Genomic DNA, 113,228 nt, shown 5'->3' on the forward strand with positions numbered 1-113,228 from the left:
GCTTTTTGTATCTTCTCAAAATTGAACTTTTCCACAAAGCTTTTTCTTAAAGAAGCTTTTGCGACTGTTTAACTACAGTGATGTTCGTTAGATTTTGCTTATCCATAAAATTAGAGCTTTTTTAGGTTTAGGTTTAACGGATCTTAATTTAGCTCTGTTCAGGGTTATGATACATTTATTTGTTTGAAAAAGACGGATCATTTAGATGCGAAGCAATTTGAAAATACGACTGGAGAAACATGCTTGGAAAATTGTTTTGAAGATAAACAACACTAGCTTTTTGTGCGATAGTAAAAACCACACATAGTGTTTGAAAAGAGACAAAGCAAACTATATTCAAAACAGGTCGCGATTTTCATTTGATGTTGTTTTTTGTGTAAATAAAACATTAAACACTCACCAAAAGCAGCCAAATTGCAAAGATAAAAGTAAACGACTTTATTTGCACTAAGGTAAGATAAATTCCAGTTCGATTTAAAAATTATCTAAAGAGCTAACGAGAAACGTTTCACCTACAGGGACACGCGATAAACATGATCGACTTAACTCTAGTAAACAAGTGCACCGGCAGCTCACGACGCCATGTTTAGGTACTTTTCGCGCAGCAACCGACGCTGCTCGGCCCGGGCTTCCCGCTCGACCTGGCGCTTTTTCGAAAGCCGCTCGTGGACGCGCTTCATTTCCAGTATCTCCTTCATCTCCTCCTTGTCTTCGTCCTGTGGGAAGAAGGTATGTTTTTAAACAGAAACCAAAGTTCCCTGGTGAAGTAGACCGTAAGCAGCACGTTACCGTCATGTTCAACCGCAGAACCAGCGCCCGTCGACCGTCCGACATTGGCTGGCTGTAGGACATCAGGTTCTTGAGCCGCTCCTTTGGCGGAACGCCTCGCTCCACGACCAGTACGATGCGGGCCCACTGCCGTTGCCATTCGTTTTTCGTCTCCGCAATCTTCTGGTAGGTGTTACCCATCATGGCAATCAACATGTTCACCAGCAGCACTGCGACGATCACCATGAACAGTACGAAAAGAATCTAGAAGTACGGAAGAAGATATATAAAAAGACCCTCAACCATTTTGAATATATTAAAGTACCAACCTTCGCACAGAACTCGTGATCAGTGTTCTCGAGGGCACCATAGTAGTCGCCAAAGTTGGTCAACGACATCAGAAACATAGCCACGATCGACTCAATCGGCGAGGGCATCGGGTTGGCGTCACCGTCCTCTTCCGGTTTGTAGGACAAAAATACAATGTAGTACGCCTGCGAGAAGCCCATCACGAACACCAGGTAAATCACGACAAATCGCAGCAAATCTCCCATCACCATGCGGTATATCATCACTACGAATGGTCCGACGGTTTTGAAGCCGCTAAAATAACCAGAGCAGAGTAAAACATTTCGCAAAAAATACTTATAAAAATATTAAAATACTCACCGGCAAAAGAACAGAAAATAGGGCGCGGTAGTGAGCATAATTGCAACCACCACGTGATCCTCCAGCTCGGTGAAGCAGAGCACCTTCAAGAAAGGGACAACCATCATGATACAACAAGAGAAGAGAAACATCACCCTCGATGGAGCCGTCATCTGAAAGGGCATCAATGAGGTTATTATCGAGATATAAACTAGAACCCTTCACAGATTGTTACCAAGTTCTCGAAGAACATCTTCCGACCCAGAAATTTCAACTCCCGAAGGGCCGCCAAGAGGTACAGGAATGCACCGACCAGTATGATCATCTCCGATATGAGTCGCACCTTTCCCTCGACTCCATCGTAATCCATCGTGTGGCAGTTGGCAGTGAAGAACAATCCCTCGTCCAGGGTGTCGCTCGTTTCGGGGTCGGTTCCACTGCTGTTGTGTAGCTGTTGTAGTTCCGTAAGTCTACCTCCGATAATAGCAACGAGTGTTTCTTCCATGTCGAGTCCAACGCTCATGCCAGAGCTGTTAAATCCGAGTGACTCTAAAATATCTTCCAACGACGTCCGGTTCCAGCTATCCGGCTGGCGAAGATCTTCCTTTGAGTTGGCCGTTTTGTTGCCTCCTTCCTCGCTGCCATCATCTGCCGGCGGAGGTCCGTTGCGGAGCGTGAAGCTGATCAGCGACACGCAGAAGTAGCAGAAGAACATGAAGAACTGCCGGTAAAACTTATCCTTCACGAACGTGTTCCATTTGGTCTTGAGTAGATCGATCAGCACGCCGTCGAGGAGGTCGAGATGTTCGTCCTTGTCACCGAACACGACCAGATTTAGCGCCGAGTCCTTGCTGATGTTGCCTGTCTCCACGTCGATCGTGTCGATCAGCACGAGTGGATAGGCGGCGCACGTGATGCTTCCCAGCTGCCAGTAGATCTCCCGCTCGATGTTCATGATGTGGAAGAACATCTCGACGCGCCCGAGCTTCGCTGCCAGCGTCAGCGGTGTAAGGTTCTGGTGGTTCCGGATGCTCAGCGACGACCCCACCTCGTAGCCCATGTCGAACGTCGTGATCTTCTCATAGATCACCAGCATGTGCAGCACGGTGTTGCCGTTGAAATCCTTGTTGTCCGGGTCGGCACCGCGAGCTAGCACCAACCGGTAGCACTCCTCCTGCCCGAGACAGGCCGCGAACGTCAGCGGATACTCGCCCCAGTACACGTACCCATCGTAGTTGGTGAGCTGTACCATCTGGACCACCTCCGTTTCCGGCGTATCGTACCGGGACGCCTTCTGATCCTCCGGGCACATGAACGTGCCACAGCAGCGCTCATTCACGTCCGCGTCGTGATCAAGCAGGTACTTCACCATTGCCGGATCTTCGTTTACGATCGCCAGGTGCAGCACACTCTCGCCGTAGTACTCGTCGCACATGTACACGTCGTTGATGAGCTTCGGATAAAAGCGCAACAATCGTTTGGCCAGATCTGCGTGAAGTGACGTTGCGTTCAGCAGGCATAGGTGTAGAATTGTTTCCCCCACGGCGCCACGTTCCTGTAGTACAGAGAGAGACATTTACAAAAATATATTATTACCAACAACTAAATCGAAAAGTTTGAAGTAGCTAAATCCAATTTGATCATAACTCTAAGTCTTAGCAAAAAATATTTACATGCAATTTAAAATAAAAAAATATTTATTTTATTTTATTTATTATTTTAACGTTTGATGAAATAAGATATTGTAATTAAGCAGGTATTAATCATGTACCCAAAATAATTTGAACTTTGCACCATGGTTATAAAGACAACTAAAATATCCTATGCTAGGATAAAATACGGCGATTTTATTTGGAACATAATGTACCAGTCTAAATGTGAAGTAAAGCGCTTAAGTTTATAAACAAAAAGCTAAGGTTAAAAATATTCCACACACGTCATTAACAAAATATTAATTTTTGTTATCACGTTAAAATATATGACATGGTGATAGTGAACGTAATATACGGAATTTCGTTCCTTAGTGCACCGAGTTTGAGGCTTCATAAATCCCCATCGCAATTAATCTAAAACTATTTGCTACCCAACCAAATGATTCATAAATTTGCTTCAATTCAAAAAAACCTTCTATCTATTATGTAAAAGGAACATCGTATTAACCAAAAGGTACATCGGCGTTGTTTTCACACCCTTCATAGGCGGTTTGTTTGCGCTGAGCAATACGGCAAACAGTTGGCGCAATAATGTTAATAACATATCAATCAATAGTGAATCGCCCCACACCACCAACGGCGTTCGAGGTCCTTGCCATTTGTTATTCATTCTTCGCAGCTGACATCTCGATTTGTTAGGTACTCGCTTGAGGAAGGCGCCCACCGGAACCTACACCTGTTTAGCCCACTTACACACCAACGCAAAACTGTGTTTACTGCCGAGCACGTGGTTCCCGTGCTACCAAATTCCGCAATGTAACATTCGTATCTAGTGGAATTTTCCCGAAGCGCACGGCACCCGTCTAGACGAACGACGGAACCGAGTCGTTGTAGTTCCTAACCTAACTGACACTAGAGATCCGTATTTTGGGGGACAATATTATGCAACCATACGGAAGGGTCCAACGATCCCTTACATTTACATTCCAGCACACTTCCCGGTAACCGGAAGGGTTGAGATAGTACTCGGCCTCGGTGACTTCCGGGCAGACGGCATCCATGTCGAAGTCCTCCTCCGGGTTCTCCATCGCACGTATCTCCGGCAGCTGCTTGTGGCGAGGACGTTCCCGGTTTCGTAACAGCACCAGCACCGACACCGGAACGTACTTTCCCTTGCCCTTGTTGTACAGAAACGGTTCGACCTTCGTCTTGATCGCGTGGTCAATTTCCGCGTACTGCTTGTTCTGGATGGCGCGCTTCATCATGTCCACCAGCAGCCCGCCACCCTTCAGGTTGACGAACTTGTACAGGGCCTGGGTGGACACTCCGGCCTGCTTTTTCACTCCACTAGTCACATTGCTCTCCGTATTTCCCATCCTGCCAGCAGCCTCAAACGCACCAGGCTATCGCGATTACTTATCTTTTCGGAAACTACTAACGTTTGTATCAAAGAATCAAAAATAATCACCACTTGGACAACCTAGGGGACTATGCTCCCCCAAGCAGTGGTCAGCGCTCTGACCGAGTTTTGTTACCGTGTCGCGCGAGTACCGTAGTTTGTGACTGTATTTTTGCGCCCCAGCAGGACATACCGCGAAATAGTTTATTGAACAAACAACCTCTACGAAGCATATTGACTGGTGTTGCGACGAACTCACCTCGCGACGGTATCGGAACTCCCCACGTTGCCAGGACAACCCTTTTCCGGGTGCTGCGATGTGCCTAGCAAGGCAAGCCCCCAATCGAATACAATCAACCCGCTCAGGGTACAAACGAACTTAGTGGGACGAACATTTAACCAGTTTAATGAACATATTTTTTACATCAAATAGTGCCCAATTAATAACACAAACTAAGGCGCGATATTTCATTAAACAGATTGGGTTTTTATTTGATCAAGTTAGCCTAAACCAACGAATGGACTTTTCTCGTACACATACAATCGAAAGGAAAAAGATTAACCCAGTTCATTCACTGGAGAGAGTGTGTTACATATTCGGTGTAATAGATTTATTTTTGCATTTTTTTGTTTATTGCGTTTCGAATATCCTACTTCGTTTCGATCATGGGCTGCTGTGTAGTGTTTACAACTAGTTTTGTTAAAACGACCCACTCCCCCCCATCGTGTCAGCTGAGTGGGCAGAACAGCGGAACGTGCACACTCCGCGCTCTCGATGTCTACTGTAATGTTACTACTATTATATTTGCACAACTATCACGGGGATAAAAACGGAGAAACATCGAGAGAAAACATTTAACTCACAGAAGTTAAACGATGTACTCGTTTTAACTAGACAACGTTCTGCCCCTTCCTCCCTTCCACTTTCTTTTTAAGTCGATTGTGTCCCACATGTTTGTCTTAGTTAGGCGATTTAGTGCTTTTGTGCCATATAGATCGAGCTTCCACTTACACGCGGAATCGATGCGTTTGGGTGTGCGTCTACTAATGGGATGATCTAGTTGCGTAATACGTGATGGATACAATCGTTAACAGTAATAATGTTATTATGTGATGCTTGTTGCACTTAAACGGATGATAACGATGAATAAATTCCTAAATGCCTCCCCGTTTGTCATTTCTCGCCTCTTTAGATGAGCTCCACGTAGTTCGCCGGGAAGAGACCGTACGTGCCGTCCGGTGCCAATCCTTGCCACCAGCCCTCATCGATCTGATCGATGTGCGTAATGATATCGTCCGGATCGAAGCTGATCTCCGAGTCGTCCGCCGCCTGATAATCGTACAGTGCCCGAGCGCGAATGATGTTATCCTCGTCCGACAGGTCGATGGTCGCGTTCGGATCAAAGTACTGTCCGGGTGCAACCGCCTGCGCATCGGCTGTCAGCACCGGCGAAACGGTTGAACCATTCGTTTCCTCGACCAGCGCCACGCCGGGAGGTGGAGTTTCCGTTCCGGCGCCATTCTGAAGTTCATTTTCCAGTTCCGCCTTCAGCTCGTTGATGATCGAGCGCTCCTCGAATGAGGCCGTCGGCGAGAAGGGTTGCCCGGTCAGCTCCTGGGCCACCTCGGCTTGTATGTGCGTCGGGCTGAGCTGGGCCGTGCTGTTCAGGAAGCGGGCCTTAGCGCTGCTCACCTTCGCACTCGCCTCGACCACCTGCTTGATTTCGCGATCTCGTTCTGTTTTGCTCTGGTCCGATGCCTGCCGGGCATAGCTGCGCTCCGGGGAAATGGGTGTCGTCGCTGCATGCACATTGCCAGCATCGGTGGCCGCTTCCCGTTTTTCAAACTCACGTTCCTCCCGTCGTCGTCGTTCCTATGAATAGAATTAAAAATACTTTTTAAGATTTTGCATAAAATGTGTTTCCGCTTATCGTGGAAGTATGATCACAATTATAGTTCCTTCCCTGTTACAAAAATACGGTTTTGTACACCAAGATTAATGTAGCCATTTTTAAGAAATGCTACTATAGTTACATATAAAAAAATTATGCAGTCTGGCAGGATTTAAAAAACTCCAGGCGACCATCAGAGAAGAATGGCGCAAGATACCCTTGGCCGGTATTGCTGGGTTTTTTTCTTTATCTAATTCTACTGGAAATTCCAAACTACGCACTCGTTGTAGATTTTTAGGATGTTTATCATGTGTAATTGAAAAATAATATAATGTTGCGTTTATAGAATTTTCCTTTTATGATAACAACCATTTTTCCATCAAAACATGGTCACCGTGCCAATACTTGCGAAAATCTCATATTAATGTGAAAAAGGGCAGTTTATGTGTAACCAATAATAGACAACTTCTTTCATTAAGTGTAAGTTTAGAACTTAAAAAAAAATATGATGAGTCAATAGAAATTTTGCACACTGAGTTAAAAGAATTTTGCTATTTTTGGCAAAGTGATTTACGGCAAATACAACTTTTTATTTATATTAGTAATTTTTTGAGTGTGATAGTAATTTTTTTTTTCAATCGTTTTTCCATCGCGTCTTTAGTTATCATCAGCAAAACAACTTATTTGGCATTGGAATTTTACTTGCAAAATAGTATATGAATTCCACTAACCACATAGAATTCCACTAACCCACCGACGGTGCGTGATAATTCCGTACGCACAACTTTTCTAGTAAACAGACGGAAGTGTTCGAGTGGCGCCGCCTTATCATCTTACCCGTGCTCTTGAACTTTAAAAACGAGCACGTACCGACGTACGGCGCAGCAAACGGCGAGTATCTGCGAATGTAATTAACTTGCTTACCTCTTCCAGCAATACTGTTTCGTTTAGCTTCCGCTCGTACTCCGCCTGCAAACGGTGCTTCTCCTCTTCCTCCTCCTTCCTCCAGAACTCATCCCGCTCGGCCGGATTGATCTCTTTCGTCGGATTCACCCGGCTGTAGTTTGTTCCAACAGGCTTGGTGACTTCTAAAAACAAACCGATTCGAAACGGTTGAGAAAATAACAGTTAGAAAAACTACCATTGGACCATGTTGTTTAGAGCATGGTGTCTTACCATTCGCTTGCGAGTAGTCCTTCACCTTAAAATCGTTTACCACTACCTTCTGCAGCTTCTCGAGAATGCGGGCCTCCTCGACGTCGTCCTCGTTGGTGGCGTGGACCGTGATGTGGGCACCGTGCAGCACCGCGGTCACGTCGCGCACATGTTTCGCACATGTTCCCTTACGAGCGATGGGGGCCCCTTCGCCCTAGTGGTGGTGGGGGGGATGAATAAAAGATAAATAAATCATACCCATGAGTCACTAGTGTTGGGCACATTTTGTTATCTCGTACTAGTTTTTTTCTCCTACGAGATAAGAAATGTGTGCTTGTGAAATAGGTTGACTGATAAAGTCAACATACTCCAGAGATAAGCGTGGTTCCATCGTAGTTTCGATATGAACGAAGCCATGATTTCAACGGGCATCTTTAGTTAAAATGTTGCATGAGGTTGGTATTGAGAAACAAACACTTTGCTCACCTGCCAGTTGATAAACACAAATTTTGCGATACCCGTCTCACTGTTGTCGACCCTTAGGAAGGCATACTGGATTTTACCCGAATTCAACTCCGCCGCCAGCTCCGAGATACCGTCCTCGCCCGTTTCCTGCAGCTTGAGCACGTTGCTCTGTCCCTCGTAGCCAAACAGAGCCCAGTTCGTGGCAGACTTCCGGTCAACCACCGACTTCCAGGCTCCGACAATGGCATCTCGATGTTTCTGCAAATCGATCGACATCCTGCTACGGCCGTACCCGGTCAACGACTGGCGCTACCGACCGTACCAAAATTGTCTGCTCCGTATCTTCTAGGCCTTTACACCGGACCTACCGGTTGACGATCCGTCTCGGAGGCACCGAGCACCGGGCAGAGCGTTGACCCACTTTCACGCACCAGTGAGTTTGTTTCGTCGTTCACACTCGAGAGACGAAATTCAAGCTGCCGGAATGCGAAGGCGTGGGAGAGGCAGAGGTCACGGGTGTCAGTCAGGTTACAGAACCAATGCAATTGCTCACTCGTTACACCAATTAAGACATGCTGCGGGGTTGAAACCCACCCTCGCCGGCCGGAAGTGCACAAGACAAGACAATGCAAATTGCACCACGCAGAAGGCTCTCCTGAGTATCGCTTTACACCTTCGACGACGGCTCAGCGAGACAAGATTTTGGGTTGTCCAGGCGTGAACGCGTGCAACTCAAAGGCCACTGGCACAGGTGGGCTGTTCTCGGCGGGGCCAAAACATTTGCGATGAAAATCCAAACACCGCACACGTAGGGGACACGCAGCACTACAGATCGTCGCGGAATTGCGGTACGCTTTTGATTTATCTTTCACCTGCCATTCCGTGCCACCGGGGAACGGTATTTCGGTGACTTCTTCTTGTGGACTGGTGTGTCTTGTTTAGGTGTCCACATGCCCGTAAACTTTGGCGAACATATTTTGGTCCCTGCATGTATAGCAGTGTTTCGCTCACACGCTCGACTGAGAGCGAAACAACGGTGTGTGAGTGAGAAAAGAACGATACAATTGTGAGAGAAAAAGAGATCGGTAAATAACGAGTGTTTAAGATGCTTGGCTTCAATTCTCGTAGTAAAAAAATTGAAACGAAAGAAAAAAAATCGGCAACGGTATCAAACTGAGATATGGTATCACTTACATTATTTTTAGTAAAATAATGGTCATGGAACAGTTAAACTACAATTATCTAGCAGAGCAATCAGCGTTTGAGGTGTTTTTATCATGATTTGGAAGAAAAAACGAACTTTCCGTACAATTTGCATCCAGCAGTTTCAACTCGGCGGTGTAACCGCAAACATTTGACAGCGCACCACTACCAGTAGTGGTGGGAAAACGAATCACTGCAGGGACTCCAATCTTTTGATTCACAGCAAGTCTGGGACTCGAGTCCCCAAGTCCATCAAATAATTCGCATGGTGCCTGAATCAAGTCACATTGAATACGAATATTTCGAAATTTGATTCTATTCAAGATTGAATCGAAACAAATTGCGTCCCAAATGAATCAAATCGAAACTGATACAAATCTGTGAAATGAGATCCACTCCTATAGAATCCTTGAAGAGATCGGTTCTTTGATTCTCCCGAATACAGATTCTGCCAACACTACTCTGCAACACCAGCAGTAGCAGTAACAACAACAACATCAGTAGTGTCCGTGCGTTTCTCCTGGTCGATCCTCCAGACATGAACAGTGCCAATAAACGAAACGAAAGTGCAAAAGAAAATCTATAGGAGAAACAAAATCTATCGAGATCACGCACTGCATGCTCTGTTGTGCAGCGCCCAGTGTGCAGTGGCAGTTACGTTGAGCCGTTTTAGCAACAAAGTAAGCGACTTTCAGCAGCGCGAGTGGTTGAGCAATTGATTCACTCGAGAACAACGATCGCTCGATTACGTGAGAAGAAAGAAAGTACTCCACGCCTGGTTGCGCGAAGGGGACGGGAGTGTGTAGTGTGCGGTGCTTACAGTGTCTAGCGCGCTGGACAGTTTGCGGTAATCGTTATTTTATGTCCTACGCAAACGATCTCCGTGTTGTGTAAATAGCGAAACACATGCGCTGATCGCAATAACCGAGTGTGTCAGCCGATCCGCAGTGTATGATTCGTCTAAAAAATCTGCATATATCCATCCTATTGCACCACGATCGTTTTTGCTTTCCGCAAAACAAAAAGAAAAGATCTCTTTTCAAAATAAATAAACTTAACCGCCTCCTCTCCATTAGATCCCAAAAAGGAATACGAGCTACCGTACCCGATGTCTCCCTCGCTCTAATCCACCACCACCGTCCGTCGTGCAGCCTCTTCCCTTTCTCCAACCGGGTCGGTGGGGGGATAATACGGTGAAAATCGTACATTTCCGCGGTTGGCACCAGCAAAGAAGGCTCCAAAAGGGGAGGAAAACAACACAAAAACGAAACAAGAACGAGAAGAAAGAAACAGAGACAAACCCCGCGCTCGCGCGTATCCTCCCGTCCCTTCTCGGTCGAAAAGGCACCATCTCGTCGTGAGCATCGTCATCTTCATCCTCTACGGCGCAGCTTTCTTCGTCTCCTGTGCAAAGTAACGGTGGGATCGTGCGAGAGGGGGTGGAGCGACGGGGAAAAGAAGTCGTAAGTAGTGGAAGGCGCGTGGCGTGTGTAGTGAAGCAAAGACGTCGAGTCCGCGGCGCACGGTTCGCCAGACGTTGGTGTAAGCGAGAAGGGGGGCGCAACTAAGCGCACTCGAGAGACAGAGACGGAGCAGGTAGCGACGGTGGATGAAAAAGAGGAGAACACAACACACGGAGAACGAGAGAGAAGCACACACACAACGCAAACAAGCACACCACAAACAGCATCAGACGGCGGTGAAAGAACATCGATCCACCTCACTCGCGGGGTCCCCAGAGTGTGTATACGATCGATCGATCGCGATCGTGTGGAGGAAGAAAGAAAAAAGGCCCGTTTCCTGGAGAAATTACGCTGCTCCGCGCAGGGACTCGTGTTCAGGTGGACGACAAGGGATTTGTAGTGATTCACCCGGCACAACAGTAGTCGGCGTTGTGGCTAAACCAAAAGTGCAGCAGACAAATTTGCATTGGAAAACCCGTACCCGGCGGCCGTGGAGTAAAAGGAACACTTGCAAGCTGTGGTGTGGTGCCTTGTACTGTGCATATTGCGTGAGTCAATCTCTGCGTTCGAAATGAGTGGGTGAGCAAAGTTGATGCTGCTCTCACCGTGTTGGGGACGACGCGAAGGAGGCAATAGGAAGAAAAGCTGCTTTTTTCCAACCACTTTAGGAGTTTTTATTACGAGTTTTAAAGAAATGATTTAATATTCAGCAGCGGAAAGGTGAACGTGAAACAAAGTGCCAAAATCGTCCGGGAAGTCGTCGCACGTACGCGCAGGATACACAAACACACTCGAACACATACACAGCCGTACGCCAATATTGGGGGATTAATCCGATCTCTCACCGGAGTGAGATGAACGCGACGATTGGAGTGAGAAAGTGAAAGGCTGCTGTGCGGTTTTGACAGTTCAAGCTCATCGTGCTCCATCTCACCCCAAAGCAAATACTCCTGGACCGAATGCGCAGTGAGGCTGTTGTTTTCTGTTGCTGATCTTTTTTACCATCGATTTTTCCTTACGATCATTCGATACGATCAGATTTTGTTACCTATGTGAGTCACTGTGTTGAACTAGTTCGAGTGTTTCGTGCTGTAAGGAAGATACGAATTAACTGTTATTTCGGTTGTTGCCCTTAGCAACTGACCGAGCAACCGTTGGCAAACCGTTGCCGTACGTCCTATTTCGTGGGCAGTCTATTCGGTGCCGATCCGTGCGCGGGGATCGGTGTTTTTTTACCCTTTTTTTGTGACAAACCGGTAAGGGATTACGATCCCGCAAACGCTACAACACTGAAAAAGTTAGTGCAAACCCGTCTCAAAATGATCCGCGACCCGGGTGGTTCCAGTCCCAACGAGAATCTAGGTACTGCGTCGCCCTTTGCCCGTTATTCTATTCGATGCCTACTGATTTATTCCTTTCATCACCTGACAATTTACCCCCACACACCGCCAGATTCGCCACCATCGCCAAAGTACGATCGAATAGCCGTGCTGGGGAGACCGCCGCCGCCATTGGACGACACGGAAATTCCGCTGGACATGACCGTCCGGCGGAAGGATTCATCCGATGGGCAGGGATCCCCACCGGGTGGCGATCAGTCGCGGGACGTGCCGATCAATTTGAATGTCCGGCCGAGTGTGATAACGAAAGCACCACCACCGCCTATCAAGAAGCGAATCAGCCATATGCACACCAACGGTAGTTTGAATGAAATATGTCGCTTAGAAATGGTAAAATGATAAATTTTTATTTATTTTTCACACTTCCTCCCAGGTGAAATTGTGCTTAAAAGTAGCGTTAGAACGAGCTCGTCCAGTGTCGTGGATTCAAAGCCGATCGTGCACGTTTCTTCCACGTACTGTGATGTTTCGATCGAGGAACACTTCCGGCGATCTCTCGGCCCGACCTACAGCTCGATCTACGGTGACAAACAGCAGCTACAGCAGCAACCGTCCGCCACTGCCCTAAACGTGCTGAACAACAACAGTAGCAGCAGCAGCAGCACGGTCGGGCTTGGTTCATTCGCAGGGCTCGATCCCCATCAGGCGCACCAAGTGAAACACCCACTTCCGGTGCCAATGTTGCTGCAAAAGCACCCAATGGAAACGTGCGAAACACCACCGATCGTAGCGATCAATAGTGTGCCAGCCAGGGCAACTGGTGCGGGCGGTATGAGAAATCACAGCAGCAGCAGTATTAGTTCCAGCTCTTCCGTTTGCTCCAACAGTAGCAGTTCCAGCAGTATCCTAAGCCACAGCAATAGCAACAGTAGCAACAACAGCAGCAGCTGCAACGCCGGCGGCGGTGGCGGCAGTATCCACAACAGCACCAGTAACAGTAAACCTAGCAACAACAGTATCAGCATCCGCTCCATACCGATCGCCAGCATGGGAGGAATACGCGTCGTCGCACCGGATACGATCAAGCTGAAGCTCTCGAGCGATCCGGCACCGCCGATTCCACTGATGCCCGCCACCGTCTTACCACCGTCACCCGGGGCACCCTCTCCGGCCGCTGGGTTGGTCGCGCTGCCGACCAACGTGGCCATATCCTTAACGTCGCCGAAGCACCAGACGGTGACAGCAGCAACGGCCCATCTGCTCCAGCATCCACCGCCACCCATTTCACCGGCATCGATGACCACCACCGGGTCGCTGTCATCCTCATCGCCGTCCTCGTCGTTGGCCTCCTCGCCGGCTCCGTTCCTTTCGCTGCACCCGCAGCACCCACACCAGCAGCAGTTGAAAAGCAACAGCATCGACTCGGGCGGTGAGGTCGACGATCATTTCGCCAAAGCGCTCGGTGATACTTGGAAGAAGATCCAGGAGAACAAGATGAATTTGTGAGTGCCTTATGCGAGCGGAACGAGGGGGGCATATATTTAAGGTGGCGGCGGTGGAAAGGTTTTCGATTGGTGGGCCCAACGGCCGCTTCTTTTTTATCACTGAGCTTGAAACTGCGGTAGAATGAATCTTTTTCTTTTATTATTTTTTAGGTGTTAAGGAGGTCTTATTTTAAACTTATTTTAAGATATTTTTTTACACCCCCGCCCATATTTTATAAACACCTGTTTTTTTGCTTTTAGAGTATGGATAACTTTTCAATCTGGTATTGATTTTACCCCAAAAACGAGGCGATTGTTGTTCGATCGACAAGAGAAACACGTACCCTTTGAACACGGTACACTTTTAATAGTGATGTACGATATTTTGTGATTGTAAACGTTTTTCAGGCTTAGCTGTGCTTAAATGTGGGTGCAAGTAAGCAGAACAAAATATTGTCTTTCGATGGGCAATCGGTGTGCTTCTTCTTTGGTTTGCCTGGTGGGAGTTGTTAGTTGAAGGCACAGTTTCAGTAGTGTAACTTCTATCAATTAGTACTTTTTTCAATACGAAAATCGGAGCAAATTTCATTTGACTTGTTCAGAACGAGTGCATTTACTAATTCCTTGTTGTTTTTGTTATAGACGTAATGTACAAGAATCGTAACCATTAGTGTGGCATACCCGATCGTGGATGATTGTAAAAGAAGTTTCTAAGCTTAAGATTGGCGATGAACAAAAACAAGATGAAATCAGGAAACACACAAACAGTGCGAAAGAGGATATTTCAAACGGAAAAGAGAACCTCCTGAAGCTAGAAGCTAGAAGATGGGAGGAAAACAATTGTGAATGAACCTTAGCCCGTACTTGATGGAATCGTACTGAAAGCGAACTGTAAGAATGATATTCGATACATTTAATGTAAGATACGGTGGCTTCCATCCTCCTACCCCCAAAACGGTAGTGTATGCATCCTTCGGGCGGACTGGAAGAACAAGCTTCAACCGGGTTAGCAATAAACTTTTTTTTAAAAATTACAATAACACTAACCGAAGAGTAGAACGACGTGGGAGCAAGCGGATCTCTCCCTACCTTAGTCTTCATCGGGTGCACTTACCGATGGTACCATCGTTGTCTCTTTTAAACCCGTTGTAAAACTCCACTGCTCGGAAATCTAAAAGTAGTTTACCTGATATTAGCTTCTATGTTAACAGCGGCGGTAGTTTAAATCGTTTGTTCGCTTCAATTTGCCACATACCTACAACATTGTTTTGCAAACAAATCATCGGCTTTAAACAAGCGGCAAGCTTTGAATGTTCTAGCAAAGATTTTTAACTTAAAGAACCACTACGGGTGCAATCAAACACCTGGGTACCTTGGCCGTTACAACGACGCCAAGGCAAAAGAAGATCACCCTCGAGTGAAAATCGAAATCAAAAGCAAACTGTTCCTCTCAAGTGTGTGAAACGTGAAACCGGCCAAGTAGTGGTAGGTTATTTTTCAAAGCATAGCGTAAACTTCCCAATAGTATCGTATCGTCCCTAGCTGCAGTCTCCATACGTTAAATGAAAGTTTTGTTTTTTCCCTTTTTTGTTTGTTTGTAAATCTTATATGCATAATGCTTACCGTTCCGGGTGATAAAAAAAGTTCTTTTTCGAGATTAAGCTACACAATTGCTTTTTTATAAAACAAAAATAAATGTCTCAACCAAAACTTGGTCCCGTACGCAAAGTGCGGGTGCCGCCATGGCGAGACGGATCGTCCTACCACGCGACGCGCTTAGGACGTGTAAGATATTATATCACGATACACGATCTCCAAAACTTCCCCCCACACCCGCCGCCCGTCCGCCCGATCGAGCGAGGAGTCGGCTTCGATAGCCCCAATCCGTGGTGACGTTGGCTCCCCTCGGCGTCGGTCACCTTCGGGTACTGATTTCGAATGGTGCTAGAAAAGATTTCAAATGCCATCTAAACACCGATTGGAAGCCAGTGCCCGAGACGATGGTGGTGCACGGGGAATAAATAACTACTAACTAGGAAGCTTCTGTGCCGCGCAAAGCTTCAAGCTAAGATTTATCTTCGTCCATATAAAAATATAATTTTTTTTTATCTGATAATGTAACGCATAGCCGTTTTTCCTTTGATCTTTGATACAGTTTATTTTTTCTCTAAGAAATATTTAGGCAATTAAGCAGCAGAGAAGAACCCGGCGCACACGGTGCGCCGAGGGATTGTAGTTTGTAATTGTTGTTAAAGAGTGTAAAAGTAGCGTACAGTTGTACGATGTTGAGAATCCAAGTAGGAGAATGGTGGAGGAGGGTGATAAAAGAGAGCGAGGGCTGAAAAAGCTTATCCTAATTCTTTTCTTTTAATGATCATTATTTTAACCCGCGTGAAGCGAACAAGGGAGAACGTGCCTGGAAAGAGGTGCACAAAACAACCGCAATGGATCGCAGCAAACAAAATCAAAATTTTATAAAACTATTTTAAAGAGATTCACCCACTGCTATCACACGGCAGTGAAGAGATTCTGTAGCGTTTATGTGAACGGTACCAGGAAAACCGAAACCCTGTTTTTTTAACTCTAGATTGTAAGGATATGACGTGCAAGTCACGCAATGAAATTCGGAAGCCACTGCGCAATCGGTTTTTAAACATTTGATACACGACGAGATAAACAAATTGCGTAGAGAATCAGATTCGCGCAGGGGAAACAAAGGATGGGCGCAGGACATTGAAACATTACAATACAGTGAGTGATGATTGGCGTGAAATGCGCGCTCGATCTAACGTTGTGTTTTGTAGCATTAATAATGAAAACAAAAAACGATGATAAATATTTTTGTGATAAAGTAAAGTGTACACTAACGGCAAATACGTGTGAGATGTTCGATTCATTTGTTTTCTGTTTCTCCTTTTTTTAATTTTGAACACCTTTTTAATGCATTTCAACCAGCAGAGACAAATTTCTTTGTAGAACTGTAGAATAACTCGGTTTTAGTGCAAACCAATTAGGAATATTAATAGAATATAAAGGATTATACTTTCAAAAAATCCTTTTCCTTTTTCGAACAATTGTAGATCAACATCGGGAAATTCAAGAAGCTCATAGTAAACGCGACACTTGTAAGTACAAAGAATATATAAATGGTACGCTGTACCTCGCTGTTCTTCGGGATCTTGTTTTTGTAAAGTTTGCTATATGTCTAATTTTAAGTTCTCTCCCTCAGTTTACTATTTGTTGGAGATTATATTAAATACCTATTTTCCAGAGAACGAAAAACCATATCTATATTGATATTGATCACCACTATATCAGCTTCGCAATGCGACTTCCTTTGAATACACACACAATATCTGAGTTTCCGCATAATAAAAAAACACTTATAATCAACATGATCGTAACACGTCGTATCAAGAGCAGGACACACGAGGGCCAGCAAGAATCCAACTCTAATTATGTTTGCTATTCTCACTACGTACACACAAATGGGGTTTAATTGAACGGTATCCTAGCCAAAGTGGGCGGTTCCGTACGCACTTGTGCCCGCCGGTGGCCAAACACTGACTGCGCTCTGTTGGCGAGCAAGTGAACGGTTTAAATCAACCGCTGGCTAGCGGTTAGCCGGCCGTGTGGTTTCAGCTACAGGTGACAAATCTAGAACAAAACCCACCCTTTCCTGTGGCACGTCAGCAAACGAGGAAAGAGCGGTTCGTCGGTCGGTTTCGGCCCAGCCGATACCCGATACGATCGACGTGGGGAAACCGAGCGAGCGCCGTAACCGTTTGCCCGATGCCCGATCATACAACCGAGCACGGAGGTATCCAGTGTTCCTGCGCCGGTTGCTCGCTACATTGAGATGTCGGAATTATTACGCAAAGGAATGCCTCCGGCGTGTACGAATGTGGATCACCGTGGAGGGAGCTTTGGCAGATAACCTTTCATCCACACTGCCATTCGTTCGTCCATCTCGTCGTCACTCCTGTCGCAATGAGATATCGCGCGGGTAAGCCTCCTCCTGGAGGCCACGGCTAAGGTAGAAACAACCCCACAAACCAGCGCACAGGCCAGCGTGTGGAAACAGTCACACACTCGGAAGGATCAGATTACCTATCCTCACACACCACACCTCCTGCTTCATTTTCTCTATCTTTCTCCCTCGAATTTGGAAGGTCTACCGCAATGTGTATTGCGTTCGCATGGAACGATCCGCACGGAGGATCGCACTGTTGTGCCTCGAGAAGCTTTGTGGCATCGTTTTACTCCGTGATTCTAGTGTTTCCCCCTCTGGCCAGGTTGGTCTTTTCTGTCCGTCGGACAGGGAAGAAGAGACGTGTACCGTGGAGCCCGTACTTTCGGTCGGCACGATTGGCTGCACACGGTCCAGCCGGCGGATGCACTTGTTTCTCACGTGTAACGGAGACGCTGGGGAAACAACACCTGATCCCGAGAACAAGGGGAGACCGGTATCTGCTTCCGGACGAAGATCGACGCAGATTGGTGGAAAGCAAACCAGGTGCCGTCCAACATTTCCCATTGACTTTTGAAAATGGTGGGCCATAGTATACGCAAGTGGGTGCGTGGTTCGAAATAGGTTGACATTTATTTGCCTGCAACACATCTAGCCAGCCCTAGAGGGGTATTTATTGTCGGGCACCTTTGGAGATGAGTTTTTCCTTCTGCCATAGTTACCCATATTTGGTTTGCATTCTCGAGGTTGGATCAACTTTCATAAGCGCAGGTGTGCTTGTCGTGAATTTCAACACCCTTGGGTTCAGATGAGACATTCACAAGAAGAGGACTACTAAACTAATTACGATTACGGGTAAGTTTGCTCCAATTTGAGAAACACCCCATTCTTTCCTGCTTTAAATGCTTTATTGATATCAACCAAGCTTTGCGTCATGTAAACAAATTCGCTTTAAAATATTAAATTTCTGGAAGAAGAAAAAAACCTCACGATTACATTCCTTTCCACACCAACCATATCCGGTTGTGTGGAATGGCAGAATGTTAATTAATCCATGAGACGTCAGTAGCGCTTATACTACGGTTTAAGCCAAACATGTACGTCAGATTCATTCATTAAAACATCCCCATTTTCTTTTCAGCTCCTCCCGGTTAACCACTTCCTCCATGTGGGAGTTCAATTAAACTTTCAACAACGAACCACTTTTCCAAACAGACTGGAGCGGCTCGAAGGTGGCGCCGAGAAGGAAAACTAGCAACTTTTTCCAATCCAATTAGCGTCCGGGTCGCCGCTCGCCTACGTTGGGCAAAGTTTTCCCCGGGCGGCAGCCAGGATTTTGCAGCTGCCGAACGTGTTTGCACCCCCACGATGTCACGATGCCAGACAGGATGGCTCCTATATCGCCCAGTCGCTCCCGTCACCCTCGTCCTTTCGATCCACTGCGTGCTCGTTTTTTCCTGTCCCATTCAGACATTATTCCATCAATCAATCAGTAAACTACGGATGAACAAGGGGAAAGGGGGAAGGAGTGAGGGCGCAGTCCTGCCTGTGGGTAAAACAATCGTCGAATCAAACGCCCATTACAAGTGGCTCGTTGGAGCTGCACCGAACTGCACGCATGCGGTTTGACCGTGATTGCATACATGTAGGGGTTTTTGGGAAGAACTGGGCAATCCGCATTGTGTGTGCCACGACGTCCTTGGCCCACGGGCCCACTGGGAGATATCCTCCGGGGGGAGAAGGCGAAAGGATGCACGCTGTCTGCTGCAATAACAACCCTTCATTCCTCCTCCGTTCTCTGTTAGCGCAACCCCCTCCCAACCGGATCTTCGCTCCGTGCGTCCGTTCTCTTCCGTTTTGCAACGATTGCCTGCGCCTCCACTGCGACAGTCTGGCTGGCAACGGCCGTTTCCATGAATGAATCTGTCCCGAGGCCCGAAGATTCGCGCGACACCGAGCAGGACCCCAGCAGTCCTGACTAGGGCAATCTATCTTGCTCACTCGCACATGCTCTCCCTGCTTGGCGCTGAAGAATAGCCATCACAGCAAACCCGCGGATGCATAGGGTAGCGTTCGGAATGGAAAAAATCGTCCTTCAAGGTCTCGTGCGGCGGGGTTCGAGCGAGTTCGCATCTGCGCCTGTACAGCACAACAGTTCTCCTCACCTTCGCCTTCCCATGCTATTCTATACACCCACCAACACTAGCGCACCGAGGACAAAACGGGTCGAATATTATTGAACGAATTTTGGATGAATTGGCTGACGGTGCACAACCACTACCACCACTGCTTGGTGTTCAACTGCACACACACACACGCTCATCGGTACCGCTTACCGATCCTACAAGGATCCTTTAGCCGCTGTCAAACCGCTGGCGCTGCCATTCTCCTGGGATCATAGAACGTTTGCTGTGTGAGTTTGCACGGGGATCCTGGTCGTTCTGCGTGCGAAGGAATGTTTGCGATTCCGACTGTGCCATTCCGGTACGTCCTTCAAGGACACTTGGCGCATGTGTACCAGACAAGTGACAGGCGAAACAGAAAATAGGCGTGTGAGCGTGACAAAAACCCTTCGGGATGGACTGCTTCAGCGTTCGGAAATAATTACACAATGGGACCTGCTCATTTCTCTTCTCTTTCGTTCGCTTGCGCTCCGGTCAGTCTGTTTCTTTCGCTCCCATTTTCCTGCACCCATTTTCCCCGATTTTCATTAAACACTGCTGCTGCGGAGCCGGGAGGATTGCGTTAAGATTTTCGTGAATGTATTCTCCGAAGCCTACTATGGCCTGTGGTGTTCGGTTCGGAACGGAGGGAACAAGTGGGAAAATAATAGACGAAAGGCGCTCCCTGATTATTTTCTTGATTCCCCCGTCGTTAGTCGTGTACGATGCATCCCAGTAGCCAGCTCCGAAAACACCAGCTCAACAGCCATCAGCTTCGTCAGTCTCAGGTGGTGTCGCCAAGGACCGCTGCTGCTTAGTGTGACTTTGTGATTCGTTTTACGGTCCGCGCGAGTAGAGCCACGCATCAACAGTGAACCAACCTCATTTGAACATTTGTGTGCCAGTTTGTGGAGTGAAGAATTGTCCTTGACTTCCTGGAAGTGTGCAAGGTGATCCATCGTTCCGGAAGAGCATTGGGTTGAGTAATTCTAAACCGCATCCCTGGGTGGAGGCCCTGCGATTGTGTAATGATATAAACAAGCTGGTATCAGCGGCCATGCCCAGCCAGTTCCTTCCTCGGTACAATGTATCTCTTTCAGACGGACTTCCGTGTGTTTAAAGTGTGTCCAAGTCAAACGTTGCCGCTCGTCAAGGCCGTTGCTATTGGCTGGTTGCACACGTCCTCGTTGCATATTGTGCAAATGGCATGTGTTGGCAAAACGCAAAGTTAACCTTATTTGAATTAATTGGTTTTGTTGTTCCATTTGGAGGATGGTACATTGCAATTTATTAAACGCATGTTTTTTAAAACAATAAACCACGGTTCGTATTTCCATGGAACATCATCGTCAGAACATTACCAACCATTCACTGGACGAAACGGTTTGGATGCAATGCAAACGCCCTGTTTTTGGAGGAAAGAATGGTACCTTCAAGAACAACTCCCACTTGGTTCAGGCGTCATCAATGCTTACGCATGTACCCGACGATTGCGTGGGCACGTCGTAGGCGGCCTCAAAGGCGTCTTGCTGACGGCCATACCAAAGTCATTATCCTTTTTTCGGCCCCCACTGCCACTGCTGCCGTTGCTCGTTCTATAACAGCCCATCCCTCGCTTTCAGCGAAAGCACATGCCTTCGCCGGATTGCACGCAGAATTCTGCTAGTAGGACGGCAGCGCTCTTGGCTGTCTGGAGGCTGTTCCAAGAAAAAGGATTTACGCAATCCAATTTCGAAGGATACGAAAACGCTCCGTCGCGTTAGGGTTTTAGGCCTCGTGTCTGCTCCAAACCCTGGTGGAGGTGTCGAAGAATGTTTGTGCTGAAAAAACAAAGAGAGGGTGGCATTTTGTCGAGTTAGAGCTCTGAAGAAGGTTCCCTTACAGAGTATTAAAGTTAAAGTTTAACATTCAAGGTTGTACGCTAGAACAAAACGAAAAACAAGTCAAGCTAAAGTAACGGAAAGCCAAATTGTACTTTCTTTTATGCGTCGATAGAAGGTCGCATTTTGCATCATTCCTTGGAACGACGAGAAGCCTTCTAGGATCTACAGTTGGGTGTTATTGGTTGTGCTTTCCATCGCGCATCGGCAGTTGTTGCCTGTGCAACATGTCCTTCCGCCGATTTGTTATCACTACCACACTAGAAACGCCGCGCCTGGTGAATCCTTACGATCGTGACGTAGGTGTGGGTTCCTGGTGTGTACGTCTTCTTGTATCCGAGTTTCTGATCCTCTGCCCGTGAACGTATCTGGATTAAGCATTTAAATTCCCAATGGAACAACAGTTTTCGCAAATTTTAATTCATCCCGCCCATGCACTGACCAGAAACTGACAGCTCAACGGACAATTTGCTCCAGGCAGTTCAACTACGAACTGTCAAAAGTGAAGCGCGTTTCCTTAGATTGTGTATGTGTAACGTGCACTAAACGTACATTGTGTTTGTGTTTGAATCGGTTCACAACACACAAACACACTGCAGTTTGCATTGTTGAACTATCGTTTTTTCATAGTGTTGGTGGCTTGGTGTCGCTGTGTGCGCATCAATTGGGTGTGTGTGAGTGACTACCACATTCAACGCACAGCCCTGATTGGTTACAGCTAAGCGGTATTTACCGATTCGAATGTTCGTTTGACGGTGATTGAATCGGTAGTTCAAGGTCATCGAACCGGTCATAAAACTCTGTCCGTTCGTTTTACGTATACTCGTCGCAGTAGGCACCGCGTCGTTCGCGTGTTTAACGCGTTGTCTTCACGTCTGCTCGAAGCTGACATACAACAAGCTGCTTCAGATAGAGTTTAGCTATTTTTCAGTGGTTTTGCTGCTGTTCCATATTCCGCCGTGTCGTTTCAACCAAAAATCGTGCGCTTTGTGTCCGTGCCAAAGGGTGTTCCGAGTGTGCAATCGAATTTCCGTGTAAGTTCCCCGTTCCCGGGAGGATTGATCGCATGAAAGACATCAATCAAGGCGCGTTCGGGGTCCGTACGAAACACACCCGTCTCATTCAAGTTCTAGGCACATCGACACACATCCCGTGTGTGCTTCTCCAGTAGGTAAGCGAAGATGGTCTCCTGTGTGCAGCAAAACTGTGTAGAACGCCGTCCGCTTCCTTCGCCATTCAGCATTCCAGTAATGTTCCGCATGGAGAAAAAATAAGGTTTTTCAACACCGCCGTCGTCGTCGTTGCAGAGGTTCCGGTTCGCATTGCTCTAACAGCAACAAAACGCTTTCTCTGTGTACGTGCGCATATGAATGGTGGAGCAAAGCAGTTCGTAAAGGGAAACCCTTTTGCTTCTCCAGCAGTCCGCAACTATTGAATGACTTCTCGCGGACGGCGTTCAAAAATGTGGTGCTGTGGGAGGCTGCGGGGGAGAAGTAAAAAAAAGGTGTGAACTCGACAGAGCCAAGCAAACGGAAAAATAGGGCTTTAAGGCATTCCTGGTAGCACGGAGCCCTTTTTCGTGGCCGATCACACAATGATAACTAAATAATATTTGAATTGAACAGTTCCAAACACCGCCATCGAACAAAGAGAATCGACTGCGTGCAGCGTGCCGCTTTGCTTAGTAATCCGTTTACGCAGAGAAAGTGTGGCTTCAATCTCATCTTCCTACTCCAGTTGTGTGGGGGTTTTCTTTTTCATTTTAAATGGCATCGTGCTTAAACCACACCGAAGGGTTTCTTTCCGTACGTTTCGTCGGTTCTGATGCAATTTGGAAGGAAAGTGGCACAGAGAGGGAACCGAGAAGGAAGCGATGAATTGAAAACAATTTTGTACAATTGTTGCAAACGTGAACACGAACGAATCGAATGAAATACACTCCTGGTTTCCGTTTTTTTCTCGTTTGTGCGCTGATTTCTCACTGTTCTTGTTTTCTCTTCTTTTTGTTGCTCGCCACTGCGCGAGTGCATCATCATCATCATCATCGTCGACGGTCGTCATCATCGCCTGCCTCATACTGCGCTCCTTCCTCCACGATCGCCTCGACGATCGCATATTGGAGCGAGTGTAGAATGAGAATGAATGAGATGCTGTGTGCTGAGCGAGAGGCTCGAATCGCGGGAGATGATGTGGAGATTGTGAGATCATTGCGACTCCAGCCTCCAGCGTGCCGTCCGCCATGGTGGTGACGAAGAGAAGAAAAAAAGGGAAGGGAAAAGAAACCTATCGTCACGATCACGTTCTTTATCGATCGTCATCCACTACGATTTCGAGGAGGAGGAGGAAAGAAAGAGTTCCTCATTACAAACGGCCGCGTTGAAGGAATGATGATTTTATTTTTTCTTCGTCGAGTGAGTCTCTCTACAAGCTCTTTATTGAATGGGGTTCGATTGGAGTTAATCGATTGCAAGGGTGGCTGTGTGACGTCATCTATCGTTCGACTGTCAATTTCATTCATGTTTTTCTAATCTATTTATTCTATCCCCCCACCCTCCGTTCCTATCTCGTTTTAGATTACTGATTCAATGTTACATTGAGGGCGCTTAACGTGGCGATGCACACGATCGTAACCGAGCAGAATACTGCAGCTTGCATTTGAGTTGCATCGTTCGCCAAAGTGTGATCTACTCCTGCTCACGTTTGATTGTGAACCAAAGTGTGTGTCTGTGTGTTATTGAAAAGTGAGTGAAGGTGAATGGAAGCGATGCCCTTTCCGATCTTCCACTGAGGTGAGGTGTCATATATATGGACGATTGAAGCCGACCACGCGCCAGGGGCAGGTAAACAAACAAGTGCCAAAAGTGACAGAGCGCATCGATCGATCGAGAGCGAGGGGTGCGCGAAAAGTGACCGGAAATCCGACGGTACCATAGTTAATTGTTAACTTAATCACAACCTCCCCCCGGTAAAAAAAACACACACACAAACACACGAGCACACCACGTACGGGACGCTTACGGGGGTTTAGCGAGATGCCGGATCACGATATCGAGATGATAACCAGCGAGCAGCTGCACGCGGCGCTGCGCAAGTCGCAGAAACACTTCATAATACTGGACTGCCGCAGCTCGAACGAGTACACGGAAAGCCACATCCGGACGGCGGTCAACTTTTCGATACCGTCCATCATGCTGCGCCGGTTCGCGGCCGGCAAGATCGACATCACGTCCACGATCAAGTGCCGCGATCTGAAGGAGCGCATCCTGTCCTGCTACAAGGAGAGCACGTTCGTGCTGTACAACAACAGCAACGAGCCGGTCGGCGGTGGATGCGACGAGCTGGTGCTCGGTGCCGGCACGACCGGATGTTCCGGCGGGGGTGGAATCTCCCTCGCCCCGTCGCTGTCGTCCGGTGGGGCGGGTAACGACACCACAATTAACGTGCTGCATCGGAAGCTCAAGCAAGATGGCTGCCGCGTCGTGTGTCTGGAAGGTTAGTTTTGTTTGGTATTGCTTATGGGATTCAAAGGAGCTACTTGTCCGCGATGGACAAATCTAATTCTAATGGGAGGATTGTAACCAGTAATTGAAAAAATATGGAATTATCTTATATTGAAAAGAGCACTGAATGTCGTTAAAAAGGCAGGGTAATTGTAACATGTATTTTTTTAAATCTTTTTAAATCGTTATTCAATCGGTTTGAGTATACGACAAATCAAATTCAAGGATTGTTTTTCAAAACTATTCAAACCTAAATGTATTTAAATAATGCGGAATGTTGCATTTGAAGAGTATTTCTATAAAAATTCTTCATTGTCGTAAATTTACATCGTGACAAAATGCAGCAGAATCATCCGTTTAATTACATTTTAAATCCAAGTTATTCTATTGAATAATTAACCCTCGCCCACGACAGCGAGCATACGCCATCGCATGCTCTCGATCGTCATTTCAATGGAAATCGTTAGCACATCGTTGTCGATCATGAATCATGCGTACCATCTGGGTTTCCGCTGTGACCCATTCGGATGGGGTAAGCGGGAAACCGACCTCTCAATAAAGGGGTTGTGGATACTATTTGATCCACGTGAGTGTAGAAATGTATTAGACTATAAACCTCCGAACATCAGTTGGCATAAGAGCGGAAGGATTAGTCACCGTTCGTCGTGTTGCATTTAGTTGCAACGGAAACGGAAAGCGGAAGCGGTTTCCGCTCGGTTCGGTAACTGCCATTACAACGGTTTGCTAATTGTTGCGCCAATATATATGTCCAAATGGGGCGATGGTGGATACCGAATCGGAATATTTATAATTCAAAGATGATGTTTATAATTTTATGTTCTTAAAAATTCGATTATTAAGAAATATTTTACTTGAGAAATTGTATGATTTGTTGAAAAACATCGTTAGTCTTCTGACTAAATTCTGAATTTTCTGAAAGTTTCAGCATTTCAACGGAATGCATGCAAGGGTTGGCTCGATAAAACGAGACCACTAAACGAAGGAAGTCTTTGGACGGTCTGCGTTTCTAAATGTGTGCACTCGCGTTTGTGGCCCATCGCGGGTACCATGTAAACGATTAATGCCCTGAACGGACGCTCGGTGACGAAGACGATGACTTTATGGTTTCTGATGGCCTCCTCTTCGGTTTCTCCGCCTTCCTTCCACCACCATCGAACGGATGGCACGGACCAAAAGCGCTCACGCGGGGCAAAGAATTCTCGTCGGCTCTTGCGTCGTGGCGTTTCCGATTCCGTAACGTTATGCATCTAAAGACGGAAAGGCGCGCGGAGACGAAGAAGCAACAGAAAAAAAGAAGAAGCAAACGGAAGGAAAGAGGTGGATTTGGATGCCCAATAATGCTGGCAACGCACGAACGCAGAAAGACAAGACGACGGGACGTTTTCCATTTCCGTTCCGGAACCGTCCGTCTAATGTTACGCCGGAAGGAGGCAATGGGAGGGGTTTTTATTTTAGTTTTTTTTTCCCCTGTTTTCCTGTTCCTGCCTTGACAATTTATTGGCCCATACCCAATCCGAATATTTCCCGCTGGTTGCAGTTTCATTCGGATTTCTTTTCACAGTTTCAATCGGTTTCAGTTTTTCTTCGCCTATCACGAAATGCGTGCGAAGTAAATTATTTTAAATATTCATTTAAACGTACAAACAGTATTCAAGTTTGTTATTTTCAATTGCGTATAGATTTTCTTGGAAAACAACCGATCACCGATATTTTATTAGAACCACTTCATTCGATGTGTAATTTTTAAGTAAACTTTTTATAAATCACAAACAAAACATTCAAAAATATCACGTAATCTAGCTTCAAAGTAACTTACAAATGAAACTTTCCAAAACTCTACCACCATTCCATTCGAGGCGTGTGCTTATAAAAGTTTTTCACTGTCGCTAGCAAAACCCCTTGGCGAATTTAGTTTTACGCAAACGCTCTGGCCTCTTCCCAACGCCACCAGATGATTTCATTCATTCATGCACTCCGTTCGTGTTCCGTTTCATTCATACGTCGGTGCTTCGAACGTTCGCCGTTTCGCTACTTCCATTCATGCACCCTCGGGCCCCCCTTTTCGTCGGCTCCCCCATCCACTCCCAAGAAACAATCGAAGGAGAAGGTCGCCTGTTTGAACTGCTGCTGCTTGGCAATGTTTGCCGTTTGCTCTAACGTTTCTGTACCGATAGAGTGGGAGAAGAGGGAAAGAAAAAAATGAGCAGAGTTTCTTTTGCTTAAGTTTGTTTTGTCTTTGCTAAGGCATTGTTTGTGGCCAATGTCTCCGGGTTTCAAATCTTTAAGCAATCCCTTGAGGGCTCTCCGTACTTGCAGTTGACCATCAATGGTGGTGGCACCGGTACCGATCCGGCACCGCACGCCCCGGGGGGAAAACCTTTTGACCCTTTCCCCGTTTATCGTGAGTTTTAATTCCGTGCTGCTGTCTTCTCGTTTTTCTTTGCTTTGTAATTTTGTTTTGTGCCACCACCAATTTATGCGCGAAGAATGTGCGCCATTTTCGTTCGTTTCTTTTCATATTTTCATTCATACATTCCCCCATTCATTCCGGCGGCCCCTTTCGTGAGGCCGTGGAGCGTTACGAGTTCTTTCACTAGCATGGAAAAATTATCGGAAGGAGGGACGGAAGGCGGTCTAAAGACAATACGTCCTAGGACGCACGGAGTCAGGTTGATCGGCGGATGGAAAGTGGGGTCGCACAAGTCGTACAAGAAAGAGAAACATCACGCGTGTATTTCCGTGGGGTTGTTTGGCCAAAAAGGACGGAGTGGGATGTTCGGTTGGCGGTGGTGGGAATCTTCGGCCCGGCCACCAGCCGGGTGGCGGTTACAACACACAGGGCTCAGCCAAACATCCTCCCAACCCGTGCGCCCCATGTCAGCTTGGTGTGCATATATAAGCAGAGCCCAGAGTACGTAGAGACATAATAAGTCATTCATAAATATTCAAAACGGCCTTCCGTGAAATAGGTAAAGCGGTGGAAAGGCGGACAGGTGAGGGGGGGCGCCTTCAACCCCATCCTGTCATCGAGTTGCCTACCATCGTTGTTTTACCTGACCATCCCCGGTACCCAGAGGTACGCGGCAAACCGGTATATTCACACAAAACAGCATAAAAAAATGATCGTTTACGCGATATTGCAACCCAGGAGAAACGAGCCAAGACAGCGGGCCAGCGGAGGGAGGAAAGACACTACGGTCGCGGCCTACAATATAGGCTCCGTCGCCGTCGATTAATTTTTTTTTGTCTTCGCTCGCCTTTGTATGAATTGAGCGTTTTGAAACAATGAAGAACACGAACACGAGAAACGCCCGTAAAAAATAATTTCCTAGCGGTCAAAGCATCAACGTCTGAACGGAAGTTTGTTACGGTGCGTTAAGAAAAAACTAAACGACCATATTTTTTCGAAACTCGGCACAAGTTACGGATACATTTCCACTTCTGCGTGAGCGTTACAAACGGTCCCAGTTTAAATTACTAACTTATTAAATTACTTTGGGTTTACGAAAAAGGGATACGGCAAGGGATGGGAAGTTGGCCTTAAGTTTGGTTAAACATTATCAAAACGTTATTGAATTTTTGGAGCTCGAAAAATAACGTTTTTATTGATGTAAAGAGTGGCCAAAAATGATACAAGGAAATCTGGTTTCGACTGACATTTGATCAAACTTATTATTATAATTATTTAATTTGAAAATCTAAAAGATATTGCATCAAAATGTGTGTTTGGAACATGCTAAATTTTTAGTAAAAAACATCTAATAAACTCAAAAGATTGTCCATGCTTGAATAGTCAATCTACATTACCAAGTTCATCGTTACACGATCGATGTAGCCAAAAATGGAATTTTTACCCTATGATTTGAAGAATTTACTTTCTGTTCTGTACGACAAGTTGCTTTTCTCGCATAAAAGCTAGTTTTTTCGTCGATAAGAGTGATCCGTTGCATGATGCAGCAGGTACAGGTAAAATACCGACACGATAACCTCCGGATCGAATCCCGGACCAACTTTGAAAGACTTTTACACCCTAGTTAGTTACAAAATACTTTTCGATCTCTCCCCCCCCCCCCCCCCCCCACACATCTCAGTCCGTCTTCGGTATTACCATAGTTCCAGGTTTGGTATTTACAATCATCCTACCTCTACCGTAAATGCTAACGTTAACCGGTGACCGCTACCCTCTTCCCGTGGGCAGCAGGTGGTAGACACGGCTTCAAGTTCCACACACACACACACCGCTCTATTGAATGAGGTCAGTCTCGGAATGTGCCACCACTGCCTCAAACGCGCAGTGATCACAATTTCCGTTCAACGAGGCGGTAGGATTACGCCGTTTTAGTCAACTCGTCCGGTCGATCGTGTGGGCACCGGAATGCTCCTTTCGAGGGGACGCTGAGTCGCCGTGTTCAGTTTGGAACAAAAATATGAATAACCTGAATGCAAATCAAGTAAAATTAAAGATATTACATTTATTATAACTTAACGGAACAATCTGCGCACGACAACAGGTGTTAGCATTTCGAACCAACAACCGTTTTAGATAAACGTTGTCGTTGTCGTCCGCGCACCAAAATATGATGATAGCTTTCAACGTGATAGGAATGTCAAGATTGATCAATTTCCGGCCACTTGTAGGACAAGAGGACATACTGTGAGCCAGTGTTTCCGGTTTTTGTTTTGTTTTTTTTTATTGACTTCCGTTACCCGCAGAACCGGAAGCGTTCTTTACACACAGATGATTAATCCATATAGATATAGCCACACGAATGGTCCATTTCCCGTGTGCTTGTGTTATGGTTATCTGTATGTTTTGTGTCCGCGTGTTATCAGCTCCGGAAGAATGGTGATAAATATCAGAGCGCACACAGAAGAAAGGTGATAAAATGAAATTGATGCAGTAGAGCTGTACTTTTCCAAGTGCACTCGTTTCGTGCCCAGTATTTATAGACCACCCGGTCGAATGCAACGGCCGATCCATAAAAAAAGCTACTCCACCCGGTACGTATCATTGATAAGCGAAATGGTCTCCCGATAGCAGTGATTATACGTGCGGTTTTTCTTCTGTTGACGTCTCGGCTTCCCGACGATGCAATTTTTGTGTGTACATCATCCGTCGGGAAGTGTAAAACGAAACCTTGCTGGAGTCGCTCGGTATAATTCTCACGGTGAGAATGTATGTATTTTAAATTTCCGCAAAGTCACCGGCTCGCCGTGTCTCGGCCGGGATCCGCCATCGTTGACGTCACGTAGGCCCTCGAGGGACCGGACGCGCCTCTCTTATCAAAATGTTTAATCGATGGTTTGCGTTTTCACCAGCGAAGTTGCGCTTGTTGGCCATTTTTCGTCCATTCATTCAGACCGTTGTCTTGTTTCGTGGTTTCGTTTCGCCTTTTTTTTTTATTTGGACGAATTCATCCACCCCGTTTATCGGCTATTAAGCGGATGCAATAAAATTAAAATATGTGAATCTTGTTTAACCTTTAATTTGTGAAATTGTAGATTTCGTAATTCAAACCATCGTCACGTTGTAGTTTTTTCGAAGAAAATGTGGTGGGAATAATCATTTTTTTTTATTTACGCCTGGTCATAACGAACTTCGAAAACGGTTCCGATTTATGCTCAATGCTCGGGGACCGTTTACATTTCTATGCTCCCCGTTAAGAGTGCGTGGTCGTCTTCGAGCCGTGTGTGGGCCGCCTGGGGGAAATGGCGGACAAACAACAAAACAAACCCAATATCGTGCCAAGATGACGGTTTATAAACCATCTTTCTCCCGACGTGTGTGAGGTGCTTCGAAATGTCGATGGGTCGCGACCATTTTCGACCGCTGGAAACGTAAATTAAACGGTTTCGAATGGTGACAACTGCGTGCGCGTCGGTGTCGGAAGGCAAGGGAATCCAACGATATGGATGGTGGGTAGCAAAAACATGAATGAAATTCGACACACTGAAATCCTCGCGGACACCATTCGAGAACCCACCGAACCCCGCTGCTGCCAGAAGCCAGAAGTGAACGCGAGCGGTGTGTTTGTTGGATTTGGAGGAGAGGTATCCCCGTGTGGAGCTTGGCCTGTGTGTGTGTGTGTGCACGCGCGGTGTTCCCACCGATGTGCCTTCTATCACCTTTGGGGGGTACCGCAACGTTGAACGCATGCGCAACCGCCACAGTACAACTAAACGTTTGTCAAACACGCGAACCCTGGCACTGGTGTGTGAGCTAGCGCTGGACTGGAACTGATTGTTAGTCATACCGTTGGCGTTGCCTTAGTCGCGTTTTGAATAGCCGTTCGTCCAACGGATGACCAAGCGTCCTCGCCATCCGCTGTGAGAAACCTGGAAATGATCTCACACCGATCGCGCGTCTCACGATCTCTTGTTGCTGTTGGGGTTTGCTGGTTTGAGGCATCGGAAATCAAAGGCAGTCACTGACAGGCGTCGGCGGAGCGCCTCACGGGAAACGATGAATGAAGCATCGCCGGATACGAACGCGACATCAAATGCCGCGGATCGGCGGCAGAGTGTCGGTTGGTCGTGGTCGCGGACGACGAGATAAAGTCCGCGCTCGCGCACACACAGTTACACACGGTTCGATGAAAACGGAAAACCACACACCCTTCCCTCGGTTCCCCACGTCGGGTCTATTGATTTGGCTTCGGTCGGCAGACCTTCTCCTGCCCGTCCTTATGCCGCCTCACACAGACGGCCAGCCATCAAAAACCATATAGCCAACCTATACTACTTGCTGCTATATGAACGCTGATCGCAATGATGATGACGGTCCGCGATGACGATCGCGTCGCGGTCCCTTTTGGGTTGGTCTTTGTCTATGTGCCTGTGTGTGTGCCTTACATTGATTCTCGCGAGCAGAACGCGACCAGCGCGAAGGTGTGCGGCCACACTTACGTAGGCGTTCGTTGACGCTTCTTCCAACGTCTTTTGTGCGTTGTGTGTCGCAAGGGCGGATCGAGAGATCGAGAGGGAAAAACATGCGTTGTCAAACGGAACCGCGCCGTTGAAAACTGCTTGGTGGTGTGGTGCTTTACAACGTCGATCGGAATCGCAGCCTCCGAGATCGGCTTCGTTCGTTCTGACGTTGATTTCTTATCCCCGTGTGCGTTGGTCGACGGGAAGATTGTTTTTCTTGTCGCCCTAGCTAGTATGTTTCTTCAACCTTATGCTTGTTTGTACTGCAGAATGTGTGATGATTTTGTAGTACAGTCAGAACTTGCACAAGGTAATTGTCTAAGATATATGTACAGGACTATAAGAAAAATACTACGCAATCTACCCAGAGAGAGTTTACCAGCTTAGAACTTACGATACATAAAAAAATCAAATTTTATGTTCACTTTAAAAAGAAAACAGTTTTAGAAAGTTCCTTCTAATCGAATTACATATCTTAGGGTATCTGATGAATTGGTTGGATCATATTTTAATTATAATTTGATCAAGGACGTCATTACAAGTGTTGCACAAAGATACTGCTGAGTATATTAAAATGAGCCTGCCCAACACAAATTATTTAAATATAAAACAACACCAGAAACATTCCATTTTAATTTAAGTTGATGTTTCATATTCAATGATAATTATTATTGTGATTTTAATGTAATTTATTTTTTTGAATTCAATATTCCTTCAACAATCGTCCTTAACCATCCTACTTTCTGAGCATTATTTCGGCCAGCGAATGTTTGGCATTTGGAAATAAACAACAGTGGAAACCACTTTTATCTTTGACCTTCTCCACGTGTCGCTGCGCCGACCAAGCGCGAAATGGAAAGAAAACGATCGTTTCTCGGTTTCGTTTGCGGACGCTCGAATCCATTTTCCGGTGCCCGGATGCAGCGTTTCCGTCACGCGTCCATCAACCGTCGCGCGCTCCACATGAACGCACGGCCGCACACAGGGAACCAAACGTCATCGCCGATGTAGTACGGGCGTTCCCAACGCTGCGTGTGCGAACCTTCGTAGAATCACGCACACGGAACGTCCGTTGCGAGAGGGTTGGGGGTTTGCTTTCGCATGCTGAACGGTTGATTAATACTTATTCCAATTCGCATTACGTCATTGGAGCCAAAAACAGAAAAAAATAAACACAGCAAACGAGTGCGAGTGAGAATGAATGAATCCGAGGAAGCCTGTAGCGAGTGAGTCCGAAGCGATCGTGATGAGGCCTGAGATTATGGATGATGGGCGTTTGACACGTTGTTTTGTTCCCCGGGCCATGTATCGTGGCGTGTTGTTTCGGTGTCGGTTCATCGTTTGGTTTTAATTGATGCAATTCGAATTCAATTAAACCGAAAGGATCAGCGCCATTGTTTTAACTGACGCCCCTTTGACGTTTACAGTTCAGTTCGATCACAAACTGCTGTCATCTGTCATCGCGTCAGTATCGGTTTACACTCTCCAATCCAATCAATCGTGGATACGAACAACGAGACCCGAAATGGAGTATATTTTTTCCTTAAACAAACAGACGATCAAGAAGGAATCTCAAAGGTCGTAAAAAAGGTTAATGTAGCCCTGGAAGCGATGGGCGACGGTTGAGTAGGGAGAAAGTTTACTCACACACATGTTGGCGTTTCAATTCCAAACGTTTTTTCTTCTTTGCTTTGCTTCGCATTCCCTCCCTTGGCATCCCCGCCCCATACGGCCATGTTTTCTGTTTGTATTTCAATGCGAGGAAAAGATTTTCCTCCCAAGGTCGGTCATTTATCTCCCGTGTTCGGCCGGTTTGGCGTCTTCCTTCGTCGGTCCGATCTCCGTTGCCGCTGGAGCACACGTGTTTGAAACGTTTCTTATTTTTCTCCCTTCTTAGATTTCCCGATTGAAAATGGGATTGTTTATATAGGAAGCAATTTTCGGTTTCGGCTGCGAGCCCCGTCGTTTTCCGTTTGATGGTAAAATGCTTTGAATCAGATGATTTGATTTCTTGAACGAGTATGTCCGTGCGTTCGGTCAGTACCGAATTATGCTTATGATTTTCAGTGTTCCCTTTAAAGTGGCCACTCGGTTCGATATTTACACATTAAAAATATTAAACAATTGCTAGGGCGGATATTTGTTTGAATTTAATTTATGTCAAATGTTTCCGAGCATGGGAATCGAAAAAAGACCCCGATCGATGCGGGTTTTTTTACGCTAAGGTTTATGTTTTTTCTTGTTTCGTTGCTTTTTAATGACACGCTTCCGTCACCGAAAATTTGTTCGCTTGAGCTACATAACAAATAAAGGGACCGGAGTGATGAACAAAAAAAACGCGCCTTACACAACGAGAGGAAGCCGAAATCCCAACGATCGGAGAAATGATCGCTAAATCATATGGTTGTGGTCGTTTCCGTTTGCTGCTGGCGTTCCCACCACGGCGGTACTGGGTGATGGGTTGGGCGAAGAAATCAGCATCTTCACGACGTTCGCTGTTTCTGTCCTTCGCCACCGAAGACGGTGAGCTTGGCGAAGGAAAAGGTTTCGCTGTGGTGTTTTCTTTCTTTCCCAGGTGAGAAGCAAAAACAAAACGACGTTACGTTCATACGGGAATGTTCCCCGCGGGACTGCTCTTCGCCACTTGCATTAATGACATGCACACAACATAACCGCGTACCCAAAGTGTCTTCCAGTTTCCATCCACTTCCGGTCCGGATGACAGTTTCAGCGGAGGGGCCAAACAATTAGCAACACGATCGACGATAAAGAAAAATGGTTGATCGGGAAAGCGGACCAAAGAAGAAAGGTGGAGAACATGAGAAAGCCTCATCCTTCTTTTCCCGTCGCCGTTGTCTCCGAATGCCTCTTCGACAATTCATTTCAGCTTCAGCTTTCTTCCACCCGTTCTCCACACATTCTCTTGAAAACTGGTTTACGCACTGTTAAGTTTTTTGTTCTTTTCCTTTGATTTCGCCTCTTTTTGCATGACATTGAAAAGGTCTCATTCATGCTCCAGGTTTTGCTTTGCATACTGCGTGTGATTTTCTCCTCTTTCTCGGCCGCTTTCGAATGGGGTTGTGTAATGTGAGCTGCTTCAAAAACGCGCCGAAATGGTTTATGTCTTACCTTGTCTAGCTTTATTTGGTTTGGTGAGGATAAAGCAATACATCAAAAACATTTTTATATGCTTCATTTTTAGTTTTTTCTATATTCTGTTGAATCTGAAAAATGTATACAAACCCAGATAGTGTAACTAACATACCTATTTCCGCTGTCCTCTGCCTAACTCCTGGTAACCGATGGGCTTTTCCCCAGGCAGGTTCCGGTTATGTTTAAGATGGATGGAATTTTTGACGCACGAACGCACGCACGCACACAACCTGCTTCCACAGCAAACACGATCCTTGCTTCGACTTCCTGGAAACCCATCTCTGGTGCCTTCAAAACTTTCAAAGAAATACCTTGTGTTGTGCACCTATTTTATTTTGCTTTTCCAACCGACCTGGCAGCTTCTTAACCATTGGCGCGTGGCAATAATTTTAGCGTCGGGTTTTTTTTTTTTGGGGTCTTGCCAAAATTTTCTCTCGAAAGCAATGGACGAAGGCTTCGAGAATTTAATTAAACCTTGGTTGTGCTTTTATTTCCGATGTTGGGTGGGTTTTTGCATAATGTCGCTCCGCAACCGTTTGCGAAGTGTGTTCAACCAACTCATATTTCTGTGAAGCACTTCGAGTTACTTCGATGGCGCCTGCTAGGAAGCCCGTAAGCGTGGAAGCAGATCCGCTACCGGTGTGATGATAAACGATACTGACTATAAATAACCACGTCGATCCCACGCTCGATGTTGGGACAGTGGAATTGATAAATATAATTTGACAACGTTAAACAGCGTTCGCAACGGTAGAATCAACAGAAGTACGTGCATGCAAAATCAATATTATGTTTCCGATAGATTCCGCTTCTTTCGCAGAAGCTTCTCAAACAAAGAGGGAAATCTATCCGCCACTGATCCGAAAAGGACCTACGTCAGGGCGAGATATGCCGCAGCCGAAGTTGTTGAGTGATGATAATTCCGCCGAAAAAGCGCCTTCCACCCGCTTACCCTCGCCGGGGGCCGAAAATAATTTCACTCAAGAACCTAAAATGACGGCGGCGTGCTTTAGTAGGGCCCACGCATGAGGCTACGCATGCACGATGAAAGAAGAAAGTCCTGCTGCCCACGCCAACGCACGATGTGGAAACCCAGCCAAAGGTTGACCTGGGAACTCCGACGTCAACTGCTACCGATTGAGAAGCGACCTACGCGTCGTTATGTCTCGCTGCATTGTTTTTTTTTCGACTAAGAAGAGCTGAGAAATCGTGGAAAAGTTCTGAAATGCTGTGCGGTGAGGCTTTTCTTTAATGCCTGATTCATCCTAAGAAACAACAACCTGTTAGAAACTGTTCCAACTTTGGAAAAACAAAATCCTCCTGATGCTTGAGCATCGCAGGTATCAAAAAATTAGTTGCATTTATTTCTTTTCTTTTGGCCGAAAGCTATACTATACCCTTTTACGATAAACAGCGTTATGTAGGTGTAAGAACGGCTAACCATTAGTCTGAAAGATTCCTCCAAAAGGTCATGAAAAATTTGCCAAATTTAGTTTAACATTCAAATTTTTTACAGTGTGTGTCGGCGTTCTGTTTGGCACAGCCATTTAGAGTTATGTTACTCAGGTTTGATGAACGACCGTTAGCGGTTTTGAATAGAAATTCACTATAAAATTTGATTTTTTTTTTGTGATAGAATTTCTAGCTTGTACTTAAAATTCCTTACGATCCTTTACTGAACTGTTTGTCCTAAAAAAAAAACAAAACTGACACGTTATTTGAAAAAGTTTGTCTTTCAAATGCCGTTTGGCCATGGAAGTTTTAGTTCTTGAATGAACAGTTATAATGAATTTTGCAAAGTTACGTCAAATTTACGTACACAATATGTTTTGGTAAATGAAATTCAGAACTGGAAGTCTTGGACAAAAAATTAAAGACATCTACTTTATATTTTAGTCTTTTCTTGTATGGAGTTGCACCTTAGCTTCTGAAACTTTCCACAAATTAAGTTTAACCACTGCAGATGGTGTTGAAGATTTAACTGTTTACACTCTTTTTTAATAAAATTATCTAAATTTCACAATTGAAACTCAGTTTTACTAATCCAAACAAAAAAAAATCATTTTCTACTTTTCTTGGCAAGAAAACAGCACTTCATAAAAATGCCCAAAATCGTTATTTGTGTCGCAAAATCCAAAGATTGTCTGTCTATAGCTTTCGATATTTTTAAACAGTTTTCTTCATTTTTCCTTTAAACAATAATTGTTTCTAACAATTTTGGGGTTTTCGTTAATATTAATCAACATTTTAGACCCATTCACGATTTAAACAATATTAAATCTCAGTCTACGTATGTATGCATTGTTGGCCACAACTGTAATCCGATGACAGTGGCATATGTCAAGGTGTAGTCATCAAATGTTATGCAACAAAGTCAATACAGCACGAGGGAACCAACGAAATGGCAATCATTTTAAACATGCTACAATGTAATTATTAAGCAAAAAAAAAGAAGAAAATCATACCTGTGGAAATGTTTCAGTTTTGTCGGAAAGGGGGTGAAAGCGTAGAAACATAAATCAACCGAGCGTCGCCGGGGCGTCAAGCTAGTATTAGATTGACTGTCACAACAAAGCCTTTTAATTAACTATTTGACAGTCCAAACAGTTTGAAGGACATCAAAAGAAAAATCAATATTTTGGCAAATTAATGGTAACGGTTTAAATAATGTTAGTATTACTGCTGGATCACATCATGGTGTGAGTAATTTCACTGTATGTCACGAAATATACATATTGTCGGACAGAAACCGATGTATTTTACTTGTTTATCGTATCAAACTTCTCATGGAAGAATGGTTTCTTTGTCCTGCCGTGGAATATTCATTCATAAAACTGAAAAACCACATCGAGCGTCGTGCATGGAACCACAGGGAAGGAGCCACTGGAAACCCTACCTTCGGCTTTGGATGGCTTTGGAAGGACTTATAATATAGGCTGCTCTTGAAATGTTATGGCTACTCGAACGAACAAGAAGCTTAGGGAAAACAACACATTGTTTGGCGTGCGTGTCTCTTTCTGCCTCCCAAGAGAGTGGAAAAAACGGATCTCTCGTTTGCCTTTCTCTGTCTCGCATATTTTTTTGGCGCCGACGAGCTTTCACTTTCCCGGCTGCGCGAGGTTTTCCGCTCTGCGACTGCGCGCCGTACGGCGTGGGTATCGGGATTTTGATGGAAAACCACCGCCGGATGCGATGATCATGATGATGATGATGATGATGATAGCGATGGATAAAATCACCATTCAGCTGCTTCGGCCCCGTCGCTGGCTGCGTCCGTTGCCGGACCATTGCCCCGTTTCACTCTGCACGCCACGTGTCCTGGATGGAGGCGCCCGGTAGCTCCTAATCTGAGTGTGTGTGTGTGTGTGTGAGTGGGTGTGCAAAGCTAGGGGTTTTTTCTCCAACCGACCGAGTGCCTCCCATCCCTTCTACCCACCACCACCCATCCGCACGGTGATGTTTGCTAGAGTAGCTTCTGCTTTCTGCCACTGTTTTGGGGCGACCATTTTCCGAATGGCGCGTGGGCGTCCGGACCATGCCGCCGCTTCGCAACGCGTTGGCGTACGAAGGTGAACTTTGTGCTACACCCTTCCCTCCCTCCCACCAAACCTCCCAGGGCATGCTACCCCCTCGGTGTGTGGTTTATTTTCCGCCACTCGAAATCCAAATCGGGCTGATCCTTCGAGGGGTGGCGATCCGTGCCGCTGCCAACGTTATCATCCTCTCGTCATTGCGGAGGCGTTTTGACAGAAAATGGAGGAGAAAAACACACGCGCCCACCCACCCACCCGCACCTTCCTCCGTCGGGATATCCATTCAACCGTGTAGTCGTCCCGCTCCCCGCTATCCTCCCGATGCTCGTTTTCCATGAGCATAAAAAATCTACCATAAAAGAAAAAGGGCGGAACACGGGAAGGAGAGGGGAACTTTCAAAGCGACAGCCAATTGTGTGTTGGCGTGCGTGTGTCCGGGCGAAACCGTGGGAGTTTCGATGGTGCTCAATTTTCCGAAAATTATTATGAGCCTGCCAGGCAACAAAAACACTCCCACTCACACACGTACACACGCACACGAATAGGGTTGTAGTGATTTTGGGCCTTTTGGGTCGGCGGGAGCCGTCCAACGCACCGATGGCTTTGGATTTGATTTGCCATAAGGTTTTGTTTTGTTTGCCTCTGTGCAATTATTGGTCCTTAATTCGCAGAACAGTGTTGTAAGAAAAAAACAACTTGAGCGACCTGTCTTCAGCTGCAACTGAACAGGTCACTATAAAGCTTTTCTTTTCGGACAAATTCAAACCAGAAAACCGAACCGAAAAATATTTGGAACAATTATAACATTTTATTTTTCATTTGTAATATCTAACCATCCACTTCTAAGCTTGTCCCAGACTGACTTTTCGTTCGAGCGGACGCATGGTGCTTTACAATATTAAAACTGGCTGCGTACTTGTTGGTTGGTTGCGTGCACAAAAGCTTATAAAGGTGAACAGTTTCTGTAGCAACATCAAGAAAAGTTAAAACATGTGCATTTATAATCATTTATAATTATAATTAAATCACAACTCTCATTTATACTTTAAAAAAACCTGTTAATTGGATATTATTAGAAAGTCCTCCACCACGCAGCATTTATCCAGCAAAAAAAGTCTTTCAAAACATAACTTCTTTTTCTCCAGTTATGCCGTACAAATTTGGGATCAATTTATTTGTTGGTCGTCATAAAAAGTTACAAAACTTTCACACTTGGCAACGTCTTATCTTGCCGTAAATGTTTAAAAATATATCCTCCTTCTATTTCGTGCCCAACTATGACGTCGACAAAGAGTGGCTTACGCTCACTCGCAGCTAGAAACTTTTCGGCGTGGTTCTTATTAAAAATTCTACCCAAAAAGAAAACGAAAAATAAATACGAATTGTAAATGCGACAGAGCGCTTTCCTGCTGACGTCAGACCAGTGACGTAACCTGTTTTACCACGTTCTTCCGTTCTATTTGCTCCAGCTTCAGGGTATGCTTCATGGAACCCGCTAAAGACTTCCACCCCGCCAGACGGTCCCGGGTGGGAGGAAGGGATTTTGGGTTTGAGGGAGGGCGCGCAACGAAACGTAACGAAACTTTACGTTATTTGCACGTGGTTGTGGTTCACAGCGGAAAAGGTATACGGCGTCTTTCTCAAGGGTGGATGGGTTTTTCTTCTTGCTATTTTTTTTTTTTAATCTACTCGTGTTCATTCTTTATTTACCATAGAATGAAAATCGAGCAAGCAGTCAAGAGAAAGGAGAAAAAACTCGCTCCGACGCTCGTCAATGACATCATCGCGAGCTGGTGGCGGTATTGGTGGAGGAAAACGGGGCCCGGGGTTTTCCACCGGTTTCGTTCCCATGTGCTGTTCGTATATAACGTAGGCTATATGTTTCTTCCAATCTAACGTTTCTATTTTTCGGGGAGTAGAATATTAAACCTAGATTGTCTGCTCTTCGTGCAATATCTGTTAGACCGTCGCTGAAAAATGGAAATCACTTAAGAAGAACCTGGATAGCATTAAAAACCAAATCAAAAATAGGTGTCTTGTATCAAATAAAACATTCGACCAGACTTTCTTGTTTGCCTTTAAAACCACGAGCATTGCATTCGCTACAATGCAATTTTTTTGTTTCTCAGTGGCAAAAGGAAGTGAGAAGAACTCAAAGACACTTCGTTTCGCTTGGCTAACACCGCCACATAGCGCCGTTTCCGGTGCAACGCTTGACGGCTTCTACTTTTAAACGCACCTCTTGCGGTTGTCCAAAACCCTTTGCGAAATACGCACAATCAGTGCTCGAGAAGAAAACTATACGTTTGCTTCATGCATTAATAAAAAGGTGCTCATGGAAAGAAGTACAGTTTCATTTATCATCTAAATTTTTCACATATCGTGCACTATTTTGGATATTTGTATTTAATGTGGTCGAAGTAAATCCGCTTTCCACTAATGGAGAAACAAAAATCTCTTGCGTGACTATTCGTCGTTGAACAGGCGCATGTTAAACATTCGTTCCGGCCATGGGTCTTGTGAATGAAAAGAAAGCAAACCGAGGGGTGGAAAGCGACTTCATTTGCACGAGGAAAATTTGTGAATGGAAATGGCCCGTACTTATGCCGGTCCCTCCCGGTTCGGTTGAGTGAGCTTCTTCGCGCCCTGAATGTTTACGGGAAAGCGAGCAACCATAACGAAGTATTTTTGTTATCTTCATTATACGAAGATTTCTTTTGCTGTTTTATTTCCCTTCACTACCATCTTTGTATGTGCCTAGATACAAAAAAGAAACCGAATGGAAATGAATGGGTTGTTGTTCGAGTTTTGAACTCGATAATTTACCTGCCCATGCACAGATATGTTCATGGAGCGCAAATTTCAATGAATGGGAAAATTCCAACCAGGAAGGACAAACGTGTTTCCTCGCATGGAAGCGCATTTGGCTGCACCTTCTGCACGTCTTTCGCCATCTTGTTTTTCCAGCACTGGCCTGGATGAAAGGGGTTCATTCATCCCGCTGCGTGGGAAAAAAAAGCTCAGCCTTCCCCCCCCCTCCCCCCCTGGTGGTGGTGGGTTTGCAAACGATTTTCATTCAACTTTTCCGGCCCCCGATCGCATCACTCGTCGCATCAATGGTTTTTCAATCTTTATTTTTGTCCTTTACATCTCAACTCAGACGGTCTTTCAAGGGCGGGGCAGTTCGGGAGGACAACAGAGGGAAGTGTCAACGCCTGTGTATGTGCTTTGAATGCACAGGAGTGGTGGTATCGATCGCAGCAGAGTGGGTGAAGGCGAGCGAAACCAGCTCTCGTCGGCGGAAAGGAGAGACAGGGCTCGGACGGCGGGAAGGGTACGATTTTCTGAATGAATCCCACGCGCGCCACGCGAATTACGGGACATGCGCAGACTTGCACAACATGTAGATAAAAACCGCTCACCAACACCACACTGTATCACAGTGAAACAAAAAAACGTAAAGCTTGCCAAACTGTGATTCCATTTTGAAAGTCCTCTCAACTGGGGACAAGGTTCGGTATGGCCGGAGCAAAGTAAACGGAGGAAAGCTTCGATCGTTCTATTCTATTCTAGAGTGTTTTTCTTTATTCCTTGAACTTTTGTTTTACATATTTTACCATTTTTGCCTGCACACCATCATCAGTCTAATGGGGGAAAAAAATCTATCCGATTTGATTGATCACCATTTTATGGATCGATGTCAAGGTGTTTATTGCAAAGTGCTTACTTGACACTTTGGGTTCTTCTAAGTGAGTTTTCTCTCTTATATACTACACTGTAATGTAAATGATTAATGTTTGTATGCACTGATTAGATTAGTTTTCACAGCACAACTAATTCACACTAGAGTGTGTTTAGTAGTTATATTTTACTTCCTTTTTCTTAAAAAATTAAGTCGGTTAAGTTATCCCTCAAACATCAATAAACACGTTGACTGCCATGACACCCGAAAGTGGGTTCTAAAAAGTTTTTGTCCCATGAAATAAATGAAAATGCAACATAAAAACTGTACTTAATACTAAAAATTTAAAAACAAGTCCTTTGGGAAAGTAAGTCCTCGTTTTGCCTTCGAAAACCGTCACTTTAACAAATCTTATAAACAAATTTTATTAAAAAATATTGTACAAAAACAGTGTGTTAGGAGGAGTTGTTTAGTAGAGTAAGTTTAAAAAGATTGTTCTTACATTACTTTTGGTTTTGACCTTAACGAAGGTTGTTCAAAATCAAATTGATCCTTTTCACACTCCTTCTCCTGTCTGGAATAAACCGGTGCTCCATCAAAACGGTGACGTCGCTCTGAATTCCACTAACCCAAGAGAACGTACACCCCCGACTCGAACGAAATGACGAAGAAGCGCAACTCATGAATGAAACTACACCCACGCACGCCATTTGCCATAAAACAAGAATAAAACGGCAGAAGACCACGGTCTGCCATTGAACCTGTGCGTTCGTGCTTCGCTTCTTCACAACTGACTCGCTTCGTGCTGCCATTTTATCCGTCCGGCGTCCATTTTTATCATTCTCTTCGGCGGAGGCCTTTGTGCGATGATTTGTACGAACCAGTAAAATAAAGCAGCAACACAGACGTCCTTCATGCGAGCTTCCGCGGTGCATTCAATTAAACTTGATAAGTTTCTTGAAACCGAGCATTTAAGGGAATTGCTGGTCATGAATGTGTTTAGTCATTGAATTTCCATTGTACTGATAGTATTCAAATTGGTCATGTTTAATTTTATTAGTATTATTATGGTGAGAGCTTGACTCATTTCATGCCGAACTAATGCCAGATATTAACGTAATACGCTAAAACTGTTTATTGAATAACGTCGGCACCAGATCGTTGCACAGCCTTTGGTTACGAGCATGGCACACGTCGTGTGCAAGGTGCTGCTGCTTTTGCTACTCCAGCTCGACGTGCTTCCCACGCAGCACCTAAACCAAACACCCGTCTCGTGTCGCAAACATCAAGCGAGTCTGAGCAACCTTACCTGGTTTGGCCGGTCCACCAACCGGGCGTTATACATCGGGGACGGATTTTTAAACTCCGCTGCCCACCCACTTCCATTGAAAGTGAGGCAGTGTGTTCCGTTTAGTGGAGCTTTCAGCGCTAGTGTCTGCACTTGATATGGCTCGCGGGCCGGAAACCGTAGGACTACGGCGTGGGCACCGCGGTTTTGCCTAAGCGTTTTCGTCCGACGAACGCCTCAGCAGATTGCAGCCGAGAGGGGGGAAGAAAAGAAAATTGAAAACGAAATACGGTAAACGAATCGGGTGGTAGTGATTTAAAATCAAATCTATTTGCAGGCGTGGTTGACGCCTCCTTTATGCTGCTCCTTTAACACAAATAACGTTGGAAGGTCGTAAAGACACCCTCTAGATGTCTACCGTCTATTATCATTATACGATTCATGCGCATTCAAATCATCCTCGGTAGTAAATGTATGGCCGTCCAAAATGTCGTCCACACGTGGATCAATTTTCGCTCCATTTCCGGAGGATAAAATTGTTTCTTTTCTCTAATTTATGTGGGAGCTTCCGTTCTCGGGTTTCAAACTTTTACGATATTATTGATATCATTTTTTCTTGTTTGGTTTTAGAAGGAAATCACCCACTTGCAAATACAAACAAGCATTTTTTTTTGTTAAATGTCGTTATTGATTAAACTTTAACTTACAAAAGAATTAATTAAGTGGGTTAGAACATATTAAACCAAAAAAAAATAATCCTACATAGTCTTCTGCATAAATGCAGGCGCATTAATTAATCGATGAGATTGGCGCTACATTATCGGTTAGCACTAAAATCCAAATAGCAGTCGTTTTGACCGCTACGCCAGTTTCGTTTTTATTATCTCACAAACGACTGAATATTTTTTCAAACCCGATCATTTTTGCTTTATACCGAGCTAGCGGAATGATAGAGAGGTCCATGCAAAACCCAAAAGATAGTCAACAAATATACTAAAAAGAAGCCGGTTTTGATTCGACAAATCTTCAAAACTAGCATTATTAAAATTCCAAAGCAATATTGTCTTGTGTTAACCACGCAAAACATGCTGTACTGGTTCATGAACCTGTAAAAATGCCCATTTCATCGATTAATGCTGCAAAGTTATTGGTATGATGCACGAAATTTTAAAGATTAAAAAGTTTCAAATCAATGTATTAAATTATATCTGCTTTTAATGTTAAATTCAGTTTTTTTAACTCCTTGACTTGATCGTTTTAATTTTTTATAGCCAGCTGTCATTAGTTCTAAAAAGTTTTTAAATGAATGAAAATGCAACATAAAAATTAAAATATTTTTTAATACTAATTCTTTGGGAAGCAAAGTCTTTGATTAGCCTTCGAAAACCTTCGGTTTAAAAAATGTTATAAACAAATTAAAAAATATTGTACTACAAAAGTGTGCTAAAAACGCTTGGCAGTAGTCAATGTGTTAAGCAGATTGATTAAACCGTTCGGTTCGCAATATAAGCTAATAATAAACCTCCCTGTTAACCGTACTTTCTCATGCTCATTGCCTCTACCTACGTAAAATCTTTTTCCAAGCGAATACCTCCTACCCGTAGTTTAAAGTTTGAACCTCTGAGGCAAGTAGTATGGTGTGTGTGTGTGTGTGTTTGTGTTCCGGTGCATTATATCACCCGGTTCGGTTCATTCATACCGAGCACGGGACGGCGGGGCTGGCACAATCTGTCAGTTGCAGTCGCTTATCTGAAATTGAAAGCTAAACTTAGCCGACCGACGGTTAATTGGGTGGTACGGGGGTGGGCACACATAACAACGATTACACAAGCACTACTCCTACTGCCCGACAGCTATATTTCTATTTCGCGTCCTACGCCACCGGTCGCCGGGTGCCTTCCCACCGTCCGTCCCACCTGTCGTTATTTGCAGTTACCGGTGGGCCCCCTTTTCTCCATCGTCATTCTCCAAAAATGTTTAAATTCCCCGAGTGTAGGAGCCTGCATCGTCCGTAACCGTGTCCTTTTACGGTGCACGGTGGTACAACTCCTTTCGCAGAATTCTCTCGAGCTAAAATTAGACATTTCTTGCAACCTTATCGCAACCGCTAAAGTATCAAAGCAAGGTTTATGCTATTTTCGTTTGTTTTGTTTTTGTTAGCCAGCAGCGTTTCTCGAAGCCCACCTCGAAACCTCGAAGAAACGCGCGGGTGGAAAGACAGATTTCCATCTTCCCATCCACCCAGTGGGTGCGACGATGGATGCTTTCGTCGGACTTTCCACCGTCGTGTTCGTGAAAAATGGCGTGGGACTGGCCGGGATCGAAACGTCGATCAACCGTCGATCCGCCGGAGGTTGAGTTATGAAATTCGCAGCTATATTTAATAATTGAAGGGGGGGGGGGGGGGGGGGGGGGTGGGGGGGGGTATATACACCCATAGATATACCACCACAACGTGTAGTTGAGACCTCGAGATTTGATGTCCAAGCCAAACATGTCGCCATCATCCACCACCACGTGGAGCTGTCGGATCCCGTGGGAGATACCTACATTACGGCTTAACACAAACATTCAGCTCCAGAGCCTCGGCAAGCTTGTATGCCCCCGGTTTGTCTAACAAGTTCTTACGAAAAGCCCAAAAGACACCCGGAAAACCCGCTCGTCACCCCGCCACCGGCCGGCGTGGGGCATCTGCTGCTTCCTAAAAATAATTTTTACTCAATGAATTCTTCGTCCGAAGGGTTGGCGCGCATCATCCCACGCTTTCGTCGTGGCGAGATTGAATGTATTTATGGCGCTAGACTGCTATCGCCGTGGTGTACATAAACCCCCCTCTCCCTTATCGCCGGTGAAGGGCGGGAAGGGATTATCGAGAGGACGACGAAGCCGAATGTTGTGTGTGTGTGAGTGTGCGTCTACAGCGAGGATTCTCGGCCTACGCTTAGAATGAAGTATAATAGTAGAACAGGAAAATGGAATTTCGGTGGAAAACTCTCCCATTCTCCTGTCGGTGGCTTTTCCCAACTTCCCACGTCCTGGGAAGAACTTGGGAGCTCCAAATGGTGGTGGTTTATTCTGCGCGGTGAGTCATCGCTGGTTCCATTCTACAATGGGTGTTTTGAGTACATAAGGCCACTATGTGCTTTTAGTGGTATACAGTGTAAATGTGTGTTTGTTAGTAAGCGGACGATGTTAGACAAGGATCAAACCAATTTTCTAGCTCTCTCCAAATATGCTGGCGACAGAGAAAAACGAAACATTGAGAGAATCTTCTGTTTCCAAATTGTGTTCTTACACAAAATGGTTAGACTCGCAGCTCTCTTCTCTTTGGTATCGGTGTAACAAATGTAGCACATTCGTTTTTTTTTAACTATGTGATTGTTTTACTCATCCCATTTTCTCATTCGATTGGTTTGACTATTTTCGACTTTCTGTATTTTAAAATATCTAATGAAATTTATGTTGTAGAGATGTTACGAAGTCCTGGCACCTTTTCATATAGAAAAGTAACAATAGTTTTAGATAAGTATATGAGTATGAAATGTTACATTTAAACAAGTTTTTGTAAGTAAAATGTGGGGAAATAGTATATAATAAATATCTTGAATTAAGGAATCCTTCTCCTAAATTGTAATATGAAAACTACGGGAAGAAAATATACGTTCCCGGGTTGTGCCACAAAAGCGAGAAACCTGAATAAACTTTACTAGATTGTCCCTTGATTCAACTTGACTAAGGTTTAAGTGTTTGCAACTTGTTCATAATGTTTGACACAAAACAAATTGCTTTTCGGAATATCGATGCCATAAAAACAGATCAGTTTCAGAATAAACGTCTCTATTCGAAGGAATAAAAACAAACTTCAGTTCGGCACCTAACTTTGGATAGAGAAAGCCAACCAAAGAATCCTTAGTAATTTGGAAGCTTCCGCACTGTTCTGAGACGACAAAACACATAAAAGACCAAGGTTAGGTAAACTGTGGCCTTCCGTTCCTTTTGTTGTTTTGTTTTGTGTGATTAGAAAAAAAAACACACAGGTTGACATTGGCCAAAAGAAATGTTTGGAAGCCGTCGTCGCGTTTGCCAAAGTTCGAATGCCGATAAATGATGAAACACCTACGCACGGATACACGCGCGCACGAACAAATCCATTCACAATGCTCCACTCACCTTCTCCCTCCCCCACCGTTCTTCCTTCCTTCTGCTCCTTTCTTTCCGGAGCGGTATCAGCTCACGAGTACGTGAGTTGTTGGTGGTTAGGTTTCGCCCACGCGTCTTTACAGCAACCCCAAGCGTTTGCCCCACAAATGGCGTGGGTGATGGTCCCCCCCTCAAGTGGTAAAGGTTGTAAGAATGTCGAGCTCCCCTCTTCCCGTTCGAGGTTATATACACACGCTAGACGGTCGAGGAACAACCAACCCCTCTCTCTCTTATGTGCAAATGCTGCAAACTCGATGCCGATTTGAGGCACACACTTTTACCAGTCAGCATGTTTTTTTCTTTTCGGCGAACTCTCTTCACCTTTCTCTGTCGTTGCCGTTGTAAAGCCTCGTTACACGAGGAGGAGGGCAAGGACGAACCCGGCGCGGATTCCAACCGGTCGATGGAAAGCATGAATGAACGTAGCCATGAATGAATGGATGGATGGTTTGCCAAGTGCTGAGGAGTGTGTGTTGCCTGGTGCCGGGGGAGGGGACAGCGACAACGAGAGAAAGAGACAGTGTGTACGCATGGTGTGGACGTACGTACGCAGCCGAAAACGTGCTCAACGGCTGCGTTGGAAGGGATCTGCATGCCAAGCAGATTGAGTTGTTATGTGTGTCGGCGACGAATCTCCCGACGCTTGGGGAATATTTACATTCTCGTTACTTCTACATGCTCCAGCAGGATGGATACGTTTTGGGACGTTTCAGAAAGCCGTACAATTCTAACGAACGTTTTCTTTTTCCCCCCCTTTTCTCCCATTCCCGGCGTGTGTAGGTGGATACGCAAACTTTCGACAGTCGTTTCCGGAGTGGTGCGAGGATGAAGTCATCAATGCCAACCTGCAGTCGGGCTGCGCGGCCACGGAGCAACTGATGGGCTTGAGGTGAGTACCGTGGGACGACGCCGAGGGGGGAGGCTTAGCAGCAGCAACTTTGTGCCAACGTTCGACAACCTACGTTGTCCGTAATCATTACAGACCAAAGGAAAGCAAAGCGTTGCGTTGTCGGCTATCAAATTTCAGTTTTTTAAACCTTAGATAATTTAAAAAGACGAATGATATGCTTAGAAAAGATTTTTTTCTACAATCGGATAAAGAAATCTGTGTCGTTTTATATACATTCCCGAGCACTATTAATCGATAAGATTTGCGAAAAAGAAGCGTTATTACCAGTTAACCGATGAAAAATATCCATCTTATCGATTAGTTCTGTTGGTTTTCCAATATGTCTCATTTTCAAAGACAGAAAAGATAACCTACACTAGAAACCTTTTGTTTGACCAACAAACAAACTAGAACTAGCATGATTGTCTTCTATTCTACCTATAATCTATAATATATAAAATTTAGCAAAGTACACTTGCAACTTGTAAGGTGTAAATTTGTACAAGCTCAGCTTGCATACAAGTTGCTATGCAACCGGTAGCCTTCTGCTATATTAGGAAAAAAACTAGTGATGAGAAAACTGAATCCCTACAGGGATTCGAATCTTTCGATTCTAATCCATTCTGAGATCCGGATCTTCAAATCTGAATCCCAATCCGTCATATCATACATGCTCATCTAATGTCGATTTTTCATATGATGTGTTTAATTCAATGAATGGTTTACATAAGAATATCAATATAGTTGACATTATTCTTCTAATTGTATTCAAACTATATATTCAAACGAATAACTAGAAAATATGGACAAAATGTAATATGTTCCTTGAGACAAAATTACGCGTCTTGCAAAGACCTTTCATTTGAGGGGTCATTCGTGGAAATCGGTCAAGGAACTAACAAGTTATGCGAGAATTGGCTTTTTTTAACCTAAATTGCCAATCAACCTGATTTACTTTTTCGCCCGCTCGGGCGAAAACATTCCAGGTGTGTTTTTTTTATCAAAAACAAGAAAGTACGGAAACATCTACCTTCAACGCAGTTGTGCGTCTTGAAAAGACCTTTCATTTAAGGGGTCAATTGTGAAAATCGGTTAAGAGAATCAATAGTTATTAACAATTTGGTAATTATTTGCGTTTCTGTAATCGAGGTTTATCAACCTTGATCCCGGTAGAATGCTGTCCCTTTTCCACACAATTAGTTTTCTCAAAAACTAGAAAATATGAATGGATCTATTGTAAGACAATGTTGTGTATCTTGAACAGACCTTTCATTTAAGGGGTCACATGTACAAATCGGTTCAGCAATTGTAAAGTTATTCACAAAATAGTTATTTCAGCAGAAAATACCAACCAAGGTTTCTGCACCTACGCCTCAGAATTTCATAAACTAAGAATTACGGAAGAGTCTTTGTTGCACAGAGTTACAGTCTTTAAAAAATCTTTCATTTAGGGGTCTGGCGCTAAAATTGGCCAAGCCACTAAAAAGTTATTGAGAAATTAGTTGATTTTCGAAGCTTGTTGCACAAAGTTTGGCGCGCAGCTTCGTTCGTAGTGATGGGTAAACCAAATCCCCAAATCCGAATCCCAATCCAAGAAACAGTCGGAACAGTCCAAGCAGTGGATAGTGTTCCTTTGGAACTGTGGTCTTTGTGTACAAAATTTTGAAACGCCTGGTACCAGCGTATTTGGGGGAAAGGATAGTAGTTAGGACTCACACTCCTAATGCCGGTGAGCCAAGACTTCCCGGCTATCTGTCTGGAAACGCCCGAAATTCGTTGTTTTGCAAAGGGTACTCCTCAATGGTACAACAGGATGCCGAGAGAGATTAAACAAGCGTGAAATCTTAGGGAGTTCAAACGCCTATGCGCCGTATACGTAAAGCGGGTAGTCTGACGCTGTGCTTGCAATGTATTTAGTAAATGTTGTAGTTTTTGAGCCCGTAGTATTGCATTTGTCAACATGGTCTTCAATTATGATGATGATGAGTAAAAAAATGCACAGGGACTTTTTATTTTTATTATCTTATTAAACTGAATAGAATGAATGAGTCTACATAGTTTTGATACACGCGCTCGTAAATGAGGACAATTGGTGGTAATGGCTGTACGAAAAGAACTAATAGTATCTACACATCTCGCTGTAGTTGGGACCCTTTCTGTTCTTGATAGTGGCACCACATTATCAACCAATGGTAATTGGCGGGGGGAACTACAAACAGAGCAGAAATATCCTCTTACACCCCGGAAAGTGGTGCCCCGTTAACCTTGGGGGACTCGGCGATTTACCTTTCGAGGTGATTGCTCGGGGCCGTTATATGGAAGGAACAAGATGAGGTCCTTTAAGTAGCACTGGTGGATTTCTCCACACTATCAACCATAATTAGCTGGTGGTGTTAACCAAAACTGTGCGAAAATACCTGCCCTACTCCGGAAAGTGGTCTCCTTTTGCTAGTTGGGAAATCTAAGATGTACCCCCTTGTGCAATCGATGGCGACCGTTGTATGAATGGAGCAGAGTTGGATGCGATTGTTCTAGAGAGTATTACCCCAATGCCCCCTCTCGTTTGATGATTTATATTTAATATCGCAAGATACTTTCGTCCCTCTCAAACCTATGTAGGGGTAGGCGGTGGGACTCATCATCATCATCATCATCATCATCAACATCATCATGTAAACAAATCAATGTCGGTCTGGAAATTGTGTATCCTAATCTGAATCCCCAGAATCCGATTCAGAATTCGGTAAAAATGGTCTGGTCCTGATGAAATGGGTTTGGTTGGGTAGAACAACTCGAATAATGGACATTCTACTGTATTTCTTGGTAAAAAATAGGTTCCAGGAATTTTTCTCTTTAGATCGACTAGTCAGGAAACCTCTAGATCGACTATTTATGTGACTAATTCGACTCAAATCATTGTGAGTCGATTCAAACAGTTTAGGAACAAGTCAGAATCGAATCAAATCGAGTCCCAAACCAATCAAATCTGATTCGAACCCTAATCGAATCAAATACTTAGAATCCGTCAAATGGGAATCGAATCTTTAGAATCTGTCAGATGGGATTCGAATCTTTAGAATCCGTCAAATGGGATTCGAATCTTTGGAATCCCTCTAGGGATCGAATCTTCAAATCTTCCGAATCCCGATTCTGCCAACACTAAAAAAAACCCAACTAACAGTTCCGCAACAGAAGAACAGCATTAGGATCTTCATGGTCGGTCATGATGCGTTTTGTTCTCGCTTTGATCTCGTCACTAACTTGCAACGGATGTTTAGTATTTTCACTTTGTCCACAATTATGAACTATTAACAAAACAACTGAGTGCATTTAATTTTGCCAAAAACCACCAAACGGTTTTTCCTGTTACATAGCATTGATTGCTATACCGACCAGCTCGATGAGGGAAAATGTATAACTGTATAATTGAACAGATAAAAAGCCAAACAAAATACAACACAAACAGAAGTGATAGTTAATTTCCGGGATACACGATTCTTCAAGTGTTTCAAAACACGTACCAAACACAAACTCGTATAAAACACAATCACACACACGAACAAAAACATCGTTAAGATGCACTTAGCAACCAGAACGCAATCCACAGCTCACTCCGTTGGACAACACGTGGAAACCGAAGATGTTTGATAGACAAATAGTTTCAAAGCTTCCTAAGATTGATGTGAAGTCGGACGGCACCGATTTTAATGGTTCGAAAAGTGACCCAACTAGACTAGGAGAAAAAAAGTTCATTTATTCATCTATTTCACCTCCTAGATAACTTTCACATAAAAAAAATATAGTGCAGCCTGTGTAACCGCGCAAATGAACTAGTTTTAATCAAAATGTATTTATTAGTTTCCTATAAGAATTACTACACGCTGCCATCAATCCAAAACTTGCGCCTAAAGGTATGCAACTTTAGCTACGCTAGGAGTTTTTCCGCATGAAAGGGATCCAATCTATAACCATTCAGTGATGCTGCTTATTATAACAAAATCACCCACATACTTAGCGAAGTTATATAAAAGATTGTTAACGGTGAAAAGCTCACCCACTGTGACAACTCCGGGCGTACTGTCCTTTGTGCCTAGTCCCGGCTACAATTTCCCTTAACTCCACAAAGGGGCTCCCACGCGCACGCAGTCCAATCCGATTTAACCTTATTTTACTCCCGCCCAAAGGCGAGACGGGCGGTTTGGGTTGTTGTGTAGTAAAATACGACTGCCTACATGTTTCGGCCGAAGGAGATTAGTTCGTTTCCGATGGAAATGAGTATTTTTGTCGCATTTTGGTTTTAGTGTTTCTACTCGAAGCACCTACGAAATTGGTGAACTTTTTTTTCCCCCAAAAATCTAACGTAAAAAGGAGTGTAGAATATGTGGTGTTTATTTGGTCGCCCTATGTGTGGGATTTTTTTTTGGCATGAGGGGAGGGAGGAGGACACGATATGGATCTGCCGTGTCGACACAAACATCGCAAACCGTCCGTTCGTCCTTGCACCCGCACGTTTTCCTCTTTCAAGCATAGGTTTGAACTCTGGCGAAAAAGCACCAAAAAAAAAACCAACCGTCGGAGAAGTGAAAGGTGCAGTCGAGTGAAAGTGATACTTTGTGTGTTTGTATGTGTGTGTGTGTTGGGGGGGAAGGGGAGCCCACAAATGCCTCCATCGTGTAATACTCCATTACAGCATACTCCACCACTCTCCTTCTTTCGCTCGCGGTTCGCGTGGTGCTCTTTCTTTTTCGGTTACATGAACCGTCGGAGCGCGTATATATACATAATTCGAGTGGAGGAAAAGTTTTCCGAGTTTCCCCCGGAAGGGTGGGGTGGAAATGGTGGGCCCAGCTTTAGGTGGGTTTTTCCATCCCAACGAGAGAGGGAGCGATAAAGCAGGAGAAAGGGAGAGAACGAGTTGGTTTTTGTACAATCCAACGTACAGCAACCTCTTTCTGCCTCTCTCTCTCTCTGTCTATGTTTTATTCCCTTTTTACGGCCGAGACAAACCAAACACACACACACACATACACAGACTGACCGGGAAAGCTCGTTCCGGTGGTTGCATGATGATTCCGTCAGTGTTCGAACGACCTGCCGGAAGGAACGATGGAAAGTCGAGTGCTGCTCGTCGTGTGGTGAAAATAAAATCGCGTACACTATTCACGCGTTGCTTCGACAAGGAAGCCTCGGTTTTTGGGGAAAACTCACTCGATCTTCCTGGATGGAGTCGTGAAAAAGGGTTCGAAATGTAGCCGAAAAGTGCAGTTTATCAACCAGAAACCACGAACGAAAATACCCTCAGCAAGATGTAGTTGATTTTGGCTAAGATTTCGTGTAGTTTAGTGTCAGCTAGTGTCGCTCAACTGAACAAAAAGTTACATATCATCTGGTGTGTCTTGGAAGGTGTTGTTTTTCTTTACCAAATCAAGTGAAGTGTTTGGCAAAAATCGGTAGAAACATGTATCTAGCAAGGAGGTGAGCACACGCACGGCCATTACGATGGGCAACGGATCCGATCCTAGTTTTCGATACTTCGTTCACAAACGGAATAACCCTCCCACGGCGCATATCATCCACTAATTTCACCTAATTCGGTTGGGAAAATTTTCATTCAGTTCCGTGCAATAAAATAGTGCTTGTAAATAAGGTTTACAAACGGTGTGGGGAAATAATAGTGCACTTTCGGTTGCCGATTAGCAAAACTCGCTCCCGTGGTGCGTGGCTTTTCATACATGAATTTCCCTCCAACGACGGTCAGCAGAAGGACGCTTGACGACGATGCGGCACTCTACATCGCGACAACAGCAGCAGGAGCAGCAGAAGAGGCGGAAGTAGCATCAGAGGAAACGGAAACGGCGGCCGTAGCGGCAGTTGTGGTGGCGGCAGCATCGATGCCCAAAGCAACGATCCTTCCACCACGTGCTGGCAGTTTGTATAGCTTTCGCACCAGCCGAAGGTAATCCATCGACGTAGTGGCTGGCTGTTAGTGGCTTCGCGTTGGTGTGGTTACGAGCAAGTGGAAGCTGGTGAAAACACGGGCTACAGACTGAACGGTCCGGTGTTGAGGAAGAGAAGGGACTATTTTTACCAATTAATACACAATAGAATCATTTAAGAAGAATTTCGTACCAAAAGACTTGTTACAGATTTAAATACTGCTGTTCCCTACTAAAGATATTATTCATTGGATTTGACAACAGTCTCATTGGACTGTGATTATTACTGCAGAACAAATTTAAATAAATAATTGTCTTCCTAAATGATTTATCGATGAAAAAGATCGTTCGTTTAACGAATAGATAAAGGGGTATTCAAATGATATTAAACAGTAGCAACATTATTTCTAACTACAGCACATGATATTATAGAAGCATAAGGTTTTTTTTAAACCCGATCATGTTTATTATAGCGAAGCCAGTTGAAATGATAATCAAACCAGTTGTAATCAACGTTGTTATTGTAATCCCGGTACATCAGCTCGAGCGAAGTACGCAACTAGCGAGTGTAAACTTATACCGGACGAACACTCCAAAATAGTTCAACATATCAGGTTGGTTCATCTCGAATGGAGCGCTTTGATTTCATTGGAATAAAACAGGTCACTGATAAAAGTAAAAAAAAATTACATGCAATTGACATGAAAATTAGTCAGCAAAAATTGTTTAAAATTTCCTTTCGTTTTCTAATGAAATCAAATCAATTTATCCGCGATAAACTACCTTAGATTGTCACACTTGCGGTATACGTTTTCTCTCGTTAGTTACGCACATCACTCAAGCTTCTGTACCGGCTTTATAATATCAACTGCAGTAATTCTCATTTCAACTGACAACGCCATAATAAACCTGATTGCGTCATAAAATCAACCGATGCTGCTTTTCTATCATCTGAAAAACCCTGTAAGGCATAATTGATGTGAAATAAAAAATTGTTGCAATATAATAATCGTGGACGGTAAAGGTGATGTAATACACTCGAAAATACGCGATTTGCTGAATCCATGTTTTTATTATGATAACGCAACGCAAGTTGTATTCAGACAGAATCTCGAGGGAATGTCTTTTAAAATGAGAACACACGGTCAAATTAAGTAGGAAATCTAAAGTGCATTCCATATCAAAAAGTGCAACTTCAAAAGCATTTAAAAAGAGCAAAGCGAAGAGTATTCCAGATTTAAAAACAAAAGCTACGTATTTTCAAGAATGCAACCCACGCCGAAACAACAAACGCAGCCTATGGTAAAAGTGTCTCGGCTAATATGGCTGCGTACTTTATGGTATATTTGTTTTCAGCGGGTAGAGCAATGCTTGCTTTGAACAAGTTTATTCTTTATCAATCAACATTAATACAAACAACCAAATTTCCCGAATAAATAATTTCACCTAGATATGAAATCCATCATTACCGTCCCGACGGCAAATATCCAACAAACGATCAAACACAAAATGTTAAAATGCTTCTTTCGCTCCCTTTCGTTGCAGATCGCTTCGCATTTCGATTCCGTTCTCCGATTCCGCCTGCAGCAGCAGCACCGAGTCGTCGGACTGCGAAAGCACCACCAACTACCTTTCCGAGTCAGCCGTGAACGTCGAGCCGGTCGAGATACTGCCCGGGCTCTTCCTCGGCAATGCCTCCCACAGCGAGGACCTCAAGTCCCTGAAAAAGTACAACATTAAAGTAAGTCGCAAGGCGAAGACGCGAAAATGCAGCAGGTTGCATTTAAATTCTCACCCTTATACCGCTTCTTCCTTCTTCAGTACATTCTGAACGTCACTCCCGATCTGCCGAATGTGTTCGAGCGCGATGGGCTGATACGGTACTTGCAGATACCGATCACCGATCACTGGTCGCAGGCGGGTGACCTGGCAAATCACTTCCCGGACGCCATCAAATTCATCGGTAAGTAAACGTTCACTTCAAATTCCCAACGTTTGCAATAAAAAATAAATTAAATGAAAAAATAAATTTTCAAAATAAAAGTTTTTCACTAAACGTACTAAAAAATAAAAAAAAAATGTATGTTCAATGAGATATGTATTTATGTATCAGTTTTTCGTCTTTATCGTTATTATACCTCGCATGTAATAACATTATGCCATTATTAACGTTTTTTTTCCTTACTTCTTTCCAGATGAGGCACGCACAAAAGGCTGCGGTGTGCTGGTACACTGCCTGGCCGGCGTGTCCCGCTCGGTGACCGTCACGCTCGCCTACCTAATGTTCGCCCGGACACTCTCGCTGAACGATGCGTTCCTGCTGGTGCGCTCGCGCAAACCGGACGTCTCACCCAACTTCCACTTCATGCAGCAGCTGCACAGCTTCGAGCAGCAGCTCAACATCGATCCGACACAGTCGGCCTCGGCCAAGCAAGCCCTCTACTCGGCCTCCTCGACCTCGTCCTGTTCGTCGGCGGGCGGTGGCGGTGACGGAGGCGGCTCTTCATCGGCCGCAGCCACACCCGGTTCATCGTCATCGTCCTCCTCGGGTGGAGACGGCGGTGGTGGTGGTGGTGGTGGCGGCGTCGGCGGCGGCCCCAGGTCCAGTGGCACCCCGTTCGGTGCGGGCGATACGTCGCGATCACACCATCATCATTCCCATTACCAACAGCATCAGCAGCATCAGCAGCAGCAGCTTCCAGCACCGAAGCAGCACCAGCATCACTTGCGGCACATGGTCAAGTACAACTGCACCTGCGTGGAGGTGGAGTGCAAGTGTACGCAGGCGGCGATCGATCTGCTCGGTCCGTTCACCACCGGCATCTCGCCCGATTCCGGCATCGAGTTCGACCGGTGGACGCCGAGCAGCAACACGCCGAAATGAGATACGGCCGGCGGAGACGGAACCGGCGGTCGCTTCAAGCTGCCGGACCGTTTCCTCCCGGAGCACCAGGACAGCAGTCCCCCGATCGACACTACCGCTCCCGGCAACGAAGACGACTAAGACGCAGTTCGGCATACCGGAACCAAATCCGGAACCAGTGTTTACCGGAAACCGTCGTCCGAGGGAAGAAGAGAGTGACCGCCTTCATTAGCACCGCGCACTCGATTCCCCCCGTCTTTTCCGCAATTGGTCAAAGCATGCCAAAAGCGCCAGCGTGCCAGCTGGAAGTGGAAGCATTTTCCACGCAAACGATTCCTTCCCTATCAAGAAGCTCTCTTGTGTGCGCACAACTACACGTTGATTACGTTAGATTCATCCTTCGGTGAAGGCAGGGGAAGGGGAAGGGGGAAATACGCAACGCCCTCCATTTTTCGGTGGGTTTCGGAAGGCAGCAGAAGGTGGAAGGACCTGGAACCTGGGAAAAGTCTTAGATATTAGCGTTGCCGTTTTTCAAATGTTCCATTCCGTACGATTTCCGACCGATTGGGAGACGAAGAACGTCGAACTCGGTGTCAAAATGCTTTTTTCAAGCATACAAATGACGAGTGACGAGACACCGAATGTAACAATATTGGAAAAACAGACCACTTCTGCGGTGTGGAGATACATTTTTGGAGAAAGACTAAGAGAACATAAGAAAAGGAAAAAACATAACTTGGGTTAGTAACGGAAAAAAAACAGTTTGTTTTTAAGGTGTGGGAAAAAACAGATGAAAAGGAAACGGAGAAGGATAAGTGCATAGGTATATTAGCAGTGCTTGGTAAACGGAATGAATGCGCGTGTGCGACAGGAACCGAGGAAGATAGGTTTAGAAAACAAACAAGGACAAAAAAACAGAAAACCTCTGGCGTGTTCACACGCCAAACTAAATATATATATATATTACAAAATAATATATACATACATATGAGAAATAATATAATATAGATATATATTTATGTTGACACATCGTTACATTGATTAATGCATTAATTATTTCTTATTACGTGTAGTTTACATGTCTTCTTTCGTACGACCCGATTCGATAATGACGATCAGTGATCGCACTCGCGTCTTTATGTCTCTCGCTGTGTGTGTATGTGTGTGTGCGCGCGTGTATGCGTGTGTATGTATGTTTTGTATGTGCCGAAGAGTTGTACTTCCTTTGAGCGTGATTTTGTTACTACGCAAATTAGATTGTGAGAGTCACGTGGTTAGTCAATCAAATTTGTATGAACGTTCAAAACGATGCGCCATTTCGGGGCACGATTTTCATGATACCAGAGACGACAAAACGACACTTACATGTGTGATGCATGCACACACACACACATACACGCACACAAACAATGACACAGGTTGTCCGGTTTGAAAACGGAAATGGAAAGGATACGGATAAGGAAAGTGTAGCGATCAGTTAGGGTGGGAAACTTGCTAGCGGCGGCGGAAACCAGTTGTTTGGAAGGATCGATTTTTAAGCAGCATACGGTGATCCCACTTGGGGGATCTAATACTTTTTGGGGACGTTTATTGGCCGGAAAAGAAAACAAAAGGGGTTTGCGTAGGGAGGAGTAGCCATTGTTCGTTTGTATGTTGTTGAGGAAAAGAAAAAAAACGAAATTAGCAAAGCGACAAAGGGCAGGGGACATTTTTGCCCCTTCCCTTACCTTGGTCACTAATCGAACTCGCTTGATGTATGTGTGTGTGTGTGTGTGTTTTTGTTTTCTAATTCTCTCGTTGTTTTTTCAAGCTCAAGAGGTCGTGGAAAAATGAAATGTGTTTAGGGTGCAACATTTCGTAGCCCCAAGTTAAAAAAAGGTTTTTATGAAAAGTGTACTCCTTGATGTGTTTCGTGTGTTTGGATTGGTTGGCGATGGGAGGAAAATCGTTCAAATCGTTCGACGACAGAGTAGGCGAGGAGATAAAAGCCAAAACAAAAACAGCGCAAACAAACGGTTGAGGACATCCGAAAAATTAAACGAATGCTAATGGAGAGAGAAAAAAAACTAGCCGTAAAGCCCTGGAGCTCTATTCTGAGTGAAAATACGTTGTTGAAAAATCGCACAAATTTGCATTCCACTTCCAGAAGGGGAGCTCGGAATGTGACTTATTGTTTTCATTCGAACCACAAACGCGTTGACTCAAATTGGCACTCGATTTTCCACGATGTTAGGTTTACTCCCTTGCTGCTTCCACTACTCTCATCCAGCCAACCGGCAAAATTAATGCGAATGAAGGACAGTTTTACCGGTCTTCTGAGTAGCTGGAAAAGATGATAAAATTCGATAATTTGCAGAAAAGCGAAGGACGATCGTAAATAGTTGAGAATGAGATCGAGTGGAGGAAAGAAGTCAGCTAGAACACAGAGAAGGGTTTATTTGCCAAAACATTTCAAACGCAACGTGTGGATAAGAAAACTCTAACCACAGAATCTGTTTTCGGAAGTCGGTAAATAAAATGCGACGCAATGAGTGGAGAAATGAAAAACAAAACACAAAACCGAACCACACAAAACCTACAAATCAGTAAATGGATACTTGTGTCAAAGAGTAAACAAAAAAAGAGGAAAACTATTGAGCGTACAAGCTTATTTTGGAGGATTTCCTGGGAATGAGATACAAAAATTGAAATTAAAAAAAAAACACATACTGAGAACGGGGTGTGCGTAGAGCAAGAACAGAAAGAACTACGGACAAGCGAACAGACAAACAAAGCCAAACAAAAAAAGTAATAATAATTATTAATAATAAAAATTATAACACAACTCTTAAGCTCGTGTTTTTCTATTGAAAAGCGTTGGAAAATAAAACTTTAATCATTTAGTGGTGAATTTATTCCAAAATGGGTTTGTTTTATGCGAGCAATTATAGCTATTTATTTTCGAAAACTATGGTTTTCTTCCTACTAGGTAAGTTTTTATTATTCTAAAATATACGTTTGATCTTTCAAAAACAAAAATTTAAAAAAATGATACTGTAGAAAGAAACATCCCGGTTGACAGAAATTGACATAGTTGCTGGTACTATGTAGTTTCAGCAAGAGTCCCAGCAATCTGCCATGGAAAAACTTGCTACTATCTACACTACATGACAGCTGCAAAAAATTTGAATTTTTGTCAACCGGGATTCCTTCAGCTTCCTACATGCTTCTAGAAAAAGATTAGGTCGCATCGAGTTTCGGTGCGGCTAAAATTTCAACCTTCATAGCAGGCTTCAATTCACGAACCACCAGGAGGCCCCTTCCAATGGCCGAAGCTTCCGTCCTTCTCAGTGAGCGAGCGCGTTCCGGGGCATCGTGTCGATCGGGGGTCGCTATCGAGATCGTATCAGATTAGGTATTGTATGATGTCCGTTTATGCCTACCTAATGAAGGAGAATTTAGCCCTTTTTAATTTATAGTATATTTCGGATGTTTTGTTAACCAGTCTAGTAGGCGGAATTCATTTTCATTTTCAAATTATACTTTATCATTTTCATTTTGTTTTGTGGTTTTTTTTTTAGATTTTTTTTTTCCTTTTTACATTATATCTGGTTTTTACATACTCATCATTTACGCTCTCACTCGTTTTTCCTCCTTCCACTTCCGATGAATGAACGCTAATAAAATGGTGTCTCAATGTTTTGTTTTACTGCTGTTCTGCGTCCGATCTGCACTTGTAGCGCACATTACAGTTCTTTAGTTTATTTATTTTCTCCCGCTTAGATAACCTATCGCTCCCATGTTTTTCTCTGCTTCTTGCTTTCCATTTTCTATTCATCTAGTATGCTTTGTCTATCTCATCTGCTATTACCTTCGCGTCAAATGATTTTGTTTAAATAAGTTACACCAATTGCGCCACATATTCGACTGGGACTTTTTTTTGCCTTCTTTTCACATTCGTTCACCCATCGTTTCTTGCATTCGATTTGCGCCGGATCACAATGATCTGGCGTTGTTTTATAGTATTTACTTCTTTTTTTTTCATAAGTGAGAGCCATAAGTAGAAAAGATGTTTAAATGTTGCTTAAACGTAGTTGGCTGTGTCAATATGTACAGTAAAGGATACACTCTCGCGGGTGCCTTTGTATCACTAGTTTTCAGCGGTTTCTGTTGCTTCATATATTAAACTACGGTTTTTATACATAGCACTATAAAAAAATACCATTTACAAAACTTATAGACTCTTTTTCTTGATTCTTTTAAAAACAAAATCAAATGTCAAAATTGAAAAATCTCTTACGCCGCTACCAAGCTACCACACACAACTAGGACATATTTAGGGTTAGTTACTCGTTTCTTATTGCATAAAATTACTTTGTATCTACATTGATTTTTCTTACTTACGGGACTAAAAAAAAAACAGGGAACAAACGAGTAAAACTGTACAGTTTAAAAAATGTATAACAAACTTATCAATGCCGTTTGAACAATTCTTGCGGGCATTGAGAAGGTTCGAAAAGAAGACCACTAGATGAACATACACACATACACACACCATCGCCCTGGGCGGAGAAAGGGAAAACAAGCACCCGGGTAGGAAAAAAACCCATCTTATTCCTACCAAGAGAACAAATGTGTCGTAAATTCGTCGATGTCAGAGGAGAATACGCAAATCCTTTCCACTAAAACTACACTAACAGGTTTGCTAAACCTACTCCTTTTTGTGCGCATTGTTGTCTTTATGTGTGATGTTTGTTTTGTGTGCCTCTTAAATAAGTTCGTCAGACAAACCGTTTGTGTGTTATCTTTTTCCAAAGCGGTGTCCGCTTTTTCTTTACTTTTAAGAAGAACCATTAAGATTTCGTTCTTCCACATAGGACAACTGGGGCATTTTTAGGTCATCTGAAAAGAATTTCATTCTCATCCAGGAAGCATTAAGGGGGTACGTACGATACGATTTCGAGAATAAAATTGACTGTGCAAGCGTGTGGTTTTCACGAGGGGAGAAGAAGTTGGGGCTCTTTAACAACATTTCTGTTCAACGAGGAATGTGTGAAGGTGTTGTGGGTCACGTTAACTCCATGGGACTCGCTAATTGTGTCGCTCTTTCTATATATAACGTACAAATATTGATTGATTGAGTGATTGTGAAATATGTTTAAAAATGTATAAGTAGAATCAAAGATAATAACTAATCAAGGGAAAATATATAAATAGTACTAAGTAGAAAGTAGAAAAAAGTAGGACGAAACATGAGAAAGTTGAGATAGAAAAGAATTAGTTAAAATTAAACAAAATGTTATTTCAAAAAATACGAGGAAAGGGAAGGATTTGAGTCCCAAAAAAGCTATCGTAAAAGGGAATTGAACTTCTTTTGGCCTTCCGGATGATGTTTTGCCCCGACTGTTAGAAACGAATATTACTCTCAACTCTATCCACGATGGCATTTTGATTCCTTGTGTCCATTTAACCACTAGCTTAAATCAGAGAGCACTTCCATCATATAGCCGGAGCGCGACCGTGTGTGAATGTATGTGTGTATGAAATGGGGCAAACGATTACATTGTCTAAATTCGGTTTCAATTTCCACACCTCCTTTTCCTCTCCGTCCCGGGTTCGACCATCAATCTTCGTTCCGTAACGATGTCTTGTTTTGTAACAAACTAATTCGTAAAAATAAATACCAACAAAACGACAAGGTGCAAATTTGCTTGTAAGAATCATCGGGAAGTTCGACATGTCCAACCGCTATTCGGCTGCATTGATTCATCTTCATTTATTATAGTACACCCTCCCTCCTTTCGATCGTTTTCTACATCTGTTGTTCCTTCGAATCCGGAACGATTAGTTCTTACTCATTTAAAAACGTATGGACGAGTGTTTTCTTCTTCGTTCTACCTTAAGTAGGATCTTCATCTTGCATAGCTTCTTCTTGTATACAATAAATCAAACCGTCCTCTATGATCACCTTCGAATGGTGTAGATTTTCCATAGAGCCATACTAATTATGCTTAAACTTAGTTTTAGATTTCTCTAACCAAAAATACGAACCATTAATTCCTTCCTTTTGTACTTTGTACTTAGATGTAGCAAGATAGTTGTTATCTGTGTGTACCGTGCGTGTCTATGCGTGGTTGTGAGTGCGCATGTCCCAGAGGATAGGAGAATTCATTTTTTTTTAACACTTCACTTGCTCACAATGCAATTGGGAAGGAAAAATTTTGATTATCCGGCATATAGTACATTACTGTAAGCACGGTAGACTTTACCACTTTCGAACACGTTCAACAACTTCGAAGAATAGGGTGAATTTAATAATGTTAAATTCGTCTCAATGTAAAGGAAATATTAAATATAAACCGTATTCATATACATTTCCACGAACTATTCACGTAACTATGAAAACTATCCCAGTTGGCTGAGAGAGAATGGGTAATTAATTTTGTAAATTTCATAACCCCAAGCAAAAGTGAATCCTAGTGTGCTAGTGCATACTAGCAACTAAAAACATGACTAAACTTGCAGATATGAGAGCGGCTCTCTGAAGGATCTCAGGAAGATTTCGCCCAAGCTCGAAACCTTCAGAGAAAAATAAAGGCAAAAAGTTTCCTATCCCCTCGTTCCTAAAACGATGGAGATGACGGTACATGCACACGCGCATTCGTGTATGTGTGTGTTAGCCTATGGTCAGGGACAAAATAACACACAAAAGTTTTGACAGATTTGAAGGCTGTTATCGCTTTCTATCGTTCTTCTGCCTACCAAAGATCGATCCTTGTAGGAAGATCGCATTCGAGATCCTAGCTGTACGGCGGTATTTCCACGCGTTGTTATTTCTCACGTTCCTTCATGGTGACACGTCCAGCATGTCCGCGTTGTGACAGTAGTTGCATTCTCTAGGGGAAGTATTTCAGCGACTTTAGGCGTTCCGCCGACATGCCACCTTCGCTGCGCAGTTCCGCTAGCGTCGGTGTGGCACTGAATGTGGTTGCTGTAGGAAGAAAGATGGGACACAATCAGATAAAGGTTGTAAAATGGAGCTAGGGCTCTCACCGATTTAATTAGTTCGTTTATCTGTTTTTTCATTACGAACCACCAGTTTTTTGGTTAATAAAATCGTTATAACCCAGTCTAAGATCAACCAATTCATCATATCAATAATTTGTATCAAAACAGATTGTCACAATCACAATCAAAACAACAATTACAATGAATAATAATAGTTCTTGATAATGGTAGAGAAAACTATGTAGGAATAAAACCACAAGCTTCCATCCACGATTAAGTGTTTTCGACCTACTAGATTATGTTTGTAATTCTGATCTAACACACTCACTCTAGTAGTAGTCTACATTTGGCCCTGGTAGATGAAAAAGATTGATTTATTTAAAAAATCTACGTTTATTGCGTTATAAAGTTTCTACTATTATCGTGAAAGCATCCATTTAGAAATTGATGTTATCGATGTTAACAGTTATGAATTAGTAATTTTTAATCGATTTCAATGTTCGTGTTCTAGTAATGGTTCGGGGAAGATTCGGGGACATTTTGGTCGGTACGTTCACTTACTTATTTCATCCGTCGATGAAAGTGCCTCGTAGTGGCTGCTGCTGCTGTGGTGGTGGTTGTATAGTTTATGATTAACCGCATGATGGTGATGGTGATCGGGAGATGCTCCACCGCTGCTACTGTTGCTGCCGCTACTGCTGTTGCCATCCTTGTTAACCGCTTTCAGCTTCGCCAGTGCGCCATTGCTAATGCCGGCGGCGATCGCCGAGGGTAGTATCCGACCGGTGGAGGACGTCGAGGAGGATGAGTTCGAATTGTCACCCCCCTTCGATAGTAGCTTGTCTTCGTCGTTCATGCCCAAGTCGAGCTCGAGGCAAAGTTCCCGCGAGATCGAGCTGCTCACATCGCTGCTGCTGATGGTGCTGCTGACGGTCCCTGTCGAGGCCGTCGATGCCGATCCACCATCAACCTTGCGTACTTTCATACGTGGGACGCTGCTGAGCGTGCTGCTGGTGCTTGCCGCGATGGATTTTAGTGACGATAGCGATAAGAGGGTGGTGTTGGTGGTAGAGGCAGAGCTTCCCGGTAGCGTGGAGCTATTATTGCTGGATGCCACCGGCGTTGCCATTGTCGTGGTCGCTCTCGTTGTTGGGGACGACCCGGTTGTACTGTGATTGCTAGTAGTTCGTCCTGCAGTTGGCGAAGTGTTGGACGCTGCCACAGGAGACGATGACGTTGAAGAGGACGATTGCTGCTTGCGCTTCCGGTACTCGGTGATGGAGAGTTTACGCTTCGGAGTGGCAAAAACGCCACCGGCACCACCGGCACCTCCTGCACCACCATCGGCTGCGGCCGTGGACGGGGTGGTCGACGCCACCAGAGCCGGATTGAGTCGCGGATCGGAGCTGGCAGTTTTGGTGAAGATCTTCGGGTACGTTCCTAGCGTGGCCGCTGATCCTGTTGGACCACCTACCCCGGGCGACGTGGCACTCAGTCCACCAATGCCCGGTGCTGGAACACCGGTAATACTTGCCCCAGTCGCAGTTCCCGTCATCACACTGCCCACCGCCGTTCCGCCGAGGGTGGACAACGATTCGGTGACACTGCCAGCCAGAAGCAGCGAAGACTTTGCACCAGCACCAACAGCACCACCACCGCCACCGATCGGAGTCGGCGTGAGGGAACCGAGCGTGGAGAAACTTGTCGGGCGCATCTGCGTCAGCAGGGATGTCCTCTCCAACAGGTTCGACACTTCCGAGCGGTACTGATAGATGCCACCACCAGTGGCAGACGACAACCCTCCACCGACCGGGATTACACCAACCCCCCCGGTGGCCGGTTTGAGTGAGGCCGACGAGGGCGTTGGGTAATCAAGGAAGGAAGACGATACGGACGGTGGTCGCGTATCGGTACGCAGCAATGGCTGCTGGTGGTGAAGATGGTACCCACCGAGGGTGCTCAGATGTCCACCGGTAATCGTTGGGATCGGCTCCGCCCGGAGCGTCGTGTATGAGCGGATCGGCTCCGCACCGAACGTCGTAACCGAGGGAATTGTTTTCAGTGCCGCTGGTGATGTCACTATCGAAGCCGGTGCCGATGCCGCAAGTACGGACACCGACGAAGGAGGTGGCAGAATCAATGGCACGGAGATTGAGCTTACCGTCGAGACGGCGGAGTCTATTATCAAGCTGGCATTCTGTGACGTTCCCGTCTGCTGCTGCTGCTGCTGAAGTGTCACGTTGACCGCATTATCCTTGACGCACAGATCAAAGTTCAGTTTCACCTGCTTCTTCACCGGCTGATGGCCGACCGCACTGGCACCGACGGTCGCCGGTGAGTTGCCCTTCTTCGATTTGCTACGATTTCTCGAGATCAGATTCATGATGTTTTCCGAGTGGAAGGAAGCAATCTTCTTCTGCAGGTCGGCCATTTCGTTCTGCTCAATTTCCTCCGGCGGTCCACCGGCGGTGCTGGTTGTTGAACTCGATGGCTTAACCGTGGCGACACTCGCGGCGGTCCCTTTATCGTCCTTCCCGTTGCTGGTTACAACAGGAGATTGTTTCCTCTCAGCGTCTCCTCCGTCGACCTTCACGAAAGACTTCCCCACAACATCCTGTTCCGAACTCACACCAGAGGGGCTTTTCCCGTTCGCTGGAGCCTTCACAGCAGATGGTGGTGCTGGTTCCTTTCCTTCCGACATCATTTCCATCATTTCCTGCTCGACGGATTCGAGGGCCGGGTCGGCCGGTTTGCTGTCGCTTTCCTCTTCCTCCTGGACGTACACCAACACCGAGTCTTCCGGGCTGCATCCGATGTCATCGTCTTCCTCGACGTTCTCGAGCCGAGAAACGTCGGCCGACCCGTCGTTCATCGCCGCCAGCCGTTCCTCGACGATAGTCTCGACGATTTCATCGAACGTGGACGAAAGTGATTCCGCTACCGACGTCCCATTGCCGTCCGCTTCCTCATCCGCCTCACAGTAGCTGATTGTGTCCGCATCCTGATCGATCAGCTCTTCTTCGCTCTTGGACTTGGTGCGCTCGATTGAACGGTCTTTCCGTTCAACTGCTACGCCCTTGTGAGCCGGATGTTTCGATTCCGCGACAACCTTCGGCGTTGAGGTCAGACATTCTTCAACCACCTCCTTGAGCGTTTCCTCGATCAGCTGCTGCTCTTCGGGCGACGGTTCAATCATACTCAACGCCGTCAACGATCCCGTCGAGTCGTCTTCCTCCTCTTCCACCTCTTCCTCCTGCACGACCACCGCCACCTCGTGCATCAAATCCACATCCTCTTCCTCCACCTCTTCCTCTTCCGCTTCCATCACCTGCACTATGTCTTCTTCCTCCACATGTTGCTGCTGCGGTTGCTGTTTCTCGGCCACTTTTTCTTCTTCCACCACCGATGTTTCGATATACTTCTGGCTTCCTTTGCTTCGCGTCATTCCACTAGCGCGCGGTGGCGTTGTCGTCGGGGGAGGAGGGATCGTTTCCACAACGGCGGTTGTGGCCACTTCCATCGTTTCATCGACCATCACCACCGTCGTCACTGGTTCCTCCACAACGACCGCTTCCTCTTCGGTGACCATCTGCTCCTCCTCTTCCACCGCCGGCGTCGGAGACGTGGACATTGGAACAACCGTACTCGGTGGTGGTTCCGATGATGATGGTGGTTCCGATTGATAAACAACGGACGGTGGTAGATAATCCGTCACCGTCACCGCCGTCCTTTCGTCGTTTTCAACCGGCTCGGATGGTTCAACAACAACCACCGGTGGTGGTGGTGGTGGTGGTAGTGGTTGTGAAGTGGATTCTTCCACCACCAACGTCGCTTCAGTCACCACCGTCGTCGTCGCCGTCGTCGGTGTTTCATAGTGCTGCTGCTGTTGCTGTTGTTGCTGCATTTGAGCTGCCATCTCTAGCGGAAGAGTGTGATGTAGTTGATGCTGAAACGTTTGCAGCATCGGGTACTGATGGTGGTGCTGCTCGTGTGGAGATAAGGCGGCCGCAGTGTTCACACCGTCACCCCCAACGACGCCGTGGACAAGCTGAAGTTGCGTATGCACGGCCGATGGTTGTGGTGGTGGTGTTGCTGGCATCGGTCCCGGGTCGGCAAAGTGTAGCGGGGTGAGCATCTTAATCGTCGGAGCCGGCGGTCCTGGTGGTGGACGGTGTGACGAAAGGTCCATCGCTTGCTTTTCCGGGCTTTCCCAGTACATGGGCGTTCCCGGTGTTCCCGTCACCACGGCCGGTGGTACACTATTGTCCGTCCCGGAGTACACGGAGTTCGGTGGTCCAACGAACAACTGTTGCGCCTGTCCGTCGGTCGATGATGGCACAAGGTTGACTGCTAACGAAGAAGGGGGTGGATTTTCCCGTACAACGCGTCGCTTTTTCAATGGCGTCGTAAACCCATTCGGTGGCGGTGGTGAGGAAGAATGTGAACCGCCAGCGACGGCGGAACTACCACCGACCAAACCACCACCACTGGGGTGTGTTTCATCCGTTTCCTCCGAGATCGCCTGCCGTAGCCAACGCTTCTTGACGGCGGCACTTTCCATCTTCTCCGAACCGGAAGTCGCACTCGGCATTCCACCGGGGGCATTTTCACTAGCCGGTGTCGTCGGCAGGGAGGTCGATGGCGACGGTAACACCGTTGGCCACTTGTGATGTTCGTCCACCGGCGGCTGCGGAGAGTTTTGCATGATAAACTCCTCGACTTTCTTCGCCACGAACATCATATTGCCACCGTCCGTTGGAGTGGACGCCGAACCCGGGGAAGGTTCGTCAAAGTTCGTCTTCAGGTGAAGCGGCTGCGATATCGAGGACATGTTGTAGCCAGCTTGCTGCTCCTGATGTTGCTCCGTTACCAACAATTGATGTCCGCTGAGCCACTCACGGCTCATACTCTTTTTCGTTTTCGCCTTTGTTGGGTACTTAAAATCCTGTTGTTGTTGCTGGTGCTGTTGATCCTGCTGTTGGTCAACGGAAAGAATGACCGGTGGCGAGGGTGCAGATGATGACACAACTACCGATGCCGGAAGACCGTGATGATGATGGTTCGCGGTACGGTTTACACCACCCATCAACACGGATGAGGTGGTGGAAGTGGCCGCTTGTTCCAGCGGACCGACGGCCGCCTCGATGAGCATACAGGCGGAACTGAGCAGCGGTAGATTGCCAGCCGTATCGGTGGACGTCTCAACGACCGCTCCTCCTCCTGCTCCACCCGTTGAGGAGCTAATCCCTCCCAGCTGGGCCGCCTGCGAGAAGGTAAGTAACAGTTCCGCCGGATTATCCCCGTACTGCGCGGAGGTGTCGTTCGGTAGGACTTGCTCGTGTGCGGATGGTATCGCACTGTACTGTTGTTGTTGCTGTTGTACAAACGAAGTGGAAGAACCGGAAGACGCAGGGGAGACTCTGCTGTTGGAGGATTTCGTTTTCGAACGCGAACGTGCCGCTGCCGCCGCCGCTGCAGCCATCTTTTTCCGGCGCTGCTGCGTTGACGAAGCAAAGTGCTGACTGACGGCTTTGCTTTTCTTCTTCTTCGACCCACCACCGGACGAACGGCCCGATTTCGAACCCGCCAGCAGACCGCCCGTGGTCTTCCGTTTGGTACTATTGCTACTGCTGCTGATGCTACTTCCGCCGCTGCTGCTGCTCGAGGACGAATGGGCACCCGAAGCGTGCAGCATCATCGACGAAGAGGTTGACGCAACACCAGCGCCGGTGCCGGTGAACGTTTCATCGCACGAGCTCGTCGGAACCATCATCGTCGTTGAGGAAGAAACACCTCCCAGAGCGTCCATCGTACCCTCGTCGGACAGGTTTCCACCCCCGGCGCCGGAGTTTGATGTCGATATGCTCCTCCGCTTGCCACCGTTGGACGAAGGGGACGATCCGTGGAACGGGCCACCATCGCCACCTTTGCGCTGCTCCTTCAGCTCCTGCTTGCGCTGCTGCGATTGTTCCATCTTCGCAAACGCCTTCACGATCGCTTCCATTTTGCGCTCCTCCCGGGTCAGCTTGCGGCTCGGTTTCTCCGATCCGGTTTGCTTCTTCTCGCTACGGCTCGGTTGATGATGCTCCCGGTGGTCGCGCGAAATGCTGCGCTTACTCTTGCTACCACCGCCGCCGCTCGAATGATGGTGATGATTCGGTGAGCTGGCACGCTGCTGCTTGATGGGCGTCGAGGAGGAAATGGACACGCAGTTGTTCGCCATCGATGGAACGATGTTGCCCGACGACAGGGGGGTACCAACGCTGGTACTAAATCCAACTGAAGCAGAAGCTGAGGGTTGTTCCGATGGTGTCGGTTTCCTTTCCGCCAACATCGGGGAGGGTGAAGATTGCGGTGGTACCGGCTCCCGTTTGATGACGGTAGTTTCCTCCTCCAGCGGGGCGGCTTTTACCAACGTTTCCTGCTTGACGATGTCCTTGTACTCTATCGTTTCACTTTTCACTGCAATCGGATCCATCATAGCTGGTGCAGCAGGTGCAACTACCAACGATGATGGCGGGGGTAGTAACGCTTGTGGTGGTGGTGGTGGAAGTTGTTCCTTGATGTCTTCCACTTCTCGTTTCACCGTTAGCCCCAGATCGACTGGTGTTCGCTGCGGAGAGGATACAACATGCCGTCCCGCGATCCCCGGTGCTGCTGGTTCCTGCTTGACCGGTGACTGATGAAACTGCAGAACGGTTCCGGTTATCTCAGCCGTTGTCGCTACCGATGCAGCCGCAGCTGGTGGCGGGGGTTGTGGCCTCGGAGGGGATAGTAAAAGCGAAACGGGTGATCCACGTGCAGCGCCACCAACCTTCATCGGGGAGGCCGGTGGTGATGGTTTGGCCTGAATCTTCAGCACGTCTTCGAGGATTTGCTGCTGATGAAGCTGTTGCTGCTGCTGGATCAACTCCATGCGCGTGCCATGCTCGAGCAGGGCCGCATCGAGTGCCGCCGTACCGGCGCGCGATCCCATACCGACCCCACCGGAGGATGCCATCGCCAGCAGGGCGGCCGCGGCTTCCGGCTGATCGGGCGAGGGTTGTTTCTTCATCGGCGACGCAAGCTGGTGCGGTGCGAGCAAGGTGAGCGGCTGTGGTACGCCCGCGTTCAACTGTATCGGTCCGGTGGGGGTTTGAAGGGGTGGAGCAAGCGGAGAGTTCAACGGAGGTGCCGTCTGCTGGGGCAGACCTGCTACCGAGGGTGGCGGGGGCGAGCGAAGAGGCGACGACTTGATGTCGTAATAATTGTACGGCGAAGGAATGGACCCTGGAGCGGGAGGATGTGTCCCAAAGTGGGGATGCGGTGATGAAACGACTCCTGGTGGTGGTGGGGCTACTGCTCCGTATAGGAACGGGGGTACAGCTCCTCCTACTAGCGGAGGAAGTGGCGTCAGGGCGGGGGTTGACGATGAACTACTCGAGGTCGATATCGAGGTTGAAGGGAGGCCGGAAAGAATCTGCTGCTGTTCGTGTTGTTGCTGCAGCAACTGCTGGAACTGAACGGGAAGTAGTGATGTTTGGGGTGACAAAAGGCCACTTCCACCCGCGAGCGCTCCGTGGACCGTCCCTTGGTTGGCAAACACCGCATCACTTTCGCCACCACTCGACGAGATCGATCGATTCCGGCTGTTGTTGCGTGCCTTTTTGCCACCCGCTTTTCCAGCCTTCACATCCAACGTTAGGTCGCCACCATGGGCCCGTTTCGAACCTGCCTTGGCACCACCCTTCGCACCAGGGGTCTGAACGATTGAGACCGGTCCACTGGAACCGGAAGCCGCGGAAGTGGAAGATGCCACTAAACCACCCGATACGCCCGATGATTGCTGCTGAGAGGAGCCTCCTGACGCATCGTTCAGCTGCGCCGAGTAGGCACAATCCTTAATCAACCCACACGCGCACACATTCGTTACGGTCGTGTGCGTGAGGATGACGACGCCACCCATCCGTTGGATCAACTGCTCGTCGTGGCGGATCGTGATCTCGGTGTTCGATTTGATGTTTGCCGTCGCCACGATGTACAGATGCACCACACCCTTCTCGACGCTATGCTGTAGCTCCGCGTTCGGCCGGCAGGATCGCCTCACGAATCGCGCATCGTTGCCGTACGTTCGTGTGTCCACGCAAAGCTCCATCCCGCCCGTCCCGGCCGATGGTAGCTGGTAGAGGAAGAGGAACGGCCCGGCGTTCTTGTTCTGCGCCAGCTTCCCGTTCGCCGCCAGGTTAAACAACGACTGCAACTGCTTGTGCTGACTCGTGAGCATGTACTTCCCGCGTACCTCGATGATTGGCGCGCGTGGTTCGATGTCGCTCGTACCGATCAGGATCTTTCCGCCAGCGTGCGGAACCGTCGTACACCGGGGGCTCATGTTCGCCGCACTCGGGACAATCAGCAGCCGAGTGTCAGTGAGCAACGGGTTAGCCGATTGCATCTTGGCGAACGCCTGCAGCCGAGCACGCAGTTCCGGGGAGTAGTGGTTCGTCGTTGCCCGCTCGTAGCTGTCGATCCAGGTGCGCACCATGTTCGTTAGCTTCTCCAGGCTCAACTCGGCGCTCTTGGTCTTCTTCTTGGCCAGTTTCGCAGCAGCCGCGGCGCTCATGTTTCCGCCGCTCGCTCGCAGTTCCTTGTTGCCCGCCCGCTTGCCACCGTTAAGCCGGTTGTTGAGGGCCGCTTCGGCCTTTTTGCTCAGTTTCTTCGCCGATGGCGTTCCGGGGACGCCAGCAGCTGCTCCTATACCGCTGCTACTATCACAGTGCATCGAGCCGGACGATGAAATCAACCCGGCACCGGCGGTTACTCCCATTGCTCCGAGGGGTGACGTAAGACCCAAAGCCGCAGCCGTCGCCGTAGCAGCCGTGCTTGGATCGATCATCGTTACGCCACTTCCCAGCGGACCGGCGGGACCACCAAACATTGTTGTCGATGTTGGTACACCAACGCCGCTGGTGGAACCGACGACGACCGTGCCCGATACGGGGATGCCCGTGGCGGACGAGACACTGTCGGATTTCTTGCGCGAACCACCGACACCGCCAGATTTTGATTTTTTCGAACCCTTCGGTGTCGTTGTAGTGGACGCTCCCGGCAGCTGTCCGAGTGAACCGTTGCTCTGTAGCTGCTGTTGCTGGTGGTGCTGTTGTGCCATGAGATCGTTGTACTGGTGCAGCTGCTGTTGTGCTTGCTGGTAGCCACCTTTCCCACTCAGTGGCGGTGTTGGTGGCAGCGTACTGGACACAGTGTCGGAAGGAACCGACGAGCCGGTTCCTGTTGCCGCAGCCGTCGACGACGAGGAAGGGACATTGTTGTTCGCCAGGAAAAGACTCTGCTCCTTACGCTTTTGAAGCTGAAGCTGGCGCGCTCGTGCCTTGTCGACTGGTCGCGGCTGGCACAGTTCACAGTTGTACTCGTCCGGAATGTTTAGCCGGTCGATGCCCATGCAATCGACATGCTGCCATGCGCTGTTACGAGAAGAAAAAGCGAAAAGGAAGAAGAGGAATCAATGTAAGGTTCAATGGGAACAAGTTTTCATTTCAAGTTCATTCAAAAAATAAATTATTGAATAAACTACAAATACATTTGTATCTAGGACTCCTACAGTCTCTAATTTTTGTCTCGTGTTCATCTGGTTTTGTCTCCTGATTTCAATTTTGTCTTGGACTTGACTTGGCCTGAGAGATAACACTAGCAGCTTTTGAGATTCAGTGGCGCCGTGTGTAAACTTTTTAGAGAGAGGGTTTGTTATACTCTATCGTTCAAGAATGGATTCATATACTTACGAGCACTTGTCACAGCAGATCATGTACCCATCGTCGTGCGTAAGATCGCAGATGCACCGCGTCACCGAGTCGTCTTCTGCTTCGCACTCCTCCGCCGTGTCCGTGTCTTCGTTCATCTCACCATCCTGGCACGTACGCGACCCAGTGCTTATGATCGAGTGCGCATCATCGTCATCCTCAAGGATGGTGTGCGGCCGTGCCGACGAGAGACCACCCTTGGCCGGGTAGAAATACTCGATCGTCCGACCGGACGCATTGGTGGCGACACCGCCGAGCAGATCGCCCGAAACGACACCTGCCGCACTGGTCAGTTTGGCCAGGTTGAGTTGTGCCACCGGGACTGGCATCGGTGTACTACCACCACCCGTCGCTCCAGATGGCGCCCCCATCATCCCCGTTTGGCTTGCGTTCTGTCCAACAACCACTGCTGCGGAGGATGATCCTGACTGTACCAGCGTTGTTGAGCTACTGATACTACTCGAAGGCAAACCACCGCCAGACCCAGCGGAATGTGCTGATATTATTGTTGCCTGCGCCGTAGAAGAACTCGACAGAGCCATCGTCTGTGGCACCGTCTGCGGTCCCATTCCTGGTGGGAGCTGATAGTGGTGATACTGCTGCTGATTCTGCTGCTGTTCCATCGCCGCCCCGGTCACCGCAGTGACTCCGGAAGCTGATGCTACCGTGCTGGACGTCGTGATCGGTACGCAGTAGGTATGATCTTGCAGGATAGCTTGCAGGGTGCAGTGCCGACCGGCGGATGGATCAACCGGTCCCGGGCGTACCTCGATGCTGTTGCCTTCCTCGTCCTCTCGGCTGGAGTAGTAATAAGCCGAGTTTAGCATCGTCGCTGGGCTGCTCTCCTTCAGCGGAATATTGTCCGCAAAATAGGTCGTCGATGAATCAACCGAACCACTGCAATTAGTGCAAAACAGTATTATTAGTTTCGTATTACTTTATATTAGCAATGATAAAATCTACATTAACATACGACATTATCGTATTTTTCAAACATCTCTAAAGTTAACTAAATGTATACAAATTGGCTTACCTCATCCGTCGCCCGTCGGTGGAGCTGGTCGAATCGTACCTATGACGGCCACCGGTTGGACGCGATGGAATGCTAACGGTGCTGTTCACTGGAGATGCAACGACTGGCGACGATTGCTCGTAAGACTGCTGTCGACTGTAGGAGATTTTTCCCGCCGTCGATTCGAGCGATTTACGGGATAAACTTTGTAATATCCGGGCCGTGGCCTGCTCGTCCGTCTGACCGTTCATGAAACTCATGTCACCACCGTCCGACGTGCCGGATGATGATGATGTTGATGGTGTTGTCGTTGTTGTTGTTGTTGTTGTTGCTGGGGCTGACAGTGGTGGTGGTGGGAGCTGCTGTTGCGCTGATGACGCTACAACCCTCGAGGCGGTCGAGGAGGAGTACACGTACCGGTACGGTGGTGATGCGGCATGATTCAGTGTCTGATGTTCACTACCCGGGGTGGTGGTGGTGTGGTGCTGTTGCTGTTCGGCAGCAATGGGGATATAGCTCTGAGAACTAACAACCGGTGACGATGCAGGACCTGGTCCCACCGTATGCCCAAGAGAGTTTAAATACTGTAACTGACTTCCGCTATTGTTTCGCCCCCGACCTCCTGCAACGGATGGCTTGCTGGCGGTGGTTTTTATCGGCGAACTGGGGGTGCCGGAGGTGCTGAGCACGTTCGAGTAGCAACCGGTCGTCGGTCCAACCTTGCCCGATAGCGGCGGTTGTAGCTCATACCCGCCAACGGTGGTAGCCGCCGTGTAGAGACTGCTGAGCCCTTTATGGCCCTGCGATATGACAGAGCCAGTCGGACCTCCGGTGGAAGTAGCGGTTGCCACTACCGTCGAATTACCGTAAGAACTTGGTACGATGTTGCCGTAACTGACACCGAGCGGGGATGGCGTAGAGGATGACGGCGTGTACCGACCGCTAGTGGATAGTTTCATAGTATTTGTCGTCGTCGACGTCGCCGTAGAGGAAGAGGAGCTTATTAACGGAGTAACATTTCCACCAAGTTGCTGTTGTTGCAGTATAACGCTTCCTCCTCCTCCTCCCCCTCCACCGCCACTACTAGACATTAGACTATGCGTTGAGCTTTGCAGTGCACCGCCTACTGCTCCTCCTCCTGTGCTGCTGCTGGGAGATTGCGTTCTTGGTTGCGTTTGTTGGTGAATCTGAATGAGCTGATTTTTGTTCGCCTTCATCATGTTCACTTTGGAAGCGCCGTGCGTCAGGCCATGCATCGAGGCGGCCGACAGTTTTACGCTACCGTGCGAAGACGGTGTTAATCCGGTAGAGTTGATGCCACCGCTGGTTGTATTGTGTTGTGCGTAAGACGACGACGACGATGCCGATACCGGGACCATCATCGGCTGAATGTTTGGGTTGTGGTACACCGTTTGTCCGGTGGAGGTCGTGTAGATAGATGTCGGTGCGACACCCTGCTGCTGCTCTATCGATACACCACCATTCGTCGTACTGCCACCGCTGCTATTAGTACTTTTCATGTAGAACGTCGCCGACGTAGTGGTTGTCGTCGCAGTCGACGATGTAGTTGACGACGTCGATAACACTGCTTGTGAGACGTTGGTTGTAGGGGCACTACTGAGCGTAATGTGGCCACTACTCTTCGTCGCACTATTAGCCCTTACCGCTTTCAGGCTAACATTGACACTACCCTGGGTTTGGTGGTGTTGTTGTTGCTGCTGCTGTTGCTGTGGTTTTAAAACAGCAAATGGTTTAAGGGTTACACTCGAGAGTTTCGGCTGCTGCTGTTGTTGCTGCTGCTGCTCCATCATCTTGACCCAGGCGTTTTGGCTCACCTTGCTCTTACTTGTCACTGGAATCGGTTTCATGTGCGCCGTCGATACGACATTCTTTATCTCAACCGTTGGAGAACCTCCGCCACCGGTGTCCTGTATTTGACCGATTGCATTGGTATACTGCAGGTGCTGATGCTGCTGCTGCTGGTGCTGAAGTATCCTTCCACCGTTCGCAAGCGATGTGGTCACCACACTACCACCGGTTCCACCGCCATTTGGTGGTATTCTTGTGACGAGCTGGATGTTTCGAGGCACGGTCAATTTCTGCACCATCGCTGTGGTCGTCGAACCAGCGCCACCCGGTGTTCCTAGCCCGCCAGCAATTGACATTGTCGCTGGTGGGCCTATCTGCTGCTGCTGGCCACCGGCAGAAAGCACATGCTGGTGATGGAGAGGCGATGATGCCTGCTGATGGTGATGATGATTGTTGAGATTTTTCACCTTCGATATCGGGACGCTGATGAGCTTGCTTGCGTTTAGCTTGCCGCCCGTCGACGTGAGAACGTTAAAGTTTTTGCCACCAGCATCGATGTAGTTGAACGTCGTTGTCGTGGTAGCCACTGCTGCCGACGCCTGCTGTTGTGGCGACTGAACCGTATGAAACGTGTGCTGCTGCTGTGGACCTCCTCCTTTCGAGACCAGCGTTACGTTGCTCATGATTTGTACGCGGGCCGACCCTAAGGGTCCGCTACTTTCACCCGTCGTCGTCGTCTGCTGTTGCTGCTGCTGCTGGCCGGACGACAGTATGTTGATGCTGTTGCTCATTTGGCCGCTATTGCTACTGCTATTGCTGTTCAAAGTGTTGCCGTTACTGGTACCGCCACTGTTGCTATTGCTAAAACTACTTCTACGATTATTGCTGATGCTGCTGTTGTTGCTACTACTGCTAAGGGACACTGGTGCTCCATAGCTGTTGCCACATAACAGATTCGAATACTGCCCGCCAGCGCTGCCACCTACTACTGTAGTTCCCTCTGGCCTGAGCTTGAGGGCGGCTGCGGCGGCATTCGACAGTTGCTGAAGTCCTGCGGCTGCGGTCACCACGTCGTTGGTATCCAGCAGATGGTGATGATGGTGATTCGTATTGCTGCCCTCCACAATCAGAACTTTTCCACCAGTGGTGCTGCCGTTGCTTCCGTTAGCATTGAATGTATTTCCACTGTTCATGGATGAGGAGGACGCCGCGGACATGTTGTTGTGCCCGCTTCTACGTGGACTGTTTCCCCGGCCACTTCTCTTTCAACTCACTTCACTGTTCACACCACCGTACACTTATTTTCTTCCGAAGATAATAATGTAATGAAGCGATTCTCTATTTTCCCGCTTTTCACAGGCGTGTGGGAAACACTCAAAAACTAGACATACAACACAATGCACAAAAACACCTTTTGTCGTTGCTTCTGCCGTTTTGCTCACCGAGATTGTAAACAAATCCAATAGTCCACTGCTATTATAATATTTCCTGAATGATCCCTGTTGATCATTCGCTGGCAGTCCTATCTAGGACGATCAAGTAATGTTTGTGCAGTAAACCACAGGTAATTAGTACACCATTCTGTTAACAGCAGAGGTCACCAATCGGTAGGATGAAACCGATGAAGAACAACTTGTTTTCTGATGACTTTGACCGCTTGTCCAACGATGACACCGATGGAAGCTGGGGCATTCATGTGTCAAAGGATGACAAATTTGCTGACACTGCTTGTTCTCCTGGCTCGTTCCGACCAGTGGTAACGGGGCTTTTTCTCCCGCAGCCGAAGGATTACTATAACCACCAGTGCTATGAAATTCGTGATGGCCTTCGTCCGATGGTGCTGCTGGCAGCGAGAATTCCATGTCAGCACAGTTCATAGCAGTGTAGGCCAGAGGCTTCCTGTTTTGGGATAGAGAGGAACAAAATCGTTAGAGATCGTTTATAAAAGTCTTGCTACCGTTGAAACATACTGAAATGCATCATCGTCGTGTTTATAGAAATGAATCATCGTGTTGCACATGTGGAAAGTACGTAGACCAAGAGAATTAATGATAATTCTAGTTGAAACGAAAAACATACACTTTGCAATTGATATTAAATGAAGCGCATCGACAATTGCTGTGTTTCGCTCAATAATACAACAAAGAAAGCTGGAAGGAAACCCCGCGAATGACTTGAATGTAATAGAAATCTCCGAATGATAGTAAACATGCGCACTTGCCTACCAAAAACGGATACATTTCCGCAATCGCAAATTACGATACATGATACAAGAAAATGTGTGTCCTTCGTCATTTGATGAAAACACAAATATCTATTTTCTTTGCATATTACTAAATTGTAAAACCCCTCCATTTACAAGCACGCATTGACCATTTCCATCTCTCCCTTGATTTTACAATGTGTTGATGGTTTGTAGCATTTTGTACGCTCGACAGTAGGGAAAGGCCCAGCATCGAACCGAACTAACCTACTGCGTCGTATAAAAATGCACAATCCATTTTGCTAACATTTGTGAATCCTCCAACCTACATCCATAAACTCCAAGAGAAACTAAACGACTCCCGACACTAACACTATCAAGTGACATCGTCGATGGTTTTGTGCTTAGGGCAATTCGTAATAGTATGCGTTTTGCAAACCGTGTATTGGGATGTGTGCTTGAGGTTTGCTCACCAATACCCTTTTGTTCTTCTACTTTATACGACTTTCAAGGTATTTGCATGCAGGTTACTGCAGCGTACAATTTGACGTAGAAGTAGGAAAAATAAAGATGTTGACTTTCCTGCTAGAACAACTTTCTTTGTTTACTTTCAAAGAAAAACTATTATCGATGTTCTTTCTCGAAGCCAGCCTAACAAGAATGTTTGAAATGTAAAGCCACTTTCCTCCTTACTTAGGTAGTAGGTATGGAAGTAACTGTACTAAAAGAGAATTGGTGTTGTTTGGTAAACAAAGATTTCATATAAATCAAGCGACTAGTGAGAAGGTACCCTATTTAAACTTATTCTACTTCTTCTACCGTCAACAATTTGCCGTGATAACCTAGCAAGATACTGAACAAAATTCCAGTGAAATGTCTTTCAGCAGCAGACAAAATGTTCAGTGTTTTGATTTTTAAACTTCATTAATTATACGGCTCCAACGAAAACGGGGAGTTCCGATCCTTTTCGAAACAAACCCCATCCATTCCATCAACATTCACGGCCATCTCGTCGAACCCTCGGGGTGAATAAAAACAGTGACCGAATGAAAAACAAACCAGCTCAGCGCGCCGACCCGAGAACGTATATAATTCGTTAAATTACTCGCTGTTGCGTAATAATAGAACTACATCGCTGTGTGCGCTTTCTATCACAGTTTTCAGCAGCCCCAAGTTTGTCGGGGGGTTCGCGATAGAGACCTATCCATTTCACCGCTAGCCTCCCCCGTCCTAATGGCAGGAGAAGGCCGTTCCCCCAGTGCCTACCATAACAGTGCCCTCTCTGCTCGTTTCATCGAGCTACAGCAGCTTAAAGCATCCGGTCTCGCCAGTGAAATTGGAATAATCTTGATTACGGATCACAAGCCGAATTGTGCGACCTCGGTGGCGGATGTCCTATCAACATTGGCTTCTCCTCTTCCCCGTTCCACACAAGATGTGACGATACCATGCGCGGGCGAGTATGTATGTGTGCCTATTTTATATGTACCGAGCCATGCCAAGCAAACTGGTCTCACCAAATTTCGTACATTTGACGGTAGTGTCCGGATCATCGACATAATAACATCCGTGTTCCGCCGTCTATGCTCTCTCTGTGGTATAGCGCGGAACCAAATGGTGTGTTGCACTTCATTTTGGGCGCTCGACTCTCTGCCAGTTCGTGTCAAACACAGCAAAACACTCTCGCATTGTCCCTCGATTCTCTCTGTAGTGATCGGTACGGATGCTGCTGATGTTGCTGCTGGTGCTACTGCTTCTACTCATGTTTTCTCGCGCGGATCGACCAAAACCAAACGAACCATAGACCCGCCGGGTGAATGGCGGCACAATTGTACTAACAAAAATACACACTGAAACAAGAAAAATACTCAAGCCTCTCATCGATCTCGTCGGATGCGAACAGGAATCGACAACCCTTACCTTCTTCGGTAGAGATGTAAGGTGGAGGAACGTTGGATGATTTTTCTCGCACCGTTTTCATAGGTTTTCGTTTTGAGCTCTTCGTTCACCGTCTTCCTCGTTAGGTTTTTCCTTGCGGCGTGTTTACCCGTCTTCAGTGCAATACAGTCATACCAGCGGCAGACAACTGAATTATAGGACGTCTACCGCTGCTGAGGAAGCGATTTTCTTCCACGATAACTAAACTGATCAGCAAACGAAGTACGAATTAGCCAAGTACACTGCTCAAATGATGGTAGGTTGATTGTTCGATGCCTGTCTGGGATTTTGCTTCCTTCGTGCATCGATCAATAAAGTAGCGTAGTTTGGAAACATGGAGACGCCTACTACGATGAAAGACGTCGATATTTCCTACAATTTTTCTTTTTCTCAAGTAAGCAGTGCCGAGAACGTAGGTGTGTGAGCCTCGAGGTTGAAAGAGATCAATGCTAAAATTTATACATTCAATTATTAGTTCGTCTTTCTTTTTGTCTTAAGAAATAATCTATGCAATGGAGGGATCTTTGACTGCTGCGATGCATTTCCCAAATTCAACTCTCTGCTACCTAATGGGAGCATGAAAAAGAAGACAAAACTTGAACAACCCTTATCGCTACACGATCCAGAGTATTGAAAGCAATGGTTTTTCGATAGCAAATTGTTGCAAAATTGTCTCTGCACCCAGGTTTATTTAATGGAATTCGCCTAAAGAGAATACCATCCCTAATTCCAAGTTTTTTTTTTACTTTTTTGTCTTATTTCGCAGCAAACACGCAGGCACACACACACAACGCTTCCATTGTGGTTGCTCGAGCTGAGTACAGAGGGCGCTGCGATCGCAAAATGAATGCGCGACTATAAACGTATGATGGTGTATACAGCGAGTGTAGATGCAGCGCTTTTCAAGAGTAGAAAAAAGACGGGAGAGAGAAGTAAAAAACCCGTCGTACTCGTCTAAAACCAATCAAGGTGCAGTTTGAGAGATGATTCAAAATACTTTGGAATGTCGAAGCAAACCAATTCACACGCATCTACATATGCCGCGCCAACTGGGATGCACTACTGTTGTAGGTAACGACGATTTGCCACGATTCTTGGAAGAAAAACTGTCTGCCAATTTGAACAAAAACAGACAAATCGAAGCCACCTTTTTTCTCACCCCCATAACTACCATTGATCGATCTCCTGCGCCGCGTTTTCATCTCGTTTCTTCCGCACATCGCATCGTCGTCACCGCGTTTTCGTAATACACCACCACCAGCTTCTTCTTCTTCTTCGCCGCTGCACATACACACACACGCAGGCGCGCGCTCGCGATTCAATGCTTGAGCTAGAGGAGGAAGGGCAAAGAGGCAGAGTGCGGTGTGTGGTGCGAGGTGGCGCGGGGACAAAGTTCCGCCGTTTCACTGCTTTTTTCATCATCGCACTTTGCCGTCGTTTTGACTATTTCTAACTTCCTTGCTTGCTTGCTTGTGTTTCATTTACGATGCTGCCTAATTTTTCGAGCACACATACTGCACACATACACACACATGCAGGCAAGCATACACGCGCGCGCACACACACACATAAGGACGCATTTTCAGAGAAAATTTTGTTCGCGAAAACCGAAGGTACGGGGAAGGTGCGCGGGTATTACCCTTTTTGCCAGATATAAATCGACGCACGATAAAAATGCGAAAAGTAGTCACAATTCTTTTTTGCTCCCCTCCCTCCTATCTTGACACTGCACTCGCCTTTCCATGACGACGACGATGACGGCGACCACGACGACGACGAAGAAGAAGTATACAGGGAAATAATACTTACGTTTCTGCCTGCCACTGTGTGATTCTTTGCCTTCTTTCCACTCTGCTGTCTGCTAATCCGTGTTGGTAGTTCTGTGTTTCTTTCAAGCTTGCATGTAGGAACACTTTTTCCAACGCACAAAGTTTACACACTCCCGAGCCCGCTAACCAAAACACTAACGCACTCACTGGGATGCCATCGTTGAGACACCAATTCGACCGATTCTACTTTGCAAATGTCGGAAAAAGTTTGTTTCTTTTCACAGGAGCTCGGCTGCTGCTGCTGCTTCTGCTTCTGCTGCATTTGCTTCTTTCCCTGAAAGGCACTAGGTTAGGTGTAGTGTTGGCAGAATCAGGATTCGGAAGATTTGAAGAATCGATCCCTTGACGGATTCTAAAGCATTGAATCCCATTTGACGGATTCAGATTAGATTTGATTCGCTTGGAATTTGAATCACAATTGATTTGTTTGGGACTCGATTCAATACAATTCTGACTAGATTTGATTCAGACTTGATCCTTACCTATTTCAATTTAATGTGACTCCATTCAGACAAGAGGCGAGTCAAATATTGTCACGTAGCGATTCGCTGTAGAGACAACGTGATTGATTGCAATGCACTCAAACGCTGGATAAAATGAATTGGGCATATATTGAGCATCTTCCTCCCAAACACAGTTAAGAGGGTTTTATCAGAGGCGTATGTAAGCACTGGAACTAAAAAAGCGAGTTATAAGTTGTAGTTTGATGGGGATTAAAATTTTGAAATTCGTTTCCCACACTCACTTTTACATCGTCTCACGATTGTTTCATGGATTGGGCTTCGGAGTCGGAGATCCGGATCTCACAACGGACCTGAATCGAAAGATTCGAGTCGCTAAAGGAATTTGACTTTCTCACCACTACTTTTTTGCCCGAGGCTACTTTTTCGCCCGCTCGATTATACGGGCGAAAACGACGATTTCGCTCATTCTAGTTTTTCGCTTCTAAACATTTTCGTCACGTCCGGTTGCTATGTCTGATTTTATTATGCGAAGGATGTCTTGCCAAAATTACAATATTTTTCAGTTTCTCACTACACAATCTACCATTTGCAATTTTGAATCAAAAGGAAAATAAAAATACAGCCGTACTGTGATAAACAAGACTCGTTTCATCCCATTACGTTATTCAAACGAGAAGTAAAAAATACAAGGCCAAATTTGGATTTTTTTTAAATTGTTGCTTCAACGGTTTATACTCTGTTTATTACTCAGCAATGCATATAAAGTCATACATTGTGCTAAAAAATTAAATCATCAAGAAAAGTTAGGATTGAAGAATAAATAAAGTTCATTTCCTAAACTCGCTCAGTTTCATGAAGATCTTTGATATGTAGAAAACTAGCTTGCAATAGCGAAATTTTCGTCTATGTTTTGATTGCTTCGGGTTGTTTTTTTTTTTTTTGTTTTCAAACGAAGGCGACAAATTTAATTTCTTTTACTGAAAATGTTTATGAATTTGCGCCACACACAAGTTCCTTATTTAACGGTTTTATTTCCGTTCACTCGAAAAAGAAATTAACCAATGAGAATCCCATTTTCATTCATAATTTTACTGGTTTTGGTATTGCAAACATTCCCCAACTTGCTGCAAGTGGCGAAGCGTACTCAATTCACCAGTGTAAACAAACTTTTCCATCTCTTTCTCAAAGATGTTTTGACAGAAATGTCTGCGACACGAGTCTTGCATGTTGTTTTTCTACACCGCACCAAGTGGCCGGTAGTCTTTCATGCGGTGTCTACAATCGGGACCGCATTCAGTTCAATTATTCTGCTCTCGACAAGTAGGTGAACGGTTTAGATGAAGCAATCGCTCTGGTTGTCCGAGTGCCGGTAGTTGGATGTGATTGGTTTAAAAATAGTAGTAGTGCCTTCGTCAGCTTAAAGCACAACAGCGGGTTTTGCCTTTTTTTTACTCTGTATAACATTATCTCATCCCGTCCGTGTGCAACGTGTGGTGCGTAGCGCGCATTTGTTACTTTGTTGAATAAAGTTTGTTATTAGCATTCTCAGTACCCGCACTGCCAAAGATTAGATTATCTTTATATAATCAATATGGAAGAGCTTAGGTAAGTAAGGCTGTTTGCGCGGTTCACATCCGGTTCCGCAATTGTTTCCTTCTGTGGTGTTCAGCGTGATGCGAGATAACGGCCTGAAAAGGTCAAGCCCCCTCTCAAGCGCTTAGTGATTACTGTGGTCTATGTATTTAATGTAGTTGTTTTCAATGATATTTGTGTCTTTTTTAAATCATATTCAGGGATGGACTACTTGTCGGCCTTGGCAACCCGCTGTTGGACATTTCGGCGGTTGTTGAAAGCAATCTTCTCGAAAAGTACGATATGCAACCGAATAATGCTATACTGGCCGAGGAAAAGCATATGCCAATGTAATGTAATTTTTTGTTCAGAGGAAAACTTGAATCTTCATATACTGACCTTTTTTTCCTCTTCGTTTTTGCAGCTACAAAGAATTGATTGAAAAGCACCAAGCCGAGTATATCGCAGGTGGCAGCGTACAAAATTCTCTTCGAGTTGCCCAATGGATTCTGCAACGGCCTCGCGTGGCCGTATTTTTCGGCTGCGTCGGACAGGATGACTACGCGCGCATCCTTGAAGAGAGAGCAACGGCGAATGGTGTCAACGTGCAATACCAGCGTTCATCATCTAATCCCACCGGTACCTGTGCCGTGTTGATAACGGGTACACAGCGAAGCTTGTGCGCCAATTTGGCTGCCGCGAACGATTTTACCTCCGAGCATTTGAAAAGCGATGCAAACCAAGCGTACCTCCGGGAAGCCCAGTATTTCTATGTGTCTGGGTTTTTCTTTACCGTCAGCTTCGAGAGTGCGCTCGCGGTAGCAAAGGACGCCGCAGCAACCGATCGAATGTTCTTGATGAATCTAAGCGCACCGTTTGTTCCCCAGTTCTACAAAGCGAACCTAGAGGAAATATTCCCGTATGTCGATGTGTTGTTTGGCAATGAAACGGTGAGCTACAATCGGTTGAGTTTTCATTTCTAGCAACAATTAACTAACGACACCAGTCGTCCCGTAATTGTAGGAAGCAGCTGCCCTGGCGAAGGAGTTCAACTACGGCACGGAAGATCTGAAAGAAATTGGACTACGAATCTCCGCTCTGCCGAAGCAAAATACGAAACGTGCTCGCACCGTAATCATTACGCAGGGCAGCAGTCCGGTGCTACTGATTACCGATGGTACCGTACGGGAGTTTCCTGTGCAGAAGCTAGCAGCGAGTGAAATTGTGGACACGAATGGTGCGGGTGATGCGTTTGCGGGCGGTTTTCTGGCCCAGCTGCTGAAGAGACGCAGCGTTGATACCTGCATTGAATGTGGGATTTGGGCTGCAAGGGAAATCATTCAAAGGTCTGGCTGTACGTTCGAGGGAGAACCTTCGTTCACCGGTGCTAAATAAGAAGCGAACCCGCTGTTGGCTTTTCATGCATGAGCAATTAATATACTCGAATAAAAGAGAAACCTCTTTATATAAAAAAAGGAAGTTATAAGACGTATTTTTGTAGTTTTGGAAAATATTTATCAGTAACTGAAAGCCTGTTTTCAACAGCGCTTCATTAATCATCCGTCTGCTCCGAATAAAGGTTCGCTATGACCGGATCTTCCGTCTCGTAAATAATCAACACCTCACGAAACTTGTCTACCAGCTGGAGAAGCTGCGATCGACGCAGATTTTCAAAGTACATAATCTCCTCCAAGTGATGCTCGCCCATAAAGTATCCCTTCTGCCAAAGGCGTACCATCAACGCTAAATCCTCTGGATTTTTCGCAGCGGGAATACGCGCCACCGCTTTCCGGTCGGGTTCGGGAAAAGCGGCCAGCAGTCGGCGCAACTTATCGTCCTCATCAATCGATGCGATACTTTCATCGTTTTCGGTACTTGAAGCTGTCTGTAACCCTCCAACGCTGGAGTGGCTCATGTTTGAGCGATGGCTTACCGACGAGGGCCTTGTATTCGACGCCACCGAAACGACCGAAGTTGTGAGCAAAGCGGAAAGACTATCGGAATAGCGATCTTCGCTGAGCGAATGCTTCCGGTTGCCACCCATCGGCACAGCCAACGGTTGGCTGGAGGAACCGCTCGGGGCCGAGCTACCGTACAGCGTGTGTTGTTGGTTTGCATTAGCTCTAGAGCTTTCAGTCGCTAAACCTCCCCCACTGCCTGCTCCTGCTAATCCTGCCGCCCCTTCCATTTCTTCCTCCGTTTCTATCCCATCTAGGTTGGCCACGAACTGCACGTACGTGTGCAACTGCATGAGCAGATGGTGCTGTAACATCCAGAGAACCATCTGAGCGAGCCGACCCTGACGTGCAGGATGCTGCAACGGGGTAGTCAGGTGCCCGATCGAGGTAGGCAACGAGAAGTCACTGATCACCTCGAACAATGACATGCCCGGAAACTTGGTGGCGAACTTATCCGGCAGATTGGAGTGAATGTTTAGTTGCGCGTCCGGTGCTATCACATACACGTTCGTCTCGCAGAGCGGATAAATGATGGTCGCCTTGGCCCAGTACACGAGATGACCCACGATCTGGTTTACGTACTCAATCAGCAGCTCCGCATCTGACGCCATGTTTTGGAGACTTTTTAGCGGGTTGTACACTTCAATCAGCTGAAGCAGCATGTTGGCCGCCGATGGTGGCACACAGTCAAACAGTTCGGACGGATCGACGAGCAGCAGCATCCCGTGATAGGGTTTCAACGAATCCACGCAGCGGTCAATCGTTTCCGGCTCCACGACTACACCTTTCTTGTGAAACTGATGTGCCTTCTGGGGCAGGCAGAAGCTTAGCGTCACCGTTTGATTCATCGTGACGTTCAGAAGACCTGTGCTGCAAAGGTCGTGATAAATCTAGAAAAAAGAGAACAAAATAAGTGACTTCACAATTTAACACATTTAGCGGATGCGTACAGTTTTGATAAATTGCGCCAGCGTGGTGTTCTTCAGTATCGTATCAAAAACACTGACGGCAATTCCGGCTGCAGTTGCTGCAGCATTTGTTACCACCGTTTGGCCACTAGCGCCTGTGGACCCCGGTCCACCACTGGGCCCACCTGTCACACCAGTTCCAGTTGTACCAGCTGGCTGCTGCTCCTGCTCCTGGAGGGCACTATTTTCATCCATCACAGCAACCATCGTTTTGATTTCGCGAGAAATGTAACCATCACGTCGTTCCTCGTAGATCAGCGCGAAGCCGATACGTTTGCTGAGCTCGTAGTAACTATTGACCACGGAATAGCTTGCCTGGGCGTGCAGTGCAAACACCACGTTGATCTGAATGTAGGAAGACGTTTTCTGTTCGCTGCTACCCTGATCACTACGCAGCAACGTTGGATGCGAGACAAATCGTACGTCATTTACTTTAAGCTCAAATTTTTGATTGCAGAGTTCAGATTTCACGGCAAACAGCGTTGCTAGATCTTTATCCGAGATGCCATACAATTGATCTGTAAGAAGCGAAAGCACATTAGGCACGTTGGCGTTGGGTCGTTGGCAAGACCATATCGCACGTTTACCTACCGAAGCAAATGTTAGAAGGTGGAGCATTCTGGAGAATATCTTCCCCGGCGTTGATTAAGGAATAGGGCGTTTTTCTCGATGGAATAACGGCCGCCTGGAACTGCTGAGGTAGATTGTACGGATAGCGAAACAACAGGCGGTCTCCTTTACTATCCGATTTAACGAGGATGATACTCAGTGGATTTACTTCCATCGTCGTTCTATGCTTTCATGTCGACTGCGCACTGGAAGAAACTTGAATAGAATGTGGTGATTGTTTTCTTTTTGATAACCGTGCCAGCTGATGTACGTCAAATGTTGTTGCTCGATAGAAGCGATGAACATAAACAAACGGTGGATCCTCGCATGAACACCGTACGAATGAATGTACAAATGTTGAAATCGGGAACATCCTTTTGGATCCTTTTGCAAAAGGATCAACCTCCTTTCCAAAAAGCGAGGAGTCCGTCGACACAACATTGTAATAACTCTCCCTCGAATAATTTACAACATAGGAATGCGAGTGCAACGGTCCAAGTTAAATCAATATTCGACCCAAATCGGTAACGATGTTTACTACATCATAACAACACTACACGATGCACCTTTGGTTAGATGTTTGCCATTTTATTCATCGGGAAATGATTGCATGGTTACTGCTGCTGGTGATGGATGTTTGCACTTCCGAATGAGTCCACCGAGGTGTTTTACTGCTTAGCCAATGCCATTTGGCTTTGATACTGTTGCTGCAGCTTTTGTAAGTTTGCACGATATTTGTCCTGTTTCTGTTCCAACTGGTTGATGTTTTCCGCACACCGCTTCAGCTCCTTCGTGATATACTCAATGCGCTTCCCCACGTTCTGCTTGCTTTCCTCGAGGTCTTGCTTGACCAGCACCGGACCATACAATTTGTACACCTACGAGCAAAGAAAACACCCCGATTGTCAAAAAATAATATTTTGCACATTGCCTTCCTTCCTTACCGTGTTGGCTGGCTTCAGCATTTGAAGCTCTTCCAAAATACTCTTGTTTTCAAAGAACTGTCCATCGAGTTGCTGCTGGGTTTGCACGAGTTTGTTGAATTCTATAAAAGGGAACAATTGGCAATGATTAATGCCGGTCGAGTAGCTCGTCTAGCAGGAAACCTAAAAAGGAATGCTGATGTTTGGTACCTTTTTGCGAATCCTTGAAATTCTTCAACTCCGCCTCCAGCTTGCGTTGCAATACGGCGACTTCTTTGTCCATTTTGCTGAGAAAATCTATTAAAGCTTACCAGGCGGACAATATCGCGTGCGGCTCGCAAGGAATTTCTTTTTCGTGTGTTTTTATGAACCATTCAGTTTTGACAATCCAATGGCAGTGCTGCCGTCGCAAGCGTATGGACCCCAAGATTTCTAGTTCAAAGCTGTACTGATTTGGTTCCTTTCTTTTGGGTTTCTAAGTTTTGTGATTGTAATTATTTTAGAACGGGCAGTTTTGACGATTCTCTGCTTCAAACTTTAGCCTACAACGTTTTAAAACGGTAAGCAATAGAAACCTATTTCCTGGCACGAGGCACTTTTTTCTTTAAAAGATCACTGTCTGCAAAACACTTGTAAAGAAAAATGGTGACCCAGAAACAAGTGGGCGATGAAAAGCAAAACCATAATATAAAACCACACATTTTGCATCAAACATTTTTTTAGAATAGAAAATTACACTCCAAATTGATCCCATTACCTCATGAAATGATCAAGACCTAACCTACCACAAACATATACAGACCACAGCCAAATAGTTACCGTCTCGGTGACCTCTGCTAGACTAACGCTCGGTCAATCGACCGTTTCGCCAAGCGATTTGTGTTTGTAACTAACACATGGCGCACAATACGTAGAACTTGTGTAGAACGAATCGTCGATTAAATCGTCAGTTTGTGTCATGAAGGTGCCCGAGACAGACGTGCGCCGAGCAATCAACGTACGTTCAACAGACCTGCGTCGACATCATTCGAACGCGAAACGGCCGACACGATAGATAGCTGTACCAACGACACCATTAACCGTTGCCTACAGTTTCCGACAGTTTTTTCTGCATGCAGGTACGCACGGGGACCCATTAAGTCGGAAAAGTGGTAGGAAGAATGGAAAATTGGCAAGAAAAATCAAATGGCCCGGTGGCGGTTACTACGGTGGGGTGTTACACCACAAACGAGACGAACCGGGTCGCCGGACAAGAAGCGATGGGAAAGACCTGAAAGTGCCCGTGTGTCTCGTACGTGTTGTTTGCAAAGTGTTTCAGTGCAGTTCCGTTGCAAAAAACAATCGAATGCAAAATCACACCCGGCAAAACGATGTCAGTCGTCGAGAAAAGTTGTCTGTCTTTCATTCGTGCTGATTGTATAACCAAACGTTAACGCCTTCCCCGGCATCGACTGGCCGTAATATTTTCCCAAATACATTCTTCAACCAATAAACTCAACACGCACGTGTGAACGAGTCTGCGAAAATAGTGAAGCAATTAGAAGGAAAACTATTCGCCAAAGGAAACGTTATTCTCGCCCCTCCGCTAGTGCGCCGCAATCCGTTTCGTCCGTCTTTTTCCATCCACATAATCATAACCACGCGTGCTAAGTGTCGAGGAAAATCGATTTTCCGTGTTTGTGAAATGCACATTTGCAGGGGTCACCGGGGTCAAGCGCCTTTCCGGAAACTTCCGGGTGTGCTCGAATCCTTGTCATTAGGATTAGGTAACCGATGCCGATTCTGAATTGTGCCCCCAAACCTGTTTAACGGAAGCATATCAATCACGTGATTTTAGTACGGCAGAGATAATGAGCGTGTAAAAGTGTGTCACTAGCAGCAGGAAAATTCGAAATCATACTGAAATCAGCTGACCAACGTTTCAACAAATCCATCTGATAGAAGCATTTTTTTCCCGCAATGTTGAAATGACTTTTGACCGGTCCATAGAAAGGAAGCTTCGTCAAATGTTTGATAGTGTACACTGGTATGGCGAAAGAACTGGAGGTGGTAGTGGCAGCAACAGGAAACCGGCAGCAACAAAGTGTGATGTTCTCCGTCATGTGCTGTTCGGTTCTTACACAATCCACCGTAAACGATTTGTTTTTCTATCGCCATTTAATAACGTTTTTGTCATTCAATTAAAAAACGCCAAATTAATCTCTATAAAATGGACTGAGAACTTATGAGGTAGCGGGATTTGTTTGAATGGTGCGGGAGAGTAAACAAAGATTAGGTATCTTCCTCCCACGCAGATGGAGCTGAAGCGTGTGTTGAATAACACCTACTATTTTGTGGCCACCGGAGCTACAAAATTTCCGTGCCGAAGAATCTCTTACAAACTCTCCAGTAAAACCTGTGACTTCGTAACTCGTCAATATATTTTTTCGTTTTTTCACCTTCTTCTTTGTCTGATTCGACTGGTTTGGCGTAAACTAGCATCTAATATAGTGCCAGGCTAGAAAAATACATATTACTCCGTTATCAGTCATTCGGCGCCCCATGTCCTCCCCCTATGATCCTCCTACTTGCCCTCCGACACTCGAAGAAAGATAATGGCGAAGGGCAGTGGTGCGGCTAAAAGTGCAATTTCCCGACCGTTATTACATAACAGCTGATCTCGTGCATAACGTTTTCGCTAACCCTCTCTCTCCGTCTTACTCATTTTCCTCCCGAATGCGCTCTCAATTTATTCTAGTTCTCAGCTCTCCTCTCTGTCTAGTCGATTTCTCAAGTCTTTTTCTTGTTGAGAAAATTTATGATGTTCGGTCGTTTTCCTTTGACTGCGTTCGATGGCTCCATTTTTGTGTTTCCAAGTTTGCCGTGACGTTTTCCTTCCCTCCGGGAGGGGGCTGAAAAAATACCGTTTACCGGCGACCGCGGTTTCGTTTGCCTTTAAGAGAAAGAGAATGCAGAGCACTTGATATTATGAGAACTGAGAGCTGAGATCGTCCTTTAAACGCGAGTTTTACCTCCTTGGAGCGATTTTAAAACAATTAAAAAAAGTTATAATACCCTCCATATATGGAAAACGCAAACTCGAAAGCCTATCCGGACGTTGTTGTGTAAATTTGGCTCCATGTGTCGTGTTGTTGTGCAATTCAGCCAAGAAAACAGGAGAGCAAAAATAATGCGGATCGATTAGCACGGCAAAGGTGGGTTGTAGTGGAAATGTGTGCAATGGATGGATGAATTGAGAAATGTTTCACAACATGACGTTACGTTCTTACCATGAAACCCAATGTGAAGGAAAATCGTGATTGTTCAGTAAGTTATTCAGATGTAAACTAAAATGTTAAACCTTTTTCCTAAAATTGCTCCAGCTAGCAACTTCTAGATAATTTTTATGATGATGGCGCACATCGTGACCCCTCTGCACAATGATTGCAATTTCTTAATCTTCCGATTTTACCGATTTTGAATAAGCTCACCCTCAACATTTGCTTCTAAAACAATGTTGTTTTATCTCTTTCGTTGCCTTTTCCCACCGTGCTGAAAGGAAAGTCATGCAGCAACCAAACGAATGCACACGACAAATGTGTTTTGTGTCGTCATTGAGAACCAAAATTGCAATTTGCAACCTTCGTGCGTAACCAAACGAGAGAGCAGTAGTTAAATGAATCCAAGTCGTCGGGTAAAAGTAGAAGGTTGCTTCGATTGGTTCATCAACGTTTAAACTGAAGCAAAAGGACGCAGGAACAGAGCGACGATGGTGGGCTACCCGCGGTGGTGGCACATTTTTGGCAATCCTTTCCAATTTCCCGTTGTTGGCCGTAGCTGCACCGTGATGCTAATGTGCTTCTTGCTCCGCTTCTTCAGAGCCAAGCCGTGCGGACTAAAAGCGACTTGTCGAAACGGACTACATTTTTCTAACGGTTTGCCCGCGGTACACTGGGCTGCGATCGCGTTAAGCATTTCCCGACTTCAACGACGATCGCCAAGAATGTGTGGTGCTTCCTTTGCAGCACCATCTTGTTGCGATTTCTTTTCTTTATCGTTTATTCCTCGTGATCGTATCATCTACCAAATGCAGTCGTAGGCAGTGAAATAAACAAAGCCGATTGGTCTTCCTTCTCAACTTAAAAAACAACTATGTTGTGGCTGTTTGAAACAGCGTTAAATGAAGCAGTGCTGCTGTAAACAAATGGAGTTAAATTGTTGCCCAAAGAGCTAAATCCTATCCTAATGTTCAAACCACTCCATAAGTTTGCTTATAAGTTTCAATTCTTTAAAGCCGATTGTTAATAGTCAACCATGCGGCTCCATTGCGGCCACGTGTTCCTATACTTTCGGTTTGAAAATGTGTTTGACTTTATTTACCGATGTTTACAATCATATTAGCGAGCAACTACTGATTCTCCTGCTTTCTTTTTTCCAAAAATATCTATTTGATTGACGTATTTTTATACAAACAGTAAAAAAACATGTATAATTGAATCATCGCTACACACTTGCGTTGACATGTTTTCCGACCTTGCCTTCCTTGTTTTGTTGAGGAAATATTTTCGGTCGAAGCTGATGATAAACAAGCAAGTCGATGTTGTTGAATAATGTTATACAATCGTTTGTCGTACTGAATATATATACATAATAATACTGTAAACGTCGCAAAGTTGGGGGTACAGTTCTGGATATGTTGAACGTGCATAAACGTACGAGTTACATTGTAACAATAATATTTTTCTACAAAAATCCCAATGTTGGTCCTCGCAGGGCGCAGAGCATATTCCTTTTACTTCAGCGCACCCCACAGAAGTATTAAACGAAGCACGTGAGTTCGTCAAGCTGTCATCATCGTCGTCGTCTCCGCCGCCGTTTGTTGATTATGCAATCTACCCCCTCGACGGGTTGGGGCGTGAGGAGGTACAAGTAATAAACGCGCTCGCCAGTCACATCGCAACGCCACCACGAAGACTCATGGCTGATAGCCGTCGACACGGCTTATTTAGACTATTTTGTGCGAGCGCGCGAGACGACGCAGGGACATAAAGGGACATTTTTAGATACGTGTTTTTAGTTTGATCGCATGGACTTTCTTTCGCGTGAGTATGTGTGCCCTTTTCTCCCCCTTCCCGGCATACATTCCCCTGCAGGAATTGGGAAGCACAGTCCACACAAGTGCTGCAGCGTCCGATGATAGTCGAGTCGTTGTCTCGGTGAGTGATGTCTCGGTGGCCGACTGACAGTCTGACGTTTGCTCTATCCCACATCGAATGTTCACGCACCGTGGGCCACAGATCCGACCGTTCATTGTAGACGCCAGCAGGGCAGAAGAAGGTGATCGGGTGGTGCCACATCCCGATCGAGCAAACGAGAATCTCCTTCGCGTATATAGCGCAACCCGACGACGAGCAGTGAAGTTCGACCATCTGAGGGTGTCCGTGTTTTTGGTTCTAAAATGGAACGAAAGGATGATCGTCGTTTGCCGTTGGCACGGTCGGGATGCTGCGATCGTCATCATTGTAGTGTGTAGTGTGCTCGGTCTTCTCGTTCCGTGGCCAAAGCCCGTGCCAGGTCCCGAGACGTTTCTCGCACGGCAGGGCATCCAAGAAGTGTCGGGACCGTCGGAGTGTGCTGTTGGAACTGTGTTTGTGAAGTCAGGTCGACCGTGTGCTGCTACCGTGAGTGATTATCTAAGCGCGATCGATCTCGATCGGTAATCGGTGGAAAAAATTTAAAATAAGCGCTAATTACGTGTGCATATGCTGGCAAATTTAATTCGGTGGAATAATGTTTCGTTTTTCGACCTGTAAAATGTGGAATGCTCTTGAAGTTAGTCCTTGGCAAGGATGAATATGCAATGAGTGCAGTGCCTTTGCATTTATTTTCTGTATGACCTCACCAAAGTGACTCTTTAAAACTGTGTTATGGCATAACACGAGAAAGGAAATTTTTTCTCAAACACATTGTGCTTCCTCTCGTAACCGAAAAGTTACACAATAAATTGCAGTGTGCCCATAATGCTGTGTTTTTGTTTCGATTTAATTTCATTGCAGATAACGTGAAAGGAAAAGTGTGAACGTAATATAACTAGTGTAGAAGAGTTAGACATAGTCCTAGATATTAGCTGCCCCCAACAACCAGTTGATAAACCCACCCAACACCCACACGGCCTCCTCCCCCCGCAAATCGATCCCACCCGAAATATTTCCCTGCTCGAAACGAAGCGAAACGACTCCGGTCCACGAAAGCTGGATGATTTTAATCCATGAAGAATCACTTTGAATGCGCGTTGAGGAGTTGATTTAAGTAAAAATATCCACCAACGAAATTCGGTATATCAAAGTTGGAAGTGAATGGTGAAGTCCTAGGGAGTGTCCGGGAAACACAACGTGCCGTAGTGCTTGGAGTAGGCCACCGGGTGCCGTATCGAAAAAGGATATTGGTTGGATCATTTTGAAGAGATCGGAATCGGAAAGAGTTTCAGTTATCAACTGTTCGGATACACGACCGGAAAGCGCTATGGCGAAGGGGGCGAAGAGAAAAACCAAATGGGTGTCCTTGTCGCTTGCCAACACCACGACCTCGGTAGCGACCGGCTCGGACAGTGAACAGCATCCGCACCCCCACCACCACCACCCGTCGCACCATCACTATGGAGCAGGAGCCGGAGGTAAGTGTGTTTAGAGATGTGTGAATGAATTCCTCTATCGCCGGTCTTCTCGAGCAAGCAAGTCGAACCAAGTCGAAGACCCGCGCGAAGAACGCACATGTTTCCAGGGACGGAAAAGCTGTTTTTAGCGCGTTCGGCGTTCGACCACGCGGGTTCGCCCGTTGCGTGGTGCGCTAGGCAAGGTTGACAGGGGGCAAAAAATAAAACAGAAGCAAAAGACCATCTCGCTCCGTGCTAGAGAGAGTTCCCCCGGGATGTTCCAGAAATAAGTAACGCACCGCAAATCCATCACGCGCCTTTCGACAATTGTCTGACAGCCGCGAGATGCTTGTGGAAAGCAGAGCAGTGGTTCTCAAGTGGTGTGCTTCTATTTGCTTACCGAAAAAAAAAATTGGATTTTTACCGTTTGTTTTCAATCCCAAAAATGACTTTTTGGAAGGTCAAAATTTTAATTTAAAAAAATCATATGTATACGTATTGCATAAATTTTTTTTATGAAAATCAAACACATTAAAATAAGATTTGTTTTGAAAAGTTTGTATAGATTCAACACCATTCTCGCATTGTATGAGCTACATCGCTTTTGCAGTTTTAAAACTCTTAAACTCTCTTGCGAGATTATCTTAATTGAGATTTTGTAAGCTTGTAAACAAAAAAATTAGCTACATTTTCAAACACTAAAAAATGCCATTTGAGATACTTTAGATGAAGCCTGAACGTGATAGAAACTACAAAACTTATCTTTTGCAAAACTATTGACTAAGTTTGAAAGTGGGTTACGAAACTACAAAAGAAGCACTTTTAATGAAACTTCAAAGTACTAAAAATAAGTTACTTTACATTGCAGCAAGTGATGCAATAAAAGAAAAACTCCGTTTTTTTTTATTAAAATCAAACGAAATAAATAGAAATGAAGCTCTATGCATATGGTAGGGCATAACTGCTTTATTGTTATAAACAGAATAGGGTTACGAAACACTGGAAACGGAGCATCTATCAGTGTAAACAGACGGCTTTTTATCTACCAGTTTGAACTGGTAATTTGATGCTTACGGGAAGACCCTGCAGCCGATGCACGCTTTACCCAATGCAGAGAGTTCGAAGCGGGCCGAAAGAAGTAAAGTTGGTGATGTCGTGGACTTAACGATTAGGTAGCGCAGGGTGTCGCTCCAGGGCTCCTGATCTTCGTTGGTCTCCAGCCTCTTACGTTGCCGTACCACCACAGTGCAGCGCCAAGAGATGTTACATTTCGCGCTCTTCCGGCAATTCCATAGGCAGATATACGGCGCTTGGTTGCAGACGGTGGCCGGGAAGAAGCCAGTGATGTTGGTAGATCTAATTATCTGCAGCATTAAACACGATATGCCCATCCGGTGGCGGTCCTCCGGTGTGACGGGGTGTGATCTATTTATCTTTGTGGCTTCTGATGTCCGCTCTCTTTCGCGCTTACTATCGGTATACCTGCACAAGCCAATTATGATATACTTTCTAATCAGAGATAGTGCAGAGCGTGAACAAGCGCGTTCGGAGACACTACACTGTCGTTTGCGACAAGATCCAGGCCCGGGGGCGCGGACTTAAGGTGGCAAACACGTGGTGGTCGTGGTCGGTTTCAGCATTTTCCGTCCTCAGTACGCGTAAACCTCTTCATCCATCGAACATCAAGCATTCGTTGCGGGTTTCAAAGATAAGATATTGGGGCGACATAGGCGTCAAGGAGGGACTCGAAGATATCCGGCAAACACATGGTTTTGAAGCTTATCCAACCTTGCCTCATGGCTGTCGTTTTCTGACACAGTGGTGTGGTTTAATTTTTTCTATCTATACTTCCCAGTCATCAGAGAAGTTTTCATTTCTCTCCAAGAAGGAAATGAAGACGTGCCTCCTAGAGTTGTTCAAAGCAAACACCCCTTAACCCCCGTCGATCCCTGGCTATGTTCGCATGGAAGGGACTCACCTGCGCCTATGCGTTATCAGTGACGCAAGGCGACAGTCTAATGACCAAAGAAAAAGGGAAGAACCCGTCAACATAGAGATTGCTGCACCCCGTGGAAGCCAGTAGGCAAATCAGCACCGAATCCCAATGCTCAGGTGTGCGTTGGGCAAACAATCTCTGCCGTACGGGCGCAACACATGCTCCAGGGGTTATTATCTCATCTACCGAGCTCTTGCATCAGCAAGTAGGATGGTTCTTATTAGTCCCCGCTCATAGTTGCCATCCATCTTCTCTCTGCTCGCTTAGATCGGCGTTTACTTCTCAATAGGAATTATTCTTCCGAATTTGTATTTGGTGTAATCGCGCTGATTGGACCTACACTCAATCAAGCCACAACGAGGAGTGGCCTCTGTGTGTAACCCGCCCTGGTGTCCACTTACTCCTTCAAGCGGCTCCCAGTTTGCGGTTCCTACTTATCTTACATAAGCACCTTCGTACCGGTATATGGGTCACGAGTCCCATGATCGTGATGCTAATGATGGCGTGGAAACCAAGAGCAACGGTGAGAAAAAATGACACAGCAGGCGGTTCAGTCACTGTCCGTCTCCATAAAAAAAACAGGACACAGACAGGATGTGGTCGTGATTTTGTTGGAAGGGGTCGCGTAACGCAGTCGCTCTGACCGGTCTGCTCTATCGATGTTGGTCGCTCTTGGATGCTGGCCAGTACGTTGAAGAGGAGGTGCTTCTCTCAAATAAGCATTGTTCCGTCTAGATCGGAAGCTACGGAACGCCTGAATGTAGGCAATATAGTTTAGAACCAAACCTTTAGAACAGAGTACAGAATAGAACTGTACAACGTGAAACGATAAGAAAGACGTAGCAAGAATACAGCGATAAGCACTGTTCATCGCTAGTACAGCATGGTGTAGAACTAGGATAAAAAGCAGTAGCTAGGATTTAGATATCGCTATAATAGCATCCGATCGTGGGATGCCTTGAGGCCACGAAACTGTCAAAATACATGGAGAACTTGGAATAAAGAAGCATAGGCATTATTTATCAAGGCAATTAGATCCGAAACGGAATCCGACCCACGGTAGTTCTATTTGGACACCTTTTTGCCGTCTAAGTCTCCATAAGTTGGAAAGGAAGAGTACTAGTCTGTTGGCCTGCCCATCGACTTTACTGATATTTCCAGAGCGAGTAACCTCAATCCGCGGAGGTTACTTCCGAGCTCTTTCCATCCAGGCAGTGGTGGCTTCCATCCGCTGAAGTCACTCCCTGGATCCTTCCTCACGCCACGAGGAAGGTCGGTGCAAGTCTGTGTGTAAGTTCGTTCGGCCGCACACCGAACATATGGTCCAGTCGAACCGGATCCATTGTGCTAGTGAAAAGTGAAAAGACAACCCGATGCCACGAGTTAGGCACACCCCATCCAAGCAAGCGGATTCCCCTACGAAGACGCCGAGTGAGTCAAGTGAGCCGACAGCGAGTACTTCAACAAGTGAACCTCAGGACAGCGAGAAGATGGAAAAGGCGCTGAAGACGGCAGTCCGCCAACGAGCGCAGATCAACGCCAAATTACTGAGAATCGAGCAGACGCTGCAGGAAACGAAAGAGCCAACCGTTTCCCAGCTGAAGGTGCTCGCCAAAACCGTCGCGACTGTGTACGCGGAATTTAGTGCCATACACACCACCATCGTAGGCCTAATTCCAGACAGCGCAATGGCAGAGCAGGACGGCGTCTACGACGAGTTCGAAGAAGTATTCTACGAGGCGTCCAATAGAATCGAGGAGTTGCTGCTAGCCGCGGAATCAAAGACAACGAACAACAAGCCTGCCGCGGCTCAAGTTGTCATCCAGCAGCAACCGCTCAAGGCACCGATCCCGACTTTCGACGGCACTTACGCTGCATGGCCCAAGTTTAAGGCCATCTTCGAGGACCTGATGGCCAATGCCGGCGACAGTGATACTATGAAGCTGTATCACCTTGAAAAGGCATTGGTCGGCGAGGCTGCAGGTGCAATTGATGTCAGCATCCTCAACGCTGGCAATTACAAGCAAGCCTGGGAGATTCTGACGGAGCGCTTCGGCAATCATCGAGCCATAGTGGACAGCCACATCCACGGATTGCTGAACCTCAAAAGGATGACGTCAGAAAACTTCCACGAGCTAAGAGCTCTAGTCCAAGAGACTTCCCGGCATGTGGAAAGTCTCAGGTTCCTAAAACAAAACCTGGAAGGAGTGTCGGAACCAATGGTGGTCCATCTGTTGGTTTCGGCTTTAGACAAATCAACCCGAAAAGCCTGGGAAGGGACACAGCGGAAAGGAGAGCTGCCCCGTTACGAGCAGACGATGGCATTTCTAAAATCCCGATGCCAGATTTTGGAAAATTGCGCAGCAGCGTCATCATCAGCTCCTGTGGCCAAACTAAAGGGCAACCATCCGCTTTCTCCGAGACATCCAGCCCAGAAGAGCTATACAGCAGCGGTCATTCAGTGCGAAATCTGTGGTAAGGACCATCCTAATATAAATTGCCCAGAACTGCTGAAAGGGACACCACGGGAAAGAAGTAACACCGCACAAAAGGCAGGACTATGCTTCAACTGCCTGCGGAAGGGACATCAGTTACGGGAATGTCCCTCCAAGAGAAAGTGCTACAAGTGCCAGCGTCGCCATCATACGCTCCTGCACGAGGACGTAGCACCCACCGGCCAGCCAACTATTTCCATGGCAGCAGAAGTAGAACCTCAACCTCCGACCCCAAGAGTGCATCCTCCATCGACAGCGGCAGAGTACGGCGGACCAGTGGTACGGGAACAACTTTCGACAGCGTGTGCATCGCAAACCATCAAACCCAGTAAGAACGTCCTGCTATTGACTGCCGTGGTCAACGTGCTGGACGCCAAGAACCAGCCACATCGCTGCCGCGTTCTCCTAGATAGCGGTTCTCAGGTCAATTTCATTACCGAGGAAATGACCAACCGTTTAGGACTGCCAAAGAGACCGGCAAACGTTCCGATCATGGGAATCAACGCGTTGCGCACGCTCGCTCGCGACAAGTTGACCGTTACCATACAATCCCGGGTGAACAGTTACCAAACAAGCTTGGAATGTTTGGTAACTCCAAAAATAACAGGCACGATCCCGTCGTGCAATATCAACATCGACAACTGGGACATTCCGGAGGGAATAACCTTTGCTGATCCAACCTTCTATACGCCAGACAAGGTGGATTTACTGATCGGGGCTGAGTTATTCTTCGATATACTCAAGCCAAGCCAACTCGATCTTGCCGATAATCTACCTCGTCTGCAAGATAGCCAGTTTGGTTGGATTGTATCCGGAGCCATAGCAGAGCAGCAAATGACCATACCAGCACTGTATTCCCACCACGCTTTGGTCGACATCGAAAAAATGATCCAGCAGTTTTGGCAGATTGAAGAGGTTCCAGACGTCCCGGAACGATCCATCGAAGAACTGGAGTGCGAGAACCATTTTCTCACTACATATCAAAGGGACGAATCTGGAAGGTTCATTGTGCGACTACCGTTTAACAAACAACAAACCCTGTTGAACAATGGTCGCACGGTAGCCCTCAAACGGTTCATGATGTTGGAGAAACGACTGCTTCGCAACCCAGAGCTACAACAACAGTATGTGGAGTTCATCCGAGAGTACGAAACTCTAGGGCACTGCCGACAAATCCGTGAATCCGACGATGTACCCAACCAGCTATCCTACTATCTGCCACAACATGCGGTTTTGCGGCCATCTAGTTCGAGCACGAAATGCCGAGTCGTGTTTGACGCCAGTGCAAAGGCATCTCCAGCCGAGTTATCGCTCAACGACGTGCTGCATGTAGGACCAGTTGTACAGAACGATCTCTACTCCATTGTTCTGAGATTTCGAATGTACAAAGTAGCCTTTTCGGGAGACATCGCCAAAATGTATCGTCAGATTCTCCACGCTAAAGAAGATCAACGTTTCCTGCGGATTTTCTGGAGACCACACCCTTCCGAGCCACTACGAGTCTTCGAGTTGTGTACAGTTACCTACGGTACAGCATCAGCACCATTTCTTGCCACCAAATGTTTGCTCCAATTGGTCGAGGAGGACGGGGATGCCTTTCCGATTGCATCCCGCATAATAAAGGAAGATACATACATGGACGACGTTCTCTCAGGTGAGGACTCGGTTGAGGAAGTTATAGAAGCCCAACACCAACTTAAGCGGCTTCTCAACCAAGGAGGGTTTCCCATCCGCAAATGGTGCTCAAACTCGCCGGAGTTTCTTGAGCATATTCCAGTAGAAGAGCAAGAAAAAGCCATCCCAATGGCCGAACGAGGAGTGAACCAGGCGATAAAGGTGCTTGGGTTACTCTGGGACCCAAAAGCAGATCATCTATATATCGCTCACCAGCCGAAGCCAGTCGCAACAGCTGACCAAAGGGTTACGAAGCTCATCATTTATTCGGAAGTAGCCAAATTCTTCGACCCTCTGGGGTTAGTGTCTCCGGTCATCGTGTTAGCTAAGCTACTCATTCAACGTCTTTGGAAGCTGAAAACTGACTGGAACGACCCCATCGACGAAGGATCGATGAAACAGTGGCAAGAACTCCAACCATCCTTGCAACACGTGCATCGCATCCAGACTCAAAGGTGCGTCACATTTGAGGGAGCAACGTCGTACGAGCTGCACGGATTTTCCGACGCCTCAAATGTGGCCTACGGGGCTTCTATATACCTACGAAGCCTGTTTCCTGATGGTTCAGCGAAGCTATGTTTGCTCACTAGCAAATCCAAACTGGCTCCACAGCACGATGTGTCCATCCCACGCAAAGAGTTGTGCGCCGCTCTTCTCCTCTCCCGGTTAGTACAAAAGGTTTTGCCATCCCTGAATTTGAAGTTCCAAGAAATTGTGCTGTGGTGTGACAGCACAATTGTTCTGGCTTGGATTCGAAAACCATTGAACCAGCTGCAGCTATTCGTCCGAAACCGAATTGCGGTAATCCAGAAACACACGGAAGAGTGTCGATGGGAGTATATAAGGTCTCATCACAACCCAGCTGACATCGTTTCGAGAGGCATGCTACTAGAAGCCTTGGAAACCAACAACCTCTGGTGGAGTGGACCCGATTACCTTCATGAGGCGAGCTATATGGTTAATCCAGCAGATCCTGTTCCTGAGGACGAACTTCCCGAATTAAAAGGAGTGATGGCCAACCCAACCGTGACTATTGAACCATTTTCATTTTTTGAACGGTTTAGTTGTTTTCGAACGGTTCAGAGAATCATGGGATACGTTCTCCGGTTTGTGGAAAATTGTAGAAGACCGTCAACCCAACGACATACGAGCCAGTATTTAACGATTCCCGAGTTGCGCCGTTCTACTGAAGCGATCATCCGTGTCACCCAACTCATCCATCTTGACGACGAAATCCAGCGAGCAGTGAAAAACGAACCATCGAAGAAGTTTGCAAACCTTCGTCCAATCTACTCTGAAGGATTGCTCCGTGTGGGAGGCCGTCTGGATCGGTCTCTTCTACCCTTCGAAAACCGCCATCCTATTATTCTACCAAACAAGGATCCAGTTATTCGTCTTATGGTTCGACAAATGCATGTGGAGTTACTTCATGTGGGACAAACCGGCTTGATGAACGCCCTACGTCAACGATATTGGCTCTTGAACGCACGCTCCACGATTTGGTCTATCACCCGAAACTGCGTCACCTGCTTCAAGACCAACCCAGCCCCCAGATTGGGGGTCGTCTTTGGGTATCGTATGGAAAAGTTAAACCTTTTGTCATTTTCGGTTTCGAGTGGTATTTGCAAAATCCAATGCAGGTACATTTGTAATTTATCGTGTGTATCAATGTTTGACTTCTCTTTAGGTATGTCTCTGTATAGGCTGCATTTCTTAACGCTCCGAATGGTGGACAACGAAGCCACGAAACTACTAGCAACTATTTACCTCTCAGTGGGCACATTTGGTTTGCAAATTTAAAAATACGCCGCCACTACCACGAAGCGTTCGTTAAAAAGTGGCCAAACTTTCATCATCCTTGCGGACTTTGTTTGTCTCGATGCAGAATGAGAATCCGGGCGTACACATGGGGAAAGTAAAGTGCGACTGGGGGCGGGTAAAAAGGAACGCTGTCACATGACTGTCCAATGGTTTTTTTGTGCAGTTGTTGTTGGTTGTTTTTCTGCGCCATCAACCAATCGCGCAACCAAAGCAACCAAATCCCAACCATGTTAGTCCGAAAAAGATCAGTATGCCATGAACGCGGTGTGGATCACGGTTTACGGCGATGGTTTTTTCGCCACCACTTCGAAGCACGGCGGTGAAACGGACGACGGGGCGCGTTTGTGAGTGTGCCGAAGTTTTTTCTTTCCCTTCCTCCCGCCCAGAATTTCCCGCCTTCAAAACAACGGTCGAAGGAAGGGTGCGACCGGACCGGTGTGGTGCGAGTGCACTATTTTTGGTGACGCAAGGACTCGGAAGGAGGCAACATCGGGCGAGAGTGACTGGCACAGCACCGTGTGACACATCGCGTACGCCATTCGATACTTCAACTACCTCTCGATCGAGCAAGCGGGGAGTGGCGAGAATGAGAAACGGTTTTAAAGGTACCACCGGCGGGGAAGGGACGTGCAACGAAACGGCGGAAGGAGGGCCCTCACCTTTCCACCACCAAAACCCTCCAACACAACTTGCACAGTGCGCCATGGTAGTTTCCTACCGTCCGGTAAAAATAGCATACATTTTACGTGCGCCTTTTGTGTTGCCAAAATTGTACAATTTATTTTCCACCAAAGACCAAACAACACTGGCGCTGGCGGGAAAAGCGTGGCGGGAGCGGGCAGGCAGCGAAAACCAGCGAACGTGAGATAACAAACATTCGACATTGTGTGGCGCTTGCATATTTCTATCAAATGCAACGAAAATTGTGGGCCCTTTTTCCACCAACTAAACTTGTGGTTTGTTTAGCTAAAGACGGCAGGAAGTCCTTCCTTAAAATTAAAAAGATTATTCTCTTACCTCAACGTATGTTTGAGAATAGCCGAGTTATCTTTTACGTATTTGTAAAGAATTTCTAAGCAAACCACGAAGCGGTGGTATCAAAATGATCCTTCACGAAAAAGACCAGTCAATTCGATTTTCCTTGCGTTTTCCTTCCGAACTTATCAGTCATAAACTACTAGGATTCAGTTAATCACACCACCATAGTTTTTCTGCTACAAATCCTGATAACACCAAGGATTAACGGTATACTACTGTAAGATTTCGTAATGCCTAACATGAAGGAATTATTAAAATAAGCCGGAATCTCCGGAAAATCAGTGAAAGTTCAGCGATCTATGATTCATACGGTGATAGTTATTCACGTTCTGATTGTTTGACGTAGCCAAATTTCTTGTAGCAAACAAAGCAAATGCAATTATCTATTTTAATCCAAGGTTGATGTCTGTTGCACTGACAGTGACACCCTTAATTTCTTTACGCAAAGAGCGACGAGAACGATGCTCGGAGATGCATTTGAGCACCGTTTGCATCAAACAAATTCATGTGGTGTAATTCCTTTGTCTGTGGCCAAAGGTTTTGCGGGAACTGGGAATGTGCGTGTGGTTTATTTCTGTTCGAGAATAAGATTTGCTTGGTGTTCGTTGCAAGAGAGGCAGCACATATTGCTGATGTTCTTCGATAAGAATTCTTACAAAAATATCTACTCTGTTTGTTCCGCCCTGCTTCAGGTCACCGCCAGAAGACACTGAATGGATCGGACACAACCACGACCAAGCACAGTAGCAGCAGTAAAGAGTCGGCTAGCGGGCTTGACTCGTCGGAGGAGAACAACACGCACGAACTCCTGGACACACAGAGTGGCCATCGAACCGACACCAGCGCGAGTGGCAGCGAATGTCCCACAAATGGAACGACGCCCTCGGATAGGCGCACCGGCGGCGCTTACCATCGGCGCCGTCCGCCACCATACCACACGCGTTCCAGCTGGACCGCAGGCGGAACGGGGACCGTGGCGACGAATGGACGAGGGTCGTACAACGGGGGAAACCGCACGGGTTACTACAACGGTGGTGGTTACTACGGACGGAGATCCTACTACGACTCCCACTCCAGACGGCCAGCAAGCAAAACGACCTCCGGTGAAGGAGGTGGAGAGGGTGCAGGTGGTGGCGGAGGGGGAGGAACTACGGTTAACGATGGTAAGCATGCTGCGTCGGAATAAAGCTCGTCGTGCTAGAGGAAAAACCTCATTTTCCCCCTTGTTTTTAGATGAATACACACGAATCACGACGCCTCGACAGGATGTTCTGTTTAAGAAGGGCTACCTTTCGCGTCCGAAGCCGACGACGACGGCGACTGCCAGCACGTCGAACGAAAATACGGCGTCCAGCTCGATCGCCGGCACCACGAGCGAAGGCAGCGACGGTGGCAACGGCGGGGGTAGTAACAGCATTTCCACGACGGAATCAATCACTTCCGAGTACGGCGGCTCGTTCGCGGCCGACGGTAGTCCACTGTTCGACTATCCGTATCCGTTTCTACCGTGTGGATACTTTACCGAAAATGGAGTCCTCGTGATGAACGGTAGGTTGTGCCTTAGTTGTTATCTGAGGTCCAAAAATACGATAAACTGTCTGCTTCTTATAGTAATCTATATTTAATTTGTTGTTTTCGACAGGATTCGCTGTGGATAATAACGGTTACTCGTACTTCAACGGCGGCCAGACCTACATCTACCCTCCGAACTTCAACAACTGCCAGCAGCAACCACCCTCGACGGTGGAACCGACCGACTCGATGCCATACCCGGCAAACGACGAAACGAACACGAACAATCCGGAGGACCAGTCGACGCCGACGATGGCGGAAGTGGTCGTACCGGAGGGTGGCATTACTCCGACCGATGATTCCTGTAGAGTAGATGTAGGGGCCGGAGGTGACGGTGGTGGTAACCCTTCTTTCCCTCCGACTACAACCTCCGTGGACCACTGTGAGCCAGTGGAGCATGCCTCCGATCTTCCGGCTTGCTCGGAGTTGCAGGAAGAAGCTCCAATCGATCCGAATGCCGTTGGCGATGGGGTGGCTGCGGAGGGTGAAATGACGGTTGTGCCGACCCAAGAGGTGTCCGACTATGAGAACGGCTTCTATCAGTTCAACGATGGGTACGATTTCGCGCAGTTCTACAGCTCCATCTATTATCCTAGCTGGTTGATGGAACAGTACCGATTGTATGACGATACAGGTAAGATCAGATATATTTATTTAGCATGAAATATGGAGGTTAATAATGTGCGGAATTGATTTAATTTTATTTCACCAAACCAAAGGGGCACCGATCTACTGCCCGGGAGAGTATACCATGCCAAACGGGGACGTGTACACGCATCAAACGAGCTTTAAGCGACGCAAAAAGCGATTCCGTCACTTTGAGGAGGTAAGTGCTTTGAAAAATAACTTTCTATCGCTTGTTGAAAGATTTGTTAAAATAATGTGAGTTGTAAATTTCTTGTCAACTTCAGTAAAACCAGTGTTATACTAGAAATGTAATAATCATGAATAGTTTAAAAAAATTTGAGCATATTGTTTTAACACAGCTCAGTGTTAAAATGTTTGATAATTGTGTCTCATTATTCGTTTCATTTCTATTGTTGAAACAAAAATCAAAAATTTTAGACGAGCAAGTACACGTCTCGACTCATGTCTTATAAATCTAATCTACATAACAGTTTATTTTAACTCTACTAATTTTAATATCTACTTATGTGATATACACATCTTAATGTTATCTTTCATCAACCGATCCTTTTTGGATCGTTGGATTAACATGTTCGAGCTAAATTTTTCGGAAATCGGTTGCAATTTTTGTTACTAAAATTCAGTTCTTAAATTTTATTACAATGAAAACTAATACTTCGGACATGTATTTGATGTGTATTTTGTTGAAGCTTGCTTTATAATCTTCTTCTTTTACCTCTGTTTCCAATTTATTAGAACACTGGAGAAAATGGAACCACTTACGATGCAGGAGACGTATCCAGTACAATGGTGGTAGGTGCTCTAAAGAGATATAAAAAAATTAAAATATAATGATGAATTTTTTAAATTTTGTTTTATCAATTCTAGGCTGAAGGTAATCCACCCAGTGATACCTTGCCTAACGGCGTGACTCCTGTCAGTGGAGATTCAACTCACGAGCATCAGCTTAATGTCGACGTGCAAGAGTTTTTACCGTCCACCACTACTACCGCCCCGGTGCAAAATGGTGGAAGTGTTTCATCCGATTCCGAAGCGGCCAAACTGGACAAGAATCATTCTCCTAGAGTAACGAAGAAGCCACCACCAGCAGTGAAACACCCGAAATCGTCCTCAAACTCATTACCCACTGGTTCTACCGCTGCTGTCGGTCAGACAAACGGCACGGCAACGGCTGTACGACCGGTTGCTGCGATGTCGCACAAGATTCGGAAGAAGGATCTCATAGAATCGACACTTGCCTTCGCGGAACAGAACATTGATCTCACACGCTCGAAGGCGCTCACCAACGGTATGTCGTCATTGGAAAGTGATCTTGATTGTTGGACGACCATCGATCGCAATGGGCGAAAGAGGAAGGAGCAAGTGGCAATCGTGAAGGAGAAGCAAGTTCCTGCGCACGTTGATCAGCGACCCGTAGTTGAGAAAGCTGCATCACCGCCCGCCAGCGCGCCTTCCCCAACCGTAACCGTTTTAACGGACGATGCCAGCACTACCGGTTCGCTGGACTTAAACAATAAGAAAAACCTGCTGAGCACTAAGAATAAGAAAAAGACAAAACCCAATAAAAGACAGCAGCAGCGAATGTCGGCCAGTGGCCTTCATAGGCAGCACAAGCACGAGGGCTTCCAGCTGATCGAACCGGAGTTCCCTTCGCCCGTCGGCCATCGGGCCAGAGGAGGTTGTGATAGTGTGGACAAGGATGACCAACTCGATACCGAGGGCTCCCAGGAGGAGCAACAGTCCGAGCAGCATCCGCTGGAAGAGATTCCCAATGGAGAGTTGTTGGAGGAAGAAAAGAAAAATGAGAGTGTTGTTCCGCCAACTGTTGACCCATTGGAGGTTATTGCGGAGCAAATAAAAGAAGAAGAACACAACGCGATGGAGCAGATTAAATCGGTGGAATTGAATTGTGATAAGGATAACGAAACGGTGCCTGCCGAAGCGCCCCCGATGACGCAGGTGGACGTCATCGAGGAGCAACAGGAAGCTCAAGATATGGTGCTGCTAGCAACTCCCCCACAACCACCACAATCACCAACGGTGTCTGCTATTGCCGTGGTAGAGGAACCGATTATTGTTAAAAAGACTGAAACTGACCTACAGCAAAAGCCACAGATTGAACAACCGATGTGCGAGGAAGAGCAGAGCTCTGTACAGTGTTCTGTGCCCTTGGTTGTCGTTGGTCAAGAGGAGCAAGCACTCAAAGAGGTCTCAATCTTCGAACAACCAGCCTCTCGGTCCGTTGCAGAACCAGTGCCTGAAGACGAGAAACTCGATGGGACACAGTCCCCTGCGGATGATGACCAAACGATTGATGAAATATATTCGAACAAGAACGTGCTAACCAGTGCTGCCAAACAGCTCGCGTTGGGTAATCGGCGAAGTCTTCAGCTCCTGCAGGAAAAAGACAATGACGTGGGTGAAGCAGGACACGATCATGCTGGTCGATTGGAAGAAGAAGACGAGTCTCGTGGCAAGCGTGGCAGTGTGTCGGGCGTTGGCTACACCGAGAGTATCGACTCGGGACTGCAGAGTCCGGTGTCACCATGCGGTGGCGTATCATCGCCGGAAGCATCGGCGATGGCCAGTTCAATCGCGAGCGATGAGGCAACGCCGGGGTCACCTCCATCGGAGGAACCACCAAAACCACTGACCCAGACCGTCGCTACGTGGCTCCTGCGTAAGCTGGAAGTGCACGATTTAGAGGAAGTATTTGTTCTTCCGAGCGATCCGCACCTCTTGCAGCGCCTCGAGCGGTTCCAGTTGCTGCAGCGTGGCGACAATCGGTTACGCGCCGGAACCTTCTCTTCCGACTCCGAAGACGTAGACGACCTGGAAGATGAAGACTCCGATAGCGACTACATGAGTGACGGTCAGGGCAGACACGATCGTGCTGCTGATGGCGCTTTCAATACCCTTGCAATACCCGTCAATACCGAACCAGGTGCTTCTCCGACTGAAAACGATGCCTCGCTAGCTAACGCCAAAATTCAGCTTCCCTCGGAAGGAACAGCACCGACGAAGTCACCTGTACTTAAATCTAGTGATAGCCGTAGCATTAATTCCCAACCAGGTGCGCCTCGTGAAGCTGCTTCCTCCGGTTCCGTCGGTGATTCAAAACGATGCGTCATCATGTAGGAGGGGAAGGAATACGGATCTGTGGAACAGTTCGTCACGCAAATTGTTCGACGAGCTCAAGCGACATCATCATTATCACCGCCACCATCCATTCGTCATCGTATACATATATTAACATAAACCTAAGCCGCGAGCAAACCCCGCATCTCCCCCCACAGTAGCCGTACGACACACCGCCCAATGCCTTTTCCCCATGTTTTGATTTGGAGATACCTTTAGACGTTTAGATGCGGTGGGGTTTCAACTGCTGCTTAAAGCGATCACTTAGCGCCAAGAAAATGCCATAGGATTGCTGGTGAGAACGTACTTAAGCACAAGAACTGAACTGGCAAAAACTTTGTTGGGAAGAAAATCGACGATAAAAGTGAGTCGAAGATCGCAAACCACGGAAAGCGATGAGTCATGCTATTGTTACTACTGTTATTGAAGATCAATCAATTATCAACACATTCTGGCGATGGAGGGCAGCGTTAAAATTCTAAATGATGCGACCACAAGAATTAAAACAAACTACCGGAAGTGTGCTTCTTTTGAAACGTAGTACGTAAGCGCTCCCGTTCGCTATGTACGTTCCTTGGTTTGATAAAACTCTTATTTTTGTTTCGTATATTTTTGCGTACGTTTTTAATCGTTTTGTAGACTTTTAACGACCCAGTACTCACCAAACCCGGCCTCGCCTCGCTATGGAACTCGATTAGTGCGCTTACCGCGCCACCATTGTTGAAAAGTAATGCATATTACAAGTTAATAAGGGCAGTAATTTAATAATTATTAATAGCAAACATACCGAACGCAGGCGAGTTACAAATTTAAGAAGCAACGGGACAAAAGAAACAAACACCGTTGAAAGGATAAGACATTACTAATAAAGATAAAGTAATAAAAGAGGAAAATCAAACACAACCTAAAAACTGTTGGTTTTGTGATGAAAAATGTGTTCGACTTGTTTTTTTTTTTTTTATTTCCTGGTTCTGATGACATGATAATGATAACATTTATTACATTTAAAAGTATTTACAAAATGGGTAGGATTGGTTTTAATTTGAAGAAGTTTGTCAACAACCCGCAGCCTACTAAATAAATTTATGTCGATAAAACCCATAAAAATTCGGTTGAGAAATACTCCCCACTTCACAGCAGCCCCATAATATTAGGTAGAAGAAAAGTGAGACAATATGCACCGGCATACTTGTAGTTACAAAATGTAATTTATTACACACATTTTAGAAAGTATTGAAATGAGATATTACTGTCAGACATTTATCAAATACGGAAATATGTCATTTAACGATAACAGAAAATAAATTGATTCATAACTCTTGCATTCAACTCAAGGTTGTACATATTCTGCATCAATTACTCACAAATGATAATTTTTCTATAACTTACGTTGAATCATATAATAAATCTTTGATTTGCTGGTAGAGTTGAAGAGCCCCCGTACACTCAACAGATATCAATTATATGTAAATAATACCACATATAACTGAAATTTGATTATTACCTGTGCTTTCTGTTCCATGATTTCGGCAACGTTGGATATAACATTTCAATTGATTAAAAAAAATGTTATTTCAAATTAATTTTCTTCAAAATCTCGGTGCTTTTAACAATTTGAGAGTTTGTTGAGTTGAGAAAAGATTGAAAAGGAGTTTTCCTTCAAAATATGGGGTGATTTTTTAAACCTGACTGCGAGCAATCGAAGTTTTTCAGTTAAAAGGAGCACATTCCTTCACCTCAACTGGATTATTTCTTAAACACCCCAAAAAACTAGCTAACCTTTCGATGATCGTCTGTGAAATGGACCGTGAAACCCTGTTGTGATGTGCAGTTGAACTAGAACCTAACCCCACCGGTCTGCATCCCTGCAATTCACTGACCTTATAATTCACCGGACGGACACTTTCCCTCCCCAACTCTACCGCTCAGGATATCCTTGACCTATAATGTGCCCAACATGAAACGAGTTATTCTTGGATCGTGTCACGGTGCGTCTTTTGCCAGCATTTCGTAATATATTGCCGCGGGTTGGCGGAAAGGGGCACCGGCTACGTTCATGTTGATCTCTATTTTATTTCGGAAAAAAAATCTAACAACATGATCGCAAAGCAAGAGAAGGTCGCGCAGTAAAATGAACCATACGACAGTAAAGAGATGCAGAAATCAACACATCCAAACGTCCAACCGGTGTGCCGGAAAGAGAAAGTCCTGCCGTTTGTATTGTTTTCTCTTTTCCGTACCGTAGACGGGTGATAAAATTAGAAATGGCGGTCGAATGGTCACTGTTTTCGACCACCACCAACAGCGCCACCACCTGCAAAGTTGATCAACAACATTTTACGGTATGTGCGATCGATTAAGCATGTTGTTTAAACAATATTTAAAACGTTTACGATGAGTTCGTGCACCTTTGCGGAATTGGAGCCGAAAGCAAAAAGGTAAAAAAAGAGTGTTAAGATAAATCACATTAACTTAGCGCATTCGATAAGAAGTCTTGTTGGAAATAAAAGAAACTGTAATTTGGACAGTTGTTAAACATACGATTTAAAAATGATTTATTCTGTCAAAGTGACTTTCGATCAACGTGAAAATACCAGCCATGATGGTTCTTAAAGTCGATCTCCAAAAACAACCCACCATCAACCATCGTGGACACCCTCGTGTGGGGGGTGAGTT

At 46.1% G+C, this 113,228-nt stretch overlaps 9 protein-coding genes across 12 annotated transcripts; 4 read left to right on the forward strand and 5 right to left on the reverse strand.

Annotated features, from left to right (window-relative positions):
• Positions 1–572: 572 nt before the first annotated feature.
• LOC131259087 (transient receptor potential cation channel subfamily V member 5) lies at positions 573–4,444 on the reverse strand. Its single transcript, XM_058260506.1, has 6 exons — positions 4,046–4,444; positions 1,652–2,971; positions 1,438–1,589; positions 1,098–1,371; positions 790–1,032; positions 573–716 (listed from the first exon to the last, which is right to left on the reverse strand). Exons 1-6 carry the CDS (start codon positions 4,442–4,444, stop codon positions 573–575), a joined length of 2,532 nt encoding a protein of 843 aa, XP_058116489.1.
• A 495-nt stretch (positions 4,445–4,939) lies between these two features.
• Positions 4,940–8,913, reverse strand: LOC131259097 (drebrin-like protein). The gene is made up of 4 exons (XM_058260519.1): positions 8,001–8,913; positions 7,536–7,728; positions 7,284–7,447; positions 4,940–6,340 (listed from the first exon to the last, which is right to left on the reverse strand). Exons 1-4 carry the CDS (start codon positions 8,253–8,255, stop codon positions 5,657–5,659), a joined length of 1,296 nt encoding a protein of 431 aa, XP_058116502.1. The 5' UTR covers positions 8,256–8,913; the 3' UTR covers positions 4,940–5,656.
• An 808-nt stretch (positions 8,914–9,721) lies between these two features.
• On the forward strand, positions 9,722–14,509 carry LOC131259096 (uncharacterized). 3 transcript variants are annotated; one of them, XM_058260515.1, is made up of 4 exons: positions 9,722–10,029; positions 11,356–12,007; positions 12,098–12,343; positions 12,419–14,509. In XM_058260515.1, exons 2-4 carry the CDS (start codon positions 11,965–11,967, stop codon positions 13,489–13,491), a joined length of 1,362 nt encoding a protein of 453 aa, XP_058116498.1. In that variant the 5' UTR covers positions 9,722–10,029; positions 11,356–11,964; the 3' UTR covers positions 13,492–14,509. The 3 variants fall into 3 exon arrangements, with proteins under 3 accessions (XP_058116498.1, XP_058116501.1, XP_058116499.1); XM_058260518.1 differs by having other exon boundaries at positions 9,723–9,862; XM_058260516.1 differs by having other exon boundaries at positions 9,738–9,862; positions 11,684–12,007.
• Positions 14,510–22,374: 7,865 nt separating this feature from the next.
• On the forward strand, positions 22,375–58,507 carry LOC131259093 (dual specificity protein phosphatase Mpk3). 2 transcript variants are annotated; one of them, XM_058260513.1, is made up of 6 exons: positions 22,375–22,515; positions 24,055–24,973; positions 48,566–48,674; positions 56,156–56,351; positions 56,432–56,573; positions 56,806–58,507. In XM_058260513.1, exons 2-6 carry the CDS (start codon positions 24,514–24,516, stop codon positions 57,492–57,494), a joined length of 1,596 nt encoding a protein of 531 aa, XP_058116496.1. In that variant the 5' UTR covers positions 22,375–22,515; positions 24,055–24,513; the 3' UTR covers positions 57,495–58,507. The 2 variants fall into 2 exon arrangements, with proteins under 2 accessions (XP_058116496.1, XP_058116495.1); XM_058260512.1 differs by having other exon boundaries at positions 22,418–22,652.
• Positions 58,508–61,000: 2,493 nt separating this feature from the next.
• On the reverse strand, positions 61,001–83,295 carry LOC131266686 (serine-rich adhesin for platelets). The gene is made up of 9 exons (XM_058269295.1): positions 83,026–83,295; positions 75,642–78,974; positions 75,288–75,575; positions 74,920–75,151; positions 74,237–74,853; positions 69,113–73,918; positions 65,931–69,070; positions 65,022–65,900; positions 61,001–64,443 (listed from the first exon to the last, which is right to left on the reverse strand). Exons 2-9 carry the CDS (start codon positions 78,290–78,292, stop codon positions 64,349–64,351), a joined length of 12,708 nt encoding a protein of 4,235 aa, XP_058125278.1. The 5' UTR covers positions 78,293–78,974; positions 83,026–83,295; the 3' UTR covers positions 61,001–64,348.
• Positions 83,296–84,764: 1,469 nt separating this feature from the next.
• Positions 84,765–86,673, forward strand: LOC131259099 (uncharacterized). The gene is made up of 4 exons (XM_058260521.1): positions 84,765–85,114; positions 85,303–85,431; positions 85,506–86,031; positions 86,105–86,673. The coding sequence occupies exons 1-4, from the start codon at positions 85,101–85,103 to the stop codon at positions 86,474–86,476; spliced, it is 1,041 nt and encodes a 346-aa protein (XP_058116504.1). The 5' UTR covers positions 84,765–85,100; the 3' UTR covers positions 86,477–86,673.
• LOC131259089 (GATOR complex protein NPRL3) lies at positions 86,584–88,797 on the reverse strand. Its single transcript, XM_058260508.1, has 3 exons — positions 88,599–88,797; positions 87,990–88,525; positions 86,584–87,929 (listed from the first exon to the last, which is right to left on the reverse strand). Exons 1-3 carry the CDS (start codon positions 88,789–88,791, stop codon positions 86,634–86,636), a joined length of 2,025 nt encoding a protein of 674 aa, XP_058116491.1. The 5' UTR covers positions 88,792–88,797; the 3' UTR covers positions 86,584–86,633.
• A 363-nt stretch (positions 88,798–89,160) lies between these two features.
• LOC131259108 (probable prefoldin subunit 6) lies at positions 89,161–89,900 on the reverse strand. Its single transcript, XM_058260532.1, has 3 exons — positions 89,750–89,900; positions 89,561–89,661; positions 89,161–89,494 (listed from the first exon to the last, which is right to left on the reverse strand). Exons 1-3 carry the CDS (start codon positions 89,820–89,822, stop codon positions 89,285–89,287), a joined length of 384 nt encoding a protein of 127 aa, XP_058116515.1. The 5' UTR covers positions 89,823–89,900; the 3' UTR covers positions 89,161–89,284.
• A 6,140-nt stretch (positions 89,901–96,040) lies between these two features.
• LOC131266694 (uncharacterized) lies at positions 96,041–111,445 on the forward strand. The gene is made up of 8 exons (XM_058269308.1): positions 96,041–96,153; positions 104,432–104,445; positions 105,887–106,357; positions 106,428–106,742; positions 106,837–107,400; positions 107,486–107,592; positions 108,150–108,206; positions 108,282–111,445. Exons 1-8 carry the CDS (start codon positions 96,041–96,043, stop codon positions 110,550–110,552), a joined length of 3,912 nt encoding a protein of 1,303 aa, XP_058125291.1. The 3' UTR covers positions 110,553–111,445.
• Positions 111,446–113,228: the final 1,783 nt, after the last annotated feature.

The sequence above is a fragment of the Anopheles coustani genome, chromosome 3 (genome assembly GCF_943734705.1).
Source record: "Anopheles coustani chromosome 3, idAnoCousDA_361_x.2, whole genome shotgun sequence".
NCBI classification, from domain to species: domain Eukaryota; kingdom Metazoa; phylum Arthropoda; class Insecta; order Diptera; family Culicidae; genus Anopheles; species Anopheles coustani.

Coding starts and splice junctions, on each gene's coding strand:
- LOC131259108 (XM_058260532.1), bottom strand. CDS start 89,822: ATGGACAAAGAAGTCGCCGTATTGCAACGCAAGCTGGAGGCGGAGTTG. Junction 89,662..89,749: donor TTTCAAGGATTCGCAAAAAG/GTACCAAACATC, acceptor TCCCTTTTATAG/AATTCAACAAACTCGTGCAA. Junction 89,495..89,560: donor TGCTGAAGCCAGCCAACACG/GTAAGGAAGGAA, acceptor CTTTGCTCGTAG/GTGTACAAATTGTATGGTCC.
- LOC131259097 (XM_058260519.1), bottom strand. CDS start 8,255: ATGTCGATCGATTTGCAGAAACATCGAGATGCCATTGTCGGAGCCTGG. Junction 7,729..8,000: donor TTGTGTTTATCAACTGGCAG/GTGAGCAAAGTG, acceptor CACCACCACTAG/GGCGAAGGGGCCCCCATCGC. Junction 6,341..7,283: donor AAACAGTATTGCTGGAAGAG/GTAAGCAAGTTA, acceptor TTCTATTCATAG/GAACGACGACGACGGGAGGA.
- LOC131259093 (XM_058260513.1), top strand. CDS start 24,514: ATGCCGGATCACGATATCGAGATGATAACCAGCGAGCAGCTGCACGCG. Junction 24,974..48,565: donor CCGCGTCGTGTGTCTGGAAG/GTTAGTTTTGTT, acceptor CGGCGTGTGTAG/GTGGATACGCAAACTTTCGA. Junction 56,352..56,431: donor TGAAAAAGTACAACATTAAA/GTAAGTCGCAAG, acceptor TTCCTTCTTCAG/TACATTCTGAACGTCACTCC.
- LOC131259099 (XM_058260521.1), top strand. Junction 85,432..85,505: donor GAGGAAAAGCATATGCCAAT/GTAATGTAATTT, acceptor TCGTTTTTGCAG/CTACAAAGAATTGATTGAAA. Junction 86,032..86,104: donor TGTTGTTTGGCAATGAAACG/GTGAGCTACAAT, acceptor CCGTAATTGTAG/GAAGCAGCTGCCCTGGCGAA.
- LOC131259096 (XM_058260515.1), top strand. CDS start 11,965: ATGATCCGCGACCCGGGTGGTTCCAGTCCCAACGAGAATCTAG. Junction 12,008..12,097: donor CAGTCCCAACGAGAATCTAG/GTACTGCGTCGC, acceptor ACACACCGCCAG/ATTCGCCACCATCGCCAAAG. Junction 12,344..12,418: donor CAGCCATATGCACACCAACG/GTAGTTTGAATG, acceptor ACTTCCTCCCAG/GTGAAATTGTGCTTAAAAGT.
- LOC131266694 (XM_058269308.1), top strand. CDS start 96,041: ATGGCGAAGGGGGCGAAGAGAAAAACCAAATGGGTGTCCTTGTCGCTT. Junction 107,401..107,485: donor CCGATTGTATGACGATACAG/GTAAGATCAGAT, acceptor ACCAAACCAAAG/GGGCACCGATCTACTGCCCG. Junction 107,593..108,149: donor GATTCCGTCACTTTGAGGAG/GTAAGTGCTTTG, acceptor CCAATTTATTAG/AACACTGGAGAAAATGGAAC.
- LOC131259089 (XM_058260508.1), bottom strand. CDS start 88,791: ATGGAAGTAAATCCACTGAGTATCATCCTCGTTAAATCGGATAGTAAA. Junction 88,526..88,598: donor ACCTTCTAACATTTGCTTCG/GTAGGTAAACGT, acceptor CGCTTCTTACAG/ATCAATTGTATGGCATCTCG. Junction 87,930..87,989: donor TGGCGCAATTTATCAAAACT/GTACGCATCCGC, acceptor TCTTTTTTCTAG/ATTTATCACGACCTTTGCAG.
- LOC131259087 (XM_058260506.1), bottom strand. CDS start 4,444: ATGGGAAATACGGAGAGCAATGTGACTAGTGGAGTGAAAAAGCAGGCC. Junction 2,972..4,045: donor AAGTGTGCTGGAATGTAAAT/GTAAGGGATCGT, acceptor TCTGTACTACAG/GAACGTGGCGCCGTGGGGGA. Junction 1,033..1,097: donor ATCACGAGTTCTGTGCGAAG/GTTGGTACTTTA, acceptor CCGTACTTCTAG/ATTCTTTTCGTACTGTTCAT.
- LOC131266686 (XM_058269295.1), bottom strand. CDS start 78,292: ATGTCCGCGGCGTCCTCCTCATCCATGAACAGTGGAAATACATTCAAT. Junction 73,919..74,236: donor ATCTGCTGTGACAAGTGCTC/GTAAGTATATGA, acceptor TTCTCGTAACAG/CGCATGGCAGCATGTCGATT. Junction 65,901..65,930: donor TGCCACGTCGCCCGGGGTAG/GTGGTCCAACAG, acceptor CGGCCACGCTAG/GAACGTACCCGAAGATCTTC.